The 144,179-nt window shown below is 44.3% G+C and overlaps 2 protein-coding genes across 2 annotated transcripts; both read left to right on the top strand.

Annotated features, from left to right (window-relative positions):
- The first annotated feature begins 33,144 nt into the window (after positions 1-33,144).
- LOC309554178 (uncharacterized protein) lies at positions 33,145-94,836 on the top strand. Its single transcript, XM_082255798.1, has 7 exons — positions 33,145-33,255; positions 35,958-35,993; positions 41,688-41,726; positions 51,674-51,753; positions 57,548-57,643; positions 94,594-94,677; positions 94,763-94,836. Exons 1-7 carry the CDS (start codon positions 33,204-33,206, stop codon positions 94,790-94,792), a joined length of 417 nt encoding a protein of 138 aa, XP_082111924.1. The 5' UTR covers positions 33,145-33,203; the 3' UTR covers positions 94,793-94,836.
- Positions 94,837-95,619: 783 nt separating this feature from the next.
- Positions 95,620-141,977, top strand: LOC309552802 (adhesion G protein-coupled receptor E1-like; the record flags this gene model as incomplete). Its single annotated transcript, XM_082253715.1, has 10 exons — positions 95,620-95,815; positions 104,113-104,226; positions 104,429-104,616; positions 114,583-114,750; positions 117,956-118,150; positions 123,056-123,291; positions 123,442-123,502; positions 140,412-140,503; positions 141,378-141,546; positions 141,654-141,977. Exons 1-10 carry the CDS (start codon positions 95,647-95,649, stop codon positions 141,975-141,977), a joined length of 1,716 nt encoding a protein of 571 aa, XP_082109841.1. The 5' UTR covers positions 95,620-95,646.
- Between the last annotated feature and the right edge of the window lie 2,202 nt (positions 141,978-144,179).

Genomic DNA, 144,179 nt, shown 5'->3' with positions numbered 1-144,179 from the left:
TCGTAGAGGTGGAAGGTCTGCAAGCATCCACATTAGCATCACTATGAAACACAAAAAATGGGGGGGGGGGGGTAGAAAGCAGGGGCTAGGTTTACACTCCAAAAACTACTTAGTGAACCTTTAGAGGTTCAGGTAATAGAGGAGTGAACAAAGCCCTTCAGAGGGCTATGACTACATTTCCAAAGGGCCATGGGTCCAGCATTGCAGGTATACTACAGTTAAGAGGCATGTGAAAGCATGGATCAGCTATTAAGGTCTGTGATGTAACTGAAGGAAAAGGTGTAATATGTCCAATGAACCCATGTTTTGTGGAATTATTTCTACTTACAGTTGGTGGAGGCAAGTATTTCTTCCACCTTGTATGTTTTGGAAATTATGCATAACCATACGTGCACAGGGGGTGGGCTAGTCTGCTGCCAGTACAAAGAAACCATGCCTTCACTGCATTCAATAGATGTTTTGTAAGTGATCGTTTATACCTCTTATAAGACACAGGGGCCAGATGGAGCAGGTAAGTCTCTGGATCCTCTCCTAGTTTTACATCAGTAAGTTTGAACACCAGATCCCTCACCTTAGCCCAAAAAGGTTGCAGCAGCACAGGGTAGATATTTGAGGGAAAATTTTATTAAGAAAAAATGGAACCTTGTACCGGCTTGTTAGAAATTTGAATGTGAACACAGAAAAAATCTCCTGCGCTCATTTATGGTGCTGAGGATGTATAACTTATCTGTTTGCCCGACTGATGCGTGTGGTGCCAAAGGTCTTGCTGCCCTCACAGGACTGTGGGTGACCTGGTAAATACTGAAAATACTTGTAAATACTGAAAAAAAAAACAAAAGAAAGGGTGCTCTAACTTGTGTGACTTGTGTAACTTAAGTGCATTACCAACATAACAATTTTATTTTGAAACATAAAATGTATTCTACTTACAAAACGCATGACATGCATGGGAAGGTAAAAGATGGAGATGAGAACCCCTCCAGATCCACAGTACCAGTGGTGTGGGAAGCCCCTCGTGGCATCCAAAGGCTCAAGCCCTCTTCTTCAGAGCCAAAGGGAGCATGAATGATTCCACACCAACTTTTATACCTCTACAAGACATTAGCCTAGGTGTACAACTCCCACACATCTCCAACAAGAGTTGGGGTCAGGGGTGGGACACAGACCACTGGAGCACAAGCGTATATTCATTATACCTTTACTGTAGGGAGCCTCCTTAAATCACCAGAATCTCTTATGTAATATGGGTCCCCCATTGCCTCCTTCTGCTGTTACCATCATACCATCTTTAGTTCACTATAAGACGATGCAAAAGGAAAAGATATAATTCCGTTACTGACCTATAATTTGACCCGCTATTCATGACATTGAGATCTCTCAAAGGGCCATGTCTAGGAGTGCCTTGCTGCATAGCAGAATTGGTAAACGTCCTCCATAGAACACTAAACCTAGCCTTACACTGGCCGTCTCACCGGTCAAAATGATCATAAAAAAAAAAATCCATTACACACAGTCAAGGCATAGGACACCTTCAGCACAAACTCATAATTGGACTTTATTGTGTATAATTCTTTTTACTTTCTGTATGCACACAGAACACTACTTCTTCCACCATGAAGATGCTCGACATGCAATTCTTCTACACACTTTGCAGACACATACCACTTTATCTCCAAACAATTCCCCATTGTAAGCATATGTGCTAGTTTCAAAGCATTTAAATTAAAGAGTGTGTGAACAACAAACTTCTCTTTTTTTGTCCCTTTTGGCCATGTAAGTATACGATTGAAAGCATTTTGTTATATCGACTTGATAAGTGCAAAAAGGATAAAAAATGCCTGCCTTTCCTTTCTAGAAATCCTGTCAGTTGATACCTTCCTGTGCTATTTTCCAGTGTTGGACTGTCATCCATTTAATTTTTCCTAGATATCTCTGACAACTACAGAACCGGTAGGCTGCAATATACTAAATGTTTGTTCCAGTGATTAGATATGCTTTAGGCCTCTTTCACACTGCCCCGTCCCCCAGCAGCCCATCTGAAGCCTACAATACAGCTGGAGGGGTCTGTTCACATGCCATGGCCGCAAAGCTTTGCGCTGAGACAACAATTTAATGCAGCATGCTAAGTTGACAGGCAGCATCACCTGTCAAACTTACCTATTCTAGTCAATGGGGCTGCACCATAACTGTGAGCCAAATCCTTGATTAGTGGTTGCAGCTAGGGTTGAGCGAACCCGGACTGTATTGTTCGGGTTCGTACCGGACTTTTGGGTATTCGGTACCCAGTCACGGACCCGAACATTTCACTGTATTCACCGTTGTTCGGTAATGTTATTTGATTTTTTGGCGTGGTTTTAATGGCGCGGTTTCAACAGGTGCAAGGCAGCCAATCAGCAAGTGTTTAACTAGTGTGCCCTTAGAAGCCATCACAGCCATGCCTACTAATGGCATGGCTGTGATTGGCCAGTGCAGCATGTGACCCAGAGTCTATATAAGCTGGAGTCACATAGCGCCGCGCATCACTCTGCTCAAACTAAACTAGGGAGAGGTTCCTGATACTTTTGCTGAGGGTGAGATAGGAGATTACTGTAGGGTCAGGCTGGAGATTGCTTTGAGGGAGAGAATAGGAAGAATCTTCTTTAATCAGACAGCTAATTACATTGATTGTATTGTGTGGGGGTGCAGTGCACAATCTTTTTGCCCGGAGGGAGAGGTAGGAGATTATTGTAGGGTCAGGCTGGAGATTGCTTTGAGGAAAATAATAGGAAGAATCTTCTTTAATCAGACAGCGATCTACTTTGTACATTGATTGTATTGTGTGGGGGTGCAGTGCACGATCTTTATGCCCTGATTTGAGCCCAGTGAGGAGGAGAAATGAGAGAAAAAAACTTTTATCAGTCTGTTAGGTGGGCAGCATGCGGTGCTGCACATTTAATGCAAGTTCGGTGCATATGTGTCTGCTTAATCTGCATTTAAAAAAGAAAAAAAGAAAAAAACGTTTTTCCTTCATATTTTACTTTGACATACAGTGTTTAGACAGACACTGCTTTTCTAACCTGCTCTTCAAAAAGCACCAATGTAAGGGGAAAATAATTATTTTTCAGTATTTTAGGGGAAAAAAAATATTTTTCAGTTTTTCATTCAAATGTTTTTTTTTTTATTCAATAGCAGAATAGAACAACAACAGTATCCAACCTGTTAGGCGTGCGGTGTTTAGCGGCCATTTCATGCAAGCTGAGTGCATATGTGTCTGCTTAATCTGCATTTATTTATATTTTACTGTGACTTACAGCGTTTAGACACTGCATTTCAAATCTGCTATTCAACAAGCACCAATTAAGGGGACAACTATTTTTCAGATTTTCATTCATACGTTACAGTGAGATACACCCATTGCATACTGTTGTTGTATTTCGATTTGCAATTAAAACCAATTTAGGGGGAAAAAAGTTAGTTGCGGCCAGTGTTGCTCATCTTACTTTAAAAAAGTAATTAGTTACAGTTACAAATTACTTCTCCCAAAAAGTAATTGAGTTACTGACTCAGTTACCACATTGAAAAAGTAATTAGTTACTCAGCAAAGTAACTGCAACTTTTTTTTTACCATTTTATAATGCAATTATTGATCTTTAATGGTGGTGGCGGTGTGGCACACTGTGGGGGTCTGAGTCCTCCTGACTGTGTGAGTAACTGTATTTTTTTTTTGGTTTTTTGGTACCTGCTGCCTGGAGTGGCTGGCTGGTGGTGTGGCACACTGGTGGTGGTGGTGGCAGTTTGGCACACTGGTTGTGGTGGTGTGGCACACTGGTGGTGGTGGTAGTGTGACACACTGGTGGTGGCGGTGTGGCACACTGATGGTGGTGGGGGTCTGAGTCCTGACTGCTGACTGTGACTGAGCCTGTGAGGTTTTTGTTTTTTGGTACCTGCTGTGGTGGTGTGGCCTGCCCAGGCACTGGCACACTGTGGTCCGGGTTCATCTGGCTCCGTCCTCCTCCAGGCCTGTCTGTCTGCGTCTGTCTCTTCTCTTCTGGCTGTGTGCGGTGGTGGACTTCCTGCTTCCCTGGTGGAGTCCTGGTCCTTGACTATGTGTTTATTTTTTTATACTTATTTTCTCTATCTATATGGCCGGCCAGGCTGGCAAAGTGGCAGAGGGTCGCCGCATGCTCTGGCATGCCCTCCTCCTGGGCCTGGTGCGCTGTGCTCTCTCTGCCGCTCATCTCTCCTCTATCACAGTCTGAGTCTCCTCCTCCTCTCTCTCCAGTACCGCAGACAGGGCAGCCATCAGAAATTTTGGGGCCCCTTACACAGCTTTAGGTCTGGGCCCCTCAGGCCTGACCACGAACATTCCCTAGGGCCTGCTCACTGACCATCCTACTGAATCCGCTCACTGACAATCCCACCGAGTTCCATACCATTTCCCCCTCATTCTTCCCATGTCCCCCTCCTCCTTGAGTCCCATCTCATCTCCTCCTCTGACAATCTCATCTCCCCCATCCCATGTTCTCCTTACTCCTCCATCACATGTCCTCTTCCTTCACCAGTCCCATCTCCTCCACCCCATGTCCTCTTCCTCCTCTTCCTTCAGTCCCATCCAGGGCTGCTGTTAGAAATTACGGGGCCCCCTACAGCCTACCTGATAGGGCCCCCGGGCCCCCCCCCCCAAAAAAAAAAATATCAAAATTGAATTTCTGCTAAAATGCCATGATCACAATGTGGTTTTGCAGCCATTACAGAAATCATACCCTTGCTAACGCTGCTTCCTGACACCTGTATTATGTTATACCTTTTTAAAATTGCTGAATGGTAATTTTACATTGCGAGACCACGCTGCAACTGTGAGTCAAGTGATTGGCTTGCAGTTGCAGATCAGCCCCTTTTAACTGAAAAGGGGGGGTTTTAGGCTGGGTTCACACTGATGCAAATTTGACGTGGGTTTTTTTGTATCCAATTTGTATGTCAGGAGAGTGTGACTGGCTCTTAATGGAAACAGTTCACAAAGCTCCGAGGCAGCTGCAATGCGGTTTGCAGAAGAGTCCTGTGTGTTTTCTGGTCTGTTTCAGGTCTGAATTGAGCCAAGAATTTGGGCCTGATTCATTCCTGAAATGGAGAACAGGGACGCACTGAATCCCCTATTGTGAGCAGCTCCACACAACAGTGTGAACCCAGCGTGATAGGTGGTGCTACATGTCCAACTCTGCAGCATGCGTTAGTGCCGGTTCACACTACCGCTGCGCGACTTGCACGGACTTCATATAATGAATGTCAATGCAAGTCGCTTCGATGTCGCCCCGAAGTAGTACAGGAACTATTTTCTAAGTCGGAGCGACTTGAGTCGCTCCTATTAGAACGGTTCCCGTAGCACTGCATGGACCGCGACTTGTCAGGCTGACCAGTCGCCTGACAAGTCGCGGTAGTGTGAATGGGCACTAAAAAATGCTGCAGCTGTGTAGTAAAACATTTCATCCACAGCATGTGTACAGCCCTATCTGACTACATTGTCAGGATTCGGATGCACAGCCAGGGGTGGCAGTAAATCCATTGCTCAGCCACCCATGTAAAAGAGTCCTTAGGCTGCATTAACACTTTGCATTTCCTGAACATGTAACAAAGTGCATGGGAAACTCACATACTGCTTGTGGTGCCATTAATTGTTAATGGCACTCCAAAAAAAAAGTTAGCAGACCCACGGTTTGTCATGTGGCAAACTTGCAAAGCTGCATGCCTGAAAATGTTCTAGACCTTCTATGGTGTGTTTGTCAAATGTAGGGCAGCCAATTCAAGTGAATGGGCTTCCCTATGTGTAAAAAAACAAGCTAAAAAAAATGTGAGCAGGAACATGCATTCCTGCAATGGTGTGAATGGGACCTCAGGGTGGCTTATAGAAATGGCTTGGTGGAGATGTGCATCAGCTGGAATTCTGAACTTTATTCACCCCCCCCCCCCCTCTTTCTCACCTCGTTTCAGCAGAAGCACTACAACATTAAAACTCTGCAGCCACTGCAGGACAGGTTACAGTACTCACAGATCATGGTGAGGTCAGGAGAGCAGAGCTCAGGATTCAGGGAGGAGGAGGAGCAGGCAAAAAAATATCTTACCTCACTCAATCTTTCCTCGTTGCAGGAGAACACTAACGATCACAAGGGGAGGGGAGGGGGAGGGGAGGGGGAGTTTCAGGACCCAGCAGTGTAATGATTTCAAGGCAAAAGAAGAGAGAGACGGTCTACAGCTGTCCCTGCTTCTCCAAAATCGGGATGCAGCCCGAGAACAAAGCCAGCATGGGACAGCTTGTTAAATAAGGGGACTGGAGAACGGAGGGAGAAAGCTAGCAGCAGTGCCAGGGGTTTCACAGGAGTCACAAGGCAGTACAGCCGACTCTCCTCTCCTGCAGGTGCCCGGGCCCCATTTTGGACTGATGAGGCTCGGCCCCCTACAGGAGGGCTGGCTGTACTGCCTTATCAGCGGCCCTGATTACATCTACTGCCATCTAGTGGCGATAGATGTAATTGCGGTAACGCAGCCGAAAGTACCGGCAGCGGCGTTACAATGAGAGAACGAGTAATCTGATAGATTACTCGTTACCCTCAAAAGTAACTGCGTTAAGTAACGCCGTTTACTTAAACGCAGTTACTACCAACACTGGTTGCGGCCTAGTCTGCATATGTTACAGTGAGATACACCCATTGCATACTGTTGTATTCCGCTTTGCAATAAAAACCCATTTAGAGGATAAAAAGTTAATTTCGGCATAGTCTGCATATGTTACAGTGAGATACACCCATTGCATACTGCTGTATTCCGCTTTGCAATAAAAACCCATTTAAGGGATAAAAAGTTAATTGCGGCCTAGTCTGCATATGGTACAGTGAGATACACCCTTTGCATACTGTTGTTGTATTACGCTTTGCAATAAAAAACCCATTTAGGGGATAAAAAGTTAATTGCGGCCTAGTCTGCATATGGTACAGTGTGATACACCCATTGCATACTGTTGTATTGCGCATTTCTATAAAAACCCATTTAGGGGAAAAAAAGTTAATTGCGGTCTAGTCTGCATATGTTACAGTGAGATACACCCATTGCATACTGTTGTGTTGCGCATTGCAATAAAAATCCATTTAGGGGAAAAAAAGTTAATTGCGGCCATAGTCTGCATATGTTACAGTGAGATACACCCATTGCATACTGTTGTATTGCGCATTGCAATAAAAACCCATTTAGGGGATAAAAAGTTAATTGCGGCCTAGTCTGTATATGTTACAGTGAGATACACCCATTGCATACTGCTGTATTCCGCTTTGCAATAAAAACCCATTTAGGGGATAGAAAATGAATTGCGGACTAGTCTGCATATGGTACAGTGAGATACACCCTTTGCATATTGTTGTTGTATTACGCTTTGCAATAAAAAACCCATTTAGGGGATAAAAAGTTATTTGCAGCCTAGTCTGCATATGTTACAGTGAGATACACCCATTGCATACTGTTGTATTGCGCATTGAAATAAAAACCCATTTAGGGGAAAAAAAGTTAATTGCGGCCTAGTCTGCATATGTTACAGTGAGATACACCCATTGCATACTGTTGTATTGCGCATTGCAATAAAAACCCATTTAGGGGAAAAAAGTTAATTGCGGCCATAGTCTGCATATGTTACAGTGAGATACACCCATTGCATACTGTTGTATTGCGCATTGCAATAAAAACCCATTTAGGGGATAAAAAATGAATTGCGGCCTAGTCTGCATATGGTACAGTGAGATACACCCTTTGCATATTGTTGTTGTATTACGCTTTGCAATAAAAAGCCCATTTAAGGGATAAAAAGTTACTTCCGGCCTAGTCTGCATATGGTACAGTGAGATATACCCATTGCATACTGTTGTATTCCACTTTGCAATACAAACCCATTTAGGGAAAAAAAATAATAAATTGCGGCCTAGTCTGCATATTTTACTGTGAGATACACCCTTTCTATACTGTTGTTCTATTCCGCTATTCAATAAACACCCATTTAGGGAAAAAATATTAACTTGCGGCCTAGTCTGTATCTGTACGTGTGAGATACACCCGTTGTATACTGTTGTTCTATTCCGCTATTCAATAAACACCCATTTAGGGAAAAAATATTACATTGCAGCCTAGTCTGCATATTTTACTGTGAGATACACCCGTTGGATACTGTTGTTCTATTCCGCTATTCAATAAACACCCATTTAGGGAAAAAAAAATTGCGGCCTAGTCTTCATCTGTACATGTGAGATACACCCTTTTAGATACTGTTGTTCTATTCTGCTATTCAATAAACACCCATTTAGGGGACAGAAAGATATTAAATTGCGGCTTAGTCTGTATCTGTATGTGTGAGATACACTCTCTGGATACTGTTGTTCTATTCTGCTATTCAATAAACACCCATTTAGGGGACAGAAAGATATTAAATTGCGGCTTAGTCTGTATCTGTACGTGTGAGATACACCCTTTGGATACTGTTGTTCTAGTCTGCTATTCAATAAACAACCATTTAGGGGAAAATTAATAATTTTGCAGCATTTGCTGATTATGTTACTGTGAGATACACCCTTTAAATTTGTTTGGCACATCTCCTTCCACCACCGAGGGTTGCAGGGCACTGCAGTTTGCTTCCTGTTGCTAACTCCTCCTACTCCGCTTCCTCATCCTCATCCTCTACCGCCTCTGCATCCGGAGCAGTGATCATTTCCAAGGCTTTCAGGGCAGTCATTAACAAGTGACTCCAAGGGTGGGTTACTGCACCCACAAACGCCAGGTACACAATTGTCCAGCAAGGGCACAGTTCTGGAGGATGACGAGGTGGAGGATGAGGAGGAGGTGGAGATGGAGGAGGAGGAACCATGTTTCACAGCAGGGTGGCACCCAGATAACTGATAACAATAGATACTACACTTGATCTCCGAGGGTGGGTTCCTGCACCCACAAACGCCAGGTACACAATTGTCAAGCAAGGGCACAGTTCTGGAGGATGACGAGGTGGAGGATGAGGAGGAGGAAGAGATGGAGGAGGAGGAACTATGTTCACAGCAAGGTGGCACCCAGATAACTGATAACAACAGATACTACACTTGATCTTAAAAAGAGTTATGTTTGTATCATGTTGGAAAGGGGTACCGCATCCCTTGGGGTGTGTATGCTAGAAATCGGGAGAATATCCCAAAGATTGTCTGAGGCAGGGCCTAAGGTGCAGAGGCCCTACATCAGATAGAAAAGGATAGAAAAGGAGGAGAGAAGAAAAGAAAGAAAAGGAAGAGAATGGGAAAGGTAAATGGGTAGGGAAAGAATGAAATGGAGGGGGGTAGTGCAAGGGAGGAGAAGGGAAAGGGAAGAAAGAGGGAAAGGACAAGGAGGGGGTAGAGGAGAGGGAAGAAGGGATGGGGAAAAAAAAAAAGGGGAGGGGAGGAGAAGGATGGAGAATCAGGAGGGAAAGGAAGGAATTGGAAGAAACAGCAGGAAAATGTTGAGGGCTAGTGGGATATTTTAGGTACCATATTTAAAGATAAATAACAAGGATATAAAAATAGAACATTTATTGGTAATATTAAAATATATGTAGTCAGTTCCAATGAGGATACATCAAACAATTCCTGACATGTTTCGCAGACACAACAAGTCCGCTTCTTCAGGGGTGTAGAGCATGTTAGGAGCAGGATATGCCTTAATTAGCCTTATTGTAAAGCTCTTTCCAGGAACTCTCATATATCATATAGGGGAGACCAAATAAATTTCCATATGCAGTATCCACTGAGGTCCTTTCCCTCTTTCTTCCCTTTCCCTTCTCCTCCCTTGCACTACCCCCCTCCATTTCCTTCTTTCCCTACCCATTTACCTTTCCCATTCTCTTCCTCTCCTCCTTTTCTTCTCTCCTCCTTTTCTATCCTTTTCTATCTGATGTAGGGCCTCTGCACCTTAGGCCCCGCCTCAGACAATCTTTGGGATATTCTCCCGATTTCTAGCATATACACTTGATCTTAGGCAAAAGGTCGAGAAGCGATGCTGGTGGCATTCCCACCTGACAGCGGGGGCACAGTGGAAGCACAAGGTGAAGGCACAGGAGGAGGAGGTCGCCAACACAGCCAGGGCACCACCAGCACCTCAGAAGGCAGGGTTAGCATGTATGAAATGTGGAAAAGCTTTGTTGGCACGCCACAACAACCAGGACCACCACTTTTTTTTTTTTTTTTAAGCCCCTTGTGTGTGAACACACTCAGACTATCACCAGTGGGTGCATAAAAAAGGTGCACACCAAAAAAGTGAAACACAAAAAGTGCACAGGGTGTACACATGGTCCTTCAACCCTGATCTCCCGGGGCGCAAGGCTCCTGACAGGGACTGGGGTACTTACACTGGCTAACCTGGCCGAAACCAGGCTGCCCCGTTCTTTAGGAGGTCTGCTGAAACAGACCACCCCAAGTACTAGGTGGGGCTATCCCAAAGAGAGACCCCATGAGAGAAGGCGAACCAAGCCATAAGGCCATATCCACCACCTCCCAAGACTTTCAGGGACAGGCCCAAGGACCTACACCCTACTAATCACACTGTGCAAAATAAAGTGTACCACCACAATAAAAAACACAAAACGTGAGACACACAACACATGAGAGAGGGCGAACCAAGCCAGAAGGCCATATCCACACAAAACGTGAGACACACAACACATGAGAGAGGGCGAACCAAGCCAGAAGGCCATAGCCACCACCTCCCAAGACTTTCAGGGACAGGCCCAAGGACCTACACCCTACTTATCAATAAAGTGTACCGCCACAATAAAAAACACAAAACGTGAGACACACAACACATAAAAATGGGGAAAGGGAAAGTGGAGAAATGCAAGGTTAGTGCCACGTTGCAATTCTATGGCAGGCCCTTCAGCCGGGAATAAAAAATTCCTCTGGTCCTGACTCCTGACCAAAAGGCCCAGCCCTAGAGGCAGGTGTGAAAAATGTGTGTAGGAAGTGCAGTGTCCTTGGTGCCATACTCATAGTGTTGCCATCCACCGTGAATTATGGCACCCCTGGACTGCCACTCCAGGGGCACATACACCACAGGCTTTTCAGAATCCCGGTCCCTGGCAAGACCAGCGCAGCCCCGTCCCTACCAGAAGGCCTCAGAACTTAGACAGCTTTGGGAGAGCCCAGCCCACAACCAAGGACACATACCTTTTCCAAGGCCATACTCAACCCAGAAGGGAGAAAAAAGCCCCCCCCCCCGCCATCACTGTTCCTTACCATATACCATTATACAGCTCCTTACCGTTCCTTATGTACTATACACGTACTGAATGATGGTTCTGCCCCCTTCAACTTCTGGGTCTCCAAATTGGGCACATGGCCTGAGCTTGCCCTTTACGCCTTGGAGGTGCTGGCCTGCCCTGCAGCCAGTATATTATCTGAATGTGTATTTAGCACGGCTGGGGGCGTTATCACAGACGAGCGCAGCCGCCTGTCCAGAGCCAATGTGGACAAGCTCAAGTTCATTAAAATGAACCAGGCATGGATCCCACAGGACTTGTCCGTACCTTGTGCAGAATAGACACATATACCGACCTTACCCAGCCATTTTTGTATTTTTGATCTTTCTCACTCTTTTGGGGTGTACCCTAATTTAAAAATACATAAAATTAAAAACAAAAACCAGTGTTGGCTACCTCGTCCTCGACCACCACCGCTTCCACCTACACCGCCATATCCTCCGCTACCTCAACCTCCTACTCCATATGGGCCTCGTCCTCCTCCTACATCATTCAAGATTATTTTTTATTTCTCTGTTTTTTATGTTATTTTAAGTTATTTCCCTATCCACATTTGTTTGCAGAGCACTTGCCATGCTCTTAAGATAATTTTGCTGCTATTTGCAGCCCTCTAGCTCTTTCCATGTTTGTTTTAGAGCCATTTTGCTGCTCAAAAGTTTGGGTCTCCATTGACTTCAATGGGGTTCGGGATCGGGGTAAAGTACAGGTTAAATCCGGTTCACGAACCCAGACTTTTTTTTCAAGTTCGGCCGGACCCGCCGAACCCGGACATCCAGGTGTTCACTCAACCCTAGTTGTAATACATTAAAAGTGCTTTTGTCACTGTTTGTAGCATTGCTGCAGTAACGCTCAGTCACCACACCTGTCACAATGCTACACAGTGCACAATACAAATCCACTATAATATGCTTTCTATATTGCAAAGCATATTATACCGTGGATTACACCCCGATATAGTGCACTGCACACCTATAGCAAATAAATAGCAGCCCTTGAAATTACTTTTGTGGACATTAACTGAGCGATTTGTGTCACTGCTGATCTGTCCCTGAAGCACACTGGATACCTGTTGCTAAACTGAACATAAACTGTACACATATACCAATACCAGCCCTGAAAAGGACTTTTGTGGACATTAACAGAGCGATTTGTGTCACTGCCGATCTCTATCTGTCCCTGGAGCACACTGGATACCTGTCCCTAAACTGAACAGAAACTGTACACCTATACCAAATAAATTGCAGCCCTTGAAATTACTTTTGTGGACATTAAAGCGGAGTTCCACCCATTTTTAATAGGTTGGAATACATAGCTGTATGTAATCCCCTTTAAAACGGCTTTTACCAATGGAAACTTTTTTTTTTTTTTTTTTTGCTAGTAAGTACCTTAATTTCAGCATTATTGCTCCTCTCCTCACTTCCTGGTCCGATCGGCGATGACGTCATTCGGCGATCCGCAGTGTCTGCTGGGATGTATTCAATTCCAGAAATCTCGGAGTAGCTGTATCTGTACTGAGCCGTGCCTGCCCCGCCTCCGCCCCGCCTCCGCCCCGCCTCCTCTCATTGAGTTGCATTGTATGAATGTATTAAGGCCGTTCTCTGCCCCGCCTCCGCCCCGCCTCCTCTTACAAATCAATTAGAGGAGGCGGGGCAGAGGCGGGGCAGAGAACAGCCTTAATACATTCATACAATGCAACTCAATGAGAGGAGGCGGGGCGGAGGCGGGGCAGAGAACAGCCTTAATACATTCATACAATGCAACTCAATTAGAGGAGGCGAGGCGGAGGCGGGGCGGAGGCGGGGCAGGCACGGCTCAGTACAGATACAGCTACTGCGAGATTTCTGGAATAGAATACATCCCAGCAGACACTGCGGATCGCCGAATGACGTCATCGCCGATCGGACCAGGAAGTGAGGAGAGGAGCAATAATGCCGAAATTAAGGTATTTACTAGCAAAAAAAAAAACAAAAAGTTTCCATTGGTAAAAGCCATTTTAAAGGGGATTACATAGATCTAAAGTTCCAAAAATGGGTGGAACTCCACTTTAACAGAGCGATTTGTGTCACTGCTGATCTGTCCCTGGAGCACACTGGATACTTGTCCCTAAACTGAACAGAAACTGTACGCCTATACCAAATAAATTGCAGCCCTTGAAATGACTTTTGTGGACATTAACAGAGCGATTTGTGTCACTGCTGATCTGTCCCTGGAGCACACTGGATACCTGTCCCTAAACTGAACAGTAACTGTACACCTATTCCAAAAAAATTGCAGCCCTTTAAATGACTTTCGTGGACATTAAAGGCCCGTACACACGTACGGATCGTCGTCATACAAACGTCGGCGGACGAAAGATCTGCCGATTGTACGCGTGTTAGTATGGTGCCTCCGACAGCTGTCTGCGCACAATCCGCGGACAAGAGTCTTTCTTGCAAACATGAAAATTTTTGTCTGCGGACACCAGAACGGACGATTGTTCGCCTGTCAGTACAGAAATCAGCCGACAGACCGCAGATTTGCAAGACTGGGCATGCTCAGAAAATAAAAAACACAGGGAAAGTTAACCATTACATGACATCACTTCTGCAGTCAGCTGAAGTCTGCGGACAAAATTCTTGTGCTGTCCTTGTGCTGTCTTTGCACTTTTCAACAGACACCGACATCCCAGGGAGAAAAGACGAACGTTTGTATGACGACGATCCGTACGTGTGTACGGAGCTTTACAGAACGATTTGTGTCACTGCTGATCTGTCCCTGGAGCACACTGGATACCTGTCCCTAAACTGAACAGTAAGACAGCTACTTGTAAACGGAGGTTAGGAGCAGTTGGGCGTTTTTTTTTCAGAAGCCCCTGAACCCTCCTCTATGTTATCTTATCTGTCCATGTACACTGAGTCGTTTACAGTCATTTAGAGGCAGTTGAGTTCAGTGTCGTTTTTTTGGAAAGCAATTATTTGCGTTCAGGATGTTCAGAACGTGTGTTTACCAGCATTTCAAAAGCAAAATGCGTCCGAACGTGATCACCCGCGTTTAGCACTTGCATTTTTACTGTTTAAAGGGGAATGATTTTTTGACCTCTAAAAACGCATCTGAGTGCAAACGCCCGCTAAATGCCGCTAAACGCGTCTGAAAACATGACACAACAGACGTTTTAAACGTCCTTTATACATAGCTGTTAAATTCCAGCGTTCAAAGGACTTTTTAAAAAGTTCCATGTACATGTAGCCTGACTGTACACCTATACCAAATAAATTGCAGCCCTTTAAATGACTTTTGTGGACATTAACAGAGCGATTTGTGTCACTGCCGATCTCTATCTGTCCCTGCAGCACACTGGATACCTGTCCCCTAAACTAAAAAGATAGTGTAGTAGACCTATACCAAATACCAGCCCTGAAAAGGACTTTTGTGGATCTTAACAGAGCTATTTGTGTCTGGCAATCTGTCCCTGATGCATACAGCCAACCTTTCCCTATGCTGACAAAAAGCAGATTGTGAAATGGCTGCCTGCTCTGGTCTATTTATAAGGTAGGGGGCATGTCCATGTGCTGAAATTTTTCAATTGGCTGTCCCGTTCCACCTGACGGCTGTGTCATGGGTAAAAGTTCTCCCCAACTAATATGTCCGCCGCGAACAACGCCATGTGTTCTCAAAATTAGCAGTGAACCGACCGCCGGGCGAACCGCAAGACCATCTCTACAGGGCACAACAACTTGTTCTCATGACATATTTCTGCAACGCAATTACTAGCAAGCCAACCTGTTATATAAGAAACCTAAAGCAGAGTTTCACCCACATTTAAAACTTTGCCCCATCCAATTCTTTTCTGCAGGTTAAAAAAGCATTGGCACTTTTTTTAGGTCGATTTACCTTGTTTGTAAAGGCACAATTGTTCTCTTCCTGTGTACCTCGCCGCGGCAAGGTACGCCATTTCTGGTGGTGCATTGGCTCCTGGAAGATGAGTGTCATCAATCCCAGGAGTCCATGGGAACCGCCGGCTGTGCTCGGCAAAGCTTGTTTTACTTCCTGGTTCCGGGAGTGATAGAGAAGGTTTCCACAGCAAAGGGACGGGAACTTCCTCCGAAGCTGCAAACGCTATTTTAAACCCAGTCAACATGCAGTGGGGTGCGCTTCCATCGCTCTGCACATGCACGGGATAGGGAGGTGCATGCTGGGTAGCCAGCATGCACTGAATCCTGGAAAAGAGACCCAGCAGGCTTTACATGCCCACAGTTTAGATGGCCGCGCTATACAGAAATTTTCATTGCTGCACAAAAAAAAATGAAGAGGGGACAATTTTAAAGATAGCTTAAAGTAAACGAATGAGCGATGACTATACTGGGGGGTAATTTTATCTTTAAAAAATTAAAAAAACATCTGGAACTCCGCTTTAAAGCGGTTGTAAACTCCAACTGGATACTTGTACCTACAGGTAAGTTTACAATAAGGCTTATAATGGTGGCTTGGCCATTCAAGCGGCCAGAGCCCGCGAGCCCGGAAGGAAGACCGGGTGAAGATGGAAGTCCTGTCAGCGGTGACAGCATGCCGCTGGAGGACTTAATTTCAAGGTAAGTCTTTATACCCCCTTCTTTTAGCTCCAAGCAGTCACAGAGGTATACAAAAATGGTAAAATGGATCTGCAAAGACAACAATCTCAGAAAGAAAAAAAAACAAAAAAAAAACGGTTAGATGAGGAGTGTAGAAGTGTGCTATAGAATAGGACGGGTTGGGGGGGGGGGGGGGTGAGTCGCAGAGGTGATAATGGTCATAAAACTATTTGATAGTGATTTGGAAAGCTAGACCTCAGCATCACATTTCTTTTTATTTTCCTTGCACATGATTGTGTATTTTTTTGCAAGTGAATTTTTACCTCTTTTCGCTTTATTCACTAAGCTCAGTAAACATCTATTTTACAATGAACATTCTCTATTTTGATGTAGACATTGACTCTTTCTGCTGTTACTATCATACCATCTTTATTAGAAGCGCTGAAGTCCTGTATTGACCAATTCAGGACCACATCCCAAAAAAGGACATTGTAGAAAAATAGTAACTAGTGGGACTTTAAAGGTGCTGAAGTTGTCATTTTATTGAGTTAATTTTCTGTTCTTACTGTTTTACTTTACTTTATAATATACTGCTATACTGTAATGGTTTATTGTTACTGTTTTTCATTGTTAAACATAGTTTGCTACTGTACTGTATACTATTATATTATAATCTTTTATTGTTACTGTGTTTTATTGTTAACCATTGTTTGCTTTGCAGGTACACTCCTCAGCTGCAGCACTGATCTGTTTATCCTGACAGCAACAGCTTTTGCTTCCAGCATATACATAAATCAATGATTGCAGCGCTGAAGGAGGGGATTTCACCACTGCAGTTAAAAAAAAGAGCATATATGGCAAAGCATAGGGGTTGGTTGTACACAGAAGACGGATCTCCCCTATGCTTCGCCATATATTTTTTTACACTTTTCTTGGCAGAGATTTCTTCATCCACATCGATCAATGTTATCTGTTATGTACGAAAAAAAAGAACATTGCATGTATTAGTGGGTGGATGCTGGGAGGTCTTTCTGGCAGAGATTTCTTCATGCACATGGATTGATGTGAATGGAGGAATCTGTTAGGTTCTCTTTTTTCATTCAGCTCACAGGCTACATGAAAAAAAAGAACTTTACATTATATGCCCAACAAGGACCAGCAACATACTGGCACGTCGCTGGGCTTTGAGTGGTCATACCAGGATGGTTCCTGCAGGTTTAGGCATCATCATGGTATCGTAAAGCAATCCTAGCGGCTAATTAGCAGCTCCACTGCTTTTACAAGCAGTGGGCGTGGACCCCACCTGCCTCCTTCCACGGATTTCTCTGGCTCTTCTGTCCCACCAGGTAACCCGAGAAAGAAGCCGGTGGTTCTGTCAGCTGACCATAGAGCTGATCAGAGACCAGAATGGCTCCAATCATCTCTATGGCCTAAGATACCGGAAGCTATGGGCATTTTATCACTTCAGTTTCGCCAGATATAAACAGTACCATTTTTAAATTGGGAAAGCATCTTATCACACCAATCTTGGTGTGGTCAGATGCTTTAAGGGCAGAGGAGAGATCTAGAGTCTAATAGACACCAATTTTTTCAAAAAAAGAGTACCTATCACTACTTATTACTATCATAATATCATGAAAAATATTGTTATTTTTGCAAAATTTACGCTCTTTTTTTGTTTATAGCGCATGATCAAAAAATCACACAGGTGATCAAATACCACCAAAAGAAAGCTCTGTTTGTGGGAAAAGAAGGACGTGAAATTCGTTTAGGTACAGCATCGCATGACCGCGCAATTGTCCGTTAAAGTCACACAGTAAAAAATCGCAAAAAAAACCCTGGTCGGAATGGGGGTAAAATCTTCCGGGGCTTAAGTGGTTAATATATATATATATATATATATATATATATATATATATATATATATAATGTTTTGGGGTTCAAAGTAATTTTCTAGTAAAAAATAATAATTTTTTCATCTAAACAAAAAGTTTCAGAAAAGGCTTGGTCTTCAAATAGTAAGAAGAGTGGGTGATGTGTGGCATAGGCTTATAATATTGGGCATAAAATGCCAGGACAGTCCAAACTAGTGATCGACCGATATCGCTTTTTTTTAATGCCGATACCAATATTTTGGTCATTGGATATCGGTATCGGCCGATATCTGCCGATATTTTCGGACATGTAATTTTTTATTTTTTTTCTAAAGGTACTCCTTGTGGAGGTATCAGGGGGTCTAAAAGACCCCAAACCCCTCCTCGGCACCGAAAATCAATCAAAATGCCAAGTTTGGCTGTTTTGAATGCTGTCAGTTTTTTTTTAATTCGACGCCGAGTACCCGGAAGTGATATCATGACATCACTTCTGTGTTTTTTACATGGAGACCCGGGTCTTCTCTTCGGCAGCGGCGGCGGTGGAGGTAAGATTCCCGGTACTCCTGGTGGGACAGGAGACCCGGGCAAGCCCCGTAAGATGGCGGGAGGGGGGAGACATCCCCTCCCGCTCCTTGTAATGACAGCCGAGCAGCTTCTCAGCCACATCGGTTGTCATTACAAGTCAGCCGACCGTCGGCTATGGACACCGGTATCGGGGTGATACCTCTAGCTGCAGGCATCACCCCGGTACAAGCACTTTCCCTAAATATCGGCAATATTGTTAAATCCAAAGGCCGATTCCGATATATCGGGGAAAGTGCATATCGGCCCCCGATATATCGGTGTTGCCGATAATCGGTCGATCTCTAGTTCAAACACCCCCAAATGACCCCTTTTCCAAAAGTGGACACCCCAAGCTTTTTGCTGAGAGGCATGTTGAGTCCATGGATTAATTTAAGTTTTGCCTCAAGTTTCTGGAAAACTAAAAAAAAATATATATATATATATATATATATATATATATATAGTATCTCACAAAAGTGACTACACCCATCACATTTTTGTAAATATTTTATTACTACTGTATATATATATATATATATATATATATATATATATATATATATATTTTTTTTTATTTTTTTTACACAAAGTTGTCACCTAAATTATATATTGCTCACGCATACCATATGTATTTGTGAAATTACACTTCAAAATATATTCTGCTGCTTCTCCTGAGTACAGGGATACCACACGTGTCTGTGGTGGCCAATCCATGTGTGAAAATTATGTTTTTCATCATGCTCCCTGAACCACTCTTTCACAATTTGAGCCCCATGAATCCTGACATTGTCATCTTGGAATATCCCCGTGCCATCAGGGAAGAAAAATCCATTGATGGAATAATGTCTCACCCGTACACGGCTAGGCTTCCAACTCAGGAGAAGCAACAGAATGTATTTTGGGGTGTAATTCCACAAATACCCATGGCATGTGTACAGAAACACAACATATTCTATGGACTTAACATACCTCTCAGCAAATAGCTTGGGGTGTCTCCTTTCCGAAAAGGGAATTTGGGGGGGTTGTGCTATCTTGGCATTTCAGGGCCTCTAAAACTGTGAAATGAGCAATTTACACCCTTTGAAATCATGAGGACGGTGATTGGTTTCTGGCACCTGTAGGCGGCTAGGCTTCCAAAAAGTCTCACTCAAGGGGTACCCCCATACTCAGGAGAAGCAGCAGAATGTATTTGGGATGTCATTACACATATACCCATGGCATGTGTGAGCAATATACACTGTATGGTCAAAAAAAAAAGTCACCACCTGGAATTAACTAAGCTACTAACTAAACTATTCTATTGGATAGTTACTGCATATGCCCAAAGAATGAGGTCAGCTGAATACCTGAATTTACTGAATTATTCCATCAATGGCTTTTTTCTTCCCTGACGGCACGGGCATATTACAAGATGACAATGCCAGTATTCATCGGGTTCAAATTGTGAAAGAGTGGTTCAGGGAGCATGAGACATCATTTTCATACATGGATTGGCCACCACAGAGTTCAGAACTTAATCCCATTGAGAATCTTTGGGATGTGCGGGAGAAGGCTTTGCGCAGTGGTCCAACTCTCCCATCATCAATACAAGATCTTGGTGAAAAATAATGCAACGCTGGACGGAAATAAATCGTGTGACATTGCAGAAGCTTATAGAAATGATGCCACAGTGAATGTATTCAGTAATTAAAGCTAAAGGTGGTCCAACTAAATATTAGAGTGTGTGACCTTTTTTTTTGGGTGGCAACTTTTTTTTTGGCCAGGCAGTGTACACATAAAGTGATAAATTTGTGTAAAAAACAAAGTGGAGAGCAGTAACTACCGGCTTGCGTTCCACCAGGCTCCCAGAACGTGCAGCGTGCATTTCACCTGGCGCGCGTTTCGTTAGAGCGTATGACGTCTTCAGAGGACAGAGGTCCTCTGAAGACGTCATACGCTCTGACAAAATGCGCGTCAGGTGGAATGCACGCTGCACGTTCTTGGAGCCTGGTGGAACGCAAGCCGGTAGTTACCGCTCTCCACTCGCAGGCACCATTTTCGGCAGACGTAACCCCAAGATTTTATACTTTTTATGTACTGTGCATCCAGCAAATATTTATTAAAGGATTTTTTAACGGTACTGCACCATTTGGAGCTTTTTTATTCTTTACCCTGATCGGCCCCTGAGGATTTAGGCTATCCAAGAGAGGGACCCCGGATCGTATGGGTCTACAAAGTGTACTGTGCATCCAGCAAATATTTATTAAAGGATTTTTTAACGGTACTGCACCATTTGGAGCTTTTTTATTCTTTACCCTGACTGGCCCCTGAGGATCTAGGCTATCCAAGAGAGGGACCCCGGATCGTATGGGTCTACAAAGCCCAGCAGTTACCTTCCCGACCTAGGAGGCCATAAGGCTCAATAGGTCTTTCTACCGTATGATATTTAAGACCCACAACTTCTGGTGAGTGCATACCCCCCATTACTCCATAAGGCTAACACCACAAGTACCAGCAGTTGGACTACTGGAGGACCCAGCACAAAAGCACCTGCACTTTCCCTTACTTGGCACTCAAGTTTTTTTCATGCACTAAAGTCACTTATGAACTTTTACTTGGACTTTTTTGGCACTACTTTGAACTTTATGGCACGCATTTGGTTTTTATTGTGACATATTTATTAATTTTTATATTGTGAATAATATTGTGATTTATCATATTAATTATTCAGTCACATGCAACACATACCTGCCTATTATATATTAAGTTTATTTATTCATCATCCTAACCACTTTATTTTGCCCAAACTTTCCTATCCAGGATATTGACAAGCAATTGTCTATTCCTGGTTAGTAGTAGCAAGCGCTATAATAAATCCCAAATACTTTGGGATTTCAACTTCTTTATCTACCTCATATCCTATAGCAGCTGCTCTCATCACTCCCTTCCCTCACATTTTTTACCTATGTTTATACATTATTTATAAATTCCCCCTCCCAATAGGACATACACAGGCGCGAGGAATTTTTTTATCAATATATATACTGTATATATATATATATATATATATATATATATATATATATATATTATTTTTTTTTTTTTCTGAGTATAGACTTACTGCTGTTGACTGACTTACTACCTCTGCTGACCGTTTATTCCAAGCATCAACAACTCTTTCAGTAAAATAATACTTTCTAAGATTGATTTTTAACTTCCCTCCTGCTAATTTGAATTCCTGTCCTGTTCTTGATCGTGGCTGCATATTGAAAATACTGGCCTCCTAGACCTTATTCACCCCCTAAATATATTAAAGATTTCAATCATGATTCTCCTATCCCTTCTTTTTTTCAAAAGGAACATATTAGGTTCCTGAAGTCTCTCCTGATATGTTTTCATCCATCAAACCTTTCACCATTTTTTTTGCCCATCTATGGACTTGTTCTGTCTTATTAATATCTTTTTGTAAGTGTCAACGTACAGGGCCGCTGATAGGGGGGACCACCAGTCCTCCTGTAGGAGGTCTGGGCACACAGGGGGGGCCCAACAGTATGGGGAATTGGTGCGGTTGGGCGAAAAGGCAATTGCAGAAGGAAGCCCTGTGCAGCTCTCTGCAGGAGCTGAAAGCCAGTTTCTCCCCCTCCTGCCAGCTTTCAGCTGCTACAGGGAGAGACACAGACATAGGGCATCATTCCTGTACATGCTTCTCTGACACCGATCCCCATCCCTGATCTGACTGCTTCTGATCCCCCCCCACCCCGTGTGCCCCCTTTTCACTGTGATGCAGACCCCCCCCGGCAAGAGAAAAAAACAAAAATTGTTAAAAAAATCATTAAACATTGTATGTAATAAATAATTTTAACAAATTGTAAAATAAAATAATTGTAAAAATTGTTAATATTTTTTAAAAATAATTATAATTTTTTTTCTTTAAATTCTCCGTTTTGTTTGTGTCTGCTAAGAATGGTTTTAGTGTGTTTTTAGGGAAATTATTGTCTTGATAAATTCAGGGGGGCCCTCCCAGGTATGCTGCATGGGGCCCCGTGATTTCTAACAGCAACCCTGTCAATGTAAACAACATATTTAGGGGACAGAGATGTTTACGCTGCTTCTGATTCTTTATCTCTGATTTTTTGCCCTTTTTTTACTTCCTAATATTCTGCATGACTCACATCTGTATGTCTTACAGCTTCCTGATGGTGTTGAAAGGTTTGTATCACAAACATTGGTATATCCTTTATTTCACCAGTGGTAAAAATGTGCCCACATGCAAAGTGAGCCTTAAAAAAAAGCCCATTCTTCACCTTTGCCCCTCACAATGAGGTTTTTAATTGGATGAATGGCATTTTCCAGGTTACATCCCTCAAGCTCTCCCCATTGGTGAAAAAAAAAAAACACAAAAATATTAAACCAATTGGGGTAAAGCCCCACAGAGGTATAAAATGAGGTTAATGACAAGGCAAGTTCAACAGGTATGTTATGGAAAAAGGTGCACAAATTTATTGAAAATAATTAGAACTAAAAAAGGTTCTACAACATCAAACAACACAATGTGCACATACACCAACCCCTAAGGGCCATACACGTATCACCCAACAGGATGGACAACATAGAACGTGGATAGACACATAGAGAAGAAGGCAAAATAAGAGACAAAGACAAAAAGAAACTACATAAGCACGTAGTGAAACGCGTCAACGTCACTCATACTTCATGGACAGAGATTGTGGAAGCCTGTTTTGACTTGCACATTGGCGTGAGTAGCCATGACTGGACTTCTGGATTGGCGTGGGCCTCGGGCATCCGGAGCTGACCGTCACTGTGGATGTTGCATGGGACTTTGTTTGTATCCCCCTCTCTACTTACGTGGAGTGACATGATGGCATGATCGCTCACTTCCCTGAGAGGACTTTGCATATATTGACATTTGCACATCATTGACAGTCACCATTGCGGCGTCCCGTGAATCACTGGCATTGACAGGGGGACAGTAAGGCTCACTGGTATATTACCCATTGGAACTGTATACTATACTTCATTCCGCATTCAGAACTGTATACTATACTTGGAACTGTATACTATACTTTTATCCACCACTCAGCATCTATCCATGCAGCTGTTTTCACTGTTGACTGCAATAACAGCCTTTACCTTACCCATGCCATGTTGCTATATGCGATAGAGGTCCAGCCAGCTTAAAGATCCTAGCCGTTACTATCCACTAAAGACATCATCTGCTGGGTATTCCTTTTGGCCATTGTGAAACATTCTACTGATCATTGAATTTTATTTGTGACAATATGGATGTCATGTAGTCTGCCGATGCTGGGTCGTCTGCCGAAGCCGGGTTGAGAGCCAGGAGAGTCGTCAGCCAAGCCAAGTCATACACAGAGGAACAGGGAGAATAGAAGACTGCTAGCAGAGATGTACCTTGGAGCACAAACACAAGGGCAAGCACTGCAACCCCATCAGGCGATAGAAATAGTTAGGTGTGCAGCACCATCACTGTGCAATGCCCAGGCAGCAGGCAAGTGATGATGCAATCAGAGTCTATAAGAGGCAGCAGTCTGCACATGTCCAAGATGGCTGCCAACAGGAGGGCAAGGTAAGACCTTGACAGGAACAATACAGTGCGGAGATTCTCAGGGACAAAGCAGCGGTCATGAGGTTTTTCAGGAGGAGAATGGATCTGAGAGACCAGAATTCTCTCATCCAAAGAGGAAGTGAGGCTAGTACAAATAGTGGCTAAAATGCGGTCCGGAGATATCACAGGAGTAGAAACTGACTCCATCTTGGAAGAGGAGGAAAACTGCCACGGTAATACATCAGCCCTTATATTTTTCGTACCAGGTAAGAATGAGACTATGTAATTGAAACTTGATGGAAAAAGGGCCCATCGTGCCCTTCTGGGAGATGAGCATTTTGCCTCAGACCAAAATGTGAGATTCTTATGGTCAGTCAAAATGAGGACCAGCACAGTAGTACCCTCAAGGAGATGCCTCGATACTTTAAAAGCTAAAATGTCCCCAATTTCATAATTGCATTCTGCAGTAGACAATTTCTTAGAAGTAGCCACAGGGATGCATAGAGCTCTCAGAGGTAGGAGGTTGAGACAGGAGGGCACCTACTCCAGTCTCAGATGCATCAACCTCAAGAACGAAGGGTAACGTAGAATCAAGATGTGCCAGCACAGGAGCTGTAGCAAAAGTGGCCTTGAGAGACTCAAAGGCTTTAATGGACCTGGGTACCAATTCTGTGGGTTGCCATCCTTCCTGGTCATATCAGTCAGGGGTTTCATCAGTGAAAAGAAATTACAAATAAATTTCCGATAATAATTGGCAAAGCCAAGAAAACTTTGTAGAGGACGTAGACCTATGCGTCGAGGCCACTGTAAGACTGCAGATATCTGGGTCCATCGAAAATCCGACAGTAGAAATGACATAACCCAAAAATTCAACCTTTTCACAAAGGAACTTTTCCAACTTGCAATACAGGTTATTTTCTCTCAACCTCTGAAGCACACAGGAGAAATCTGTGTGGTGGTTATCTAGGGATTTAGAATATATGAGAATATCATCGAGGTAAACCACCACACATTGCTGCAGCAAATCTCAGAGGACATTGTTAATAAATTCCTGGAAAACTGCAGGAGTGTTGCAGAGACCAAAGTGCATTACGAGGTATTCGTTGTGTCTGGTCCTAGTATTAAGGGCAGTTTTCCATTTGTCACCCTCCTTAATCTACATGAGATTTAATGGGCTCGTATAAGCATTCTTAACTGTAATGTGATTTAAGACCCATTTAATCGATACAAGGTCTCAGTTCACCACTCATCTTTTTCACAAAGAAAAAGTCAGCACCGGCAGGAGACGAGGATTTGTGGGTGAACCCCCTGGGAAAGTGAATATAGTCCTCCATGGATTTATCCTCAGAAAAAGAAAAAGGATAAACCCAGCCACGAGCAAGAATTGCACCAGGTTGAAGGTCAATTGCTCATTCATAAAGCCGACATGAAGGCAAAATAGCGGCCTGACCTTTGTCAAAGACAACACTGAATTCTTGGTTCTCCTCTGGCAATAAAAATAGTGAAGACATGCACATGACCATAATTACTTTCTGAAAACATGTATTACTGCATTGTGGTGACCAAGAGAGTACCTCAGCACAACGCCAATCAAAAGAGGGATTGTGCTTCTGTAACCAAGGAAAACCAATGACCACTGGGTAATGAAGTGAAGAAATAACCTGAACTTGGATTATCTCACAGTGAAGAGCCCCTACAGCCATGGTCAACGGAGAAATTTCATGAGTCACATGGCCAGGCTGTAAAGGTCTCCCATCAATAGCCTCAATAGCAAGTGGGAAGGTATGAGGCTGCAGCGGTATCAAGTGCTTTGACATGAAAGCACTATTTATGAACAAGCCTGCAGCCCCAGAATCGATTAGAGCCTGGGTATCGATGAAAAACTTAGACCAGGAAAGGTTAACCAGAACTAGAGGCTTATCCTTCAGGATAGCTGGGGACGCAAAGACGCCACCTAAGGTCTGTCCCCTACAGGACCTGAGGTGCGGGCATTTCCCATATAGGTAGGACAAGACTTCAATAAATACCTCCCACCACTTTGAGTTAACAACACCCAATGCAAGATAGCTGATACACTTTCATACACTTTTCTTGGAGAGATACATGGTTACTCCCCACAAGAGATTTTCTGCTTCTCCATGTTTAAAAGTAGCACAAAACTGTGTTATGTGGTGAAGTTACAGTTATCGAACTCTTTCAACTTAGACATTCAAGATTATGTTCAGTATGAAGCCAGCTTTATATATATTTTGGTAACTCCCTTGCAGTTCATTGGAGAGAACTTTTAATTTGATGCCCAGCTGTCCTTTATGCTCCCACTGTCCTGTAAGTGTGATCTCTTGTAGGCAGTACTGGGTTTTCTTTCTTGTGCATTTTCTGGTTGGATGACCACCTGGAAACAACACTGTTTGTGTGTTCTTTTAAAGAAAAGTTTGCTCTGTTTTTCTTCAAACCTCCCTATTAAAGATGTCCTCACCCCCTGAGGAAGATTTGGACTATTAAAATTGAAACGCATTGGGGTCCCTTTTTGGCAGTAATATAGGTTGGAAATTTTCTATGTACTAATTTTTTTCTGCCAGCAGAATAGGGACATGTTTTGTTGTTGAAGCTATGCATACCAGAGCTCATGTTTTAATCCAGCTATGTTGAAATTTTTACAATTATTTTTGCATCATTAAAAACTTTCTTTCTATATATATATATATATATATATATTTTTTTTATTTATATATATATATATATATATATATATATATATATATATATCTTGTACTAGTCTGACCTTTTCTTGCTGCCTTAAAGCCCCTGGGAGCATCTTTTTTTCTTGGTTTGTTAATTATTAGAGTGAGCAGCACCTTCTTTACCCATGTGGGTGGGTACTGTTTTTATTTTTTGAAGATTCCAATAAGTGACCTGCCTGGCCACAGTAAAGGCACAATTTCTCCCTCCTCCTAAAGGCTCTCTCTTCATCAGTGAGACAAGTGAAGCCTGTTCAGAATGAACAGGCTGGGACAAGGTCATTTGGTGCCCGCTGACAGAAGAACAGAAGGGAAGGCTTCAGGCTGTGTCGGGTGCAGGAGCGCACTCGGCACATTGCAGGCACAGGCACACAGAGCTTGTAGCAGCTGGCCGCCGGCAATTACACAAACAGTCAGTGTGTGAAAGAAGTTGTCCAGCCACTTTTGGCCCCTCCCTATCTCCAATAAATGTTACTGCCGAGGGCACCCGTCCCTTCTGCCCCCCCCCCCCCCTGTACTGGCTTTGGGAGTGATGGATGGGTGCCAGCTCAAAATGCACAATGCATTGATGGCTATGATTAAGCACTGATTTAGTGTGAAACCTTTTTACCTTTTTATCCTGCTCCCGTGCTGTATGAATTTTTCTTTGAAATAAACGAGAGTTAATTGGAGTGCGGCCTTCCAGATGTCTTTCTTCACCACTTCTAAAACCCCTCATCGTCACCAAACATCTTCCTTCAATCAGGAAGGAGCCTCCCCTCTCTTTACTCCACCCTGTCAACTTTTAACCCCAGTCCCCACCTTCCATCATGTCATGTAGACCCTACTCCTCTAAAGCTAGCCATAGATGGCTCTTTTTTTTTCAATCAGCCAGAGGGCTGTTCAAAAAATTGAATAGATTCCCCCATTCACACTTGTTGGATGGAGAAATCCTCTCCACTGCACCATTGTATTCTGACAGCACTACTCTTCCTCTGTCAGAAAACATGGCTCAGTGACTACAATCTATTGGCTGCAGTCAGCTGAGCGACAAATGTTTTCCAACAGTCCCGTTCGACAGCAGCCAACCGTTATATCAATTTCTATCAAGCAGGATCAGCCATAGATGGATCAAAATTTAGATCCATCTGTGGACAGCTTAAGTTTTATCAGCTCTAGGCCTATCTTTAGTCTCAGAATCAATGCAATGTATACACAGTGGCATCAGTTCCATTCTTGCAACATATTTCATTGTATCAGCAATTGTTGGAAAAAAGATTACACAATTTTTTTTCACAATGTACTTTTTTTTATTTGCCCACAGCCAGTGAATGTTTAATCATGATTCATTGGGCTGACGTACTGAGCACATGAAGGACCATTCTGCAATTGATTTTATAAGGGATCATCACTTGAGCTGGCAGGAAATCTCAGCAATAATCATCTCTTGATGGTCAAACTGCCTTGAGTCACCTTTACCTTGGAATGGTAATTCTTGTTTCCCACAAAACATAACGATTTCTACTATGGCAGATAATATAACTCTGTTTTCTATTTTGCAAGTATATTCATATGCAATTATATTTGCCTTGCTTTTTTTTTTTTTATCTTGATTGCCTTTTTACCTTTTATGAGAACCTCTGTAAATGCAATACTACAAAGTTACAAAGTGCTTTCTGTAAACTATGTGTTGCATTTGCAGGTGGATAATCCTAATCAGATTTTCATAAAATGAAGCTATGCAAAGCAAACTATACACCAAAAAGGTGCATCATTGTAGGTGAAAAGATACATATTAACCACTTTACCACCGGAGGATTTTGCTGTCTTACGTCTGGGCCACTTTTTGCGATTCGGCACTGTGCGACTTTAACTGACAATTGCGCGGTTGTGTGACGCTGTACCCAAACGAAATTTACGTCCCTTTTTTCCCACAAACAGAGCTTTCTTTTGGTGGTATTTGATCACCTGTGCAATATTTACTTTTTGCGCTATAAACAAAAAAAAGAGCGTTTATTTTGAAAAAATAACAATATTTTTAACATTTTTTTATATGAAATTCCCCCCCAAAAAAATGTAAAAATCCAATTTTTTTTAAATTTCTGGCCAATTTGTTTTCTGCTACCTATGTTTGGTAAAAAAAATCACAATAAGCGTATTTTGATTGGTTTGCGCAAAAGTTATTGCGTTTACTAACTAAGGGAAAGATTTCTGTCATTTTTGGTGTTTTTTTTTTTTAACGAGTAATGGCGGCGATCTGCGATTTTTTTTGTGGGACTGCGACATTGCGGCGGACAGATCGGACCCTTGACTGACATTTTTGACACTTTTGGAGGTACCAGTGACATTACTGCAGTAATCAGTGCTATATATATGCACTGTTACTGTAAAAATGACACTGGCAGGGAAGGGGTTAATTTTATTGGAGAGGGAGGGGTTAATGTATGCCTGGTGCTTACTGACGTGTGTGGGGGGAGGTGACTGAGTGAGTCAGGGACAGATCGCATGTTCAGCTATGCTGAACACTGCAATCTGTCACTCCCTGTCACTTAGGAGATCTGCCCGCTCTGTTTACACAGGCGGGCGGATCTCCAAACTAGATTCCCCGACGATCGGGGAAGAGCAGCAGCGATCACCGCCGCTCCTCCCCTGGCCCAACTCCCGCTGTGACTGAAAACAGCGGGAGAACGCCTCCGGCGGCGCTCGAGCACCGCCTACAGGGGGAGGAGTCCAGCGACGTAGTACTACGTCGCTGGACGTTAACTAACCACTTTGCCGCAGTACGGTCAACGTGACCGGTTGGCAAGTGGTTAATATATCAATCACTGCCCTGACAGTAGCTTCAGCTACTGTTGAGAAATCTGCCTTCAAAATTTTCAACAGCAGTCATTTTAAAAATTCTCAGCAGCTTTGCTGCCATCAAATACTTGTTTTACTCACTGAACTGCAACTCAATTTAGAACATTTGTATCATGTGTTATTTCTGGATTGTTGGTTGATATTCTGTCTCTATCATTTAAAATACACCCAATGATAAAAATTATAGACCCTTAATTTCTTAGTTAGTAGGCACTTACAAAATCTGCAGGGGATCAAATAATTATTTTCCGCACTATATTTGCTTCACATGTACCCAGGGCCGTCTTTAATATTGATTGGACCCTGGGCAAACTTTTCCTTGGGGCCTCCCGAATCCACTTATCAACTAATTGTGAGCAGTACGGGCTCAAGGGGAAGCTGCCTTGGGCCCAATAACAAGACTGGGCCCAGGGCAGCTGCCCCTTTTGCCCTTTGTTAAAGACAGCCCTGCATGTACCACAATAATGTAGCTACAGTAGTCAGTGAGAACTTGTTTTCTTACACATTCCTTTGCATGTTATCATTTTTTGAAAGACTGAGTAAGCAAATACCCCATTTATGATGGCTACCCTCACCAGAACCTTCACCTGCAAAGGTAACACATACACTATATTACCAAAAGTATTGGGACAACTGCCTTTACACGCACATGAACTTTAACGGCATCTAAGTCTTAATCCATAGGGTTCAATATTGAGTTGGCCCACCCTTGGCAGCTATAAGACCTTCAACTCGTCTGGGAAGGCTGTCCACAAGGTTTAAGAGTGTGTATAATAATGTTTGACCATTCTTCCAGAAGCACATTTGTGAGGTCAGTGCCTGACCTCACAAATGCGCTTCTGGAAGAATGGTCAAACATTCCCATAGACACACTCCTAAACCTTGTTGACAGCCTTCCCAGAAGAGTTGAAGCTGTTATAGCTGCAAAAAGTGGGCCAACTCAATATTGAACCTCACAGACTAATGGGCCATACACACTATAAGATTTTCTGAAGACTTTTTCCTTTAGACTTACCAAAATCATATAATATGAGGTCAAACCTAAACACTTTCAATTTGTATGCAATCTGGCAGGCCCTGCACTACATAGAAAAGGTAAATCTGAAGGAAAAAGTATTCAGAAAATCTTATAGTGTGTATGGCCCTTTATACTGGGATGCCATTAAAGTTCATGTGCGTGTAAATGCAGGCGTCCCAATACTTTTTGTAATATAGTGTAGCTTACAAAAAGCATCACATAGCTTTTCTGAATAAATTAACTTTGGGTAAGTGTCCATCCTCTGTGACTGAAAAGTATGATGGCCTGTACCTATTAGGAAAATGTATAATGTGTCAATCCACATAAATTAAACAATTATGAAGTTACTCTCCAATTCATAACAAGAAACAAAATGTGCCCCAGTACTGCAATTGATTGGCTTCCTAACAAAGCATCAGCTACTATCCTAAGGCTGATCCTGTGATTGTGAATTGTATTGATTATTTATTGTGGCAATTACTGTAACCAAAGTCCTTTCTTCCAAATGCATTCTTCTGGAAGGAAGGATCATCATCCTTTGCTATCATTCTAAGCTTTGGAAATGTTATATTTGTGTGTGCATATTGTTATTGACTAGCTTGGTGGAGGGTTGGCTATTGGCCTCCAAGCTGTCCTGCTGACTGGTGGTGGCAATGGTGATGAGTGGCCAGTGCAAACACAGCACTGCTGCTACTTTCTCATTACTATGATGGTAGGTTACCATTTGTGGCCTTTTTGCTGCCCCTCTGTTAGATCCCCAATGTCTCACCTTCCCTCCACTGCAGCCAGTCAAGCACAATAGCTGCTTTCTTGACTAAAATAGCCAAGGAATGACACCTCTGAAACCACAAATAACAAAATCCTTATTGCTTCTGAGTTCATTAATCACATAAGTCCACTTTAAGTCCAGAACATTTTAAGGACATTAAGTTTGTTTAAGCAGACCTATCATCTGATATGTTTTTAATGTTAAGTGCATGCATATTAAGTAATGTGTGAATTTACCATTACCATGTATTTAATGCTTATCAAATAGATTACAGTACTCCCCCTGTCAATGCCTTTGTTTATTTTTTTTCTCTGAAAAGATGGACCCATATTTGTTCAGGCATTATGCAGGGTCAGTGTCTACTTGCTGCACTGAGATAATAGCTCAGAAATAACACAACCATGTAAATTTTGGTGCCTGTGCAGTTCTTGGCTGTGTTCACAAATATCAGAACAGCCCCAGCTGCAGTCTCTTATCTTATGTAACACTGTACATTGTTACTGTATATGCAGATTTGTATCTAACCACAAGATGGCAGTGTTTAGCATTACTGTTCATCACAGCCTTAATACAGGTGTACAGAGACTGCTGGGATTTGTATGCTGGAAGCAGAATTTTTCCTTACAATGAAGCTGAGTCCAGAGGCAATCACCAGAGAACAGGAGCAGATAAAAGCAGAAGCCCAGAAACACTGGACATGGGGGGACTGAGAGAGGGACTTTGCTGGTGTAAGGAGTGTATGTGTGAGAGCTGTGTTGAGCTACATGGGCCTGGACCAAACTGAGTTACGCCAAGAATCTACAGAGGACATTGTTTAGGCCGAGCATCGAGTAAAAGAAGCAGACTTGTGGAGACTTGTTCACTGCAGAAGGGAGAGAGCCACCACCAGCACAGCCGCATCTTCAAGAGAAAAGAAGGGCCTCTGATCGCCAGACGCTCATCGCTTCACTGATCATTGCATAAGGAATGAATGAGAGGGTTCCTAACCCACTTATCAACATTTTCAGTTTCAACCAGTTTCTGCCATTCAGGTTCTTTAAGTTACAGCCAATTTTCAGCATAGGCCCCTACTATTGATACCTGTGCCAGTATCCCATACTGCTGCAGACTGCCATCCTTCAACTGTTATCACAGTCACCACCTCTTAAAGGGATTCTTCACATTTAAAAGGGACTGCACCTTCCGCAGAGCACCAACATAAGGGCCCCAACTAAGCTGGCAGAAGAATGAACCTTCCAGATAGGCTGTGCTAAGGGACTATCTTTCTTAGAAGTATCGGTGTGCAGGAGGTTTACCAGCTTACGTAGAGCTTAAACCTAGATACTCCTGACTGAGGGACTACAAGTGAGCTATCCCTAATTCCTTGTTAATCTTACACATCTCACTTGGAGAGTAATTGTTTATAACCTCAATCCTGCAGGACAGGTAACTATGCTTTAAAGGGTATTTTACTGGACTGTATTACTCTTGTGCTGATTCACCTTGTTTACTGTTTAACCATTTTCTTAAATGTTAAATTATCTGCAATTCTCTATATTTATACAACTTGGTCATCTATTTTGTAACCATGTGTGCATATTCTTCCTGTGTGGCTGCCGGGAGACAATCCGGCCAAGGTCATTTGGTGGGTTAGTTGGAGTGGGGCTCCGTATCAGACCAAGAAAGGAACAGAGGAACCAATTATGCCAGTGTTTTTTAAGGGGTGGTGCTACACTTATGACTTGCCACAGATGTTCCAGTCTGATCGCTGGGGGAGAGTAGACTGAGGAAATGCTTTCTGCTGTTTGCAGCAGACAGATGGCAAAGTCACTTGTGTGGAGCCCATGGACCGCTTTTTAATGATAAAAGGTGGTGCTTCTTTTTTATTAAAAGATGACACAATATCTGTATATTGTGACATATCAAAAATATATTTATGCTGAGTTTTCCTGAAAAGAGGAACTGGGAATTTGTCAGTGCTTACCCCCTTTTCTGGTAGTGTGAAAAGAGCTTCTCTAATTTAATAGCTGTCATGATCATGTACCATATCACAATGACTGGTTCAAGAGAGCAACTGCTGCGGGGTGAGTGTCTTTGAATTTTGGGGGTTCTGGAGAGTGGGATGTGTGGGAATTGCTATGGGTGGTTGAATAATAATGAAGGATTTATCTAGGAGGAGAGATCTTTATGGTAGGGCTCTCACATACCAAGACAGATTGCCTCTTTACCAGCTTGCCTGCAATTCCCTTAACTGATACACTCTACACATGATTTGATTGTTGGAAGTAGTATTCAGTTAGCTTGCTTGTAAATGTCTGTCTGATCTTGTAACCATGTGCAGGGGCCCTTGACACCCCTAAGAAAAGAAATGCATAGTAGATCGCTATTCAGAGGGCATGTGACAGGCGGTGATATTTGCTTCCTTACCACCTCATATAACCCTGTAAGTGCCACACCGGCATGGCCCTATAGACTTACAGTGATAGTGTCCATAGTTGTTAGTAACATAGCTTTATCATCTCTTGATCCTGCCAGTAGATCCATTATGTTTAACTACTTTTAACAGTGACAACACTGTTCATTATGAAGGATGGAATCATACAGCAGCATTGTGCCCCTGTGTATGGGGTAGCCTTAGATGAACCTTTAGTTTTAAATAAACCTAAAATAAAAGACCAACTAATTGAAGTTTAAAGCCCCGTACACACGCACCGATTGTCGGCCGAACGATCGGCCGTCTTTTGTCCAGTGCTGTCGTGTTGGTTGAACAGTGCTCAAGACTGCACATGAATTTCGTCGGCCAACAACAACCAACTTCAGAAGTGATGTCATATGATGGTTAACTTTCCGTGTGTTTTTTCTTCTCTGAGCATGCCCAGTCTTGCTCATCTGGCTTTTGTCGGCCGAAATCTGTACTGACTGACGAACAATCGGTCGTTCTGGTGACGGCCAACAAAAATTTTATAGCATGCAGACCAGATTTTGTTCGGCCGAAAAGTCGCAGTCGGTTGTCGGAAGCATCATACTAACAAGCCGACAATCGGCCGATCGGGCGTTGGCCGAACATTAACGGCTGACAATCGGTACGTGTGTACGGGGCTTAACTCTACCTACCACTTTTCAAGCAGATGCAGTAACAGTCCTATTTTCAAAAAACCCCAGCTGTGTATATGGTTTGTCCCAAACTCTAATTGTCATTTTTGCTGGACAGCTTGGTCTGTATGGGAATGTAGAGAAAAAACAAAGGCATGTGAAAAAAGAAAGGATGTAATATACTGTACTGAATGCTAAAATTTTGGGGTATTAAACATGTACGATTGCCAGAACAAAACATAGTTTTCTATAGTAGTATCTTGTTTTGGTTCTGTGTTTCCAGGAATCAGTTAGGTCAGCCTGTTCCCATTATATTAAAGCTTTGCGAAAGTTATTAAGTGCCAAAAAAAAAAGAGAGAGTGTGCCCTTGTATGTGCATGTACTGTATGGTAAAGCTGGATATACACTAGTAGAATTTCAGATGAAAAGTCATTTGAAAATTCTCAGAACATTCGAATGTCACTCAAAACTAGTTCAATTTTGTTTGCTTTTACCTTTTGATTTTGAAATGAATGAACTTTACTAAAGAAGAACAAAATCTACTGTTAGAAAGTCGTACATTTGGGAAAAATTTTTAATCTTGCACCTTCAAATTTTCTCGTCACTGCAGTTAAAAATGCACATCTCTTTGACCCACATAATGATTAGAAAAATTAAAGAAAATGTTGAATGAAATTCTTCTAGTATAAACCCGACTTAATGCCTGGTACGCACGATGATAAAATCGGAAAAAAAAAAAAAACACATTCAGAGTGATTGTTCAAAATCTAATCATTAGTACACAGCTTTCCAGAGCCGATCACCACAGTTCATGGGATAAAATATGAAGGGACAAGCACGAAAATGTTTCTCTTATCATAACAGAACAAACAATTTTCATGTAATACGTATAGTATTCCTCCATAAAAAATCCAATGACTAGAACCCTGCATAATCGGGAAGAACAACCCGGAAAGGAAAAATGGTAACAAAAAAATGAAAACAATCTTCGTATACAATGAATATGTTCATTAGCACGAAAAAAAATATCCTTTTTTACGATTAAAATATGTTAAATAGCAATAATGGAGTTGTAATCTTATTGCTACATTTTTGGGTATTATCTGCAGATCATCTTATAAAGATATTTACCCTGGAAATATTATTTTTTTATTATAATGCCCTTTGCACTGTATTAAAGAAAATCAAAACTTTTATTTTTTTCTGATAAAAATGAGTGTTATCCAAAAGCGTAAATGCATAATGGATGGGAGAAAAAAAGCTTAGTGTGAGGAAGATGATGGTCTTTTTATTTTGATTCATTCATATCCAAGTACTGTACCTAAAAGAAATTAGCAATGAATCAACAGGGCCTAGATCACATGTACATTAAATCACTTCTGATTACACGCTGGTACGTATTTATGCTCACAGGAAGTTGTACTGGATCAAAAGAGAATTTTTGTATGCTTAGTAGCACTTTTGTGTTTCATATAAGATTAGCATGCAAAAAACCTAGATGATCATTTGTTCAGTTTTCTCTTTGTGTGTACCAGGCATAAGTGTGGTCGCTACAGGAAGGACAGATGTGAAAAATTTTATTTCTGTAAACTTCTGTGTAATTCTGTGTATCATAAAATTCTGTGTAACACCATTGATTGCAAACAATAGCAATAATATTAATCATTTTTTTTTCTTCTGAATATTTTCTCAGGTGCCTGTCTTATAATTCTCTGGTTTTTCATGACAGGTGAGTTACAGAAAAATACAGTAAACCTGTAGAAATGCTGCTTTGCCTCCTATAGGTACATCAAAGCCCGCTGATCCCAGTGCTGTCTTTTCCATATTCCTGATGTAGGATAGAATGTGTTGTGGGGTTGATTAGCTCGGTGGCGGGTATGGATGACCCCTTGTGCATTTACACAGGGAGATAGCCGAGAAGTGGTTGCAAACAACAGTTTGGTTTATTCTTGCAATTTACTTCACACAAGTGCAAGCCTCAAAAACATCAAAATAAAAATAAAACACAAAATAAATCCTTGCCACTGTGGGCGGCTACCTTCTCACATACAGGAACCTACCTACGGAGTCTGTCTCCAACCTACTGTTGGGCAAACCTTGCTGATCCTACAGCAGACACTCAATAGTCCATTTATTTTCTTTTCACACAACAAATGTCCATTGAACATGTCCCTTTTCTCTTCACATAGAGGACATTCCTTTGTTTGTCTCTTCACATAGCAAACAGTTCATTTATTTCTTTTCACATAGAAATAGTCCCAGACCTCACCTTGAGTAGTCTTCAATCTTGATTAATTTCCCCTTCACACAGGAAATGTCCATTGGTTTCTTTTCACAGAGAAACGATCCAAGACCTCACCTTGAGTAGTCTTCACACTTTTTACCCTCCTCAGCGCACATCGCTCCAGGAGGTCTTCCCCTCCTATGCTCACACAGCTTCAGGGGGCACCCATATGATTGTCCTCCACTACCCACACGGCGTCAGGAGGCAGCAATCCTTCTCCCAGGCTCTCACAGCGTCGGGAGGCACACATCTGACTGTCCTCCTCTCCCCAGCCCACACGGCGTCAGGAGGCAGCAATCAATAGGACTTCCTTTGGACAAATTATAGAGGCCTTAACTTCCTCATTCCGAACAGCTGAAGGCCTTTCAACTTCCTTAAGCCGTCCTGGCTACCTTTTCAGCCGACACCCTATAGTAATTGGTGAATTTTCTAAACCAGGTGGAAATGTATCTCCTGTCTGTGACTACATCCACAGATTTACCTGACTTCCTGTCACAGTGTACACATGCATCTTTGTCCCATGCTAGTTTTGTGCAGGCAACTCAAGTTCCTTCACGCCAAACCTATTACATCATGTATTTTTTGAGTTAGCCTTGTGCACAGACGAGCATACCTGGAAACACCTGAAATCCGTCATTTGGAAGGGTGTCCAAATACTTTTGGCCTTATAGGTAGGTGTGATGGTCAGGTGCCCACACACACATTTGGACATATAGTTTATTTGTATACCTGGTCCAGATATAGTTTATTCCACATATAGTTTATTTGTATACCTGGTCCAAAACTCTTACACATACTCTATGTAAGAGTTTTGACAAATGTAGGCCACTTTCACTGGTTACATAACTAAGGGATTTACTAGTAGTGTCTCTAATTGTGACTAGAAATGGTAATGCCTTGCTGTGTTATTTTTTTAAGTTTCAGCCACAGAATCCTCTCCCTTACCACTTTAAATTATATGATCTTTGTAATGCACTGTGCTACTACAGCACTGTTCACTCTACTACAGCACTGATCACTCTTAGTGAGTGCTCTGTAAAAGGATCACAAGCCCAGGAGCTGGTCAATTCAGCTTCTGGGCTTAGCGTTAGACCATGACTGTCGTTGGTAGCATTAAAAAATGTTTTTCAGTTTTTACTTTTTTTTTTCCATGGGAAAATTCTCCATATGTGATCTCCCTTTTCCTGAAACAACTGCTCAACAAATGGATTGTCCAATATAGAGGGGGAACTCTGCAGTCTTCCAATATCTCAAGAAAAATAGACTTTTCTTTTTGTTTTTTGAGGACAGTAACATTCAAATTTTGGAGAACCAAAACAACCATCCCCAGACAGTGGAGGGGGCCTTTCACAATATCTAAGCTTCAGTCATGTAACTCAAACAATTACCACATCTCCCAGACCTTTTCTAACACCTCTTCCAGCTAAGCCTTTTTCAAGCTTTTAACCTCAGAGGAACCCCTGCTAAAACCAATTAACTGGTGGCCAGTGTGCCGGGTTGACTAAACTCCTGCACAGGCACTGGAGTTACATCATCCCACGATAGCCAATCAAGATGGCTCAAGACCAGAACCCGGAAGAAGCCTGTGGGAAGATTCCTGGCAAGGGAACTCGTAGGCATCAGACCATTGGAGCTAAGTTAATTATTCCAGAGTTTAGTTCTGTTTTAAATTGCTTGTAACACCAAAGCATATAGTGTTTAAAAAAGTAGGCTATAATAAATATGTAGCACCCTCCTAGGTAGGTGCTAGTGAGAAAGTATAGCTTTGAGTTACATCATCCCACGATAGCCAATCAAGATGGCTCAAGACCAGAACCCGGAAGAAGCCTGTGGGAAGATTCCTGGCGAGGGAACTCGCAGGCATCAGACCATTGGAGCTAAGTTAATTATTCCAGAGTTTAGTTCTGTTTTATATTGCTTGTAACACCAAAGCATATAGTGTTTAAAAAAGTAGGCTATAATACAGTAAATATGTAGCACCCTCCTAGGTAGGTGCTAGTGAGAAAGTATAGCTTTGAGCTTTGTCGGTTTACTAGAGGGGCTACAGGTAAATCTATATTGTTCTCTGCCTACCAGAGAGGAGGATCTGTTAGTAAGGTCTGCTCATTGTGCTCAGTATGCAATTCATTCAGTCTAGAGAGTGTTTCATGGGAGGCATATTGGACAGTGGGAGAAAACCTGACGAATGGATGCATGGGCTTTTGATACAGACCTGATGATTGGCAGAGGGCAGGATGCCTCGGTGCATGTTGGGATACTGTATAAAAGCCAGGAGCACATGTGCTCGGGGTCTTTTGTTGGGGAGCAGAGTCCCGGAGGGAGGGGGCGGCTGCCTCCTCCTCTGTAGAGATGCCACGAGGCCTCGAAGGGTCGTTCTGAGGGCTGGAAGACTGGTTGGGAGGAGCTAAACCCAGAGGTCCAGGGGAAAGCTGACTGAGAGCTTAGACACTGGAGGTCCTGTTTCTGCAGTATCGTGAATACAGGAACTCGTGTCAGTGGACGGGTGTCAGCTGAAAGGGGATGCTAGTGACAGTGTCCTGAAGATAAAAAATCAATCACCAAGTTTAGAGAGTAGAGAGAGCAAGATACTTAACCCCATCTAAACTTGTGGCAGTGTGGATTAACAGCTAAGTACTGAAGAAATTCTGGAGGTAGAAGTCCTCACCTATGTGAATAGTTCCATTGGATTATACCACTATTCCCTTCTCCTATCCCAACTACAAAATACACAAACAAATCCAACACCCCTAGACTGTTTATTACTGTGAAGAGCCCACAGGAGCAAGGAGTTTAATCTAATTATGACTGTGTGCTGGTAACCAGGGGAGCCCGTCACTGCAATTTCCAGCAGTCCCTGCGGGGACAGTGCTACAAATACATATAGCAAGAAATTATAATCTAACAGTACAATGTTTTTGGTGATCAATTACTTTGATCTTTAGAGTCATATTTGCAATTGAAATGTTGTTTAAAAGTAGAAATAGTTAAAAATTTGACAATTGCCATATGTTTGTTCACTGTTACACTAGATTTGCATGAAAAAGAAAATAGAAAAACTTTAAATCTTTTATGTTATACCTTTCTTTAGATTCTCCAACAACCATGTATTTTGAAAGACTATCTGATTGAATATAAATAAAATGCACTATTTACGTAAACCCTCAAACTACATACAGTGGCTGTTGAGAAATGTAATGGGGTTTAAACAGAGATTTTGAATTGAGACTGTGTAGTACTAATTCTGAACCCTGTAAAAGATAAGAATACTCCGTGCATTTTAAACAATATGTCTTAAAAAAAAAAAAAAAAAGGTTCAGTGTGTGGGTATATATAAAAAAGATATATATACATTGTGTGTGTATCTGTATGTGTATATATTTATTTATATATATATATATATATATATATATATATATAACTTCTCAACAAAAATTAAGGGAACACTTTGAAAACACATCAGATCTCAATGGGGAAAAATATCATACTGATATGGACTGGGTAATGTGTTAGGAATGAAAGGATGTCACATCATTTGATGGAAATTAAAATGATCATCCTACAGAGGGCTGAATTCAAAGTTACCCTGAAAATCAAAGTGAAAAAATGATGCAGCAGGCTAGTCCATTTTGCTGACATTTTATTGCAACAACTCAAAATGATGCTCAGTAGTTTGTATGGCCCCCACATGCTTGCATGCCTGACAATGTCAGGGGATGCTGCTAATGAGACGACAGATGGTAGCCTGGGGTATTTTCTCCCAGATCTACCATCACTGAGCTCATGAACAGACTGAGGTGCAATCTGGCGGCGTCGGCTGGACCAAAACCTAATGTTCCAGAGGTGTTCTATTGTATTCTGGTCAGGCGAGCGTGGGGGGCCATTCAATGGTATCGATTCATTCATCATCCAGGAACTGGCTGCATACTCTTGCTACTTGAGGCTGGGCATTGTTGTGCACCAGAAGGAATCTAGGACCCACTGCAGCAGCAGAGGGCCTGACAATGGTTCTAAGGGTTTTCATCCTGATACCTATTGGTAGTCAGGGTGCCATTGTCTAGCCTATAGAGGTCTGTAAATCCCTCCATGGATTTGCCTCCCCAGACCATCATTGACCCACCACCAAACCGGTTATGCTGAACAATGTTACAGACAGCATAACCTTCTCCCAGGTTCTCCAGACCCTTTCATGTCTGTCACATGTGCTCAGGGTGAACTTGCTCATCTGTGAAAAGCACAGGGTGTCAGTGGTGGACCTGCCAATTCTGGTGTTCAATGTTAAATTCCAATCCAGCTCCATGGTGCAGGGCAGTGAGCACAGGGCCCACTAGAGGACGTTGGGCCCTCAGGCCCTCCTTGTGAAGTCAGTTTCTGATTTTTTTGTCAGAGACATTTACACCAGTGGCCTGCTGGAAGTCATTTTGAAAGCGCTTTGGCAGTGTTCCTTCTTGCACATAGGAGCAGATACCGGTCCTGCTGATGGGTTAAGGACCTTCTACTGCCCTGTCCAGCTATCCTAGAGTAACTGCCTGTCTCCTGGAATCTCCTCCATGCTCTTCAGACTGTGCTGGGAGACACAGCAAACCTTCTAGCAATGGCACGCATTGATGTGCCATCCTGGAGGACTTGGACTGCCTGTGCAACCTCTATAGGGTCCAGGTATCTTCTCATGCTACCAGTAGTGACACTGACCCTAGCCAAATGTAAAACTAGTGAAAAACAGTCAGAAAAGATGAGTAGGGGAAAAAAGTCAGTGGCCTCCACCTGCAAAACCATTCTTGTTTTGGAGTTCATCTCATTGTTGCCCATCTAGTGCACCTGTACTTAATTTCATTAACACCAAAGCAGCTGAAACTGATTAACATCCTCCGTTGCTACCTAACTTACCAGATCAATATCCCAGGAGTGCAATTGACTTAATGCTATACTCTGATTAAAAAGTGTTCCTTTAATTTTTTTGAGCAATATATATATATATATATATATATATATATATATATATATATATATATATATATATATATATATATATTTTTTTTTTTTTTTTTTTCTTGGGGGCCATTTAAGGTGTAGATATTATGTTACAGTAATGTTGCAGAGAAAGAACTGTATTTATTTTATTTTCTTTTTAATTTTTAATAGAAGGACAATATGATAGTGAAAGCGGATATAATTATTCTGGTAAGTGGAATCCTCCAGCATATTTTTGCAATTTCCTCTTGCAAAATGAACTCCAGACACATCATATAATGAACAGGAAATAGCCTGAATGTTGCCAATGCTGTATACATCTAAGATGTGATCTCTGGTTGACAGCAGTTGCATTCACCTGGGGCACATTTATCCTGTGAATGTGGAATACACAGCATAACCCAATGAACCTTTATATATACATTATATTACCAAAAGTATTGGGACGCCTGCCTTTACACGCACATGAACTTTAATGCAATCCCAGTCTTAGTCTGTAGGGTTCAATGTTGAGTTGGCCCACCCTTTGCAGCTATAACAACTTAAACTCTTCTGGAAAGGCTGTCCACAAGGTTTAGGAGTGTCTATGGGAATGTTTGACCATTCTTCCAGAATCGCATTTGTGAGGTCAGACACTGATGTGGATGAAAAGGCCTGGCTCACAATCTCCACTCTAATGGGCCATACACACTATACAATTTTCTTTAGATTTTTTTCCTTCACTCTTACCAAAACCATATATTATGAAGTCAAACCTAAACACTTTCAATTTGTATGCAATCAGGCAGGCCCTTGCACTACATAGTTGAAGGTAAATCTAGTGGAAATCTGACAACAAAAGTTGTATAGTGTGTATCCAGCTTAACTCACCCCAAAGGTGTTCTGGTGGGTTGAGGTTAGGACTCTGTGCAGGCCAGTCAAGTTCCTCCACCCCAAACTCACTCATCCATGTCTTTATGGACCTTGCTTTGTGCACTGGTGTGCAGTCATGTTGGAACAGGAAGGGGCCATCCCCAAACTGTTCCCACAAAGTTAGGAGCATGAAATTGTCCAAAATGTCTTGGTATGCTGACGCCTTAAAAGTTCCTCTCACTGAAACTAATGGGCCATACACACTATAAGATTTTCTGAAGACTTTTTCCTTTAGACTTACCAAAACCATATAATAGAAGGTCAAACCTAAAAACTTTAAATTTGTATGCAATCTGGCAGGCCCTTGCACTACATAGAAAAGGTAAATCTGAAGGAAATCTAACCACAAAAGTTGGATAGTGTGTATCAAACTTAAGGGGCCAAACCCAACCCTTGAAAACAACCCCACACCATAAGCCCCCTCCACCAAATGATTTGGACCAGTGCAAAAAAGCAAGGTCCATAAAGACAGTCCTGACCTCAACCTGATAGAACACCTTTGGGATGAATCAAAGTGGAGACTGTGAGCCTTCTCACCCACATCAGTGCCTGACCTCACAAGTGCGCTTCTTGAAGAATGGTCAAACATTCCCATAGACACACTCCTAAACCTTGTGGACAGACTTCCAGGAAAAGTTGAAGCTGTTATAGCTCCAACTCAATATTGAACCCTTCGGACTAAGGCTGAGATGCCAGTAAAGTTCATGTGCGTGTAAAGGCAGGCGTCCCAATACTTTTGGTAATATAGTGTACATATACCCATACACATACACAAAAATGATATATTTAAACCCAAGAACATAAAATGTATATATTTCATCTTGGCAGTCTTTGGATGTGGTGACTGCATTCATTTTTTATTTATACCAGAGATAACTGGAAACAATGTTATGGGAAACAATGCAGCATAGTCAGAGATCAAAGGAAGTCAGTGGGCAAGGTTTCTGGCAGGACTAACAGGTATTTTTTGCACGTATCAAAGAGATATAACATTGTGATTTCATTGGTATATTTAAGAGACCAAATAAGGACCACATAAGATACATTCATTGCTAGGGTTTACATAATCTTTCATTTAAAAGTATCCCTAAACTTAAAAATGTTTAATGAATATCATTCCAAATACTAGTTTATAGTTAGCTGTTAACAATAGGCTCCCAGCATTTCGTCATGCATTTAGTGAGTTTAAACAATAAATTCTATTAGTGTGCTACTGCAGTTACCACCACATCACATTTACTGACCACATCACTGCTATCAGACTATAATAATCAACGTGTACCAGTGTCATAAAAAAAAAATAAACCCTAATATCCAAAAATCCATACATGTACAACATCTTACTTTATTTGGCTACATTGAAAACATTTGTATCACTTGAACTTGTGCAAAGAACACCTAAAACTCCTTTCCCAATGATGCGCTTTTGCCATGGTGGAACTCACCTTTCCAGTGGGACAAAAGCATATTAAAATGATTTGCCTTTAAAGCTTGTGAGACTTTATCCACTTTACCACCGGAGGATTTTGCTGTCTTACGTCTGGGCCACTTTTTGCGATTCGGCACTGTGCGAATTTAACTGACAATTGCACAGTCATGCAACGCCGTACCCAAACTAAATGTATGTCCTTGTTTCCCCACAAACAGAGCTTTCTTTTGGTGGTATTTGATCACCTGTGCGATTTTTACTTTTTGTGCTATAAACAAAAAAAGAGCGACAATTTTGAAAAAATAACAATATTTTTCACATTTTTTTATATGAAATCCCCCCCCCCCCCCAAAAAAAAATGTAAAAATCTAAATTTTTTATCATTTTAGGCCAATTTGTTTTCTGCTACATATTTTTGGTAAAAAAAATTGCAATAAGTGTATTTTGATTGGTTTGCGCAAAAGTTATTGCGTTTACTAACTAAGGGAAAGATTTCTGTCATTTTTGGTGTTTTTTTTTTAACGAGTAATGGCGGCGATCTGCGATTTCTTTTGCGGGACTGCGACATTGCGGCGGACAGATCGGACCCTTGACTGACATTTTTGACACTTTTGGGGGTACCAGTGACATTACTACAGTAATCAGTGCTATAAATATGCACTGTTACTGTAAAAATTACACTAGCAGGGAAAGGGTTAATTTTATTGGAGAGGGAGGGGATAATGTATGCCTGGTGCTTACTGACGTGTGTGGGGGGAGGTGACTGAGTGACACAAGGACAGATCGCATGTTCAGCTACGCTGAACCCTGCAATCTGACCCTGCCTGTCACCAAGGAGATCCGCCCGCTTGTGTTTACACAAGCGGGCGGATCTCCAGACTCGATTCCCCGATGATCGGGGAAGTGCTCCTCCCCTGGCCCGACTCTCGCTGTGACTGAAAACAGCGGGAGCGAGCCTCCGGCGGCGTGCGCGCGCCGCCGAGAAGGGGGAGTGTCTGCCGACGTAGATCTACGTCGTCAGACCTACAAGAGCCACTTTGCCGCAGTACAGCTCTAGTGAGCAGACGGCAAGCGGTTAATACATCGCTGCATTGCATCTGTGCTGCGGTTTGAAAAGTGCTTCATTTAAATAGTCCACACTTTTAAAAAGCGCCCCAAAGATGCATCTTTCATTGAAGTCAATGGGAAATGCACCAAAAATTCACCCAGGGTTAATTTTTAGGTGTGTTTTTGGGGTCACCAGACAAAAATATGGTGGTTGTTAATAAGCGGGCACCTGCCAACATCATTAGCAAGCAGTGGATATCTGATTGGTAAGGAGCTGGCACATGCTGGATCTAAATAATGCCCCCCGCACAGCCTCCTTCCCCATTGGTGGTCACCAGTAGCTTAGTCTAGCCTTCCCCTGCCTCCTCTGCTCCCTGGTGTACCACCTGCTGTCTCTCCACCTACTGCCCCCCTCAGGTGGTAGCATCGCTCCTGAGCTGGAGCATGCTGGCAATGGGGGAAGGCATTATCACTGGTTGTTAGAGGATACCGATGGGATTAACAAAACACCCACCAGCACCCTTAACAACCAATGAATAGCTGGATGTTAAGGAGCCAGCCCCCGACAGCATTCATAACAACCAGCTATTCACGGCCTTATGCGCTGCACGCAACACATTAATAATGCATAGTGCGTTTTATAACCGCTGCAGTGTAAAAATACATGCACTGCAGTGTGAAAGCAGCCTAAGACCTCATTCACAATGGGCGATTGCATCTGTGCCTCATGCAGGGCCATGTTTTGCCAGTATGGGGATGTACAGGTGTTGGATGCATCCCTGTGCCAGCAGTCCCATACGGATGTCACATTGGAAGCTGTGGCTGTGTTCATGCAGACCTGTGTCCCAGTAGACAACAATGAGACTGTCGGCACAGGGATGCACTCAACACCTGTACATCCCCATACTGGAAAAACATGGCCCTGCACGGGGCACAGATGTAATTGCCCTGTGTGAACGAGGTCTAAATCTAAACAACATACTCAATATTTCTACAACGTAAAACCACCTAAAATCTATAATAATCTAGTCAGGTTTGTAACCCTTTCCAGCCTGGTGAGCATCAATATATGTTTTAGGAGGTCCTGAGAATTCTCCTTTATTCAACCAAGACTTTTATAAACTGGAATGAGGTGGGAAAAGATGGGAAGCTCTGAATCACTCATGATATCCCCACGTTACAATCTGATTTCCCAAAATTTTCAAGGTTGTTGGAAAGTTAATGTAAAGGTAGAGACGAATATAATCAAGGATTGTGGAGTTAAAAAGGAAAATATACTCTTTTTAATAAGTTCTTTACTGGTGGACATATTGAGAGTGATGAAGAGTAAGTCACAACAACTATGCAGCAAAACTAAGAGCATACATATTCTGAACACAGGATGGCACACAAGGAAATGTTGCCACCAATGCAATTTAAAGAAGTGAAAGTGATTGTAAAGTCTCGTTTTTAAAAAATATAACAAACATGTTATACTTACCTCCTCTGTGCAGTTGGTTTTGCAGAGAGTGCCCCTGACCCTTCTCTTCTTGGGTCCCCTTTCTGTGCTCCTGGCCCCTCCCCTCTGTTGGGTGCAGACACGGAGCCATGACCTGGGCCTGCCCCTTTCTCTCCTGATTGGCTGATTGACTTTGATTAATAGCAGTGGGAGCCAATAATGCTGCACTGCTGTCTCAGCCAATGAGGAGGGGAGTCCCGGGCAGCTGAGACACTCCCGCAACATCGCTGGATAAAGATGGGCTCAGCATTAGGGAGCTGAAGGGGGCTGCTGCACACAGAAGGGTTTGTTTTTTTTTAGCATAATGCATAAAATGCATTTAGATAAAAAAAACTCCTAAAATCTAAATAAAACCAATAACACAATGCAAACCAGTGAAATAAATGTGTGCGATACTAAACACATATATCCTTAATCCACACCAGAATGTGTGTAATAGCTATGTGTCACAATCTTGGGTGAAAAAATGATATACACAATCTAAAGTGGAAAAATCAAGAGCACAACAATTGAAACAATTGGTGAAATTTGTAATCACCTAACACAGTGATGCCTCGTACACACAACGATTATCGCCCGACCGATCGTCCGACTTTTGTCCAGAGTTGTGTTTTGTTGGTTGGAATGTGCCTAGACTGCACACAAATTTTCTCGGCCAACAAAAATCGACTTCAGAAGTGATGTCATGTGATGGTTTACTTTCCGTGTGTTTTTTCTTCTCTGAGCATGCCCAGACTTGCTCATCAGATTTTTGTCTGCCGAAATCTCTACTGACTGAGGGAAAATTGGCCGTTGTGTTGACGGCCAACAAAAATTTTATAGCCTGCACACCAGATTTTTTTCGGCCCGAAAAGTCGGAGTCGGTTGTCAGAGGCATCAAACTAACAAGCCGAAAATCGGCCGATCGGACGTTGGCCAAAAATTCACGGCCAATTATCGACACGTGTGTACGGGGCTTTAGTTCATATTCTCATAAGGTCTAAAAAATAAATAGCAATAAATTCCCAAAAGAAAAAGAAAAAGTCCAAAAATCAATAAGCATGTATCCAGTGAAAGTCCATGAATGGTGCTCCTAAATCAGAAAATCCGTAACAATCTGTGACTTTCATGAAATGTGGCTGTGTTCCACACCCCAATGTGAATCCACTTACCACAATATGGACCCCTTAGCAATACTGCATAGGGGTCTAGCGAGCTTGGGCTGGTAATAATGGGGATGATGCTTCCTATGTTCTCCCAATGACCATGATTCAGAATATGGAAAATAGAGAGACTCCAATAATGTAATACTTTCTGATTTTATTAATTTAAGAAGAAGAATTCCACTTACAATATGGCAGATATGTAATCGTGTTTCATATTCAAAATATAGAGATAGAGGCACCCTGGAGGCTTTAGAAGTTGTAACGGTGTTCGGCACAGCGGCATGTGTTCCAGTAGTAGTAGACGCAGTCAACCAGCCACACTCCCTCGCTGCCTTCCCACTACGTCATGGTGAGGGCTTTAAGCTGATCATACACTACTAGAACTTCATTTGAAATTTTTAGTTTTAAGAACGCTCATTCGATTTTCTAATCATTAGTGGGGACAAATCAGCTCTCCTTTTCGATGATGGGAAAATTGGAAGCAGCAGGATGGAAAACTTTTCTCAAATAAATGAATTTCTAACAGAGTATGTGTTTTTTATTCAGGAAAGTCCATTTGTTCCAAAACTGAATGTTAAAAGCAAATAACATTTTGAAGTACTTTAGAATAATATCCGTCAAGTCATAAAATGTGCTGAATATATTAATAAGAATGTTCGTGTTTTGCATGAACATCCATTTGAAATTTACTAGTATAATGCCAGTATTTGGCACATTTTGCTAACTGACCCTAATCTCTCCTATGTAATCATTGATCTCTCCCGGTCCTTTGCCTACAGCAGCTCATACACAATGACACAGTGGCTACTCTCATCCTATCTTATATAGTGGGGGGGTTATGTTAGTCCAGTCTTCTCCCCCTCTTTCTTGCTGTTGTAAATCTACTGGCCAAGGATAAAGAGGCCAAAATTCCCCAATTTCAAATTCAGCCAACTGAGGAGAATTCGAAACCTGGAAACTTGCCACAAATTGACCACACACAAATCTAAATTTCATCACTACTCAAAGTCTTTTGTCTGATTAAATATTCATGTTATTGTTTTAAAAAAAGCCATAAAACACTTGGTAACTGAATGGGTTATTGGGAGGTTCAATCTGTCGCCCCCTGGGGCCACTGAGAGACTACAAGCCAAGTCAATTGTGCACTTCTTACTTAGTGAGAGCATTTAACACTTTCAGGCAGGGCCGATGAAATTATGGGGCCCCGTACAGCCTACCTGACGGGGCCCCCTTCAGTCCCACCCTCAACCCCACCCCTGGCCTCTCCCCAGACCCCGCCTTGAAGCAAAGTGCATAAACAGGCTGGATGAAGTACATGTATGCGATCCAGCCTGCCATGCAACCCTGCTGCAGTAAATGTACTGAGGGTGGGTGGCAAGCAGTTAAAGGGAAAAGGTTGGGCATGGGTCCACATGACAGGACTGATCAGGTAAGCCTGTCCATTTTACAGGTGGACCTGATCTGCAGGGCCAGATTAACGTAGGGGCTATTGGAGCTGCAGCTCCAGGCCCCTACCTTTATATAGGCCCCGGGTTGGCCATATTCACTGTTACCGCTCTTCTGTCACTTGTAAACACAGAAGTCTGGCTTCTATGCTCGCTTCCCCAGGCAGCTCCCTCAGAACCTCCCCACACAGCACGAAGGCCGGACAAGGAGGGACAGTTGCCAATGCATGGATGTGTTTATGGGCTTCAGAGACAGCATCCCATGTTGAATTAGGCATGCATGGCTGCACCCTTCCTCCTCTGGGTGCATGGCAAGGCACGGCCCTTAAGGCCCTTCAAAATCCTCAGCACCAAGCCCATGATGCTCTTAATCCGGCCCTGCTGATCTGACCCTCTATACTTGTGTCCATTTACAGCCGCCTACCTCCAATCCAATCCGCTAAACAAAATGGAAAGGGATCTGCTGTTCCCCTCTGTCTAGCGGATCGAATTGAAGGGCAGTCGGGTGTAAACGGAAAACTGGTTTGTTAACACCAGCCACTCTTAGAGCAGAGTGGGCTGTGTCCGTGTCCACTCTACATAAGTTGAGTGGTCACAGACCTGTCATCTGCCCACTCCGCTTAGTGGGGGATCAGTGGACAGATCCCGCTTTGAACACACAGATTCGACTGGATAACAAACATCAACACAAGGAGCTTAGGATCATCAGAATTATGATAACACACAGGCAGCAATCAGCAGGTGCTCTATCATAGCTGGCACTGTCACATATGACATGGCTGTTGGGTGCTGACCTTGTTAACTTATGACCAATAAGTTAACAAAATCAGCACCCAACAGCCATGCTATGTGACACACTGCGACAGAGAACCTCTGCTGACTGCTGCCAGTGTGTTGTAGATGGTAATATGGATGGTAACATTATAGGAAGCTGCCTTCCACCACCGCTTGCCTCACAGCCTCTTGCTCTCCATCTCTTGGACCGACTACTGACTGGGGAGCTGAGTGGGGAGCTGAGTGGGGAGCTGAGTGGGGAGCTGAGTGGGGAGCTGAGTGGGGAGCTGAGTGGATCACTCCACCAGGAAGAGGCCACTTCACTCTTGAAGCCCCACACACTTACAGAAGGACTGTGTCTCTTCTTCAGTTGGTGGCTAGGTCTGTCCCTACCTCCTGAGCAAGTATTTCATCCATACCAGCTTGTCTCATGCTTTAACTCTGCACCTCAATAGATTCCACCCTTGAGCAAACAGGGAAGCCACAGTAATTCTCTTCAAAAGTGACCACAGGCTTGGTCCATGGAGGAACTTGTACTGCAGTGGGCTTCAATATGGAGCGTCGAATATGGATGCCACTAAGTGGGGAATGTAAAGTTCTAACAGTTGCCTCACTATGAAGTTCCCCATCACCTGCCCCTGTCACGGCTTCCACTGTCAGCTAGTAGCTTCTCCTTTTGGTTATGCACCTTTGCTCCCCAACTATAAAGGTTAACCAGAATGTTCACCTGTACTACATAACCACAAGGGTTAACTTGGTTACACTTGCATTAAATGGTTACTCTTCACCCTAAAGTGGTTCTAAAGCCTCAAGTTTTTTTTACCTTAATGCATTCTATGCATTAGGTTAAAAAACCTTCTCTGCCTGCTGCAGGATCCTCCCAGCCCCCCATATTCTTACCTGAGCCTGATCCAATCCAGCAGCATGCACGAAAGCAGCGGCTCTCGCCACTATCTCCCTCCTCATTGGGCAGATTGATAGCATTGATCCTGCTGCTGTCAATCAAACGTTTGACAAGGAAGCAGAGGGCAGGGCAGAGTTGCCAGGTCTATATGAATAGATGCAGACATGGGGGCTCAGAAGCAAGCCCATAGGGGTGCCCCTATGGAAAGCAACTTTACATGGGGGCACTCCGGGGGCACTCCCCAAACCGGAGGGGGCTGACCGCTGGCGGGATCCCAAAAAAGGAGGACTGGGGCTGCTTTGTGCAAAACCATTGCTCCCAACCCCCAGTTATTCTGAAGATACCATGAACACTCCCAGTAGTAACAAACCTAATTCACTTTTCAAGAAATTCAGACCAGGCAATTCCTCCTCTTTTCTAAGAATTATCTTTACTGTTTAAAAATCACTTAACATTCTGAGGTAGCTTACATAACTTAACAGAACATTTCCAAATATAACATAGTCCTTCCTGGCTGTTCAATACAATTGGTTGATTTCCAATTTACTGTGCTTTGCCCCTTTTGTGGTTCTGCCCATAACTTAACTTAAGCAAAGTCTCTCGACGAGAGTTAATCCATATGTGTGGAACCTGGAATCGGGTCCTGCTGAGGAGTGGGTCACCGACAGAGTAGATCTTTAGATAGGTCCTCGAGTCATAACCCGTCTCCTGCCTGAACTGTGTGCCGAAGACTGCCTTCCCTTGTATATATATGCCCTTCACAAGGGGCAGTGACACATACCCCAGGAAAACAGATGTCACAAACACTGGTAATGACCGGCAAACCAGACAAATTTTTAAAGCTTAAGAACACAAAATTACAGTTTAGCAAAAAAACATTAGGCACCTGCCTACAAGCTTATCCGATAGATTGAGCTCATTGAAATGAAGTGCATATTTAATGAGGCTTGAAGTTCTGGACTACAAAGTGTAGAAAAATGTAACCTTTTTTTTGTCTTACCAGGGAAGGAGAGGTGTCAACCACAGCACAGCAAGGAGCTGGAGGAATGTGTGCAGCGAAGATTTAATTATAGCTATTCCAAGGTGTGTATTCCTGCTGAAGAATATAAATAGGTTAGAGACTGAGCATTATGGCCAAAAAATGACTAGACAGCAAGGGAGGGTACAGGCACTAACAGCTAAAAACATCAGGGAGTATGGCTCATGGCAGTCAAAAGGTGATGAGACTAAAAAATGAATTTGAAGCCCACTGGACTCATAATAGGACATTTTGTAAACTGGATCAGAGGGGTAGAACCAAACTCTAATTTATACAGGGATCAGCAATGTAGCTGCATGTGTGCACTTTAAGGGCACATCATAAGACAGGTGAAGACAAAGGTATATAAAATAATCATTTATTAATGCAATTATTAAAACCAATAACCATTAAAATGGTGAGACTGACCAAGAAGAAGGCCCAGATCACCAAGCATTTATGCAGATGAATGTATACAATAGAAATACAATACATATCAAAAAGTGCGTGGGTATGAGAATACTTCTGTTCAAAGATCGACGCGTTTCCTTTTACTGTTTTTCAAACTTTTTTTGCAATTCACAAAAAAACACTACTAAAATACCGCATACAGTATTTCATCAAAATATGTGGTATTTATCTCATTAAACCATGCAGAGTTTTATTTCATGCGATATCCAGTGGGATAGATAAAGTGGAGAAGAATTAGAACCCTGTCAGTTTTTATTGCTAATAAAGAAGTAAAATGGTTAAAATCGCAGAAATATGCCAACTCACTAAGTCAGTGCGGTCCCTGCAGCATATGTAACTAGAAAACGTACAATTTCTGGGGAAATTGTGTGAAGTGTTCTTGCCGTGTGTGTGTGGAGGTGGAGGTGGTAGCAGTTAAGAAATTGTGAAAACTATCAGGACTATGGCTCAGCCATGGACATTTTTAGTGGCAGCAGGGATATCTGAACGTTTTCATATAAGATTTGTGTAGGTGAAAATGAGGAAGTGGTGGCAGTTTAGAAATCATGTCCTGATTTTTCAGCTTACACTCTAGCTTTTGTCAGCTCCCACTCTAGTTTTGAACATTCCATCATTCATTCCAATGGGACCAATTTCGCCACAAAAACGCCGATATTTTGTGAACCATTTAGCAAAACGTTCCACAAAGTAATAGCACACCAATCGGGAACAATCCGCACGTTTCGGTATATTACTGTCTATGTCGTGTAAAAACTGTGGGAGGAGTTAGGGTGGAACATTTGGCTATAATAAGAATATACAGTCAGGTCCATAAATATTGGGACATCAACACAATTCTAATATGTTTGGCTCCATACACCACCACAATGGATTTGAAATGAAACAAACAAGGTGTGCTTTAACTGCAGACTTTCAGCTTTAATTTGAGGGTATTTACATCCAAATCAGGTGAACTGTGTAGGAATTACAGCAGTTTGTATATGTGCCTCCCACTTTTTAAGGGACCAAAAGTAATGGGACAGATTAACAATCATAAATCAAACTTTCACTTTTTAATACTTGGTTGCAAATCCTTTTCAGTCAATTGCAGCCTGAAGTCTGGAACGCATAGACATCACCAGATGCTGGGTTTCATCCCTGGTGATGCTCTGCCAGGCCTCTACTGCAACTGTCTTCAGTTCCTGCTTGTTCTTGGGGCATTGTCCCTTCAGTTTTGTCTTCAGCAAGTGAAATGCATGCTAAATCAGATTCAGGTCAGGTGATTGACTTGGCCATTGCATAACATTCCACTTCTTTCCCTTAAAAAACTCTTTGGTTGCTTTCGTAGTATGCTTCAGGTCATTGTCCATCTGCACTGTGAAGCGCCGTCACTGTTGAGCGTAGACTGAAAGCCAGGTCTTTTCTCCAACATCAGTGCCTGATTTCATAAATGCGCTTCTGGAAGAATCATCAAACATTCCCATAGACACACTCCTCCTGTCCTTGGGGACAGCCTTCCCAGAAGAGTTGAAGCTGTTATAGCTGCAAACGGTGAGGCAACTCAATATTGGACCCTACGGACTAAGACTGGGATGTCATTAAAGTTCATGTGTGTGTAAAGGCAGGTGTCCCAGTACTTTTGGTAATATAGTGTATCTCTAAAAATATTTGTGAATATGTAAAGTATTCCCACTATATATGAGGTATGTTCTAACAAGGGATTGGTCCACTGTGATATGCATGTACATTGTATTATGTTTGGAGTGATTGGGAGGTTTCTTGCAGCAAATTATATGTATGCTTGTATATTCACAAAAAAAGTCTCCACAAATCTGGCGAAATGACCAGAAAAAATAGACATGCATTTAATTATTTATTTCCTTCTATGAACTGACTTTAACCCCTTTTCGTGCAATATTTACTGACAGTTTTGAGTGTTTAATACCGCAGAACAGTATAATGAAATGACAATTTCAGGATCGCATGCAATATTTGGGGAAAATTTGTTGGGACACCTAAATACCGCATACAAGATGTTTTGTGAATGGAACCCAGTATCCCTTTTTAAAGCTGTCTTGCTGCTGCTATATACTCTGCAGCATCTTAATTCTGCGCTCTTTGGGGGAGATTTACTAAAATTGGAGCACACAGAATCTGGTGCAGCTGTGCATAGTAACCAATCAGCTTCCAGGTTTCATTGTCAAAGCTGAAGTTAGAAGCTGATTGGTTACTATGCACAGCTGCACTAGATTGCATGTGCTCCAGTTTCAGTAAATTTCCCTCTTTTCCCCCTTTTGTGTGTAGTAAATTAGGGCCTAGTTTTGCTAATTAAAATGATCCTGCTACTGGTCATTTGTTAGTGCTGTGTCATCTACAGTTTCTTAAAATGGTTGTAAACTCTTACATATATCCAGCAAAGGGATTAGCCTAAGGTGATACACAGAGCTGAAACAAATCCTCCTACATAATTTGTACCTGTTTATCTGTAGCAATGTGTCCTGCACATCCTTGTAATATTTCAGAGATGAAAAGGATTTCTCAAAAAGCAGAGGGCGGGGAGCTGCAGTTATCCGCAGAGCAGGTGGCAGCAGGCAGCATTCTGATCTGCAGCTTCACCCGCCCCTTGCCCTGCTGATTGGATTACAACGTCGGCTAAGCGGGTGGAGGACACACAGGCATGGCCCCACAGCAGGAGGTGAGTGGCGAGCGCGGTCTGTGATAGCCCTGTGCAGACTGCGGTTGTTGCTCATCTCCTGATGTGCAGCCCGTTCATCAAAAGGCCTTGCACTGGCACCGGTCGACAGCCTGGGGGTTGGGTTTACCTGCTGTAGAAGATCAAATAAATAGTTTACTATCAGGCTTGGTAGCAAATAAGACAGTAATAACTGAGATAAGTCGTTAGTTACTGGTAGTAAATCCTGATATTTGGCAACCAAGCACAAAAGAAGTATGCAATACAAATATATCACAATGTAACCGACCCACAGGCTGTGAGATAGCCTATGGGCTCTGAGATATCCTATGAGCTCTGAGATAGCCTATGGGTTCTGAGATATCCTATGAGCTCTGAGATATCCTATGAGCTCTGAGATAGCCTATGGGCTCTGAGGTATCCTATGAGCTCTGAGATAGCCTATGGGCTCTGAGATAGCCTATGAGCTGCTCTGAGATAGCCTATGAGCTCTGAGATAGCCTATGGGCTCTGAGATATCCTATGAGCTCTGAGATAGCCTATAGGCTCTGAGATAGCCTATGAGCTCTGAGACAGCCTATGAGCTCTGAGATATCGTATGAGCTCTGAGATAGCCTATGAGCTCTGAGATATCCTATGAGCTCTGAGATAGCTTATGGGCTGTGAGATAGCCTATGGCCTGTGAGATAGCCTATGGGCTCTGAGGTAGCCTATGAGCTCTGAGATATCCTATGAGCTCTGAGATAGTCCCAGAATGCTCTGCTTTTTGAAAGAAATTCTGCTGGCAGGAAATAATGCACCTGTCCTAGCACTGAGCACTAGGGGAAAAGACTACATCTACATACTTCCATCTTGTGGCCAAAACAAGGAATTGCATAATGAATACTTTTACATTGTAGTCTACATTGAGTTTTTCACATAATTCAGGGACAGCATGCCTGCTACATATGTTTAGGCCTATTTTTCCTCATTAAAAATGTCCTGCTGGTTGCCAGTCGTACATTGCTGTATCATCTGCCGGCTCTTAATTCCTAATGAAAGTTTTATATAGTTGGCTAGGAGCAGGACAGGTTTAAATTAGTGAACAGCTGGCCAATTCCAAAGCAGGCCTATTATCACTTGCTGAAAAAGCATGTGTCCCTGCTAAAACTACCTGAACAAAAGCCTTTCCCTTGTAAACTGAAATTATTCAGATTTCTGCTGCTATAGGTAAGGTAAGTGAAGCTAAATGTAAAAGAACAAAAATGACCCCTGATAATATGCACTGCCAGAGTATGCTGTCATTGAGACTGTACGTGGAAATCATACTGTTCCGTTACACCATATGCAGCTTTAAGGAATCCCCAAGCATGTTATGTAATGGATTTGTGAATTTTCAATGTTGCCCTCAAAGCCACGTGACCCTCTCCTTACTGATATGTTATTTTTTTTCTAATTTGTATTGGTACATGTCCCCCCCCCCCCCCCATGGCAATGCCCAGAATTGCCCTCCATTAACTTCAGAGCTGCTAAACTTTATTTTATTGTTTTTCAAATCGCTAAACGCTTGGCTAGTTAACCACTTTCCGCCCTGCTATAGCTGAAAGATGGCTACAGCGTGGGCTTCCAGTGCTGGGAGGGCATCAGTAGAAGTCCTCCTGTGATCGCACTGCTTTCTCACCCCCTGCGGCGAACAGGTGGCACGGTCTGTGGTTGTCGAGTTCTTCGTATTCAGTGGATCACAGTGCAGGGTAAGGTGCCAATGACAGCTGATCACGGAAGTAAGCAAAAGCTGGTTATCAGCTTTTTTTCTCCTCATGATCAGCGTACTGCTTCTGTTACAGGGACATCGGTCCCAATCTGTGCCCACCAGTGCTCCTAATTAGTCCCACTAGTGCCATCTATCAGTGCCACCTATCAGTGCCCACCTATCAGTGCCTTCAGTGTTCACCAGTGCCAAATATCAATGCCCACCAGTGCTGCCAAACAGTGCCCACCAGTGTCACATATCAGTGCCCATCAGTGCTGCCTATCAGTGCCGCCTACCAGTGCCTATCAATGCCACCCATCAGTGGCGTCTATCAGTGCCCATCAATGCCACCTCTCAGTGCTCATCAGTACCATCTATCAATGCCCATCAGTGCTGCCTCATCAGCACACAACAGTGAAGGAGAAAAATTATCTGTTTGCAAATTTTATAACAAACTATGAAACCTTTTTTCTTTTTTTTTTCTCAAGATTTTCTGTCTCCTTTTGTTTCTTTAGCAAAAAATAAAAAACCCAGTGGTGATTACCACCAAAAGAAAGCTTTATTTGTGTGAAAAAAATGATTAAAACATTTTGTTTGGGTACAGTGTTGCATGACCGCGCAATTGTCATTCAAAATACGTAAATGCTGAAAGCTGAAAATTGACCTGGGCAGGAAGGGGGTATACATGCCCAGTAAGCAAGTGGTTAATCCTTGGCAGATTCACACAATCTGTAATGTTGAGGAACAGAGAAATCCTAATACTAACCCTAACTCAAACTCCTAGATGCTAAACAAAGCCATGCGATTGACAGTGATGACCTGATGGTCACATGACTTTGTTCATAAGCAAAGGGACAGATTTCACAAAAGGGATTTAGTTGCTGTGTCTTTATATACAAAGCTCCTGATCTATGAAGTAAAGAAAGATTTGTTGATAGCTAAACAATTATGTGAATGTAGGTATAATGTATGCAAACTTTGTCGTCAGGTTCAGAAATGGGCTGAGGGAATGAACTCAAAAAGAAGATCAAGACGGCAAATGAGTTACGGGTATGACGAGTATTCCGGAGGAGTGTCATTTCAGGTAAGAATTAACAAGGAGTTGAAAGTAGAATACTACCTATGATATACCTGATGGATTCTTTTTCGATTATACACTAATGTTTTTTGAAGTTTCTTAGGGTCTCATTGCTTCCAATTTTAGGTAGATGGTGGGGGTCTATTTTTTTATTGCTAAAGAACAGGATTATTTTTTGCATATTTTGAGAATTCTTGTCATGCACCCCCATTTCCAACTTGGTTCCATCCCCGCTCAGTTTCTATCCCCAGGAGACCCCATACTATGTATTGTATGTTTTTATATATATATATATATATATATATATATATATATCTACTTCCATTTCCCAGATCTCTTCAGATTATTAATGTGATGTACTGGGTCCTATTTGTCTTTTCTTCAATACTGGGTAATCCCCACTGATCCTCGCTGATGCAGAGAGCTGCGCTGAGTTGATGATATCAGTGCTGATCTATGCATCATTACACTATGTATGCAAGGTGCCATGGTGCCCTTCTCTTAGGCAGGCCATACATGGAACCAATCTCTTTCCTGCAAGCATGACTTGATCCCCTTATCAATGCAGACAGTGTTGACAGGGGAATCCCTCTCGCTGATGAGCCATTGTGGGAAGCTGTCCCCGCCAGGAGAAGACAGTGACAGTGATTATTGCTAGTAGCTGTACCAACCGCTAGCGATAATTGACTGTAAAATCCGCCAGGCTGGTTGTACTCAAGTTGTTCAACCTGGTACATTCAGCCTGCCCATATATCATTCAAACTGTCTATGACCGGCCTTAGGGAGTGGGTCCATGACACCCAGCACTCACAGTATATCATTAGTCTTCTAGGTTGAATGACTCTAGTGTTGAAAGGAAAATACTGCTGGGGACAGCTTTGGAATGAAGATGAAGATGAGTATAGGTGGAACACACCACCTTGCTATGTAGAATACCTTGCGAGACATTTAACCTGTAATTTGAAGGCTAACTCTCTTTGAAACATTGTAACTTGTGTTTTACTAATAAAATTAGGTAAATAAAAGTGTAAGACCCCGTTCACATAGGGGCGACGCTACTTGCTGGGGCGACCTGTGAAGTCGCGGTGCACAGCGTGCACCGCGACCTCGGCGCGACATGCACGGACTTCATATCATTGATGTCAATGCAGGTCGCCTCCAGGTCACCCCAAAGTAGTACAGGACCCTTTTTCTAATTCGGAGCGACTTGTGTCACTCCTATTAGAACGGGTCCTGTGCTAATCAATGGCAGGCGACCCACCACTACTTGCCAGGCGACCAAGTCGCCTGACAAGTCGCGCTAGTGTGAATGGGGTCTTAACTACTGTGAATCTACAGCAGGGACGTGCAGTCAGGGGTAGCAGGTGAAGCAAACAAAAGATGGAGCTTTGGGGGTCGTAGCACGGTGACCTAGGGTCACAAAGACCCCAAAGTAGTAGGTAGATCGAGTCTTACTCCACCACTGGTCAAAATTAGGGGCTCTTAGCATCTATGGCTCCGGAGATACGGGGCTCCGCGCGTAGCCTGTCAGAAACTGCATACAGCACGGCCAGTTTAAATACAAGCTGGCACACGCTGTTTGCAGAAGACAGAGGATGAGCTCACATTGCCTCTGACTTCTTGTCAGATGCTCTGGGCTCAATGGATAGCTTGAAGCCTTGGACCAATGGTAAAGCACCTGTCCAATAAAAATGCTGCAGTGGAGGCTCTCCTCTCACTGCAGTGTTATAGAAGGGGGCATGTGCCTAAAAGACAATGGCTCCCTTCGAGCCCAGCCCTCTTAACTACAAGGAAAAAACATGGGTTTATGGGTATAAGATTTACCCATAATCCCATGTTTTTCTCACACAGTTAAGAGGGAGAATCTGCTGCTGCTGAAAAGATACTTTTTTAATCAAGCAAAATAATATATTATTATACTATATGTTATAGCCTCATTCATTTTTTATCTATTTACTGTGAAATTACTGGTTTGAAGTTATATCTTCAAACTTAAGTCATTTGTCCGTTAAGCCACCTGCTTGAGTACAGTTTTTGAAAATATAGTAAATTACCTTAAAAACAATCTATATTAATAAAATGCAAGTGTCTCTGCGTCCACTCCAGTCCCTGTGTCCGTGGGATTGCGCTACTGCGCATGTGCCCCACGGACAGCCGTTGGGACGCAGAGACTTCTGGCGGCCGGGCGGCTGGCGCTGGGTGGGCGTGTACAGGAGCGGATCCCCGCCCACCTGTCAGCATCCTCCTCAGGATTGGCTGGCGTTCCGATCACGTGCTCAGTGAGTACGGGTGACGCTGCTAGGTGATCGGTATCGGCATCGGCATCGGTATCATAGTTACATAGTTACATAGTTACATAGTTAGTGAGGTTGAAAAAAGACATCAGTCCATCCAGTTCAACCTATGATGTGTGTGTGTTTGCTTTTAACCGTACATTGTATACCCCTGTATGTTGTGGTCTCCAAGGTGCCCATCTAATAGTTTTTTGAAACTATCAATGCTCCCAGCTGATACGACTGCTTGTGGAAGAGAATTCCACATCCTTACCGCTCTTACAGTGAAGAACCCCTTACGCATTTTAAGGTTAAACCGCCTTTCCTCTAATTTTAGTGAATGGCCACGTGTCTTATTGTATCTCCTCTCTCTGAATAGTTTGTTCCTTATGCTAGGATCGCCAGTACAGTATTTGTACATTGATATCATATCCCCCTCAATTGTCTCTTCTCCAGAGAGAATAAGTTCAGTGCTTGTAGTCTTTCCTCATAGCTGATGTCCTCCATTCCCCTAATTATTTTTGTTGCCCTTCTCTGGACTCTTTCCAATTACAACACATCCTTCCTGAGGACCGGTGCCCAGAACTGGACAGCATACTCCAAATGTGGCCGGACCAGAGTCTTGTAGAGCGGGAGAATAATCTCTTTATTTCTGGAGTGAATCCCCTTTTTTATACATCCCAGTATTCTGTTGGCTTTGCTTGCAGCGGCTTGGCATTGCATGCCACTGCCAAGCCTGTTGTCTACCAGTACCCCCAAGTCCTTTTCCATCCTAGACTCACCCAGAGGTTCCCCCCTAGTGAGTAGCTTGCTTTCTGGTTTCTGGCCCCCAAGTGCATTACTTTACATTTTTCAACATTAAACCTCATCTGCCATGTAGTTGCCCACCCCGTTATTTTGTTCAGGTCCGCTTGTAAGGTTTCCACATCCTGCATAGAAGATATTGGCATGCTTAGTTTAGTATCATCCGCAAATACTGAGATTGTACTAGATATCCCTTCCTCTAGATCATTTATGAATAAATTAAACAGGATTGGTCCCAGGACAGAACCCTGGGGGACCCCACTTTCCACACCCGCCCAATCCGAGTACTCCCCATTAATCACCACCCTCTGTACTCTCCCCTGGAGCCAGTTTTCTATCCAGGTACTCACCCTATGGTCCATACCTACCTTCCTTAGTTTGTACAGTAAGCATTTGTGGGGAACGGTGTCAAAGGCCTTTGCAAAGTCCAGATACACCACATCCACAGGCTTCCCTTTATCTAGGTGGCAGCTCACTTCATCGTAGAAGGTTAATAGATTGGTTTGGCAAGAACGATTTTTCATGAATCCATGCTGATTACTACTAATAATACAGTTTTCATTACTAAAGTCTTGTATGTGGTCCCTTAACATCCCCTCCAAAATCTTGCAGTCTACAGATGTTAGGCTGACCGGCCTATAGTTACCCGGGATACATCTCGGCCCCTTTTTAAATATTGGTACCACGTTGGCTTTTTTCCAATCAGCTGGCACCATACCCGTCTGTAAACTATCCTTAAAGATCAAGAATAATGGTCTGGCAATCACCTGGCTGAGCTCTTTCAGAACCCTCGGGTGCAAGCCATCCGGTCCCGGTGATTTATTTATGTTAAGTTTCTCTAGTTTAGTTTTAAGTCTATCTTCTGTTAGCCATGGCGGTATTTCCTGAGGTGTGTTGTTTAGTTCGGCCTTACAAGCTAGGTTCGTGTAGCCCCCCGATTCTTTTGTGAAGACTGAAGAGAAGAAATTATTTAACACTTCCGCCTTTTTTCTGTCCTCAGTGGCCATATTTCCTTTGACATCTTTTATGGGGCCAATGTGTTCTGGCCTCGCTTTCTTACTGTTTATATACTTAAAAAACGTCTTGGGGTTCTTTTTACTCTCCTCCGCTATATGTCTCTCATGTTCTATTTTAGCCGCCCTGATTTCATCTTTACATTTCTTATTACACTCTTTGTAATGCTTAAATACTGCCAATGACCCCTCAGTCTTGTATTTTTTGAAGGCCTTTTCTTTAGTATTAATATGCATTTTTATGTTGGAGTTTAGCCACCCAGGGTTTAGCTTTGCTCTTTTAAATTTATTTCCCTTTGGAATGCACTGGTTAGTATGCTCTTGAAGCACTCCCATTTTTCCTCCGTGTTCTTTGTTCCCAGGGTTCTATCCCAATTGATATTTTCTAGCAGCGAGCGCAGTTTTGGGAAATTGGCTCTTTTGAAATTCAGCGTCTTAATATTACCCTTGTGCTTCCTATTACTGTAATTAATACTGAAACTTATTGACCTATGGTCACTGTTTCCTAAGTTGGCCCGTATTTCTATATCAGTGAGCAGGTCTGTATTGTTAGTAATCAGTAGGTCAAGTACCGCATTGTTTCTTGTCGGTGCATTCACCATCTGACCCATGAAATTGTCCTGCAAAACATTTAGGAACTGCCGAGCCTTGGCTGATTGTGCGGTTCCTTCTGCCCAGTCTATATCAGGATAATTAAAGTCCCCCATTATAATGACATTTCCCATCCTTGCTGCCAATCCTATCTGTTAAATGAGGTCTGCCTCCCCCTCCTCCCTCTGGTTGGGGGGCCTATAGCATACACCCAATATTACCTTCCCCACCGTGCCTTCCCTTTGAAGCTCTACCCATATGGATTCTGCCTCGTCCTTAGCTCCATTATTAATATCATCCCTCATATTTACCTGTATACTATTCTTAATATACAAACATACCCCTCCCCCTTTTTTACCTTCTCTATCTCTGCGATAAAGGGAATACCCCTGAATGGTCGCCATCCAGTCATGAGAGCTGTCAAACCAAGTCTCAGTTATCCCCACAAAATCTAAGTCCTCCTCAAACATCAGCAGCTCCAGCTCTCCCATCTTGTTGGCCAGGCTTCTGGCATTGGTATACAAACCTCGTAATTTTGACCGGTTACAAATATCCTCATTTGATGTTTTTGGGCTGCTCTTGTGATTTTTCCCCATACCCCCCCCCCCTGGGTATAGGAGCTCCGAACACCCTACCGCTATTGCCCCCATTTCTGCCCTCTGAATCTTGCTTTCCACTGGCTAATTCTACATCTGTACCCTCCCCCCCATTCCCTAGTTTAAAAGCCCCTCTAACTTTGTGGCCATCCTCGCACCCAGTACGGCTGCACCCACCCCATTTAGGTGCAATCCGTCCCTACCAAAGAGCCGGTGGCCGACTGAGAAGTCAGCCCAGTTCTCCAGGAACCCGAAACCCTCCTTACTACACCAGCTCCTCAGCCACTCGTTAACTTCCCTAATCTCCCGCTGCCTCTCTGGTGTGGCTCGAGGTACAGGTAGTATTTCGGAAAATACTACCTTGGAGGTCCTTCTCCTCAACTTAGCGCCTAAGTCCCTGAAATCGTTTAGGACTCTCCATCTTCCTCTGCCTATGTCATTGGTACCCACGTGTACCATGACAGCTGGGTCTTCCCCAGCCCCACCCAATAATCTGTTCACCAGATCCACGATGTGCCGAACCCGAGCGCCCGGCAAACAACAGACTGTTCGGCGCACACGCTCTTTGTCACAGATTACACTATCTGTCCTTCTAATAATTGAGTCCCCTACCACCAGCACCTGTCTTTCCTTTCCCTTTCTCCCGGCCTCACTGGAGGAGTTCTTCCCCTGGCAGCTAGGGGCGTCGCTCTGCTCCAGCAATGCTGGTCCCTGGCTGGTTTCCCCAACATCACACAACGGGGTGTATCTATTGGGGTGCTCCAGCCCAGGATCAGCCTCCTTGCCTTGTTCCCTTCTACCCCTCCTAACTGTCACCCCTCTACTCTGCTCTGATGCCTGCACCTCCGACACTCCACCTACCTCTGTGCAGACCCCTGCCTGCACCTGACTGGTACGATCCTGGCTCTCCTCCGGTATGGACATTCGTCTTAGTGTTGCCAGCTGCTTCCCTAGATTCAGGACCTGAGCTTCCAGGGAAGCAACTTGCTTACATTTTGTGCATTTGTATTCGCCCTCGATCGCATGACCGAGGAACGCATACATATCACAAGATGTACACCGAGTCGCATCTCCACACCCGCCGGGCATTGTACCTACTAATCTAATCTAATGGGGATTCAGTGATTTAAGTCTATCCTATGTGGCTATTTCCTGGCTTCCTAACTCTACCTTCTCACCCTCTGGTACTCCGTTTCACTCACTTGACACTCAGTTGCACAACACTCACATTCTCACAGCCCAATTCAGTCGCACCACACTCAGTCGCACAGCCTGGTCAGTCGCACAACACTCTGTTGCCCAACACTGTCAGTCGCACAACACTGTTAGTCGCACAACACTGTCAGTCGCACAACACTCTCAGTTGCCCAACACTGTCAGTCGCACAACACTCACCGACACACAGCCCGGTATCGATATCAGTCACAGACGCACACACGTCCAGCTGATTGAGAAGAGGCGGGGAGGCATTATCCGACAGGACACCGGCATAGCGATCATTACTCAGGACACCGTACCCCACTGACACCTACCTGCCTCTACCATCAACTACCTCTGCCACCTACCTCTACCATCACCTACCTCATCCACCTACCTCTACCATCACCTACCTCTGCCACCTACCTCTACCATCACCTACCTCTGCCAGCTACCTCTACCATCACCTACCTCTGCCACCTACCTCTACCATCAACTACCTCTGCCACCTACCTCTACCATCACCTACCTCTACCATCACCTATCTCTACCATCACCTACCTCTGCCACCTACCTCTACCATCACCTACCTCATCCAACTACCTCTACCATCACCTACCTCTGCCACCTACCTCTACCATCACCTACCTCTGCCAGCTACCTCTACCATCACCTACCTCTGCCACCTACCTCTACCATCACCTACATCTGCCACCTACCTCTACCATCACCTACCTCCCTCTGCCACCTACCTCTACCATCACCTACCTCTGCCATCACCTACCTCTACCATAACATACCTCTACCACCTACCTCTACCATCACCTACCTCTACCATCACCTACCTCCCTCTGCCACCTACCTCTACCATCACCTACCTATACCATCACCTACCTCTGCCACCTACCTCTACCATCACCTACCTCTGCCACCTACCTCTACCATCACCTACTTCTCCCACCTACCTCTACCATCACCTACCTCTGCCACCTACCTCTACCATCACCCACCTCTACCATCACCTACCTACCTCTACCATCACCTACTTCTACCACCTACCTACCTCTGCCACCCACCTCTACCATCACCTACCTCTACCACCTACCTACCTCTGCCACCTACCTCTACCATCACCTACTTCTACCACCTACCTCCCTCTGACACCTACCTCTGCCATCACCTACCTACCTCTGCCACCCACTTCTACCATCACCCACCTCTACCACCTACTTCTACCATCACCTACCTACTTCTAGCGTCACCTACCTCTGCCTAGCATCACCTACCTACCCCTTCTACCTCACCTACCCCTTCTACCTCACCTACCTCTACCATCACCTACCTCCCTCTGCCACCTACCTCTACCATCACCTACTTCTACCACCTACCTCCCTCTGCCACCCACCTCTACCATCACCTACCTCTACCACCTACCTACCTCTGCCACCTATCTCTACCATCACCTACCTCTGCCACCTACCTCTACCATCACCTACCTCTACCATCACCTACCTCCCCCTGCCACCTACCTCTACCATCACCTACCTCTGCCACCTACCTCTACCATCACCTACCTCCCTCTGCCACCTACCTCTACCATCACCTACCTCCCTCTGCCACCTAACTCTACCATCACCTACCTCTACCATCACCTACCTCTGCCACCTACCTATACCATCACCTACCTCTGCCACCTACCTCTACCATCACCTACCTCTACCATCACCTACCTCCCTCTGCCACCTACCTCTACCATCACCTACCTCTGCCACCTACCTCTACCATCGCCTACCTCTACCATCACCTACCTCTACCATCACCTACCTCTACCATCACCTACCTACCTCTACCATCACCTACTTCTACCACCTACCTCCCTCTGCCACCCACCCCTACCATCACCTACCTCTACCACCTACCTACCTCTGCCACCTACCTCTACCATCACCTACTTCTACTACCTACCTCCCTCTGCCACCTACCTCTGCCATCACCTACCTACCTCTGCCACCCACTTCTACCATCACCCACCTCTTCCACCTACTTCTACCATCACCTACCTACTTCTAGCGTCACCTACCTCTGCCTAGCATCACCTTCCTACCCCTTCTACCTGCCTTCTCTGCCACCTACCTTTACCACCTACCTCTGCCAGTGGTCCTGATTACTTTGTACAATGTTTACTAAACCCTCCACACAGACATGGGATGGTGATCAGAGTGAAGGATACTTTGTATGGGTATGTCCTGTGTGATGGTATTCATCCTCTATACATCTACATTTCATTCCTAACGCCATCCCATCTATACATATAAAGTACAAGTGTCTTTGCGTCCAGTCCCTGTGTCCATGGGATTGCGCTACTGCGCATGTGCTCTACGGACAGCCGTTGGGACTTGGAGCGCAGAGACTTCGGGCGGCCGGTGTAGCGTCGGATAATGCTTCCCATCGAAGAATGCATCTGACGGACTGCGCATGTGCGGTAATTGACGTCACTCCAGCCGACTGCTCCGCTCAGCTGGGGTTGACGTCATTATTGCGCATGCGCAGTCCATCATATGCATTTTTCGACGGGAGACTGCGGGAAGAATCGTCGGCTTCTGCCTGACGATCTGCGCATGCGCGCAGCTTCATAGCAGGAACGCAATTCTATTGGGCAGGCTATGGCTGTTCGCGCAGTTCTATCTATGGGGACGGATTGGATTACAGAGTATTCATTCTTATATGAGAAATGGCGGGAATATTGTCTGATTAGAGAACACAAACACAGCTCTTATTGGGGCACTCCCCTTTAATGTGCCCCGACAAGAGCTGTGTTTGTGTTCTCTAATCAGACAATATTCCGCCATTTCTCATATAAGAATGAATACCCTGTAATCCAATCCGTCCCCATAGATAGAACAGAGAGCGAGGCAGAATCTGACAATAGATTCTCTCCCCTCCGCTCTCTATCTACCGTCGGATAGTGCATCCGACAAACTGCGCATGTCAGTGTCGTCACCGCCAGCACAGCTGATCGGATCAGTCAGCTGGAGTGACGTCAGTCCGTCGGATGCATTCTTCGACGGGAGGCATTATCTGACATGACACCGGGCGAAACTGATGAAGCGGCGGGTGCGCGCTCGCGACAGAGGCCGTTACAAGTGGCGGCGGGCGAGCGAGAGCCGCTCAGTCAGCTCTGCGCGTGTCCCCGATGTTGCTAGGGCAACAGGGACGCTATGCACAGAGCTGGCTACGTCATGCCGTTCTCGCGTTGTTAGAAAAAAAGAACGAGATAAGCGAGAGCTGCTCAGTCAGTCCCCGCGCATGTCCTCGACGTTGCTAGGGCAACAGGGATGCAGAGCTGACAGAGGCTCTCGCTTAACTGGAACATGTCTGTTTTTACAAATGTTTGACCACATACTGTATGTTCTAGCGCCCGTTAATTTAACGGGCTTAATGTCTAGTATATAATAATTATTTGTATATTACTTACTTATGGAAATTAACCACTTGCCACCCAGGCCAATTCTGACACTTCTCTCCTACAAGTAAAAATCATAATTTTTTTGCTAGAAAATGATTTAGAACCCCCAAACATTATTTCTCTATCGCTCATTGACAGACGTAGTCCTCGGTGATACAGCACCTTCGGGTTATGTTGCCTCCACAGGAGTAGGACTAGACAGGAAATGAAAAATGCTCTGGCCACACCCCAGGGGCAGTCCCCGAGGGTATATCCTCTCTCTCTCCGCCACAGCAAATCAGTTTTTTTCTGTCTAGTCAGGAGTAAGGACCTAGATACCTTGCTGGGATCTTCGGTCCTGGCAGGATTTTTTTCTTAGAAAATAATTTTTTAAGACAGCTTTTTTTCTCCAGTGTTCCTGTGAGATCTTCAAGCAAGAAAGCTGAACTGGGCGACGGGCGGGATGTTGAGATCCAGTGGTCACCCCAGTTCAGCCTACAAGCGCGTGCAGGCCATAGCTCCGCGCTGGGTCGGCCGCGACATAGTCCCACTGGATGGGGACTGACCCTGCGAGTTAAACGTCTCGCTGAAACGCCAAAGACCATGAGTCACGGCGCCCGTATTGGTCGACAGCCCTCCTACCTAGGTGGAGAGGGGTACTGTCAGGAGTTGGCGCCCGCCTGGTTCCGGTATGGTGAGTAGTATGTTCCCCCTTTCCCCCTGACGGGTCTTGTGGTGAACGCGGGCCCCTCTCTGTAATGGTAAGGATGGGTTCCCCTCTATCCTACAACATGTCACAGATCCCCCTAATTGAGTGTGATTTTTGTGTACAAGAAGCCAGGAGGCTTGGTTTGGGAGCTGACAATCTAATTGTAAAAATGTGTAAATGATTGTAGTCAGTGGCAGTACTAGAACTTTACTGTGATAGTATAAGGTATCCTACCTGTCAGTAGCCACAGGGCGATGTCTATACATGTATACTGCATTCCAGATCATTCCTCCAGCTAAGCAGATGCCTCCCGACGGCCACGGACCGCATACGGCCCGCTAGGGTCCGGTACCTCCGACCACGCTGACCACCATGAGGGTGAAGGGTTGTGAGGCCGCCATTTTGGTGTAGCCTCGTGTCTCCAGCATGGGGGCGGCCATGTTTGAGGTGACTCAAACACCTCATGGAGCCAGGGGGAGGAGCCGGCAGGCATGTTAAGGGGCGCAGCCGCCTCTTTTACCCAGGAAATAGGGCCAAAGACTTCCTCCCTATCAAAACCCAAAAAAAAAAAAAAAAAAAAAAAAAAGGAAAAACCCCCATAAGTTTTCTCTCCTCCTCTCTCTCTCCCCCCCTCACCCCTCCATCCATAGCCAATGTTCAAGTGATCAAAGCAATCAATAAGTTTTTCCAGATTACTTTATCCTATTGTAAGTTGTTTCCCTTCTTCCGAGATTATGAATTGACTCCACTCCTCCCATATTTTCTTATATCTTCCCTGCCTATTCTGAGAGGATGCAATCACCTCCTCCATTCTCCTTATTTCCTCTACTCTATTTACCCATTCTCCTATCGAGGGGGGGTGTGCTTTTTTCCAATTACTCGGTATACATGCCTTTGCTGCATTTATCAAAAATGGGACAATCGAGTTTTCGTAACTCTTTGTCGGTATATCCGACAAGTGCAGCAGAAAAAGGGCTGGTTTTTCCTCTATTCTATTTTCAGTAAATTTCTGGATTACCTCCTTTACTCTTCCCCAAAAGGGTTTAACTTCTGTGCATGTCCAGAGAATATGGACCAGCGTACCTATTTCTTTTTTACATCTCCAGCATTCACTGTTTTCTCTTGGATACCAATTATGCAATTTCTCAGGAGTAATATACCATCTCATCATGAACTTATAGTTCATCTCTTGAGTCTTGGTACATCTTGCTGGTTTAAAAGTTAGTCTCACTATTCTCTGCACCTGCCCTTCTGTTAACTCAAACCCTAAATCCTTCTCCCACTTTCCCACCCACTGAGGTTTAACTTGCTCTTCTGGTTCCATCAGTAAATCGTAGGAGATTGACAGTGTACGTAGTAGTTTCCCTGGTTCTACACATAGCTTTTCAAATTTTGTTAATGCTCTACCATACTTCTCTGAGTCCTGTATGGAGTCCAGGAAATGATGTAGTTGCGCTGCTTGCCAGAAAGATAAGCTATATGCACCATCTCTCTCCAGCAATTCACTGATCGAAGCCCAGTTATTTTGTATAAGAAATGATGAAGCCTGTTCCTGTTTCTTTTCTCTCAGCTGTATAAAGCTTCTGGAGTCTAAGCCCGGAGTAAACTGCGGATTCCCTAATATTGGAAATAGAGGTGATTCCTTCTTCGTTAGTTTACTATATATGCTCGGATGCGAGCATATCCGCAGTGTATTTCCTATTATTGGGTGATTTTTCAACTCCTTAGGTAACCACTGGTAGACCCATATCGCCCTCTTTAAGTCTATTTCTGTTTGAGTCTGTTCAATTTGTACCCAGAGTTTATTTTCTGAATGATGCCACCAATCCAATATCCTGCTCATATGTGCTGCAAGATAATAGACTCGGACATCTGGTACAGCCAGGCCCCCATTCTTTTTCGGTAGGGTTAAAGTTCTACGTGCTATGCGGGGTCTTTTATGGGCCCATATATACTTTACAAAAAGAGAGTGTATTGTCTTGAAAAACGCGCTTGGTATCTTGACTGGCAAGGCACGTAATAGATATAAAAATTTAGGTAGTACTATCATTTTTAATAAGTTGCATTTACCGAACCAAGAATGTAGCCCGCCATTCCACTGTTTAAGTAGTTTCCTAGTCATTTCCAAAAGTGGTAAAAAATTAAGGTCAAACACCTGTATTAGCCTTGCTGGTATATAAGTCCCCAGGTATCTCACTGCGTCCTTCTTCCATTTAAAACCAAAACTGTCTCTTAATAGGTTAATTTGAGCTATAGATAATCCTACGCCCATTGCTTCTGATTTTCCATAGTTAATCTTTAAATAGGACAGGTTATTAAATTTTCTAAATTCCTGTAGGAGATTTGACAGTGAGATACCCGGTTTAGTCAGGGAAAATAATAAATCATCTGCGTAAGCAGCTACTTTATATTGCACTTTTTTTACCTCTATCCCTTCAATATCCTGATTCAGTCTGACCCTGCACAGAAAAGGTTCCACCGTTAAGGCAAACAGGAGGGGTGACAGGGGACATCCCTGTCTAGTACCATTTCTTATTGGGAAAGCTTCTGATAATAACCCATTGGCCTTTACTCTAGCTATCGGTTCCGTGTACACCCTAGTAATCTTCTCTAGCATATTTTTTCCTAATCCGATGTGTCTGAGTACGGAAAACAGGAACGGCCATCCCACTCTATCAAATGCCTTCTCTGCATCCGTACTCAGCACAACATAAGGGATCTTTTTTTCTTTTGCTACTTGCATCAAATTGAGGATTCTTGTTGTATTGTCTTTTGCCTCTCTAGATGGCATAAAGCCTACCTGATCTAGGTGTATTAATTTTGGAAGGAATTCTGCCAATCTACTTGCCAAGATTTTAGTCAGTACTTTTAAATCCACATTTAATAGGGATATTGGCCTATAGCTGCCACATGCCGCTGGGTCCTTACCCTCTTTTAATATTAACGAGATATGAGCTGTAAGTGTATCTCTCGCTAGTTTCCCTTCTGGACCTGATGCATTATACAGCTTTGCCATATACGGTCCCAAGATATGGAACAGTACCCGGTAATATTGTACCGTTAGGCCGTCTGGGCCAGGCGCCTTCCCGGGATTCATGGCTCCAATTGCCTGTTTTATTTCCTCTAGTGTAATCTCGGCTTCCAGACTTTCCCGGTCCTCCTCTGAGAGTCTAGGCATCTGTGACTGTACCAGATACTGATCCATATCTTGCTGTTGAGGGGGTGCCTCCTGTAGATTATATAGAGAAGTATAGTATATCTCAAATTCTTTCAATATTTGTTTTGGCAAAGTCTTTTTAATTCCCTCTCTTGATGTGATAGATGGTATATAAGCTCTTGTCCTCTGCTCACGCACAGTTCTAGCCAGTACTTTCCCGCATTTATCTCCCGCCTCATAATTTAATTTGCAGCATCTTTGTAATGCAGCTTTTGCTTTATACTGTAACAGGTCTGTTATCTGTTTCCTGACTAATTTTAACTCAACCAAGGTTACATCTATTGGTCTTCGCTTATGTTCTATCTCTAGTTCTCCAAGTTTTCCCAATAGCTGTGATAATTGCTCATTCCTTTCTTTTTTAATACGTGCTCCATGTTTTATAAGGAGTCCTCTCACAACTACCTTATGTGCCTCCCAGAGTATTCCTATCTTACAGTCTGGTTGTTCATTTATTTCAAAAAAACTTTTCATTTCTTTCTCAACTTCCCTTAATATCTCTTCCTTTTGTAGCAGACTTTCGTTTAGCCTCCAGAAGCTCCTCCCCTGTGTAGAATTCACCCCCAAATTATACAGCAAGGATATAGGTGCGTGATCTGACCATGTGATACTACCTATACTTGTTTTTTGAACTGATTGTAATTGTGCATGTGGTATAAGAAAAAAATCAATTCTAGAATAAGTCTTATGCGGCGTAGAGAAAAAGGTGTATTCTTTTTCAGAGGGGTGTTGTAACCGCCATGCATCTATAAGTTGAGCTTTATATATTGTCTTTAAAAATTTTTTATTCCTTCCCGCTGAAAAATTCGATGTCCCTGTAGATATATCCAATGCTGGTGTTAATGGGCAATTAAAGTCTCCTCCCATAATTAACTGTCCCTCTGAAAACCTCATAGATTTCTCTATTACTTTAGCTATGAACCTTTCCTGTCTTTTGTTGGGCGCATAAATTGTTGCTATTGTTATTTGTATTTCTCCTATTTTCCCCTTCACAAACAGAAATCTTCCTTCCGGGTCTTGCATTTTATCTTGGAAAGTCCAAGGGACAGAGTTTGCAATAAGTATGGAGACTCCTCTTGCTTTAGATTGTGTATAAGTGGAATGATATGCATAAGGGAAATTTCTGTTTTTAAGAAAAGGTAGTTTATCCGTCCTGAAATGCGTTTCTTGGATCAGTGCTATACTAGTATGTAACTGCTTTAGGTCAGATAATAGCATGTGTCTTTTTTCTGGTACATTGAGTCCCTTGACATTATATGATACAACCTTTATATTTTCCATCCTTAGCTCGTGACGCAAAAACGAGCAAAAGGAGGAAAGAGAGAGAGAGAGAGGGAGAGGAGAGAGAGAAAGAGAAGAAGAAAAAAAAAAAAAAAAAAAAAAAAAAAAAACCCCTTCCGCTTTCCCTAAGCCCCCACCCCTCCCTTTACCCCCCTTCCTACGGGTTTGAGGGGGACGATCTCCACAAGAGAGCGTCCCTCTCCCCCGTAGTTTCGGATAATAACAAAACTTATCCTTAATTCACACGGTCACTTTCGTGCCACTTGTGTGACTCTATAGATAGGGTCGTGCCCTGAAGTGATTCTCTGTGGACTCTCCTCCACCTCCTCCCGCCGTTTTTTATGTGCTTATTCTATCCTTTTTTTATTCTAAGATTTACCGGAGTTTCCTTTTCCCCTCATATTCTTCAGTTTCCCCCAGTAAATAGAGGCCTTCCCTTCTCATTAAATTACCAAAGGACATTAAAATGTCTAACTTATGGCCCTAGGGATAGGTGGGAGGGTAGCAGGTTTGAGAGTAACCTCCCTCTTCCTTTCTCTCTCTTCCCCAACCATCCCTCCCCCCGATCCCCTGAGCGTCATTCATCACATAATAAACATCACAACATTTTCAAATTCACTAATTCAATCCCCTCCTTCTTTCCTCCCCCCCAATTGTTAATCTATCAATCCCCCATAAGTTTAGTAATTTAGAAGAATAGCTTCCATCATAGTTTCAGAAAAAAAAAAAAAAAAAAGGGGGGGGGGAAGACCCTCCCCAAAATTAGTGATTAGAGGAATAACTTCCATCATAGTTTCTAACTTGTGTAAAAAAAAAAAAAAAAAAAAAAAAAAGGGGGGAGGGGGGAACCCCTCCCCAAAATCCCCCAGAAAATTAGTGATTAGAGGAATAACTTCCATCATAGTTTCAAAATTATGTGAAAATCCCAAGATCCCCCGTAAAATTAGTGGTTAGAGGAATAACTTCCATCAAAAATTTAAAAAATTGTGTTAAAAAAAAAAAAAAAAAAAAAGGGGGGAGATTATTAACCTTTAATTCCCATAAGGGGACCTCACTACAATCTCTTAATAGTTAAGTCTCTTTATCTTCTTTCTTCTCTTGATAGTGTCTCTGATCTTTTCTCCTTTTGTTGAAGGTATGTTGACGGTTTTTCGCTGGGCAATCGGTTCAGCCAATTCACTATTTGAATAGGATCTGTTTCAATAAACCGGAAAAATGCCGTCTTGTCCTGATATGTCCTAAGGTTAATACTGTCCGTTCCTACGGAATGTTACAGAGAATGGGAACCCCCACCTGTATGTACATCCTGCTTTTCTTGCCAGATCTAATAGCGGTTTCAAAAGAGTTCTTCTTCTCAATGTTCCTCTGGCGATGTCTGCATATATCCTAACTATCCCTCCTTCCACTTTTATATCCTGGGATTCCCATGCCAGTCTTAAAATCCCTTCTTTATGTACGTAGTGAAATAGTCTGCAGATCACATCCCTTGGGCTTTTCTCATCCTTATTTCTGGGGCCAGTGGTTCTATGTATTCTTTCTATCTCTAGTTGTTCCGGATATTTGTCCTTCATGATCTGTTTAAAAATATCTTCCGCTACTTCTAATAATCTCTCTTTTCCCACCGTTTCAGGTATGCCTCTTATGCGCAGGTTATTACGTCTATTTCTGTTTTCTATCTCCTCCAACTGTAATTGTATCTTCTCATCTATCTCCCTTTGTATGTCTCTTGTTAATTCCAATGATGTTACTCTCTCTTCAATATCTTTTCTGGCCTTTGATTCCTCTACTAGAGCTTGCGAAATATTTTGTATTTCTTTCTTAATTTCCTGCATTTCTCTCTGATGTGCTTCCTCTATTTTATGCACCATCTGTTCTATGTCTATTTTAGTTGGTAGAGCTTGTAGCATAGCTTTTAACTCCTCGCTGCACTCCAAGCTCTGTGTATAGTTACAAGATATTTCATTCTCCCTTTGTCTCATCTCCGGACTTTCCAGATAATTCTCCGAGGTAGGAGAAGTATTCATAGAGCTCGGCACATCCCCTGACTCTGGGCTTGTTAAGGCACTGTTTCCACATCTTGCCATTTTTACTTCCCTTGGCGTTTTATGATTATTAGCAAAATATTTATCTATTTCTCCTTCTGGTTTATTTATCTTGACTTTTATCGTGTTTTTCTTTCCTTTCCTTTTTTTAGTTAATGTCATGCTTTCCTTTTTAGTTCAATAACCAGTTCTCTCCCAGTTTCCAATAATTCCTCTAGTAGACTTTATTTCAATAACACCAAGAGGTAAACAGGTATCCAGCACAGAGGGGATGTAGTTCCTTTTTCTTCCACTTTACCTGCTATGGATATCACAGTCTATGGCCATCCCACAAGCAATGGAAATAGGTAGATATAGATAGAAAAAGAACAAAAAGGTATTATCTCACCCACGTTCGGAGCTGTCCTCTTTCGGTAGGTATACAGTCCTTTTTCTCTGGTGGAAATCCTTCACCTTAAGGAGCTTTAAAATAATATAATGACCTGCAATAGGTATCTTGTGCTTGTTCGGGCCGGCTTTTCCAACCGGGTATCCCACCTCCTTTTCTCTACAGTGCGGGAGCTCAAGAGGTTGATGTCCTATTTCCTCCTTCTACTCTCCTTGTCTTCTCCACACCGTTACCCCGGGGTGCTCCAGCAGCAAGGAGCTTGGCGGCGGAGACACCTAGCGGGAGGTCCGGGACACGGTCCCCTACCCGGTCAGGCCGCCCACGCTCCGAACGGCGGGATCTAGCCGGGTTCCACCTCTCTCTCCGCACACGGAACAGCTACTCCTCTCTCCTCTCCCGAGGCACGAGCTGCTCAGATGTCGGCGGTCGGATCACAGCCAAGTTCCGGCTCTCTAGCTCCGCTGTTTTAGGGCGTCCTCGCGGCGTCTCTGTCAGCTCCGGCGGGAGAGGTGTTCAGCGAGGAGATACACAGCCCACACTCACATCCTCACTTCCGGGCACGCCCCCGGAACATTTCTTTATCAATCTCAGAGCCTTGGGGTTTGTCTCTCTCTCTGTGGGGTCCAAAAAGGCAGGTAACACTGAGGGGCGCTGTTGCGACTGGGGGACACAAAAAAAAAAAAAAAAAAAATTTTTTTTTTACTTTGTCATTTTTTGTCGCTGGCAAGTGTCTTGTATAATCATTGACCCTGCCGCATAGGTATCCCCACCTGATCCCCTCAAGGTGGCCGCAGGACCCTCCAGTAACCCACTTGTTTTTAATGCATTATCGGCAGTTTTTGAGTCTTTGGTATCCCGGGTGGAGGTGGCCTGTCAGGGACGGGGGTCAAGTAGCGACCCCCGCCTACCCCTATTGTTTATCAGATACTTCAGATACGGATTCGGAACTGGTCAATGCAGTTGCAGGTCCCTCTTAGGGGGCTGTTGTCTCAGGTAATATCTCCTCAGCAGTGAGGAGCACGTTTCTGCCTCCGCCATAGCACAAGAGTGGTGGATGCACTAGTTGTGTCCGTCCGGGAAACCTTTAGTCTTGAGGTTACACCGGCAGAGGTAGCTGAGACTGAGATTCCTTTTTGGTACTTGTTAGCCTACCAAAAGGGCGAAGGATTTTCCTTTACCCAAATGGGGTCGTTTTGAAACGAACCCCTGTTATTTCCAAACGCATGGCTAGGTGCTATCCGTTTGAGGAATTCCTCTTTATAGGATAGACGGTACCACCTGCTGTCTTGCCACAGACTGTTAGGATAAAAAGACCTCGTAACTAACGAGGACCTTCCTTTTCTGCTCATATAGAGATTGTTCGTTCCACGAGGGCGGGCGATAAGGCAAAACCCTCCAAAGCCCCTTTAGAGGGGTTTCAAAGGGCGCTGGTCGGGTAAACAAAAAGTCCGGCTCAGCCAAGCCTGAAGAATATAGCCTGATGCGCCCCTACCCATCTCTGGGGTGGGGGGGGGATGTCTTCATCGGTTTCTGGAGGACACAGGATCGAGTTTCGATCACTTCCACCGGTGCGATTCTTCCCCTCTAACATTGAACGGTTTCAGGGGTTCTATTCAAACCTATTCACAATGCCCAGGAAAGAGGGCAAGGTGCGTCCAAATCTGGACTTGGGAAGAAATAGAGTCCATCCGTACAGTGGTGGCCTCCCTGCATCAAAGAGATTTCCTGGCGTCCATAGACATATAGGATGCCTATCTTTATATCCCCATCATCGCAGGACATCAGCGTTTTTTCGCTTTCCCAAAGATCATCCCTGGTTCCCACCAGAAGACTGAACTATCTGGGCCTAAGGTTGGATACATCCTGGGCAAGAGTTTCTCCTTGCTGGGAAACTCTAGAAGGTTCAGTCAACGATTCGGATGTTGCTGTCCGTCAATTGGCTGGGACTGATGGTGGCCTTCTTAGAGGCAGTACCGTATACCCAGTCTCATACCCGAATTCTCCTGAAGGAGATTCTTTTTTAATGGAATCAGAATTCCGATTCCCTGGACAATCGGATCCGGTTGAGCAAGCGGACCAGGAAGTCTCCGATGCTCAACCAGGGGAAGTCATTTCTTCCGATAGTATCCAGATTACCAATAAGGGTATCGGAACTGAGAGCGATCAGATTTTGTCCGATTTACTGGATCGAGCAGCTCTAGAGCAGCCCGATTCGGATCCAATCGCATATGGCCTCTTCATCCAGAGGTTTTTCCCTAGCTGTCCCTTCATTGGGACATCCCGGATGTGGATCTGTTGGCACCTTGGCCTAACAGGAAGGTGCGGAGGTTTGTAGCTCGCGCCACAATCCTCTAGCAGACGCAGCAGAAACGCTGATCGCCCCGTGGGGGCAGTATCAGCTATGGCATGCCTTCCATCCTCTCAAGTTGCTGCGGGAACTTCTTGGCAGGATAGAGGTGGAGGGAATTCCAGTTATTCTGGAAATTCCAGATTGACCTCGTCGAGCCTGGTACGCCGACTTGGCGAGGCTAGTCGCGGACGCTCCTTGGAGACTTCATCTCAGGGAGGATTTGCGGTCTCAGGGACCGATCTTCCATCTTGCTTTACAGTCGCTGGCTTAATGGCCTGGCCATTGAGACCCAGGTACTGAAGGAGAAGGGAGTGTCAGCTTCAGTTATTCCTACCTCCAGTTAAAGCAAGGAAAGCGACTTCCAGCACATGGAAGTCTTATATTGCATGGTGTGAATCTATTGGATTTCCCCCACAGACCTATTCGGTGACCCGAATTTTGGTCTGTCTGCAACAAGGGGTTGAGCAGAAACTATCCTTGAGCACGATCAAGGGTCAGGTTTTCGGCGTTAGCAATCTTCTTTCAAGAAACCTTTGGCTAATCATTCCTTGGTGCGGAATTTCATCCAGGGGGTGCGACATCTGGCTCCGCCAGTGTGCGCACCCTTACCGCCTGGTATCTTAATTTAGTGTGGTCGGTTCTTCAGAAACTTCTCTTTGAAGATATTAGGGAGATTCCCTTGCTTACATTCCCAGAAGGGGGCCTTCTTGGTGGCCATTACTTCTGTACGCAGGGTGTCAGAGCTGGCCGCATTATCCTGTCGTTCCCCAGATCTGGTGGTTCATAGGGATAAGGTGGTTCTTCTTCCGAATCCATCCTTCCTTCCTAAAGTGGTTTTCGTAAGACGGACTTACTTTTTGTGATCACGGATAGCCCTTGAAGGGGGTTGCCTGTGTCTGCCGCGACCATATCTACATGGATCAGTCAGACGGTGGTACAGGCTTATTCTATTAAGGGTCGGAATCCTCCGTTCCCTGTTAGGGCGCACTTCACTCGAGCGCTCAGTACTTCCTGGGCCTTTCGCCATCAGGCGTCAGTGGTCCAGGTATGTAAAGCGGCCACCTGGTCGTTGGTACATACCTTTACAAAATTTTATAAAATTGATGTGATGGCATCGGCGGATGCCTCATTTGGCCGCAAGGTTTTGCAGGCCGCAATTTGAGGAGACCGGTGGACTACCTCGGGGGTTTTTTTTTCTGTTTGAAAATTTTTTTTGTTGAGTCTCATCATTAAGGATGAGCATTGTAAACTTCTAGTTGGCACCGGTTGGGCCTTCTAGATTTGGATTTGATTTCCATTTTCCCACCCCTCATTTGTGATACTGCTCTGGGACTTCCCGAAGGTGCTGTATCACCGAGGACTACGTCTGTCAATGAGCGATAGAGAAAAATGGATTTTTGTAAAATCTTACCCTAAAATCCTTTTCTCTTAGCTCATTGACAGACGTAGTACCCACCCCTCTGTTTTTGAGTTGGGTTGGGTTAAATTCTCTAAGCACTGCTTTTGTGACATAACTGATTTGCTGTGGCGGAGAGAGAGAGGATATACCCTCGGGGACTGCCCCTGGGGTGTGGCCAGAGCATTTTTCATTTCCTGTCTAGTCCTACTCCTGTGGAGGCAACATAACCCGAAGGTGCTGTATCACCGAGGACTACGTCTGTCAATGAGCTAAGAGAAAAGGATTTTAATGGTAAGATTTTACAAAAATCCATTTATATATTTTTTTAGTTGGACTGTTTTACTGTTTTATCGTTTGTTTTAAATTTTCCGGCATTTCACCTTTTAGTAAATAACCCTGTTTACTTGTTTATTACTGAAAATTATTGTTATTTTTCTGGCTTCAGAAAATAAAGATACATGTTTTATTTTTTCTACAATCTTTATTGTCATCTTTGCTAGTAATATTGTTTCCAGCGTCAACAAAAAGGGTGACTGAAAAACATCTTAAGGCTCCGTTCACATGTAGGCGTTTTGGGGCGTTTTTGGGGAGTTTTTCTGCTCTAGGATCAGCTCTCAAAACGCCCAACAAGACAAATCCTATTCATTTCAATGGCCCCTGTTCACATCTGAGCGTTTTGACGCTGTGAGCAAAACGCCCAATGCTCAAAAAAGTACATGAGCTTCTTTTTGGGAAGATTACAGGCGTTTTCCATTGGTCTCTATTCAATCTAAAAACGCCTGCACAAAAAACACCTGTAAAAATCGCGGTAAAAATCGCGGGAAAAATCGCGGTAAAAACGTGCGAAAACGCTACGCTCAGGTGTGAATGTAGCCTTAAGGGACAGCATTTGTAAATATTTTTGTTAAATGAATAGAACGAGTAGAATGGCAATCGCCTACATAATGAGAATCGAATATTTAACTTGTGAATATGTAACCTGTGTGTATCTGGCTCTAATACTAGCCAGTGCCTCACCAGCCACTGACCTCACCACAACAGTCCTCTTAACAAATGATAATTCCATGCAGAAATAATGGACCCCAGTGATGTCCTATTAAGATAAATCACCAAAAGTTCCACCAGCGCTGTGTGTCACATCTGACCCACTCCCATCAAATCATGTTGCTCCCTTCACTAAATGATTTGGACCAGTGCACAAAGCAAGGTCCATAAAGACATGGATGAGCGAGTTTGGGTTGGAGGAACTTGACTGACTGTATGTGTAGCTGCTGTCTTTTAATTTTTGGAGGGGAGCGGAACTCCGCTTTAAGTAGCAAAGGGGGTTGTTAGTCAGTTTCAGCTGCTTTGGTGTTAATGAAATTAACAACTGGTGCACTAGATGGGCAACAATGAGATGACCTCCAAAACAGGAATGGTTTTACAGGTGGAGGCCTCTGACATTTTTTTCCCTACTCATCTTTTCTGAATGTTTTTTACTAGTTTTGCTTTTGGCTAGGGTCAGTGTCACTACTGGTACCATGATGCAATACCTGAACCCTATAGAGGTTGCACAGGCAGTCCAACTTCTCCAGGATGGCACATCAATATGTGCCATTGCCAATTGGTTTGCTGTGTCTCCCAGCACAGTCTCAAGAGCATGGTGGAGATTCCAAGAGACAGGCAATTACTCTAGGGGTAAATAACAAAACAAAACAAGGGAAAGGTATAACCAAAAAAGGGATAAGATAAATGGATATGGAAAAGTTTACCCACTCGCTCACAAGTGAACGGTACTCAAATGGCAAAACAGCATACTCAAAAAAAGGGGAATGGGATGACTAGAAAAAGAGGTGTCACCCCAAAGAAAGCGCCATATAATAGAGTAACAGGGGTATAACTTCACAAAATCGAGTCTCAAAAGAAAAAACAGAAAAAACTGCTGTCACCTAAAGAGCAATCCACATGCACACAAGAGTGGCCGAATCACAGAGGCACTAATAAATGGAACACAGGTCAAAAGTAACCCCACAGGGGCAAGGATTCAGACGAAGGTACACCACCCGGTGACAGTCCAAAAGAGGAGGAGAGTCAACACTCAGGTGGTACACGATCGTCTGAAGCAACACATCTAAGTAAATCGCATTAAGTGATCGGACACTAAATGTGGCATAGAAAGTGGTTCCAAATCAAATTCAAAAGGAACCAAAAATGGGGGGGCTCAACAGAGAGCAGTCACCCCACTCCAACTGGGTGGATGCAGGATGGCTGCGGACTGTTAAGGTCAGGAGCTAGACCAAACATGCAAGGATAGACGGTGCGGCCGGAAACATAAAGGCAATGGAACAAAAATTACCAAATTCAAAAAATAAAAAATGGAAAGTGGTAAATGACAAACCTGGGCACTAGAAATAGAACCTGATGTGCCTCAGGATAGAAAGCCACCAAGACCAGGCGCACGGTCAGGCGCACGGTCAATCAAGCATGAAGGGGATCAAAACCAACATGGAGGGATATGAACTCTCAGAAGGACCTGCACTCCGTGAGCAGAGGTCAGACTGCTGAGCTGCTAGCATTGATTAAATAAACAAAAAGTAACAACACTACATATTCCTAGAAGGTAGCACACATTGAAAGAGAGCAGGGATCAGCTTCATAACAGATCAATTTTGGCAAATGTGGATAGAAAATAAAGCAGTCTATTGAAACCACAGAGCTAAACAAACCCAGTAACACATGCGATGATAAATGCACCTGGATGGAACAGACAGAGGGGCTGAACCAAACAAATTAACACTGCTATCTCGGATAGTATCAATCCCAATGGAAGGAAAGAGGTACAACAGGCATATAAAACACCTAAATAAATAGAACAGTATGGTGTACACACATGGTAACATACTGTATTTTCTGGCGTATAAGACTACTTTTGAACCTCAAAAAAATCCCCCAAAAATGGGAGGTCGTCTTATACGCCGAGTATAATATCTCCAAGGTAACCTAAGTATAAGTATTACCGGTAGATCATGTAATAGGGGGGTCGTCTTATACGCCGGAAAATACGGTAATCATAAAGGTAGGTAGTGTAGCATCATGTCTTAATGTAGCAGCTCTCAGCGGGGATGTAAAAGTGAAATAAACAAACAAGTCTCTACACCGATCGGGATCGGCAGATGTATGCTAAGAATACAGCAATCATAGACAGGAGCCGGAGCCGGTGGAGGCTAATGCAAAGTTACTGAGGCAGATTGGGAGACTGAAAGGAGCCACAGTCAATCTTGTGCTGCTAGCATAAAGGACATGGATCCCAAATTAAAGGAAATAGAAATAGTACATCAACCAGGTGAGCCCCTGTAGCAGTGGAAAATAATTGAATGGGCAATGATGGTGCGTAGGTGGACTGCTGCTTTCCACGTGAGCTGGGGCTCTTCCATGTGGAGCTGAGTCATTGCATCCGATGTCTTTGAGGGTTTCCTGCTAGCCATGATGTTGCCACTCCGGCATGAGTGCTGTCTGATCTCCCTACCGTGACTGGGTCGGTCCCTGGATGTGACCACAGCGGGCTACTGTGAGCGGGGCAATGTTACAGATGGCTGTAAAATCATGAATCATCAAATGATGGAACAGATTGGGGACCCCCTACACGGGTGGCATGGGGTAACAGCAGGGTAAAAATGGTGACATATACGGAGAGATCTTCTCACAGGTGATTCTGAAGGTATCTGTTCAATAGACAGGGAAGGAAATATCCTTGAAGTGTAGTGTGCAACACATCCTATTGGTTCCACAGGAATGAGGAAAAACGGTCTCACATACACAGACTACAGCAAAGGAGGGCTGTGTGCTACCGTTGGAAGCGGCTAGCGCATAAGGACAAGCAACCTCGTAGTGTGTCCACATCAATAGCGTTCAGCTAGCCCAGCCTCATGTGTAGCAATAGCATATAAACCGCTCACAGTAGCCCGCTGTGGTCACATCCAGGGACCGACCCAGTCACGGTAGGGAGATCAGACAGCACTCATCCCGCAGGAGTGGCAACATCACGGCTAGCAGCAAACCCTCAAAGACATCGGATGCAATGACTCAGCTCCACATGGAAGAGCCCCAGCTCACGTGGAAAGCAGCAGTCCACCTACGCACCATCATTGCCCATTCAATTATTTTCCACTGCTACAGGGGCTCACCTGGTTGATGTACTATTTCTATTTCCTTTAATTTGGGATCCATGTCCTTTATGCTAGCAGCACAAGATTGACTGTGGCTCCTTTCAGTCTCCCAATCTGCCTCAGTAACTTTGCATTAGCCTCCACCGGCTCCGGCTCCTGTCTATGATTGCTGTATTCTTAGCATACATCTGCCGATCCCGATCGGTGTAGAGACTTGTTTGTTTATTTCACTTTTACATCCCCGCTGAGAGCTGCTACATTAAGACATGATGCTACACTGCCTACCTTTATGATTACCGTATGTTACCATGTGTGTACACCATGCTGTTCTATTTATTTAGGTGGTTTATATGCCTGTTGTACCTCTTTCCTTCCATTGGGATTGATATTATCCGAGATAGCAGTGTTAATTTGTTTGGTTCAGCCCCTCTGTCTGTTCCATCTCTGTGGTTTCAATAGACTGCTTTATTTTCTTTCCACATTTGCCACAATTGATCTGTTATGAAGCTGATCCCTGCTCTCTTTCAATGTGTGCTACCTTCTAGGAATATGTAGTGTTGTTACTTTTTGTTTATTTAATCAATGCTAGCAGCTCAGCAGTCTGACCTCTGCTCACGGAGTGCAGGTCCTTCTGAGAGTTCATATCCCTCCATGTTGGTTTTGATTCCCTTCATGCTTGATTGACGGTGCGCCCGGTCTTGGTGGCTTTCTATCCTGAGGCACATCAGGTTTTATTTCTAGTGCCCAGGTTTGTCATTTACCACTTTCCATTTTTTATGTAGCGGGCATCCTCACATTTACAATTGTTCATTAGTAGACTGTATAACATTTTGAAGGAACTCGGCTCCATCTAGTGGCCAAACTGCCACACTGCAGCTTGGTGGTTTTCATCAGAAGTTTCTAGTGGCCAAACTGCCACACTGCAGCTTGGTGATGTTCATCAGATACTACGATACCCACAATTCAGTGGGAACACCAGGGTGCATTGCTTCACCGCACAGCCTTTTGGGGGAAGCTTTATAAAGGAAGGGAGGAGCCAGGCTCTCTCTCTTGTCTCCTGACACAACAGCTAGAAGGAAGCAAGTGCTGTGGGCTGATGCTGCGGACTAGGCCTGAAGCCTGAGCCTGAAGTGAAGGAGTGGAAGCATTTCATCTGCAGTAAAGGAGCCTTCCCAGAGAACCCATTGATGCTCTGCAGAGACTGGTGTTGCCCACATCTAACCACAAGCGCGGCTGGTGACAGAAATCGGAGGTGGAGAGCTCGGGAAGAAAGAGGCCGTTTGGTGAGCAGGGCACATGCCCAAATCTGTTTCTCGCTTGGAAGAAAGTAACTTTAGCCGGTGCTAACTACACTTCAGATAGTACGCAGTACACTCAGCGGCCTAGTGCACCTTCCAGGAGACTAAGCATTTAAACACAAGTACATAAGGTGTCAGGGGCCTATATATGCACCACTAAGAAGATTAATACGCCCAATTACGCAGTAACATTGCGGGTGATTGTAACCTTTTTTTTTCTCACCCCTTTTGACTATATATCCTTACTTTTGGATTACAAATAGCTTGTGCACCAACGATTGCTAGCGAAGATTCCAAACCAAAAGGAAGGAACTGTGTATGGGATTCAAATAGGTTCTGCCTACCTGATACAAGAGACTAGACGTGTGTAAAGTATAGCCTGAATTGGGTAAAAGAAAGCCTATGAGTTATCTTTTAGTTGCATAAGTATACAAAAATAGCTATCTTAATCATATTGTTTATTATTGTGTCAATAACTTTATCTTTCTTAGTTGACTCTTGTGATGTCTTTTGGAGTCAACTTGTACTTTAACTCTCAGTAAAGCTACTTTGGTTAAGCAAAAGTCTGTGTGTTGCACCTTGTGTCACCCAGAGGGACTGCGGCTGGAGAAAGGTAACAAGTTATTATTACTTATTGGGGTGATATATCCTGAACTGTGTTCTCCTGTAGCCATTTGGTATTATAGTCCCATTTCGTGTCAGTTGTGCCTAGGGAGGGTTCGAGCCAATTTCAGGGGTTGGAAGGCAGGACGTAGACCCAATAATCTAATCAGCAGCTCCTGCGGGGGTGGTGCTACACGTGGGGGCTCGTCCGGGATTATCTACGGTCCTGCAACAGTTCCCTCTCAGTGATAAAATCGCTGTTCGCACAGAAATGGACCCTGCCGCTGCAGCCCGGTGGTGCAGAGAAGAAAATGTCCTTATCGGCCATGGTCTGGTGATTGGAATCAAGGGAGAGAACTGGACAGAGGAACAACTACTCTCAGTTCTGAGAACATATTCCAAGGACAGGAAACTTTGGGTGATGGACATGAGGACAGATACCACCAATCAACACACCTACGCATTGTGTGAATGGAAGAAGGGGGTCCCAGATCACTTCAAGGGCACCAGCATAAAAACTATAGATCAAGTAGAGTTATTCCTGATACATCCAGAAGGTGAAGAGGAAGACCCTATACCCACTACTACAGGGGGACTGAGCACAGAAGAAAGTGCCAAAAAGGAGGGATTCAGTGCACCACCTTTGACTACCCTTAGCTCAGAACTATGCGCTGTCCTGGGGGAAATAGTAGCCAAATGTAACAAGGATCCTCCAAACTATCTGATGGCTGGATACAGGAAGCTCAGGACTTTTTCTGGGAAGCAACCTGTACCCTCAGTGGAAGATGGATTCGAGGAGTGGCTAGATAACGCTACTCAGGCCTTGGAGGAGTGGGAGATACCAGAACAGCATAAGAAGCAGCGAATCACAGAGAGTTTGAAGGGGCCTGCATTGGAGGCCGTACGCAACCTCAAGCTAAGCAAGAAGGATTGTACTGCACAAGACTATCTGGATATTCTACAAGATGTGTTTGGCCGGACAGAAAAGGTTACTGAACTTCTTTACCAACTGGAGCACTGTTACCAGAAGGAAGGAGAAAAACTGTCTGAATTCATCGGGCGTTTGGATAGGATCATACATCAGATTCTGTTAAAAAAAGGGTTGGATCCCCGGAAGGTGGATGAGACTCGAGCACAACAGGTGCTGAGGGGAGCTCAACCTCTAGACCCTATTGCTATACTGTTGCGAACTCGCCAGGACGGTGGCATCCTGGAGTACCCTGATCTGATCAGGATGGTCCGGGAAGAAGAGGTCATGTTGGATAACAAAAGGAAGAGCCAAGAACGGGAAACAACCGCCCGAGTTAGAGTGATAAGTGCGGAAGAAGGCGACTCACAAGTTGAGCTCTTAAAGACTCAGGTGTCACAGCTAATAGAAATGGTATCCATCCTGAACAGTCAGGCATCTGCTCTATCTAATAGAAACACAGAAGAGAAGCCTGCTAAACACCCTAGTTCCAGTGTTGAACCAGAACAGAAACCTAGGAGGCCGATAACCTGTTTCAATTGTGGAGGGGTAGGGCATGTCAGAGGAGTATGTCCCAGTCCAGAGGAGGCTGCCTTCAAACACCGCAAGCCGGCGGAAAACTTCAGAGGGCTCCGGTGAAGGAGTCAACCGGGCGCCCAACAGTTTTAATGGACTCCAAGAGATCCCTTAAATTTAAGAGCCACAGTCAGGGAGTAAGGCCCTCTTTAAATGCCTCTCATTCCACGACTTGGGCCGATAAGAGGTGGGAAATCAATGCACACCAGGCCCAGGAGGAGATGAGGCCCGGTAGAAACTCAAAAAGGAAAGGAGTACGGGTGCAGGTAGCTGAGCCCGGCAGAAGGGCTACTCCAAAAGAATTTCCTGTCAAGCTAGTGGGGCCTTCCCCTGTAGTCTCAATCCAAGTGGAAGGAATTTATACAAAGGCTTTACTGGACACAGGAGCCCAGGTGACTCTCCTGTATAGGGATTTCTACGATAGACACCTCAAACATCTGCCCCTGCAGAGGCTGGAAGACCTGGAGATATGGGGTATTGGAACACAAAGTTTTCCCTATGACGGGTATTTGCCAATCAAATTAACTTTTGACCCCTCCTTGGCCGGCAAAGCTGAAACCTTCGATACTTTAGCAGTGGTATGCCCTCGCCCACCAGGGGCCAATAAGAGTTCCCTCATTATAGGGACCAACACTGACCTAGTCAGGCGATTGCTGACACAACTAGTCCAGGGACAGGATGCCCCAACTCTGAAAGTTCATCCCATGTTAAGGCAGGCCTATCAACGTCTAGGTCTGGAACAGAAGGCCCCTGCCGAAGGAGTTGGAAAGATCTGGAAGCTGGATAAAACAGAGAAGGTGTTGCAGCCGGGAGAGGTGACCTGCTTGAGGGCTTCTGTCAAGCTCACTTGGAAGCAGCCAGGCCCTTTCATGGTTCTTGAATCAGGCCCATCAGAGGCACAGAAAGGGATAGAAGTGATCCCCGAAGTGATCCCATTGAAGGCATTACAGAAAAGTCATGGGAAGGTTTTGGTGAGTGTCAGAAATACTGCTACTACTCCGGTGAAGGTGCCGGCCAGGGTGCTGTTGGGCCAGGTGAACCCGGCCACCCCAGTTGCCCCATCAGATTTGAAGAGGGAAGACGGGGGCGAAATCACCATAGAGGAGCTCTGCTCTGGAAATACGGCCCTCCCACCGGAATGGAAGAAGAGAGCCAGGGCCCAACTGATTCGATGGGAAGAAATATTCTCTAGAGATGAATTCGATGTGGGGTGTGCAAAGAGTGCCACCCATAATATCCGCCTACATGAAGATAAACCCTTTCGGGAGAGAGTCCGACGGGTTCCCTTGGGTGACTTAGAAGATCTACGGGAGCAGTTGGGGGAACTCAAGAGAACAGGGATTATTCGAGAATCCAGGAGCCCGTACGCTTCTCCAATAGTGGTAGTCCGGAAGAAAACTGGGTCCCTGAGGCTCTGTATCGACTACCGAACACTGAACAGAAGGACTATTCCAGACCAGTATACCACCCCCCGGATTGAAGACGCTTTACAAAGTTTGTCAGGGGCCAAGTGGTTCAGTGTGATGGACTTGAAGAGCGGATACTACCAGATCCCCATGAACCCTGAGGATAGGGAGAAGACAGCCTTCATCACCCCCGTGGGGTTCTTTGAGTTTAACCGCATGCCTCAAGGGTTGTCAGGAGCCCCAGCCACCTTCCAAAGACTGATGGAGAGAACTGTTGGAGATATGAACCTGATAGAGGTACTGGTATACTTGGATGATATTATTGTGTTCGGCAGAACCCTAGAAGAGCATGAAGAGAGGTTGGAAAAGGTCCTAAAGAGGTTATATGAAGAAGGCCTGAAACTTTCTCCGGAGAAGTGCCAGTTTTACCAGTCCTCGGTCCATTACCTGGGTCACATTGTGTCTGCAGAAGGAGTGTCCACCGACCCAGAGAAGCTGGATGCTGTTACTTCCTGGCCGAGGCCCACAAATGTGACTGAGCTCCGATCATTCCTGGGTTTCTGCTCCTATTACAGGAGATTTGTGGAAGGGTTTGCCAAAATTGCCCGACCCCTCAATGAATTACTCAGAACCGAAGGGGAAGATGATGTTCCAGAACTAGTCAAACCAGTGAAACCCGCCATGGGGCCTAGAAAGCCCAAGGAATCTATTCAGGATCAGTGGACCTCGAAATGTGAGGAAGCCTTCATTCAGTTGAAGAAGAGCCTGACCACTGCCCCTGTGTTGGCCTACGCAGACCCCTCAAAACCCTACGAACTACATGTCGATGCCAGCAGAGATGGGCTAGGTGGGGTGTTGTACCAGGAGCATGACGGTCACCTGCGGCCCGTTGCTTATGTGAGCAGAAGTCTGATACCTTCCGAGAGGAATTACCCCACACACAAGCTGGAATTCCTGGCCTTGAAGTGGGCTGTAGTAGACAAACTGAAAGATTACTTATATGGAGCAGAATTCATAGTCAAAACGGATAATAATCCACTTACCTACCTGCTGACCACTGCCAAACTGGATGCTACAGGACATAGGTGGTTAGCCGCTCTCTCTAGCTTTATGTTCAGTTTAAAATACCGACCAGGTGTTGGGAATAGGGATGCAGACGCCCTCTCCAGAAGGTCTCATGCCCCCAACGATCCTACTGAAGAATGGGCTCACTTGACCTCAGAGGGAGTGCGCGCCCTATGTCAGGGAACGGAATTTCGATCCAGTGGAGGAGCAAGAGCCGAAGAGATTGGGGTCTCAGCTGCTGGAGTACCCAGGTGTTATTGCAGGGTGACCCAGGTTGAAGAAGGTTTGCCTAGGCTATCGAAAGGGGACTTGAGGAAGGAGCAGTTAAAAGACCCTTTGGGGAAACTTTTGCTGAAGGCCATAGAGACTCAGCGCCCTGAGCTGCTTCTAACAGACTCCCCTCGGGAAGCCCGATTGTTGCATAAAGAATGGGACCGGCTACAGATACGCCAAGGGGTGGTCTACCGAAGGGGCCCCTCTGATGATCTGGAAGAGAAGTGGCAACTGTTCCTACCAGCTAAATTCAGGGATGGAGTCTTGGCTGCTCTCCATGACAATCATGGTCATCTGGGGCCTGAAAGGACTTTCCAACTTGTGAGAGACAGGTTTTACTGGCCCTGTATGCGGGGTGAAGTTGAAGGATACTGTCGTTCTTGTGCTCGCTGCATCCAGAGGAAAACGTTGCCACGTCAAGCAGCCCCAATGGGCCATCTGCAAAGTCAGGGGCCTATGGAACTGGTGTGCATTGATTTCCTTTGCCTGGAGCCTGACTTGAGTGGTCAAGGGAATGTCCTTGTGGTAACAGATCATTTCACCAGATACGCCCAGGCGTTTCCAACAAAAGACCAGAAAGCCACAACAGTGGCCAAAGTATTAGTGGAAAAGTTCTTTGTGCACTATGGTTTACCGCAACGCCTCCATTCAGATCAGGGAAGAGACTTTGAAAGCCGGCTGATTAAGAAGTTGCTAGACTTGTTAGGCATCCAAAAGACTAGGACTACTCCCTACCACCCACAAGGGGATGCTCAGCCTGAACGGTTTAACCGGACTCTTTTGAACATGTTGGGGACCCTGAGCTCGGAAAAGAAACAGCACTGGAGTAAACATGTAGCTGCCATCGTACATGCCTACAATAGTACTGTCAGTGATGTTACAGGATACTCCCCATACCGATTAATGTTCGGGCGGGAGGCTCGGCTGCCAGTGGACTTGGCTTTCGGCATATCACCTGATCACACCTCAGCAGCATCTCACAAGGGGTATGTGGACCGGTTGAGGAAGAGCCTAAAAACGGCCTACGAAAAAGCCCAAGTCTCATCTGATCAACGGGGGCTGAGAAATAAAAGAAACTTTGACCTGAAAGTTAGGATCCAGGATTTGCAGCCAGGGGATAAAGTGTTGTTGAGGAACTTGGGTATCCCTGGGAAACACAAGTTGGCTGACCGTTGGAAATCCCAGCCCTATGTCATCTGTAAGCAGCTGCCAAACCTTCCTGTGTATCAGATTAGGCCGGAAGGGAGAGTGGGCCCACTGAAGACTTGGCATAGGAACCACCTATTACCTCTCTCAGAAGCAGTTCGCCTACCTCCTGACCCAGTCTCACATGAAGTCCCTTCAACGTCTCAAGGGCACAGGCCAGTTACCAGATCTCAAACAGCATTTCCAGATGTGAGGGATGGAGATTCTCCAATTGAAGATCTGGAAGATGAAGAGGAGGTACCTGATTGGATGTGGTCATCTCAGTTACCAGAACCCACGACTGCGTACCTGTCTTCATCCGAACTGGTTGAAAGAGGAACCCTTCGGGCAGAAGCTCCTGAATTTGTGCCTTTCCACATGCTTACAGAAGAAGTAGCTGATGGTGAAGATCCTGAGGAGGAGGTTGCACCTTTCTCTGAAGAAGAATTAACTGCTTCTGAAACCCCAGAGTCCAATGCGTTGGGACTAGAGGAGGAAGCTCTTGAAGAATCCCCAAGAGCGGCTGGTTCCAGCACTTCTAAGATTGTGACTCCCAAAGAACAGAGGGAAAGAAGAGTCATTCACCCACCCAAAAGACTAACTTACGACCAATTGGGGAAATGCTCGGAAGAAGCTGTCCTTACTTCTAAGAGAACTCTTGATCAGCCTAGTTCTTCCACTGCAGATTTAGTGGAGGACAACCCTAGCTCACCCCCAGGCACATCTGTACAAGCCACTCAAGTGTCGGGGGTTTGTGAACAGAACCACCTTCTCTCCCCCAACAATTGGTGGGAGGTTCCGCTGTCGGCCCTGTGTTTTAATGTGCAGTTGTTGGGTTTGAACTCTGCTTCTGATAAGGGACATGGTTTACCGTTGTGCATGAGTTAATTGTTTTTTTTTTCAACGTATGTGACGGGATACATGCTGTCGTTAACTTTGGGGACCAAAGTTTCTAAAGTGGGGGGAGTGTGTAGCGGGCATCCTCACATTTACAATTGTTCATTAGTAGACTGTATAACATTTTGAAGGAACTCGGCTCCATCTAGTGGCCAAACTGCCACACTGCAGCTTGGTGGTTTTCATCAGAAGTTTCTAGTGGCCAAACTGCCACACTGCAGCTTGGTGATGTTCATCAGATACTACGATACCCACAATTCAGTGGGAACACCAGGGTGCATTGCTTCACCGCACAGCCTTTTGGGGGAAGCTTTATAAAGGAAGGGAGGAGCCAGGCTCTCTCTCTTGTCTCCTGACACAACAGCTAGAAGGAAGCAAGTGCTGTGGGCTGATGCTGCGGACTAGGCCTGAAGCCTGAGCCTGAAGTGAAGGAGTGGAAGCATTTCATCTGCAGTAAAGGAGCCTTCCCAGAGAACCCATTGATGCTCTGCAGAGACTGGTGTTGCCCACATCTAACCACAAGCGCGGCTGGTGACAGAAATCGGAGGTGGAGAGCTCGGGAAGAAAGAGGCCGTTTGGTGAGCAGGGCACATGCCCAAATCTGTTTCTCGCTTGGAAGAAAGTAACTTTAGCCGGTGCTAACTACACTTCAGATAGTACGCAGTACACTCAGCGGCCTAGTGCACCTTCCAGGAGACTAAGCATTTAAACACAAGTACATAAGGTGTCAGGGGCCTATATATGCACCACTAAGAAGATTAATACGCCCAATTACGCAGTAACATTGCGGGTGATTGTAACCTTTTTTTTTCTCACCCCTTTTGACTATATATCCTTACTTTTGGATTACAAATAGCTTGTGCACCAACGATTGCTAGCGAAGATTCCAAACCAAAAGGAAGGAACTGTGTATGGGATTCAAATAGGTTCTGCCTACCTGATACAAGAGACTAGACGTGTGTAAAGTATAGCCTGAATTGGGTAAAAGAAAGCCTATGAGTTATCTTTTAGTTGCATAAGTATACAAAAATAGCTATCTTAATCATATTGTTTATTATTGTGTCAATAACTTTATCTTTCTTAGTTGACTCTTGTGATGTCTTTTGGAGTCAACTTGTACTTTAACTCTCAGTAAAGCTACTTTGGTTAAGCAAAAGTCTGTGTGTTGCACCTTGTGTCACCCAGAGGGACTGCGGCTGGAGAAAGGTAACAAGTTATTATTACTTATTGGGGTGATATATCCTGAACTGTGTTCTCCTGTAGCCATTTGGTATTATAGTCCCATTTCGTGTCAGTTGTGCCTAGGGAGGGTTCGAGCCAATTTCAGGGGTTGGAAGGCAGGACGTAGACCCAATAATCTAATCAGCAGCTCCTGCGGGGGTGGTGCTACATTTATTTTTTGAATTTGGTAATTTTTTTTCCATTGCCTTTATGTTTCCGGCCGCACCGTCTATCCTTGCATGTTTGGTCTAGCTCCTGACCTTAACAGTCCGCAGCCATCCTGCATCCACCCAGTTGGAGCGGGGTGACTGCTCTCTGTTGAGCCCCCCCATTTTTGGTTCCTTTTGAATTTGATTTGGAACCACTTTCTATGCCACATTTAGTGTCTGATCACTTAATGCGATTTACTTAGATGTGTTGCTTCAGACGATCGTGTACCACCTGAGTGTTGACTCTCCTCCTCTTTTGGACTGTCACCGGGTGGTGTACCTTCGTCTGAATCCTTGCCCCTGTGGAGTTACTTTTGACCTGTGTTCCATTTATTAGTGCCTCTGTGATTCGGCCACTCTTGTGTGCATGTGGATTGCTCTTTAGGTGACAGCAGTCCACCTACAATATCTGTGTTTGTCCTTTGTTTTTAATTAACCACGTGGTTCATTTTTAGGGGTGAGGTGGAAGGTGTTGTGCCTCTATTTTACAACGTTACAGTGTGTTCTGCTTTTTGTATTTAATAAAATTTATCATTTTTCCATTAGCAGTGGTTCCGTTGCTTTTTCTTTTGAGACTCGATTTTGTGAAGTTATACCCCTGTTACTCTATTATATGGCGCTTTCTTTGGGGTGACACCTCTTTTTCTAGTCATCCCATTCCCCTTTTTTTGAATTACTCTAGGGGGGCTGGACAGGGCCGTGGAGGGTGCTTAGCCCATCAGCAGGACCGGTATCTGCTCCTTTGTGCAAGGAGGAACAGGATGAACACTGCCAGAGCCCTACAAAATTACCTCCAGCAGGCCACTGGTGTAAATGTCTCTGACCAAACAGTCAGAAACTGACTTCATGAGGGTGGCCTGAGGGCCCAACGTCCTCTAGTGGGTCCTGTGCTCACTGCCGGGTACTGTGGAGCTTGATTGGCATTTGCCATTGAACACCAGAATTGGCAGGTCACCAGAATGAGTGCCCTGTGCTTTTCACATATGGGAGCAGGTTCACCCTGAGCACATGTGACAGACGTGAAAGAGTCTAGAGAAGACATGGAGAATGTTATGTTGCCTGTAACATCGTTCAGCATGACCGGTTGGATGTGGGTCAGTGATGGTTTCGGGAGGCATATCCATGGAGGGACACAGACCTCTACAGGCTAGACAATGGCACCCTGACTGACATTGGGTATCGGGATTAAATCCCAGGACCTATTGTAAGACCCTATGCTGGTGCAGTGGGTCCTGGGTTTCTCCTGGTGCGTGACAATGCCTGGCCATTGAATGGCCCCCATGCTCGACTGACATAAATCCAATAGTATACCTCTGGGACATTATGTTTTGGTCCATCTGACGCCACCAGGTTGCACCTCAATCTGTTCAGGAGTTTAGTGATGTCCTGGTCTAGATCTGGGAGGAAATACCCCAGGACACCATCCATTGTCTCATTAGGAGCATGCGCCGATATTGTCAGGCATGCATACAAGCACATGGGGACCATACAAACTACTGAGTACCATTTTGAGTTGCTGCAATGAAAATTCAGCAAAATGGACTAGCCTGCTGCATCATTTTTTCTGTTTGATTTTCGGAGTGTCTTTGAATTCAGCCCTCTGTAGGTTGATCATTTTCATTTCGATCAAACAATGTGGCATCCTTTCGTTCCTAACACATTACCCAGTCCATATCAGTATAGATATCCAGCATGATATTTTTCCTCAATGAGATCTGATGTGTTTTCAAAGTGTTCCTTTCATTTTTTGAGCAGTGTATATAGTTCAGATTTGCATGCACCATGATGTCCATTTCTTTGTTACTACAGGGCACTTTGTGCGACTTACTGATGCTGAATGCGAAGCTTCACAAACAATATTGTCAAAATGGAAAATTCCCGTATTCTATGGAGGTAAAAAAAAAAAACATTTATACCCTCATCCCTTCTTAGTTCAGTAAGTAGGTGTCATATGCATTGTCTATGTTGTTTACAATAGAAAAGTGACCTTATGGAAAATTTTAACTAACTGGATCTACCATGAGATAAAGAAAAACCAGAGCAGATCAACTTATGGTAGTGTTCTACTCTGCGCTTCCAAGAACATAGAATTATGGTAAGCATAGATAATAGGGATCAGGAGACATAATGATTCAGCATGTTTACTGCTACACATAGAGAAATTTTGGAAATCAGGATAACGCTTTCATTAGGTATTTGCAGCACAGAAGAAGGCCATCTAACCTTTAAAAGCGACTTGTTTGCTTAAAAAAATATATATATTAAGTCCCAGGCTGTCAGATGCCTGTATTCCCACCACACGCTGTGGTTGCATCTGCCAGCCATACCTCAGTAGTGGCCGGTGGGAGGAACCATTTGAGGAACAGGCACCTGACACGTCTTGATATGTGTCTTGTGCAAAAGGCTTTAGGGCTTGAAAACAGTGGAGTCCAAACTTGGCACCTGCCAAAAGGTAAGCATTCAGAGTCTCCTATTGCGAGAGCCATTTTTCAGATTTGTCTTTGAAAGTGAGGGGAGATGCTTGAAGCCCTCATTTGCAAAATCTAGGCCTGATAGACAACTGACCTTTTTTCCTGCATAAAAAAACGCTACCATAACAGGAACTGGAAAATACCCCATCCTCTGTGGAACATGTACAGTAGACCCAGTTTCACCTATTGATGTTATGAGCTGGCTAGGACAAATGCCCTCAGTTGTTCTATTAGCTTAAGATATCCAGATTATTTTCTAAAACCTGCACTGATCTTCTCACTGAAGCAACATTTTATGATGAAAAGTAGGAAAGCAGTGGGACTTTTTCATGTAACCTAGAGATTTAACTCCGTGTTTCTTTCACCAACCCTTTGTCTTTTATTTTTATAGATGGTAGCCTATGAGTTATCTGAAATGCTCCGCTATACTTACCTGGCTGGTTTCACCAAATCAGAGCTACGTTCAGCTATAACCTCCATAGTGGAGACTGTTGAGACTTTACTGTTGTTAACATTCTTAAGAGATCCCCAAAACAAAAACATAACAACTCCTGAACTAGGTGAGTGTACAGGTACATTGGCTTTTAACCACTTTACCACCGGAGGATTTTGCTGTCTTACGTCCAGGCCACTTTTTGCGATTCGGCACTGTGCGACTTTAACTGACAATTGCGCAGTCATGCAACGCCGTGCCCAAACGAAATTTACGTCCTTTTTTTCCCCACAAACAGAGCTTTCTTTTAGTGGTATTTGATCACCTGTGCAATTTTTAGTTTTTGCGCTATAAACAAAAAAAGAGCGATAATTTTGAAAAAATAACAATATTTTTCACATTTTTTTATATGAAATCCCCCCCCCCCCCAAAAAAAAAATGTAAAAATCAAAATGTTTTATCATTTTAGGCCAATTTGTTTTCTGCTACATATTTTTGGTAAAAAAAATCGCAATAAGCGTATTTTGATTGGTTTGCGTAAAAGTTATTGCGTTTACTAACTAAGGAAATGATTTCTGTTATTTTTGGTGTTTTTTTTTTAACGAGTAATGGCGGCGATCTGCGATTTTTTTTTGCAGGACTGCGACATTGCGGCGGACAGATCGGACCCTTGACTGACATTTTTGACACTTTTGGGGGTACCAGTGACATTACTACAGTAATCAGTGCTATACATATGCACTGTTACTGTAAAAATGACACTGGCAGGGAAGGGGTTAATTTTTATCTGTGATCAAGGGGTTAATGTATGCCTGGTGCTTACTAACGTGTGTGGGGGGAGGTGACTGAGTGACACAGGGACAGATCGCAGGTTCAGCTATGCTGAACCCTGCAATCTGACCCTGCCTGTCACTTAGGAGATCCGCCCGCTTTATTTACACAAGCGGGCGGATCTCCACACTCGATTCCTCGACGATCGGGGAAGAGCAGCGGTGATCACTGCCGCTCCTCCCCTGGCCCGACTCCCGCTGTAACTGAATACAGCGGGAGTGAGCCTCCGGCGGCGAATGTCTGAGAGGGGAATGTCTGGTGACGTAGGTCTACGTCGCCAGACGATAACGAGCCACTTTGCCGCAGTACAGTCAATGTGACTGGTCGGCAAGTGGTTAAAGGTGAACTGCAGGCAAACAGCTAGATAAACAATTGACAAAACATATAGGAGAGCTCTATTATTTGATAAAGGATTTGTATTTCTAACCATCCAGTCCTAAGGTTTACACAGCCCTACCAGACCGTGCAGCTAGATTGATGACCTTACTTTTTTGTTCTGTAGGTATGCAATACAACTTGGTCACCTCCCTGCCCTCAACCTGTGATTGAATAGTGAAGGAATAAGAACCAACAAACAAACTCATCCCGAGCTCTGCCTCTCTCATTCAGTGACAGTGCTCAAGTGGCGGCGGCAGCACCCAGGGCAACAGTCTTGGATGTGGGGCAAGTGTCCTGGAATGCAGAGCTAGCAACGTCCCTGCCCCTGAGTCTAAGGGGGAGTCTGCAGTGACATGATCTGCAGCATGTAGAGGAGTAGGACCACTTAGCTCTGCACAGCATCCCAAGTAGCCTGGGGGGGGGGGGCACCACTGAAATATGGGGTGGGATGCTAGATCTGGCCATGCCCTCAGCTCACTCTTCTGTCTTCTTCTCTCAGCTTTCTCCTTGCCAACACACTTACATGCAGCAGAGTCTGATTGCTTTAGAGTTCTGTCCTTACCTCTCCCTGCCTAAATACTGGCGTACAGTGAATAATAGCCTCATTGGAGAACAGGTGAGCAATCAGGGGACTTTTAGAACCTTGATGTCTCATGAAAGAAAACCTCTCACCAAACAAAGACATCACATGGGGACTTTAAAAAAGAATGATACACCCAAGCACTTAAAATTCCCCCAAATTAGTTTTGAGCCCCCCATCCCCAGATAAACAAACGTAAATACAAGCATTGGGGCCACCTATGAAGATTGGGTTACAAATGTTACATATCACTGGGCAGTGAGAGCAGTATTTCTAAACCCATTATTTATGGTTAACTCTAAACTGATGACATGTAGGGGCTTGTAAAGTGTCGCCTATGGAAAATATACGGCACCAAATTTTGTTGCAGCTTTATTGGTGCAGGCGACATTAAGACTTGACATGGTGGGTATCTGTTTACTTGGAGCAATCTCATTTTTTTTTTTTTTTTGACCAAACAGCTGAGAAATATATTGTTTTTATGTGCCCCAACATTAGCTTTAGTATATTTTTTAATGAAATTTTGCTTTGAATAAACCATTGCACTTATATCGTGTGACATAAAAAAAAAAAAAAAAAACTGGAACCCCCACTATTCTATTCTCTAGGGTGACTGCTTTCAGAAAATATATATATATGTAGCAATATTTCCAGGCCTTGGGCCTGAGGTGGGTCTGCCATTGTTACACTTCCAACACATTTAAAGAGGAAGTAAACCCTCCTCGGGAAGTTGTACCTATAGGTAAGCCTATATTAAGGCTTACCTATAGGTACTGTAAATATCTCCTAAACATGTACCGTTTAGGAGATATTTACCTTTAATGCAGCCAGTGACGTCACTGGCGCATGCGCTCTGAAGGAACGGCTGATCGTGCCGTTCCTTCAGAGCCCCGTGCCGTGACCGTCGGCTCCCGCGCGCGTGCGCGGGAGTGACGTCACCGCGGCTCCGGCCAATCAGATGGCCGGATGCCGCGATCCCGGAAGACGGGCGACAGAACATGTCGCTCGTCATACAGGTGAGTGAGCGGCACGGCGGGGGCTCGTTCTAAGGTAAGTATTGCATAATGAGCTAATATGCGATGCATACTAGCTCATTATGTGTTTCTCTTGCAGGATGTAAAAAAAAAAAAAAAATTTTAAACGGGTTTACAACCTCTTTAAGTTGTAAACCCAGGTGTGAGAACTAAGACATTGACCATTCCGGCATCTTTGGTTTGTTTTGTTTATTGTATATTGGGGATGGGAGAAGGGAATGAGTGGGATATTCCTCTGGCTCTTCTAGGCTTAACTGTAACAATGTACTAAAAAATGCCGTTGGCGCTGTCTTAACGCCAGCTGAATGCCGGCCAACGCTTCCTGGCACTTAAAGATACTGACTTGCTGAATAGTGCTAGAACTTCGACTTTAACTTTTGTTTGTTAACTCAGAAGATCTAGGACTGTAGAAGACTTGACTCCTGACACTCGATTTAGCTCAAAAGTCACTGAACAGCTCCCTCCAGCCCTTCACTGGCTGAGGTAGCTCCTTGTCACTGCCTGTGCTGCTGCAACTCCTAACTCTGTACACTGCACACTGTACACTGACTCTTCAGGGCCCAACCACTGGTGCCCCCTTTACACTTCAGGGTCCTCTGACTAGGTACCCCCTCTAACACTTCAGGGTCCTCTGACTAGGCACCCCCTTTACAGATAGCTGACTCCTGGATCCCTGGGACCTTCACTGGAGTGGTCCCCTCTACACTAGGCAGACCCCCAGGGGCAGTTCACAGTACTTACAACCTTGGAAGGCTTTCTTGGAACTGAACCCCTCTTCCTCCACTGGTCCTCGGCACACCGGATCCCCTCTGCAGCTCAACTCAGCACTCTCTGGATTCCCTGGCTGCCACCCGAGACACCCAATCCTTCTGACAGGAGGAGAGACAGCCGTACTCTCCCTCCTAGGACTCTGCTTCCCACCAAAGATGCTGCGTCATGCGTTCCCTCCAAACTTATACCCACTCCCAGAATCCTCTGCGGCAGAATCTGCCTTCTGGGGTAGATACAGGCCTGAGTGTTTATCTGATTGGGTTTCCTCCACTGCCCAATGAGGATCCTCTCATGGAGCCAGTGAGGAGACTCCCCTCTCAGCAGACACACCTGGGAGACATGACAGCCAGCTGAAATCATGGCCCTGCTGTTAGGCAGCCAAAGCCCACTATACTTTTACCTAGCACCTACCTGTAGGGTGCTACATATATTTTTTTTATTTTTTGGGGGGTTTTCGTAATCTCCGGGCCTAAAATTATTTTTTTTAAACACGTGTGCTAAAATATGCAAAAATGGCTCTGGTGGTGAAAGGGTTCAAGAGTAACTTCAGTCCTGTTTAAAAAAATGGAACTTGGAAATGGGAAAAAATAGTGTTGTCACCCTCCAACAGAAAGTATTACTGGCAGATCATCAAGTGAAAATTTTAAAGGAAAAAAGCCTGAAAAAAAAAACTAATGCGGCCACCACATCTAAGCATTCGTAAGCAACAATATATACAATTCTAGTTTTGGGCCCATTTACACTATACTGCATTGTGGTAATTCATGCACAGCTAAGTGCTTTATTGCCCATTGCAGGGCACTGCATTACTGCAAACCATTTATTTTGAATGAGCCCCCACTTTTCACTTGCATTGTAGTGCCGTGCACTGTAGTACAGAATTGTGTTCACAATATATTGAATTGCTAATGAAGAATATACAGTATTTTTTTAATGTGTCTAAATTACTCTTTATATTTTTTCTTGACTTTCTTTAACAGTAAGTGGCACCCACTTATTATAGGCTGTCCTATATTCGTTAATTGGTTCCTTGTGTTTGTTGAGGGTAAAATACTGATCATGGGTTTGAGGGTGAATTTTCTGTAATTTTCGATTATAATATACAGTGGAAAAAAGTAGTACACAAACACTGGGCTCATTTAAGACAGGACCAACACTTAACCTCAGTTTTACCTGATTGTACTTTTATTTACAGAAAAGCCCCGGCTCTTAGGGACAGAATAGCAAGAAGTGTAGTGCCCCCCCCCCCACCCCCCGAAACACACCAGCAGAATAGTCACCTTTTTAGAAGCCGTTGGTTTTTATAGCTGTGGTAGGTGTTGGGCATATGTTACAGTTAGGAACAATACACAGAGAAAAAGGGAATTTGAAGTAGTCACTACTAAAAGGAAGAACAAGATCAAAGATTTTATTACTTGTACACAGAGCGGTTATCTATGTATTGCAATGTCCTTGTGGCCTACAGTATATAGGCCATATGTCTCGATCATTAAGTGTTCATATTAGGGAGCAACTTTGCAGTATTAAAAAGGTCATTCAGTATATAAACACTTTGACACCCATCATGCTAGGGACCCCACTTTAACACAGTTTTGGGGAATAGAAAAAAAATAAAAAACATTGGTGGGGTGGTAATTAGAAGAGGCAATCTATCTTCTATCTAGAGACAATCTATCTTCATTAACTGGTTTCTTGTGTTTGTTGAGCGTAAAAAAATATATGGTCATATCATTTCCTAATTAAAGCAGAACTTCACTCTCTCATTCAAAATGAACTATTTTTCTTGTTCAATTTTTTTTATTGAAGAAAAGTGTATTGTATTACAATAGGATGTGTTAAAGTTCAGTGGAAATGTAAATACACAATGCTGAAGTAGGGACGGAGCCCTTCTTAACATAACATGGAACATGCGTAATATAAGTAACATAAGTAAGAAGAAAATAAAAACAGAAATGTGTAAAAGGACATTGTAAGATTACTCGGACTGAGTTAGTTTGGAGACTCTATTATTTTTGTTGATAAATGGAATCCCAGAACTTATATGTTTCCAATATTCAAAGGTTAGGTAATGAAGGTTCTAAGTGGGGTTACTACTAGTCTAACAGATGTCTGAGAGTCCCTATACCGAGTATGGGTTAAGATGTAGAGTAACCATTGTAGACTTTTGTAGGCTCAAACTTAGGTGGAATACAGCTAGAAGGGGGATGTCCGATCACAGCTAAATAAGCAGATGGAATGGTTGAGGCTGAGAGGTTTACATCACATTTGAGAGGTAAAGGAAAAAGAGAGGAATGGAAGAGAAAAGATATATAGAGGGAGGGATTTGGGAAGAGGGTGGTTCAGAAGGGTGTGGTAAAGGACAGGGATTGGCGGTCACCGGGGGGAGGGGGAAGGATGTGTATGACTGGTCTCTATGAGTATACTGTATGTAGTTACAGTTAATGTTATTTAAAGAAGTAGTAAGGTGTTATCGTTTTCAGGGGGGAGTTAATGAACGACCCATGGTTTCCAGAGGCATTCAAACTTGTTAACCTTGTCTAGGAGAACTGCTTCTACTTTGGCTTGTATCATGGCTCTAGTAACTCTGTTCTTCGCTTCCAAGACAGTGAGGTGGGGGGTTTTCCTGGCCTTCGCGATGGTTTGCTTTGTGGCAGTTGTAACATGCAGGAGTAGTTTGAATTGTATCTTGGTTACCTCAGTAGGTTTCTTGTCAAGTAGGGCCATGGCTGGGTCAGGAGTTAAGGTGTTCCCGACAGGGGGAGAAAGGATATGGAAAATTTCAGCTCCACCAAATATGGAGTTGTGTGCCGATATCTTGGCAACCTCTGAAGCATGCAGGAGAATAGGACAGGAGATATTTGGCAATCCGGGAAGGGACAAGGTACCAGTGCATTGGTAGTACTTTGCAATTAGTCTCAGAGGCTATAACATTTTGTGGGGCCGATTTTGTGGCTGTCCATATGTTGGACCAATCAGTAGCATCCAGTTGGATGTCTAAGTCTGATTCCCATTTGTTTACGTAGTGTAGTGATGTGCAAGGTGGTGGAGCTAGTAGTTGTAAGTAGAAAGAGGAGATTAAGCCTCGTACTTTGGGATCTTTCTTGCAAATACACTCGAAGTTGGTCATTTCGGGTAAGGAGGAGTCTGTGCGAAGGTAGGAGGAGAAGAAATGTTTCAGTTGAAGGTAGTGAAAAATGTCAGAGTCGGGGATTACGTAGGTTTCACAGAGATTGGGAAAATGTTTATAATAGGAAGTCGTAAAACCGTCAGGGCCTGGGCGTTTTTTCTTCTTTAGTGCTTTAATTGCATTATGGACTTCCAGTTCAGAAATGGGTTGTTCTAGGTCGGTCCGCTGGGGGGTCGTCAGGGATAAGAGGGTGAAAGTAGAGAAGAGTGCTGAAGCGTGGGCTTCATTAAACCCACTATCAACAGAATAGAGTTTGAACAGGTGTTTTTGAAAGACAGATAAAACCTTTAGGGTCCTTTCACACGGCCGCTCCGTGTGTCCGCAAATCATCCTATTTTTTTGCGGATGATTTGCGGACATCAATGTAAGTGAATGGCACTGCGGATGTCAGCGGAATACCATCCGCTGACATCCGATTTTCCTCCTTTCAGTTCTGTTCCGTTTTTACGAATGGAACAGAACCCCATTTTTCCATCCATGTAAAAAACGGAAAGGAAGGAAAATCGGATGTCAGCGGTGTCATCCGCTGACAACCGCAGTGCCATATACTTACATTATGTCCGCATATCATCCACAAATGGATGGGATGATATGCGGGCACACAGAGCGGATGACAGAAATGTCATCCGCTCCGTGGAAAAAAAAAAAAAAAAGTCCCGCAGCGGACTTAAGCAGCGGAGCGGCCGTCTGAAAGGAGCCTTACAGGGTTGCTGGAATAGGAATCCCAATTTGTTTTCAAACAGATTGGTTTATAGGCCCGCTCCATTCTGCGAAGGGAAAGTGCAAGAAATGTATCAGGTTTGTTTGCTTTCGTATAAAATTTATGTCTGCATTGACATAGGGGTTTTTCAGCTGATTCAGTCAAAAAAAGATCCAATTCCAGCCTAGCCCTGTCTAAGGTATATCTGTGGCAGGAGTAGGCTTGTCTTGAAAAGCAGCATGGGACTGTTGGAAGAGGTTTCTAGTTTTCGATGTAGGGTCTGGCGTTCTCTTTTGAGGTAAGTGGCTAATTGAATGCAAGCGCCTCGAATAATGGGCTTGTGGGCTTCCCAAATGGTTGATGGAGAGATGACATCAGTGACATTGTGAGTTATGTAGTCTTTGATGGCAAGGGAGATATCTGTATGATGAGACAAAATGAACTATTTTTAATCTTTATGCTGCTAGCAATAGTAAATAGATAACTAGGAAATTATATTATATTTGCCTGTTTTACATTTTTTTTACATTTCTTCAGTTACTTCCTGGTTTCCATGCCTAAGCAAATTATGTCATAAATCCCAGGAGTCTTCAAAAGGGGGGGGGGGGGTTTCTCAGCTAAGTACACCCTCCTGCTTGCATGCCTGAGCAAAGAGCAGAAGGATTACAGGAAGTAACTGCTACATGAATTATCTGCCCTTACTCAAAATGGTCACAGCCAGAAATGCTAGGGGATGTTTTTCAAAATGATTTCTCAGCAAAATAAAGCATGGAGACATGGATGAATGAGTGAATTGGCATTGAATATTAAAAATTAATTAAACAACATCTTTGGTTTGTGGTGCTCAAATGCAATGTAGTTCCGCTTTAACAAGCAACATCTACTTTATATAGCCAGCATTATATTATCATAATCACATGATCCTTAAATGATCCTCCTGCAGAGATTAATGCGAAGGTTTCCAGAGACGTTTGTGGTGGAGAAGTTCATTCCTTAAGCCTTGCTGTTCTGGCGAATACCATGCTGGTCCCATGTACACACGTGAGTGGAAATACAAGTGAGTATATAGTGAGACAAGGAGCATTATGCAAGAATGCATATTAGTCTTCCAGAATTTGTTTTTCTGGTCTCGTTATTATTCTGCTCTTATATTTGCTGTGTATTTCAGAGCTGCATATGGAAGTGACTTGTTTTCTTTATAAAAATGTGTAAGTAAATAATAAAGTTCAGGTTATATTTTTCTGTTTTGTTGTGTATAGGTGGGGCAATCTTAATCTCCTATAAAGGACTGGAATCCAAGTTGAACAGCAGCCTTCTTGGGGCATTGAGAGAACGTGAATATGAAGACAAGGGAGAAATCATTTCCTCCATAATAGGGGGAGCCATCCCCAAACCCAATACAGAAAACCTGGAGCCCCCAGTGACCTTCTATCTAAAACATTTGAAGGTCAGTACAAAAGGCTGTGAATAGGATGTTTACATACTTACAGATGCCAACAGAGATGAACAAACTAAATCTGACAGGTTGCCAATTTGGCACTTTCGTCTCCCAGCCAGGGCCGCACTGGGAATAAAATTCAGCCCTGGAAATAATTTCATACCAGCCTCATAGCATTATAATACCAGCCCAACAGCATACCGCCATTATTTTCTTGTTCATAAAATGGAAAACCATGCATTTTAAAGCACATTTAAACAGTGTATTATAGATATGACAGATATGAAAGCATATAGGGCTATATATATATATGAGCAAATTCCAGTTAAAAGTGCGCACATGGTACAGGAGGTGGTCACAGGCTGTGTGGACATGGTACAGGAGATGTCAGAGGATACGGACATGGTACAGAAGGACATGTCAGAGGCTGCGGGCATGGTACAGAAGATGCAAAGGCTGTAGGCATGGTGCAGGATATGCAGGGGCTGCAGACATGCTACAGGAGATGCAGGGGCTGCGGACATGCTACAGAAGATGCAGGGGCTCTGGACATGGTGCAGGAGATGCAGGGGCCTAGAAAGAAAAAATGCAGATGGCGCACCAACCCTAGCGCATTACCTTAAAAACTGCTTATTATTTAAAAACATGTATACATCATATTCACAAAAATGGATGGAACATAGGCACAAATAGAAATAGTAAGTCCACCAAGGAGGTCCACTGGGCATGGTGTGCAGGTACAGATCATGTAAAGATGTGGAACCTCTAAATGCCGCTTACGCCTTTCAGGGGTGTACCCCCTTCCTCAGAGCTGCGGGCATGGTGCAGCTGATGCAGGGGCTGCGGGCATGGTGCAGGAGATGCAGGGGCTGCAGGCATGGTTCAGGAGATGCAGGGGCTGCGGGCATGGTGCAGGAGATGCAGGGCTGCAGGCATGGTTCAGAAGTAGCAGGGGCTGCGGGCATGGTGCAGGAGATGCAGGGGCTGTGGACATGGTACAGGAGGACATGTCAGAGGCTTCAGGCATGGTGCAGGAGGACATGTCGTTAGACAATTTAAAGTGCAGAAATGCCACTAAAGGTGCAAATAGTGTCCTAGTACAATGAGCTTGCAAACGGCAGATATGACAATTTACTTAAATATATATATAGATAAAATATAAGTGAAGGCGCTCAGTTCTGGGTGAGGTTAAATATTCAAAAGGTTTTTTATCTGCTGCCCAGAGATTTTTAAAAGTTAAAACAATTAAAAAAACGTATATAAATGACAAGTGTAAGGGCACTGATAATTTATGTGGAATATAGTGTATCAAAATAGATGAAGAACTGAATTAAATATAAAAGGCAATTGCAAACACTCATCACAATATATACAAATGGGGGGCGTGGCTAGGTCATGGCGGTGTGAGGACGTTTCCTTATGGTGCTCCCGCTCCCTAGCCTCCCTGATCGGCTTTAAATGCACATTTACCGGCTGTCATGAGCTCTTACAAACGGAGGAAGACTAAATCTGCCAAACCTGCTCCCCGGGTGACTTCCTCGGCTCCGATCCGTCCGTTTTTTCAGGAATCACCGGCTCCGGCACTCCGGGCGCTCGCACGGAGTCCACGTGGGGACTCCGATCCGGCCGCTGCCTCTTCATCCCCGGCTCCCTCGCATTCCATGGCCTCCCCGACTCCTCCGCGGATGTCCCAGTCCTCTCTTACCGGGGACTCAGGGGAGGACAGAGACATTTGGACATTGCTGCGATCCCTCCCCACCAAAATGGACATGGAGGCCCTGGTGGCTCAGGTCACGGAACAACACCGGAGGGACTTCCAGGCTCTGTCGGGAGAGGTGACCCAGGTGAAGGAGCGGGTGGCGTCTGGGGAGTCCGCTATTGGTGATCTACAGGCTCGGGTAGCCCAACTGGAGCGGACCCAGGCGGCCCACACGGACATTCTTGCAGAGCACCAGCTTGCTATGGAGGACATTGAAAATCGGAGCCGTCGGAATAATCTGCGGCTCCGCGGACTTCCTGAAGCTACGAGTCACGAGGATCTGCTTGAGACGGTCCGGGCCATACTTACCAGGATACTCCCGTCGGAACCCCCGGTGGTGTTGGAGTTTGACCGGATTCATCGGGCTCTAGGCCCCAAGCCGCAGGATGCTGATAGGCCCAGAGACGTGATTTGCCGCCTTCACCGTTATGCGGTCAAGGAGCAGGTACTGAGAGCTGCTTGGACGGCGGGCCCTCTGGACTTCGATGGGGCTACGATCCATATATTCCCGGATGTCTCGCGGGGGACCCTGACACGTAGGGCTATGCTAAAGCCCCTCCTGGAACGTCTCCGTGGTCAAGACGCTACTTATAGATGGGGCTTCCCCCTTCAGCTGGTAGTCCGCAGAAATGGATCGACATTTGTCCTTCATAGGCACTCTGATCTCCAGGCTCTATTCCGGTTTGCAGATTTGACTCCGATGGTGATCCCGGACTGGTTGGCGAGGCTCCCGGAGCGTGACGCTCGGTCCCCTGGTGGTGGGCCGTCGCGGTCGGGTTCCGCTGGACGGCGCCGTCAGCGCCGTGCCCCCGGGCTGAGCTCCTCCAACTTTTCAGTGGCCTCCCCGGAGGACTAAACCCGGACTGCCTTGGAACTGTGAGTAACCTTCTGGCCCCCTCCCTTGCTCCCAACGATCTCCCCTCCAGTTCCCCCGCTTCTGCCCCCGCTTCTGACTGAGCCGCTATGTTTCCCTTGCCTGGCCCTACCCGATGTCCGCAATGGTTCTGCCTAAATCCCCTCATGGGCCCTGTGGACTCATCCCGTGTTCTTCTCCCCTGTCCTTGCTGGGCGGGTGCCCTGTTCTGCTACCCTGGCGGCCCCCTTCTCAGGACTGGAACTACGGCCCCCGCATCGCCCCGGGTGCTGCAGTGGGAGCTCCCGTCGCATTTGGCTACACGGGTGCCCTGCTGGAGTGCGCTGTGTGATGGAAGATGTTGCCCCTGCCGGATGGCGAGATGCTTGCATGCCTCTACCTGTGTCTTATGCTATTGTACCATTTGTAATGTGATTACTGCATGTGGCTCAACATATACAGTATATTGATGGCTCGGGGTGTGCTCGTGGGGTTTCCCCCTAGTTTCCTTCCCGGCGGTGCCATGGCCGGACTAGGCCTGTAACGGGCGGTGGATTAGACGGGGTGCTGCTCTCCTATCCATGCTGGATGGTGCTGCATGCCTAGCTGGGGGTCTATGGTTCCCCTTTAGTTCCTGCATGGCGCCGCCAACTTACCCCCCATCCCCCCTTCTCCTTCTTGCCCCCCCTTCCCTCCCCCACCATTTCCCCCTTGCCCTCCCCTTCCCCCTCCTCTCCCACCCTCCCCTTTTCCCCTCTTCCCCCTCCTCCCTTCCCCCCCCTCGCTTCCCCTTCCCCCCTTTCCCCTCCATTTCCCCCTTTTCCCCTCCCCTTCCTCTTCTCCCCCCTCCCCCCCTCCCCCTCTCCCCCCCCTCCCCCTCTCCCCTCCCTCCCCCTCCCCCTCTCCCCTCCCTCCCCCTCTCCCTCTCCCCTCCCTTCCCCTCTCCCTATTCCTCGTTTTCCCTTTTTCTCCCCCTTTCTTTTACCCCCCCCCCCCCCAGGGTGTGGTGTTATCTGTGAGGGGTGGTGGGGTGCTCCCCCCTTCTCTCCGATGCCACTGATCCAGAGGGAGACGTCCGGGCGAAAGGCGAGCACAGACTCTGGAGTTTCTGCCTTGCGTACCAAGGGAATGGATGATTTTGCTCTTTGCGGGGGGGCGGGGGGAGGGTTTCCTCTCCTGTTCTGGGGCTCAGACTGTTGCACTATGTTACTAATTTTTGTTTTTTTTTACGCTTGGGCTGTTGGTATTTATAGCTGGTTGTTAATGCATGTTATTATGATATCTGTGGGCCGATTTGGGGGGCCGGGGAGCGGTCACCTTCCTCTCTCGGTTAGTGGCTCTCCTCGTTCCCCACATAGGGTGATCCCTGGGTACCCGTCCATTGTGCCCTGCTTGCGGGGGTGGTGGGCTGGGCTCTTGGGTCCTTTGAGATTTACTTCTCTCTTGTGCTTCGGCACCTTAGTATTTTGTAGTTAGGCGCGTGTGTTGCGCCCTTTTTCTTTTCTCTTTATCTCCTTTTTCCCTTCACCTTTTCATTCCCCTCTACCTCCCTACTGCTCTCCCCCCCCCCTTTTTTTTTTTTTTCTTTCTCCCTCTCCCCCCTCTCCTTACCTCTCCCTCCTCCCCTCCTCTGGGTCTTTAGTTTTTGACCGGTGGGCTGGACCCGTTGGTTGGGGGAGATATGGCCGCCCCCCGCCCTGACCCGATCCATTTGGTCTCCTTAAATGCGAAGGGGCTCAATACCCCTGAGAAGCGCTCCATTGTACTGTCGGAACTCCATCGTCTCCGTGCTCATGTTGGTTTTCTGCAGGAAACGCATTTCAAGTTGGGCAAGATCCCCAAATTGGGAAACAGGCGTTTTCCTACGGTCTACCATGGCTGCTCCTCTGATTCCAAGACGAAAGGGGTTAGCATCTTGATTCATTGTAATGCTCCTTGGAAGCTCTCGGATGTGTGGAATGACGAGTCTGGCAGGGCCCTTTTTGTGAAGGGCCAGTTGGGGTCCATCCCTGTTACCCTGGTGAATCTCTACCTGCCCAATACGAACCAAATTTCCTATATGGACTCAGTACTTTCTAAGCTGGCAGACTTCGCTACGGGACAGATTCTTATGGGTGGGGATTTTAATTTGGCTCTGGAACCACTGGTGGACACCTCTAGGGGTTCCTCCCAGCTGTCCTATGCTGCTCTGCGTCGCTTCAAGCAGTTGATTCATGCTTTTCGCCTGGTAGATCCGTGGCGGGTTCTTCATCCCCGGGATAGGGATTATACTTTCTTCTCCCCCCCGCACGACTCATATTCGCGTATTGACTTTTTTCTGTTGCCGCAGTCCTTGCTGTCCAGGGTCTCCGCTGCCTCTATTGGTTCTATTGCCATTTCGGACCACGCTCCCGTTCTCCTCGACTTAGACCTGCGTTCCCCTGAGCTGTCACAGTGGCAGTGGAGGCTTAATGACACCCTTCTCCAGGATCCTGCTATTCTGGGGGAACTCGGTACGGAATTGAGGAACTTTTTTGCATCCAATGCCACGACTGACAGCTCACCCATGATGGTCTGGGAGGCCCATAAGAGCTATATGCGCGGGGTCCTGATCAAGCTCGGGTCGCGGAGAAAGAAGGAAAGGAGTGCCCAGATGTCTGCCCTCCTGGCGAAAATTGGCAACCTAGAGAGGGTTCACAAACGATCGCAAGCAATTACTGTCCTCCAGGAGCTCATTGTTCTTTGCGATCAGCTCCGTGATCTGGTCCTCTTCCAGGCCAAGGCCACCCTGGCTAAATGTCGCCGAGCTTTTTATGAGCACGGGGACAAGTGTGGGAAATTACTGGCCAGAGCGCTGCGACAGCAGAGATCTAGGGCGTTTATCCCAGAGATCTCTACCTCAGCTGGCCGTACGGTCCAGTCAACGACGGCCATAGCTGAGGCTTTTCGCCTGTACTATTCCTCCTTGTACAATCTGTCCTCTGACCCCTCGCCGACATCACGTGACGCTAGGATCCGGGAGATTCGATCGTATCTCTCGGCCTCCGGCCTCCCCACCCTTTCTCCGGAGGATGTGGAGGAGTTGGACGCACCTCTACGCCCGGGTGAACTCACTGCAGCCCTGGGGGGCATGCAACCCGGGAAAGCGCCTGGTCCGGATGGGTACACCCTTGCGTACTACAAGTGCTTTGCAGAGGTCCTTTCGCCACATTTTTTATCCGCATACAATGCGGCTGGCGAGTTGGCGACCCTGCCAGTGGTTTCCTTGCGCGCTCATATCACCGTCTTAGCCAAGGAGGGCAAGGACCCGCTGCTGTGTGCTAGCTACAGGCCGATTTCCCTTCTAAATATCGACCTGAAACTCTTCACCAAAATCCTAGCTTCCAGACTGGCTCCCCTGCTCCCGAGCTTGATCCACGATGATCAAGTGGGTTTTGTTACTGCCCGGGAGGCTAGGGATAATACCGCCAAGGCTATTGACCTCATCCATTATGCTAATAGCCGCCGAATCCCAATGCTGGTCCTGTCGACGGACGCCGAAAAGGCGTTCGATCGGGTGAACTGGGACTTTCTTCTGGCTACCATGGCGCATGTAGGCCTGGGGAGGCGCCAGTTGTCCTGGATCAAGGCCATCTATTCCAGGCCCTCGGCTAGGGTGAAGGTCAATGGGTCTCTTTCGGACTCCCTCGACATAGCAAATGGCACTCGTCAGGGGTGCCCACTTTCCCCGTTGATTTTTGTTCTCGCTCTGGAACCTTTTTTGAGGACTGTGAGGGCGAATGTGGATGTGGCCGGACTATCGGTGAGTGCAAGTGAGTCGCCTAAAGTGGCGGCATACGCGGACGATCTTCTCTTCTTCCTGACACGACCTCTCACTTCCCTTCCGAATCTCTTGCGGGAATTTCGGGTTTATGAGTCATTGTCGTTTTATAAAATCAACCAATCGAAGTCTGAGGCACTAGCGGTGGGTCTGCCGACTTCTCTGTCGGCTCTACTGAAAGCGGACTTTCCCTTTAAATGGGGCCTGTCTCACATTAAGTACCTGGGGATATCTCTCCCGAGTTGCCCGGAGAAAGTCTTCGACTGTAATTTCCCACCTCTTTTGACTCGTATAAAGCAGGATCTGGAGGGGTGGCGCCAAGGGACTTTTTCCTGGTTTGGACGTTGCAATATCATAAAGATGAACATCATGCCCCGCCTCTTGTATGTGCTTCAAGCACTGCCCATTAAGGTTCCGTCCTCCTTCCTCAGAAGGGTGAACAGGGTGTTTCGGGAGTTCCTGTGGCGTAGGGGCTCCGCCCGCTTGGCGCTGCGGGTGCTCCGGTTGCCTAAATTGAGTGGGGGAATGGCGATGCCTGACACAGTCCTCTACTATGAGGCGTGTCATCTTTCTCGCATAGTCGACTGGTACCGCCATGGTCCCATGAAGCAATGGGTCCGACTTGAACGTATGTCCGTACGGACTCCCCTGGAATCCGCTCTCTGGAGCTCGGACCCTGTTCCCAGGGAATTGGATGCCCATCCGACCATAGGATCCACGCTGGCGGTGGGTAGACGCCTGTGCCACGATGGCCAATTGGCGCCCTTTCCTTCGCCTCTCCTCCCAGTGATTGATAACCCGGCCTTCGGGCCCGGGGTAGATCAGCCCGGTTTTAGGTCTTTGAAGACCGCTGGGATTTACCAGGCCCGGCACTTTGTGAGGGATGGGGCTTGGATCTCGCGCTCTCACGTGAATGCCACGGCGCCCTTTGCCTCCCTGTCCTTTTGGCAACGGATCCAGCTTATTCATTTTCTACAAGCTCTTCCTTCGGCGTCTCTGTTTTCGAGACGCCTCACATACTTTGAAGATTTGTGCTCTGACACCTCCCCTCTTCGCCACACGGTCTCCCTGGTCTACCGGGCACTGGCCTCACCGGACGAATCTTACCGTCCCCCATTTATTGCCAAATGGGAAAGAGACCTGAATGTATCTTTTACGGACCATCAGGTTGAGAGAATTTTATTTTTCACTTACAAGACCTCCCGCTGCTCGCGGTATCAGGAGGTGGGCTACAAGTGCTTAACCCGCTGGCACTATACCCCAGTTAGACTTCATCGAATGTTTCCGGCCTGCCCGGATGTCTGTTGGCGATGTGGGGAGGAGGTTGGCACCTACCTACACGTTTTCTGGTCATGTTCCAGATTACAATCTTTCTGGTCGGAGGTCTTACGAATTACTAGGAAATTTACAGACCATTCCCTCACCTTGGACCCAGCCCTCTTCCTCCTTCATCACCATGAATATCCGAGAGCGTCCTATCGGAAATCAATTCTACCACTTCTGTTCACGGCAGCTAAAAGCTGCATCCCTCCGCTCTGGAAGCAGACGCAGCCTCCTACGGTAGCTATGTGGCTCCGCAAGGTTTCTTGCCTCAATGAAATGGAAGATCTAGTAGCCACTGAGCACGGTTCACGAGACAAGTTCCTGAAACGCTGGTTCTACTGGCATGAATTTAAATATACTTCAGAATACACGGAGTTGATTTCCTGCTGATGGTTGATGGGCGGGGGCCGGCCGGCCGCCCCCCACCCCCCTCTTTGGTTCTTCCCTGACCCCTTCCTCTCTCACCCTGGTCCCCTTCCTCCCCCTCTTTCTTTCTTTGTCTAATTTCCATAGCTCCTTCTTCTCTATCTAGGCTATAGACATACCGTCTATAGGTGTTTTCATCCTCTGTACCGTTTCTGGGCATTAGCTATTCTACTACGGGCTCCCTGTAAGGTCGTTGAGTCGGTTTCCTGGAGTAACGCAGTGCGACGCCCCTTTGGGGGAAGTAATGCCAGTGGACCCTCGGGTGTTTGCCGCGGCATTCTGGGGCGCTTAGGGGGGGCCTCCCTTCCCCGGTAGCCGGCCATGAGATGGATGCCGGTGGGGGGGGGGGATCTACCTGAAGGTGTCCTGAGATTTTCTCTGTTCACTATTCGGTTCTAGAAGTTTAGACCGTGGGCTTCACGGAGGGTTTACAGTCTGTTTCTGATGTGCTCTATAGACGACTTAGTGCTACGTTAAAAATTTTGGAATGCTGCCTGTATTGTTTATAATTTGTTATCTGCTCACCACACCTGAAATTTGATTGTACCTGTTGTTGGTATATGGTATGCTTGGATGTTCTCTTTCTAATAAAGAAAAATTTGAAAAAAAAAACAATATATACAAATAAATTGTATGAATTATAAAAGTGATATAGTGCTAAAGTGACTGTGCTGTGACCTTTTTACACATAAAAAAGGTGGATAAAACCAGGGATAAATGTGCAATATCAGTGCAAATTTTGGCCTTAAAACAACTTCATGGACTGATATAAAATATAAGTGAAATATTGGTGACCGTTGTGATCAAAAAAAATTTAATTAGTGACTCCATATAGTGATTTCCTAAGTGAATAATATATATTTCTTCAGAAGTGAAGTAAAAACATCAGGTGTTCCCAGCATGTGATCCAGTGAGCAGGGTGTTAAATCTTTATATGCTCACCAGAGGTAAGTGGGTCACACAGACCCTGCAGACTTTGGGTACATATAAGTATGGTCACTCTTGTTCCTCCTTCCTCAGTGGATTACAATGTGTCATGCGCTTGGGGTTCTCATAGGGCTTCAAAGGGTTAATGGATGGCTTACTTTCTCCAGCAGCAAAAAGATCCCATATAAGGTCTCTAAATGTATTTCTCAGTAAGGGAAATATAGGAGACAGGAAGCCAACATAGTATAATACAGTTTAATAAAAAAACTAAAGATACAATAAAGATGGGTGCTTAGTTACATTGTGAGATGCTTTCCAAGCACCGATAAGAAGGCTCTAAGTTGCTGCATTAAAGCCGCTGGGCCTGTCAACCGGCAGGATAAATTCAGGGCTTCATGATGTTCGGTGGTATAGCAGTGATGGCGTGCGTTCCACCATCAGGATATGACGTATTAGGATCAAAAGTTCAGGCTTAGACCACAATGCATTTCGCAGTACGTTTGTGCGTATTCAGGACTTCAGGACTTTCACTCTCCAGATGTGCAAAGCTGGTAGAGACATGGAAAAGACTTGCAGCTGTAATTGCAGGGAAGGGTGGTTCTACAAAGTATTGACTCAGGGGGGCTGAATACAAATGCACGCCACACTTTTTACATATTTATTTGTAAAAAATGTTGAAAACCATTTATCATTTTCCCCCCACTTCACAATTATGTGCCACTTTGTGTTGGTCTATAACAAAAAATCCCAATATAATACATTTATGTTTTTGGTTGTGACATGCAAAATGTGGAACATTTCAAGTGGTATGAATACTTTTTTAAGGCACTGTATATATGTATATACTGTATATATTCATTACATATCACCCTTTTGCTTCTTCCACAGAATGTTGCACCTTCCTTCACTGTGCAGTGTGTTTTCTGGGATATGAAGCAGAGAGCTTGGTCAAGCCGTGGATGTGAGACCAAGAAGTCTGACAGAGAGAACGGCACTCTCTGTGTCTGCAACCACCTGTCCACCTTTGCTGTCCTCATGGCACCCAGTAACATTCAGGTGATATAAATTTTAATGCAGAGTAAAGTAAAATAAAGTAAAGACAGTCATAGGGATGGTTAGATTGACTATTGAACAAAACATAGATTAACGTGCAGGGGAGGACTGGGCCAGGGGTCAGGGGGGCAATTGCCCCCTGGGCCACTCTGATGTCATGTAAAAAGGCTGCACTGCTTCTGCCACAGACATGCCTAATGGGTTCCTGGTGAAGAGAAGTAAAAAGTCTCTGCCACAGACCTACTGATTGCAGGATGAAGACAAGGACAGAGCACAGGCCTCCCTCCCAAGCATGGATGGAGCAAACTGAGTCTGAGCAGAAGCCGGTTCCATGCCCCACTTGAGACTCTCCTCCCCTGGACAGCCAAAACTGAGATGTCCCAACTCCCCCCCTCCCAATCGCCCCCTGCTGACCAGGTTGCGAACCCAGACTCAATCGGTTAGTAGAGAGTACCTAGAGCAGGGCTTTAACCTGGAATGGGGGTCAAGAGGAGGAATGGAAGAGGGAGAGTGGGAGGGGGGCCGTGTCGATGCACCATGGGCCTCTAGTTTATACTTGCCCCCTTGGCTGAAAGATGCCAGTCTGCCCCTGTTAACGTGAACCGTCATAAGCTTATAGAAGACAACAAGAACATATGTTTCTTGAGCATACAATTTCTTCTAAATTAAAAGAGAAATAATGTCAAAATTTAATAGCAATATAAAAAATAATAATGGCCAATTTTTTTACTTTTTAGGATTGTTTTCTTCTAAACAGTAAGAAGTTCTATGGACCCTTGAATACATATGTACTCATTGACAAAGTTTTAAGAGGCATAGACTTTAGAAAGTGTCATACTCTCGCCTATTTACAAAGCTTTGATATTCCTCATATGTAGAAGTCTGGATTTAGGATGATACTATGATAGTGCCTTGAAAACTGGCTAACATACTACAACACTGCTGCTTTATACCTCATATTGAATATTTGTTTTTTGCCACCAATTTAGTTTTGGGCTCTAATTTATTAAAAGGATGTTGTAGAACCAAACATGATGTAGAAAAGGGGAATTTAATTGATAAAAGATATGGAAGATCTAAGTGGTGAGAAAAAAGATGAACACATTTTATTTCTACCCAGAAAAGGGCAATAAAAGGGGTATATAATCACTTGGTGCAGATACATTAGACACTACAAAATGTTTAAACTTTACACACCAGAGTTCTTTCCATAAGAGCTGTGAAAATGTGGAATGGTCTTCCACAGAACTACAGAACTTAGAATTCTTTCTTGTTCAATCCGTTTATTTATTTTCATAAGCTGATGCAAAAAGACACTTCGAACTTTAATCACTTGAGTTCTGGAAGGTTTTGCATCCTTCATGACCAGAGCATGTTTTGCTCTTCAGCAATGGCTATTTTACCTGGCAATTGCTCGGTCATGCAACAATATATGCAAATTACATTTTTATCATTTTGTTCACCAGATATAAAAAAAAAAAATCAAATGTCTTCATAAATTGAGGCCAAATTAATTCCGCTACATGTCTTTGCTACAAAAAAAAAAAAAAACCAATATATGCATATTAATTGGTTTGTGTGAAAGTTACAGCATCTACAAACTACGATATTAACAATATATTCTGGAATTTATGCAGCTATAGGTGCTATACTGCAGTAGTGATCTGTGATTTTTAGTGGGACTGTGATAGGGTGGCGGACAATCTGGCACTAACAGACACTATCTGGGAGGGTCTCTTACTGACAATAACGTCCCTAGTGACACTAATACAGTGATCAGTGATAATAACATACACTTACACTGTACTAATGACACTGGCAGGGAAGAGGTTAACATCTAGAGGAAATCAAGGGGTTAACTATGTGCCTAACAATGTGTTATGTGTGCTGCTTTTACTTTATGATCTTGCTGTTTTTTCTCCCTGAAAAGCAGGGAGAAGAAACAGTCGGATCACTGTTGCTATGCACACAAAGTTCTGTGTGTTTGAATACACAGAGCTCTGTGTGTGATTGGACACAGCCGATAAGCTGATTTAATCCATAATCATTGGCTTAAATCTGTTGCCAAACTCGTGCTGTGTCCAATCATGTGTGCACCCTGAAGAAAGGCCTAACTTACAGGTATGTGAATATGCCTGTACCTGCTGCTAGGGATGATTGAACGGTTCGGGTCGACCATCGGTTTGACCCGAACATTGGGTGTTCGGAATTCAGCCGAATTATGAACTTTTTGCGGTAAAAGTTCGGAATTCGGTCACCAGAACTGCCCAAAATGCAATGGGAGTGGAACTGGGCTTTAAAAGCCCGTGATAGGCCCAGAAACGTCAGTAAAAGCCAATGAGGGGGCAGGAGTCTGCTAGGAACGTGATTGGAGTGGTTACGGGGTCCAGAGGCCAATCAGGAGTGAATACACCCCCAGTATATAACATAGCCCCGCCAAACCTCTAGCACTGTAATACAGAGGCTTTCGAAGAGAGTGGAAGCATTTGTGTTTCTCCTGCTGCTTGTAAAGCTCCAGTGTCATTTTGCAATTATCTTCTGCTGTATGGAGCTGTTCTTTTAGTGTGAGGAAAGGGATATGCAGTGTAGTTAGGGTACTATATACCACTATAGTTAGATTCAATAGTCTAGTTTTTTTTTTTATTTCAATGGGGTTCTGGAATCCAAACTGAACTTTCGGGAAATTCGGGTGTTCTGGTCGAACCAAACTTTTCAAAAGTTCGATCAGCCCTACCTGCTGCCCGCTCGCAGTATATATACTGTGAGCAGTCGGCAGGTGGTTGAAGGGCGAGTGAGATAAAGTAATGGTACCATCAAGAATAGGGTGTCTATAGAGCGGGGTACAAAGAATCCATTTTAGACAAATAAGGCAAGTTGGGTTATTTAGAGCAAAACAGAAGATGATCCAAATGGTAGGTTCAAAGACTTAATGTCCCTCTAAATGCACAAAATATAAATGACTACAAACATTTTGATTGCCTTTAGGGATCAAAAAAGGCATTTTTCACTTTTTTTTCTTCATCCAAGTCAATATTAGGTTAGGGTTCTTTAATAATCAGGTGGTTATTTCAATAAACATTTTTCTGCTTTTATGCTTATACATATATACATGTGAAAATGAACAATGTTTGTAGATAACTTCTCAAATATTTAGCACGGTAATAATGTTCAAGTGAACAACCTAAAATTTTGTCTCTCTTATCTACAGGAGGACCGTGGCCTGATTCTGATCTCTCGGATTGGCTTAATTCTGTCCCTTTTCTGCTTGTGTGTGACTCTCCTAACATTCATCCTGTATCGGTCTCTGAGGAATGCTCACTCCTATGTCTTGACGGCTCTCTGTGGATGTCTCTTCCTTGGGCAACTTCTGGTTTTGGTGGGCCTGCATCAGACTGGGAATAATGTAAATGATTTTTTTGTGGTAACTAAAAACATCAAAGTTGAACTCCAGGCAGATCAAAAAAGATGATTTAGCTCTGTACTCATCAATACATCATTAAATGCATCAAATACATCATTTAAACTCCTCAGTACTGCCGTACGTATATACAGTGCCTTGAAAAAGTATTCATACCCACTATTCTCCCATTGACAACAACGATGGGGAACTATTCCTCGCACTAGTACCAATGATTGGTCACTGTTCCTTCCACTAACCCAATGATGGGGCATTTTTCCTCCCACTTACAGTGCCTTGAAGAAGTATTCATACCACTTGAAGTTAGCCACATTTTCTCATGTTATGACCATAAACATAAATTTATTTTATTGGGATTTTTTGCTATAGACCAACACAAAGTGGCACATAATTGTGAAGTGAGAGGAAAATGATAAATGGTTTTCAACATTTTTTACAAATAAATATGTGATAAATGTGGCGTGCATTTGTATTCAGCCCCCCCGGAGTCAATACTTTGTAGGACCACCTTTTCACTGCAATTACAGCTGCAAGTCTTTTTTTGGGTATGTCACTACCAGCTTTGCACATCTAGAGAGTGAAATTTTTGCCAATTCTTCTGAGCACAATAGATAAATCTCTGTCAGATTAGATGGAGAGCGTCTGTGAACAGCAATTTCAAGTCTTGCCACATATTCTCAATTGGATTTAGGTCTGGACTTTGACTGGGCCATTCTAACACATGCATATGCTTTGATCTAAACCATTCCATTCCATTGTAGCTCTAGCTGTATGTTTAGGGTTGTTGTCCTGCTGGAAGGTGAACCTCCACCCCAGTTTCAAGTCTTTTGCAGACTCTAACAGGTTTTCTTCTAAGATTGCCCTGTATTTTGCTCAATCCATCTTCCCATCAACTCTGACCAGCTTCCCTGTCCCTGCTGAAGAAAAGCAACCCCACAACATGATGCTGACACCACCATGTTTCACAGTGGGCACGGTGTGTTCAGGGCGATGTGCAGTGTTAGTTTTCCACAACACATAACATTTTGCTTTTAGGACAAAAAGTTAAATTCAGTTCACCTTCTTCCATGTTTGCTGTGTCCCCCACATGGCTTCTCGCAAACTGCAAATGGGACTTCTTATGGCTTTCTTTCAACAATGGCTTTCTTCTTGCCACTCTTCCGTAAAGGCCAGATTTGTGGAGTGCACAACTAATAATTGTCCTGTGGACAGATTCTCCCACCTGAGCTGGGGATCTCTGCAGCTCCTCCAGAGTTACCAATGGGCCTCTTGGCTGCTTCTTTGATTAATGCTCTCCTTGCCCAGCCTGTCAGTTTAGGTGAACAGCCATGTCTTGGTAGGTTTGCTGTACTGTGCCATACTCTTTCCATTTTCAGATGATGGATTGAACTGTGCTCCGTGAGATGTTCAAAGCTTGGGATATTTTTTTTATAACCTAACCCTGCTTTAAACTTCTCTACAATGTTATCCCTTACCTGTCTGGTGTGTTCCTTGGCCTTTAAGATGCTGTTTGTTCTCCAAGGTTCTCCAACAAACCTCTGAGGGCTTCACAGAACAGCTGTATTTATACTGAGATTAAAATACACACAGGTGCACTCTATTTACTAATTAGGTGACTTCTGAAGACAATTGGTTCCACTAGATTTTAGTTAGGAGTATCAGAGTAAAGGGGGGCTGAATACAAATGCGTGCCAAACTTTTCAGATATTTTTTTGTAAACCATTTATCATTTTCCTCCCACTTCACAATTATTTGCCACTTTGTGTTGGTCTATCACATAAAAACCCAATAAAATACATTCCCATTTTTGGTTGTTACATGACAAAAATGTAGAAAATTTCAAGGGGTATGAATACTTTTTCAAGCCACTGTATATATATATATATATATATATATATATATATATATAGATATATATAGATATATATATATATCTATATATATATATATATAAATATACAGCCTCATATTGTGGTGGTTATACCAGGATCCTGGTTGAGCCAATATAGTTTTTTACAGCAGGGGATTCTGCACAATTTAAAAATATTCAGAGCGGCTAAGCAGCCACTACATCCCTTTTACAGGCAGTGGAATGGGGTTCCCCTCTCCCGCTGCCACTTTTTCTGGGCTCTCCCATCCCATAAGCCTGGTAAGGATGCGACAGGTGGCATCGGCTATCTCGGTTTGATCAGAAAACCTATCTCGGTTTGATCAGACGTATTTTAGGCAAGAGTAGAAATATGGGGTCTAATAGACCCCATATCTCTCCAAAAGAGAACCTGTCATGGCCCACGCTGTTCATCCTTTGTGATAGCAATAAAGTTGATAAAAAAAAATGAGGATCCATTCACACCTATGAAGTTTGAGCATTTCTGCAGAGCTTTTTTAGTGGGGTTAACGGGAGTTATAAGAAATTTTCTAGCAAGCAAATGGAAATTTTCACATGAGAGAAATGTCAGAATTGGCCTGGTAGGCATGTAGTTAAAGGCACATTAAAGCTTTTGTTTTTTTAAATTAAAATAAACATGTCATACTTACCTGCTCTGTGCAATGGTTTTGCGCAGAGAAGCTCCGATCCTCTTCTTTGGGTGTTATCGGCCAGCACTCCAGGATCCTCTTCTTCGACAGGTGCCATGCGCCCCTTGGAAAACGACTTTCCATAGGGGCACCCGTGCATGCTCGCTCTCGAGCCGCCCTGCCTGTGTCTATGGAGCCACCCACTTGCGCAGCACAGCATTTGATTGACACCAGCTGAAGCCAATGGCTCCCGCTGCTATCAATCTTCCCAGGGAAGAGGGAGCCGCTACTCTCATGCACATTGCTGGTTTGCATCGGGCTCAGATAAGTATAAGGGGGGGCTGGGAGGGGTGTTTTTTTGTAGCACATAGAAAGCTTTAGGGTGAAAAACCTTAAGGCTTTAGAACCACTTTATTGTCTACAACAACCTTGTGCAGGAACTGAATAATACGCAAAATACAGTAGATCCGGAGATAGATGTTGAAGATGTTTTTATTGTTACTGCTACCTTTACCTCCCTCTTTTTATATTTTAAATGTAATCTCCACCCCATAATCATGCAATGTGACCATATTTTGGTAATGTCCCCCCAAGCTGTATAAGTTACACCACTTTGCCTACAGTTATGACAAACCAGGGACAGTTGGGAGCCATGTCTTCCATAATATTACATTGTATATAATATTTGGGTTTACTGTACTTGTATGTACTGATTAGTTGTATCTAAAGTGGTGACTCTTCTTAAAGGAGAACTTCACTCTACAATTAATATGTGCTGACACAAAGCAATGGAGAACAAGGGTTTGTTGTATGGGCGCTGCGTGGAATACAGCAGGCTTTAAGTGAGACATTGCACTTCGGCAGCACTGGAGAGGAGAAGCTGCTCTGAAAGTGATAAAGATAAAAAGACAAGGTGCCTCTAAGTGCAGTAGGCTCTGAGTATTTATTAGGTTAAAAGTGTAAAAGCACTCACATTTGGTAAATGTGACATGGGCATAGCAAAGATCTGTCTGTAGTCTTCCTATCCGCTGTGCCGAGTGGTTGCAATGAGGACATCCGGAGATTCGCTTTCTGTGGATGCGTCCTTTCGTCTGTGTCTCAGCTTAGTCGGCATGAGATTTCCTGAAGGCAGGGTGTGGACGCAGCGGCCGGTGTCCGATAGAGCGGGTGGTGGGCGGTTACATGTTTCGGAGCTCAGCTCCTTCGTCAGACCTCCACCTGCTGGAGGTAAAATGACATTTATATAGGCAACTGAAATCGTTATTACATGGGACAGGTGCATTCAGGCAGAAGAGAAACGGATAGGAAATTGAAACCAGCATGTGCATACCCCTAAAAGCTGGTAACATTGCACAATTATCGCACATGTGAATACTACATTACCATGTTAAATAAAAATATTTTAAAAATGTATAAAAAAAAAAATATATATATATATATACACACATACCCACATATACACAAACAATGTGTATGAAGACACAGTTCAAAGAGTATGCACCCTCAGGACATTGTTCAGAAGTAGTTAAAAAAGGAACAAATATCACAATAAAAAGTATAAGAGGAAAAAAAAAAAAAAACGCACATCCAACACAAAATAATATTCAAAGAGACCCAAAAGGTTATATTCTGTAATAGCGTATTAAATTCTAATTCCTCATTTATGCCCCCAGGGGACAAAACGTCAAGGGCATAAATCCAGTAGTTTTCTCTGCGACACAAACGCACAAACTTCTCTGCTTCAGAAAAGGTGGGAGGAATGGACTCTATGACCCATACTTTTAGGCCAGCACTAGATTTATTGTGGTGTTTTTTGAAGTGTCGAGGTACACTGTGGTCGTCTTTACCGGCCTAAATTGCTCGGAGAACATCGCTGTTACTGTTACTGTGCTGTTACTGTTATGTTATCGCATAAACTGTTATTTTAAAATCCCAAACTTATCTTTTAATGCTACAACATACAAATACATTTTAGGTAAATCTGCACTTCCAACCTTGTGGCAGCGGTTTTGAGAAAGCCCTCTGTTCCTGTGTAACTGTGCACTTCCACAAATCCAGCTCTATAAAGACATGGTCCTGACCTAAACCCTAGTGAATACTTTCAACATTTTTAAGAACTGGGATTGTGTGACTTCTCATCCTGACCTCACAAATGTTGTTTTGGCTAAATGGGCACAAATTCTTGCAGATTCACTCCAAAATGTTGTGGAAAACATTCCCAGGCTGTAATAGAATCAGTGAGGGGGCCAACTTCATGTTAATGCACATGGTTTTGGAATGGAGTGTCCTACAAGTGAAACAGTCAGATGTATACTTTGTATATATACTGTATATATATATATATATCTCTTCTGTGCATGTCTCATGTCTCAGGTCCTTTGTGCTGTGATTGCGGGTCTCCTCCAGTTCTCCTTCCTCTCTGCCTTCTGCTGGATGTCTCTGGAGAGCGCCCTACTCTTCATGACAGTCCGTAACCTGCAGGCCATGAATTACATGACATCTCAACGCTCCCATTTCCCATATGTTTGTCTAGTTGGGTTTGGAATTCCTGCCATCATAATTATATTCTCTGCTTCTATTCAGCCACAAGGATACGGAACAAAAAAACAGTAAGTTTTTTTTTTTTTTTTTTGGAGTATTAACTCAAATTATTCCTACATCGCTTATGGTAGCCTCAGAGTTTTCCCTTCCCTGATATACTGTACAAGCCTTTACTATGCCTATGATTGACCTGTGATGTAGCTCTGTGCTCTCTCTAGTTGCTGGCTCCGCCTTGATCTCATCTGGAGTTTCCTTGGTCCAGTGTGTGTGTTTATCACAGTGAGTACATAATATCAAACCTTTCATATCTTAAGGATCTTTCCATCAAAGGCTCTGTGGACAATTAACATCACATTTCTCCTAAAATTCTTTAAGGGTTCGATATATAAAACATTCCTTCCATGTATTATAATTGATATGGGCCAATGTTTATATTTCATGGATATGCACATTATCATGAACATTAACCCACTTACCCCCATTCTCCCACTGTAAGTGACCTGTACATTAATCTTTTTACCACCTCCTGTATCTGCATGTGATTTGTGCACTTTAAAGTGTAACTTAAAGCAAAACTTTTTCATTTTGGATAGAATAAGCCCTGTCAATTTTTTATTTGTTTTTTGCAATTTGTGTCTTATTGGGGAGATTCCCCTTTACTTCCTGTCCCATAGGCAAAACAGGAAGTGAGAAGGAATCCCTGCAAATTGAGGGAATCCAGACGTGTCACCAGGGTTGCCGAAACTAGTGTCCCAATTAGAAGATTTTCCCTCTATTAGTATTCTGATGTCAACCCAAAATTTGGGATTTTTTTTTAAATTTTCGACCATAATGATAAACCCGGAAAATAAAGAGGGTAAATTTCCCTAGCAGGGGCACATATAGCAAAAAAAAAAAAAAAGCTGGCAGGTGTTCTAATCCCTCTCCACTCTATCCAAAACTAAAAAAAACAAAAAAATGTTTTCCTTAAGTTACACTTTAATTATACTAGGAAAGCAAAGTACAAAGACAGCGCTAACAACAGGAAACACACCACATAGATTAAGGGTGGAGTCCTTTACTGGGTGCTGTGGCTGAAATGGCCTCCAGCCATTTAAAACGCAGCTCCAAGAAAGATGTTGCCGGAAACTCCAGAATCCCATGAAAATCTTTATTTGCTACATAAAGGTCAAGATTACCCACTTCAGCCCCGGAAGGTTTTACCCCCTTCCTGACCAGGCCCTATTTTGCGATTCGGCACTGCGTGACTTTAACGGACAATTGCGCGGTTTGTACCCAAACAAAATTTACGTCCTTTTTTTCCCACAAATAGTGGTATTTGATCACCTGTGCGATTTTTATTTTTTGCACTATAAACAAAAAAAGAGTGACAATTGTAAAAAAAAAAAAAAAAAAAAACAATATTTTTCACATTCTGCTATAGGACAAAAAAAAATTAAAAATCAAAATTTTTTAACATTTTAGACCAATTTGTTTTCTGCTACGTATTTTTGGTAAAAAAAAATCGCAATAAGCGTATTTTGATTAGTGTGCGCAAAAGTTATCGCGTCTACTAACTACTGGAAAGATTTATGTAATTTTTATTGTTTCGTTTTTTTTTTTACTAGTAATGGCGGCGATCTGTGATTTTTTTGCAGGACTGCGACATTGCGGCTGACAGATCGGACCCCTAACTGACATTTTTGACACTTTTGGAGGTACCAGTGACATTACTACAGTAATCAGTGCTACAAATATGCACTGTTACTGTATTAATGCCATTGGCAGGGAAGGGGTTAACCCTGTGGGTGATCAAAGGGGTTAATGTATGCCTGTATGCTTACTAACTTTTTGTGTGTGTGTGGGAGGGGGGGGGGGGGTTCTGTGACAAGTTAGCTGAAACTGACGATTAGGGATGATCGAATGGTTCGGGTCAACCATCGGTTCGACCTGAACATTGGCTGTTCGAGGTTCGGCCGAATTCCGAACTTTTTGCTGAAAAAGTTCGAAATTCGGCAACCAGAACCGACCAAAATGCAATGGGACAGGAAATGGGCTTTAAAAGCCCGTGATTGGACCAGAACCATTAGTAAAAGCCAATTGAGGGGGCAGGAGAATGCTAGGAATGTGATTGGAGTGACTAGGGGGTCCACAGGCCAATCATTAGTGAACATGCCCCCCAGTATATAAGATAGCCCCGCCAAATTCCTAGCATTGTAATATAGGGACATGGAAGAGAGTGGAAGCAGTTCTGTTACTTCTGCTTCAAAGTGTCATTTAGCAATTATTAGTGTGAGGAAAGGGATATCTAGTGTAGCTTTTTTACACTTTAGTTAGATGCAAAAAATTAGTTTCTGTAGGGAAAGTGTTAAGTGCCAGGGTGACCGTAGTGTAGTGTAGGGTGAACTGACTCTGACTGCTATGGCAGGGTGACCAAACCCTTCCATGTCAGGGTGACCGCAATAGAATCAAGTTTGTTTATATTAGGTCACTTACAGAACAGCGATATGGCTTCTTGCCTGTCAGCCTGCTTTTTGGCTGCAGGCGTTTATAGGGCTTTTTTGAGGACATGTTTGGAGTCAGGCATGACATCTGAACTTCTGTATAGGGGTATATATACACACATACTTATATGTATATATACACCTAGACATATATAGGTGTGATAGTAGCAGAAATTGATGCTTGCGCTAATTAAATAATTAACACCAATATGGCTCCGCTCCTATCACACCTACAGTGGGTACGGAAAGTATTCAGACCCCCTTAAATTTTTCACTCTTTGTTATATTGCAGCCATTTGCTAAAATCATTTAAGTTCATTCTTCTTCCTCATGAATGTACACATAGCACCCCATACTGACAGAAAAACACAGAATTGTTGACATTGTTGCAGATTTATTAAAAAAGAAAAACTGAAATATCACATGGTCCTAAGTATTCAGACCCTTTGCTGTGACACTGATATATTTAACTCAGGTGCTTTCCATTTCTTCTGATCATCCTTGAGATGGTTCTACACCTTCATTTGAGTCCAGCTGTGTTTGATTATACTGATTGGACTTGATTAGGAAAGCCACACACCTGTCTATATAAGACCTTCCAGATCACAATGAATGTCAGAGCAAATGAGAATCATGAGGTCAAAGGAACTGCCTGAAGAGCTCAGAGACAGAATTGTGGCAAGGCACAGATCTGGCCAAGGTTACAAAAAGATTTCTGCTGCACTTAAGGTTCCTAAGAGCACAGTGGCCTCCATAATCCTCAAATGGAAGACGTTTGGGATGACCAGAACCCTTCCTAGAGCTGGCCGTCCGGCCAAACTGAGCTATCGGGGGAGAAGAGCCTTGGTGAGAGAGGTAAAGAAGAACCCAAAGATCACTGTGGCTGAGCTCCAGAGATGCAGTCAGGAGATGGGAAAAAGTTGTAGAAAGTCAACCATCACTGCAGCCCTCCACCAGTCGGGGCTTTATGGCAGAGTGGCCCGACGGAAGCCTCTCCTCAGTGTAAGACACATGAAAGCCCGCATGGAGTTTGCTAAAAAACACCTGAAGGACTCCAAGATGGTGAGAAATAAGATTCTCTGGTCTGATGAGACCAAAATAGAACTTTTTGGCCTTAATTCTAAGCGGTATGTGTGGAGAAAACCAGGCACTGCTCATCACCTGTCCAATACAGTCCCAAAGGTGAAGCATGGTGGTGGCAGCATCATGCTGTGGGGGTGTTTTTCAGCTGCAGGGACAGGACGACTGGTTGCAATCGAGGGAAAGATGAATGCGGCCAAGTACAGGGATATCTTGGACAAAAACCTTCTCCAGAGTGCTCTGGACCTCAGACTGGGCCGAAGGTTTACGTTCCAACAAGACAATGACCCTAAGCACACAGCTAAAATAACGAAGGAGTGGCTTCACAACAACTCCGTGACTGTTCTTGAATGGCCCAGCCAGAGCCCTGACTTAAACCCAATTGAGCATCTCTGGAGAGACCTAAAAATGGCTGTCCACCAACGTTTACCATCCAACCTGACAGAACTGGAGAGGATCTGCAAGGAGGAATGGCAGAGGATCCCCAAATCCAGGTGTGAAAGACTTGTTGCATCTTTCCAAAAAAGACTCCTGGCTGTATTAGATCAAAAGGGGGCTTCTACTAAATACTGAGCAAAGGGTCTGAATACTTAGGACCATGTGATATTTCAGTTTTTCTTTTTTAATAAATCTGCAACAATGTCAACAATTCTGTGTTTTTCTGTCAGTATGGGGTGCAATGTGTACATTCATGAGGAAGAAGAATGAACTTAAATGATTTTAGCAAATGGCTGCAGTATAACAAAGAGTGAAAAATTTAAGGGGGTCTGAATACTTTCCGTACCCACTGTATATATGTGTAAGTGTATAAAAACATATAAGTATGTGTATATATCATAGGTAAAAAGGCGCTGGTAATCTTAATATATCACGTGTTATAAAAATGAATAAGTGATTTAAAGTGTAATATATGTGATTAAAAATTGCTACAAATATATATATGATCTACTATTGGTGCAATTAGCAAAGAAAAGTGCATACCAGTGCAATTTCAATTCAGAAGTGTTTGTGCTTCTCAAAGTAAATTAATCCACAAAGGTGTGGATCAGTGAACCAATAAATAGATATATAAAGAATTCCATACAAAAATCACATAAGAATATATAAAAATATAAATATATAAATGTGCTCCAAGTAGTGTTTAAAAGTCCAGGCAATAGCATGCAATCAAAATTGTGCTTGGCGGATTCTTATTAATCCCTTCACAGTGCTCCAGGTGCTGGGATGTGACAACCGTCAATTAAGAAGTGCTTGTGCTTCTCAAAGTAAATTAATCCACAAAGGTGTGGATCAGTGAACCAATAAATAAATATATAAAGAATTCCATACAAAAATCACATAAGGATATATAAAAAAATCACATAAGAATATATAAAAAAGTATAAATATATAAATGTGCTCCAAGTAGTGTTTAAAAGTCCAAGCAATAGCGTGCAATCAAAATTGTGCTTGGTGAATTCTTATTAATCCATTCACAGTGCTCCAGGTGCTGGGATGTGACAACCGTGGCCTCTTACCAGCTAGCAGCAGGTCACAAGGACCCCCAACGCCTGTGATCCCTTTATTGGGTGGATCAAACCTCTCCTCGATTGCTTGGATCTCTGGCTCCTATATTACTCGAGTTGGACCATGTAGTCCCCCCATACACATAAAGATATAGAAGAACAAATAGCCTCCAATAGTGAAATACTGTTTTATTCTCCAAAAAACATACACTATAAGGTGACAATTAGCTTCTTACTATTTGTTGTGCCCTCCTGGCACTGGGCAATTCGGCAGTACAAAATCGTTTTTTTGGGTCTTAGGAAGATATTCTCCGGGGATCTGCAGCACCCTGTATCTCCTTTCCCCCTTCTTTGTATTGCGGCGGTGGATGTGTATCCCAGCCTCTGTTCCGAATGCCTCTGTGTGTTACTTCCGGGTTAGCATTGACCACGGTCAATGGTCAATGCTAACCCGGAATCAAAAAACACCATTTTGAAGCCCTAAAATCCAATAAATGCCCCTAAAAATGCCTAGGGTTCTGGGTCATGCCCCAGGGACTATTAATCACACAAAAAAAAGTTCTTAAAAATTGTCATTTTTGATAGAAATTGTCACTTTTTGATAAAAAGGGTACCTGAGAAGTTTCAGCTCTGTAGCATGTCCAGAACCAGAAAAAAAAAGATCGTTTGTATTAGGTCACTTATAGAACAGGGATATGGCTCCGCTATTTTCACATCTTGCCGGTTTTGTAGCAAGCGTTTTTTGGGCACTTTTTGGGGGACTTTGGAGGCAGGTAAAACATCTGAACTTCTGTGTAGGGGTATATATACATACACCCATGTCTGTGTATATATACACATACACATATATAGGTGTGAAAATAGCAGAACCCTATGCTTGCGCTAATGAAATAATGAACACCAATATGTCTCCGCTCCTATCACACCTATATATGTGTATGTGTAAAAATAGATATAAGTGTGTGTGTGTGTGTATATATAACCCTATACAGAAGTTCAGATGTTTTGCCTGCCTCCAAAGACCACAAAAGAAAAAAAAGCCAGTTCGGGTCCCATTGATTTCAATGGGGTTCTGAAATCCGGGCCGAACTTTTGGGAAGTTCGGATGTTCTGGCCGAACCAAACTTTTGAAAAGTTCGATCATCCCTACTGACGATCTGTCCCTGCCTGTCTCACAGAAGATCTGCATGCATTGTTTACATAAGCAGGTGGGTCTTCTCCCGTTTACCAGATGATCGGGGGAGGAAAGCGGCAATGGCCTCCTCTCTTCCTGCGGCCCGCCTCCCGCTCTGTCTAAACACAGCCGCCGGTATCACATGGACTCCAGTCACGTAGTACTACGTGACTGGATGCAGGGGAGCCGCACTGCCGCAGCAATTTTACTGTGGGCAGTCGGCAAGCGGTTAAAAACAGTTGACGCATTTTGACATACAGCCTTGCTCCCGGCCAGTGTTAATTTTGACGTCAAATTTCAATTTAGTTTTAGTTATAGTCTTTTGACTAGGGATGATCGAACTTTTGAAAAGTTCGGTTCGACCAGAACACCCGAACTTCACGAAAGTTCGGTTCGGATTTCAGAACCCCATTGAAATCAATGGGACCCGAACTTCTGTAATCAAAAAACACCATTTTTAAGCCCTAAAACCCAATAAATGCCCCTAAAAAGTGCCTAGGGTTCTGGGTCATGCCCCAGGGACTATTAATCACACAAAAAAAAGTTCTTAAAAATTGTCGTTTTTGATAGATAGCCAATTATTGAAAAAATTAAAAAAAAAAAAAAAAAAAAGAGATTTCTTTGGATTTAGTGTCTGGGGGGTCTAAAAGGTGTACCTGTGAAGTTTCAGCTCTGTAGCATGTCCAGAACCAGAATTACAGCATACCAAACCTTCAAAAATGACTTTTTTGCTTAACCGCACCTTTCTTTTGCTCCTAATCAACGGCTCAGCCAATGTGTATGATGGGGACATAATGCAGTGCACTGGGAACAAGATTAGAGGTTTTTTTGGAAAAAGGTGCTGTCTCTTTAAATGTGCATATAATTAACGGGTGTATTTCCACAATGGGGCTTTTATTACCAAATGTTTCAAGAAGTCCAAAGATGTATGTAATTGCACTTTATTTCATGTAAAATGGTGTTTGGTGCACTTTAACTTGAAATCTCACAAGAAACAGACATATATGCACGGATACATTGAGGGTTAGGGGTAGGGGCCACAATGTAGTGCAGAGTGAACAAGATTAGAGATGTTTTGGATGAATACTGTTGTCTCTTGACTTTGAATAGAAGTAAAGGATGCTTAAAAATTGGGCATTTGGTGGTGCGGACGATGCCTTGACACCATATCCCTATGAAAGTGCTGGTAATGAAAGCAATAATTGCCTTTGTAAGGAAAAAAATTACAATGATATGCATCTGTGTGACAGGTGCGCAAAAATTGTTGTTTGGGTGTTGGCGGAGCCATACCACTGTAAGCCCAAAGAGCTGGTGTTGAAGAAGGCGTAAAAATTATGAAGGTGTGCACCTGTGGAACAGGTGCGCAAACATGGTAGTTTTGGTGTTGGCGGAGCCTCCCCACCATAACCCCAAAGAGCTGGCTTTGAAGAAGGCCCAAAAATTGTAAAGGTGTGCACCTGTGGAACAGGTTCGCAAACATGGTAGTTTTTGTTTAGCATAGCCTCCCCACCTTAACCCCAAAGAGCTGGTGTTGAAGGAGGCCCAAAAATTGTAAAGGTGTGCACCTGTGGAACAGGTGCGCAAACATTGTCGTTTTTGTTTTAGCATAGCCTCCCCACCTTAACCCCAAAGAGCTGGTGTTGAAGGAGGCCCAAAAATTGTAAAGGTGTGCACCTGTGGAACAGGTGCGCAAACATTGTCGTTTTTGTTTTAGTATAGCCTCCCCACCTTAACCCCAAAGAGCTGGTGTTGAAGGAGGCCCAAAAATTGTAAAGGTGTGCACCTGTGGAACAGGTGCGCAAACATTGTCGTTTTTGTTTTAGCATAGCCTCCCCACCTTAACCCCAAAGAGCTGGTGTTGAAGGAGGCCCAAAAATTGTAAAGGTGTGCACCTGTGGAACAGGTGCGCAAACATTGTCGTTTTTGTTTTAGCATAGCCTCCCCACCTTAACCCCAAAGAGCTGGTGTTGAAGGAGGCCCAAAAATTGTAAAGGTGTGCACCTGTGGAACAGGTGCGCAAACATTGTTGTTTTTGTTTTAGTATAGCCTCCCCACCTTAACCCCAAAGAGCTGGTGTTGAAGGAGGCCCAAAAATTGTAAAGGTGTGCACCTGTGGAACAGGTGCGCAAACATTGTCGTTTTTGTTTTAGCATAGCCTCCCCACCTTAACCCCAAAGAGCTGGTGTTGAAGGAGGCCCAAAAATTGTAAAGGTGTGCACCTGTGGAACAGGTGCGCAAACATTGTCGTTTTTGTTTTAGCATAGCCTCCCCACCTTAACCCCAAAGAGCTGGTGTTGAAGGAGGCCCAAAAATTGTAAAGGTGTGCACCTGTGGAACAGGTGCGCAAACATTGTCGTTTTTGTCATAACCAAAATGAGGTTCTGTGAACGTAAAGAGAATGAGAGGAGGGTTTGAGGGTGGCACCATGGTCCAGGCTTAAACTGAGGCTCAACTGCCACATCACAACGATAGCCTAGTCTACAAGGTCTGCATCAGGTGCATCAAAGCTTGATATCCACGACTGATTCATCTTAATGAATGTCAAACGGTCGACTGAGTCGGTGGAGAGTCTAGTTCGATGGTCTGTGACGAATCCTCCTGCTGCGCTGAATGCCCGTTCCGATAGGACACTGGAAGCAGGGCAGGCCAACAACTCCATGGCATACTGGGCCAGTTCTGGCCAGTGGTCTAATCTTAAGACCCAGTATGCCAGTGGATCGGATTCGTCACATGAAAAGCCCTCTGTGTCACTTTGTGCCCTCACGTAATCGTCCACCATGTGATGCAGACGGTGTCGATGCGATGTGGCAGCTGAGAGGCCTGGGCGGTGAGGACTAAAAAAAGACCGAAAGGCATCCGTCAACCGCACGCCTTCTCCAACGCTCCTCTCGTGACCACCAGTAGAATCCATGGTAGGTTGTCCCCGCCCCTGCACCCTACGGGAGTCGGGGAACATGTTCACCAGATTCCTCTTGAGACTGTCCTCAAGGGATTTGATCCTGTGGACTCTATGGGTGGATGGGAAAAGCTCCGAGACTTTACACTTGTACCGGGGGTCAAGTAGGGTGGCCAACCAATAGTGGTTAGTCTCTTTAATGGCCTTGATTCTGGGGTCCTTTCGCAGGCTCTGGAGCATGATGTTTCCCATGCGTCGCAAATTAGCGAAGGCCTGAGAAGCTGACTCCTCGGGGTCACTCATAACGACATTATCTTCAACGGGCTCCTCCTCCTCCCAGCCACGTACTACTCCAAAGTGTCCCGAGGGAGTCAAACTAGGCCTTGCAGATTGCCGCATGTCTTCCTCCTCCTCCTCCTCAAACCCTGCAAAAGTTCCCGCAGAATCGTCCTCCTCCTCCTCTTCCACCCCTGGATCCTGCTCGGGCCTCTGGGAGCTAGGCATAATGGGGTCAGGATTCTCAGGATAAAGGGGGCCTTGAGAGGCAAGGAAGTCCTCCTCTTCCTCCTGCTGCTCTGCCTCCAGTGCCCTGTCCATAATGCCACGCAGAGTGTGCTCCAACAAAAACAGTACCGGTAGGGTGTCACTGATGCATGCGCTGTCCCGGCTGACCATCCTTGTGGCCTCCTCAAATGGCGAGAGGACAGCGCATGCATCCTTAATCAAAAGCCACTGCCGTGGTGAAAAGAAGCCCAGGCGCGCAGAGCCAGTGCTGGTGCCGTACTCGCATAGGTATTCATTGAGGGCCCTCTGCTGCGTGTACAGGCGCTGCAGCATAGCCAAGGTGGAGTTCCAGCGGGTGGGCATGTCACAGATGAGGCGGTGTACCGGCAGGTGAAACTCGCGCTGCACTTCGGCCAAACGTGCAGTGGCACTGTACGACCGCCTGAAGTGACTGCACACCCTTCTTGCCATCCTTAGCACATCCTGCATTCCCGGGTACGAGTTCAAAAACCGCTGTACCACGAGATTCAGGACATGCGCCAGGCATGGCACATGGGTTAACTTTCCCTGACGAAGGGCGGCCAGGAGGTTTGACCCATTATCAGTAACCACCATCCCTGGCTGCAGCTGGCGTGGTGTCAACCACCTCTGGGCCTGTGCCTGCAGAGCCCCAAGAATCTGAGGGGCAGTGTGCTGCCTGTCCCCTAGACACACAAGCTGCAGCACTGCGTGACACCTTTTGGCCTGAGACATAGAATAGCCCTTTGAACGTTTACGTGGTATCTCATCATATTCAAAGGACCATCCTGCAGAGGAGGGCATGGAGGAGGTAGAGGAGGAGGAGCAGGAGGGGGTAGAAGTGATCGATCTACCCGGATCAGCGACACCACCAGCTGTTTGCAGACGTGGGGGCAACACTGGCTGCAGCACCGAGCCCTGGCTACAATCCCTTCCACTGGCAAGCAGTGTCACCCAGTGAGCAGTGACAGAAATGTACCGTCCCTGCCCATGTTTGCTTGACCAAGTGTCAGCCGTCAAGTGTATCTTACGGCTGACTGACTTGGCCAGGGATGACACTACATTGCCTTCCACATGTTGGTATAGGGATGGCAGGGCCTTACGGGAAAAGTAATGCCGACTTGGCACCTGCCACTGTGGAACTGCACATTTTGCGAAGTCACGGAAGGGAGCAGACTCTACCAGGTTAAATGGTAATAGTTGCAGAGCCAGTAGTTTAGCCAAACTACTGTTTAGACGCTGGGCATGTGGGTGGCGGGGAGTATACATTTTTTTTCGTTCCAGCATGTGTGGAATCGAAATTTGGCGTCTAGATGATACAGCTGGTGGTGTGCTGGAGGTAGATGCGACACTGCCTGCTATATCATCATCCCTGCCAGTGGAGGCTGCCAACAGGTGACGAGTGACTATAGCAGGGCCAGGAACAGACTGATGTGCAGGTGGAGCAGGTGGAGCAGATGGAGCATGAGGAGGAGCGCGAGGAGAACTAGGAGGCCGACTGACCAATCTTTGGCCCTTTTGTGGGTTCTTTAAATGCTCCTGCCAACGGGCCGAGTGGTGGGTTGTCAAATGCCTGTTTAGGCAGCTTGTACCCAGGTGGTTGACATTTTTGCCACGTTTTATACCCTTCTTACAAATCTTGCAGATCGCAACTGTTTTATCTGCATGGGATATCTCAAAAAAGGCCCAGCAAGATGAGGTGTGTATAGTGGCCCGGGAGACAACAGGTGCGGCCTTAGATGGAGTAGGCCGTCTGCTCTCCCCTCTTGCTTGCTCTGCCTCCTCCTCAACCTCAGACCCAACATCTGACTCCATCAAAGACTGAGCATCAGGCCTGGCCTGGGAGACAACAGGTGCGGCCTTAGATGGAGCGGGCCGTCTGCTCTCCCCTCTTGTTTGCTCTGCCTCCTCCTCAAACTCAGACCCAACATCAGACTCCATAAAGGACTGAGCATCAGGCTGGAGTAGATGGCCGACACTGTGGTCAAACAGCTCAGCTGACTCCTCTGCCATGTCTGAAATTGGGTCTAAGGGAGGACATGAGGTGGACATGGACTCATCTTTATTTGTTCTGACAACTGCAGAAGACTGACCACTTTTCTCTGCCTGGGTCACTGTAGTTGCAGATGATGCCGATGATGAGGGTTTGTTCATATAGTCCACCACCTCCTGTACATACTGTGGACGTATAGCTTGGCCACTGCCGGAGAACAATCCAAATGGTGGCCTGGCTGAGGACTGACCACCACGTCCACCCCTGCCTCTAGACACCCTAGAAGCTGTGCCCCTTTCCGCAGCAGGGCCACGTATGCCTTTTCTTGGTCTACCAGGCATATTTCTCAATGATGCGTTGGCAACTGTGTGCGGTGAAAAACGCACACTGCTATGCGACCCACAGTTGTCGCTGGATACAGCACAGCAGTTGCGGTTCACGCACAGTAGCAAAGCCTTTTGCACAGTGGACCTAACGCTTTGAACAACAGGCGTTAGGTTGTCACTGATGCGTTGGCAACTGTGTGCGGTGAAAAACGCACACTGCTATGCGACCCACAGTTGTCGCTGGATACAGCACAGCAGTTGCGTGTCACGCACAGTTGCAAAGGCTTTTGTACAGTGCACCTAACGCTTTGAACAACAGGCGTTAAGTTGTCACTGATGCGTTGGCAACTGTGTGCGGTGAAAAACGCACACTGCTATGCGACCCACAGTTGTCGCTGGATACAGCACAGCAGTTGCGGTTCACGCACAGTAGCAAAGCCTTTTGCACAGTGGACCTAACGCTTTGAACAACAGGCGTTAGGTTGTCACTGATGCGTTGGCAACTGTGTGCGGTGAAAAACGCACACTGCTATGCGACCCACAGTTGTCGCTGGATACAGCACAGCAGTTGCGTGTCACGCACAGTTGCAAAGGCTTTTTTACAGTGCACTTAACGCTTTGAACAACAGGCGTTAAGTTGTCACTGATGCGTTGGCAACTGTGTGCGGTGAAAAACGCACACTGCTATGCGACCCACAGTTGTCGCTGGATACAGCACAGCAGTTGCGGTTCACGCACAGTAGCAAAGCCTTTTGCACAGTGGACCTAACGCTTTGAACAACAGGCGTTAGGTTGTCACTGATGCGTTGGCAACTGTGTGCGGTGAAAAACGCACACTGCTATGCGACCCACAGTTGTCGCTGGATACAGCACAGCAGTTGCGTGTCACGCACAGTTGCAAAGGCTTTTGTACAGTGCACCTAACGCTTTGAACAACAGGCGTTAAGTTGTCACTGTATTTTGCTGCCTAGCAAGCACGTATACCTGCTGTGATACAGCAGCACTGTGCCACGTGCTCACTAAACAGAACCCTCACACTTTCCCTACAGAAACTAAATTTTCAAATCTAACTAATGTAGTACAAAGTTCCCTAACTACACTAGATATCCCTTTCCAATAAATAGAAAGCTCCATACAGCAGAAGACTGACACTGTCCCTTAAGTTTTTTTTTTTTTTTTTTTTTTAACTCTAAGAACCAGCACAATCGCTGTATCTAACTACACTGGCTGTAAGCTAAATACAATTCTGCTATATGGAGCTTTAGAACCACTCGATATGTAGGAAATGTAGTGTAGCAAGCAGGAGTCAGACAGAACTGCTTCAACTCTCTTCAACAGGCTCTGGATAACTGTGCTAGGGGTTAGGCGGGGCCATCTTATATAGTGTGGGGCGTATTCACTCCTGATTGGCCTCTGGTCCCCGTAGTCACTCCAATCACGTTCCTAGGAGACTCCTGCCCCCTCATTGGCTTTTGCAGACGTTTCTGGGCCAATCACGGGCTTTTAAAGCCCAGTTCCTGTCCCAGTGCATTTTGGGCGGTTCTGGTGGCCGAATACCGAACTTTTGCCGCAAAAAGTTCGGTATTCGGCCGAATATCGAACATCCAATGTTCGGGTCGAACCGATGGTCGACCCGAACCGTTCGATCATCCCTACTTTTGACTAAAATGGCATTTTAGTTTTAGTCTTATTTTAGTCTTTTGTCTAAAATGCCATTTTAGTTTTAGTCGTATTTTAGTCATCTATATTGTTTTCGATTTAGTCCTATTTTAGTAGACTAAAATCACCGGTACATTTTAGTCGACTTAAATAGAATGAGTTTAGTTAAATTTGAATGCATTATTCCTTTAGAAATGCAATTACATTATATACTCTTGGAGTAAAAATCTAATATCATTTTTAATATTTCTGGTATTAAGATTTGAACACGCACTACAGACCCAGATTTAGCCATTGTGATATATTACATTTTTATAAATGAAACCAAGGTTCATAAACAAACAAAAATATTGCTTTTCGACAAGCAGAAGTACAACTTGAAAATTTAAAAACCCCAAAAACTGTAAACTCTGTTGGCTGTAATGCCATTTCACATTTAACCTGAATATATTACCAACATTAAAAATTAGGAAAACAAATAAGAAAAGCCTTTGTCCTAATTTTTTTTTTCTTTCAGCGGCTTAGTAGATGACCCCTATGTATTCTTATGTGGTAGAGTAGTGTTAATTTTGACGTCAAATTTGGATTTAGTTTTAGTCATAGTGTTTAACTAAAATGCCATTTTAGTTTTAGTCATATGTTAATCTTTTGACTAAAATGCCATTTTAGTTTTAGTCGTATTTTAGTCATCTGAATTGTTTTAGTCTTAGTCGTATTTTAGTCGACTAAAATAGTATTAATTTAGTAGACGAAAATATTTAAGTCGACTAAATTAACACTGCTCACAGCGTGATGCTGTGAACAAGGCTGTATGCTGACTACACCTCAGCTGTTTTTAATCTTGACCTTTATGTAACGAATAAAGATTTTCATGGGATTCTGGAGTTGCCAGCTACATCTTTCTTGGAGCTACACTTTAATTATGTCTAGTGAACCATTACCACACTCCAGCATGTTTCTTCATTTCCCAAAAGGTGTGGCACAAAATAAGATCACCTTAAATAGGGTAATTTTAGGGTTTTTCATACTGTCCTGGCACTTTCATTTGATATGTTTTATAACAGAAAGTAAGGGAAACTGCTATTTATAAAATTTGTGATCTTTTTTTCTATTCTATAGTAAAACATTAAAAAGCCAGTGGTTCTTAAATGTCATTAAAAGAAAACTCTGTCTGTTTAAAAAATGTATAACATTTGGGTACAGTGTTGTACAGTATGTGCAAGTAATAGTCGGTCAACCTATCACAGTACTGAAAATGGAAATTGTAAATGAAGAGGTATTACAGGCTTGTATCGGAAGTGAAAGTCAAGCCACAAACATGTTTTCCAGTTTTGAATAGAGGAGTAGAACTCATGTTGGGTTTTTACTGCTATTAGGTGCTGGGTTAGAAAGATTTTCCCTCACTTCCTGTCCCACTTGCAGCAGTTAAACTAGACAGGAAGTGAGGGAAAATCTGCAACTGGGATACACAGAAATAAAACTCTGTAACGGGTTTTAGCCTTCTCTTAAATATCATTTTTTTCTGTCTGTGTTCCTGTTAGAAAGTCCTCTTCCTTCATATCTGGCAAATTTCTCAGGCTTGGATACAGTATAAACCTTACAGGAATCCAAATCCTTACTCAGCCATCCAAAACTAAGATAAAAAGTATTTGGCTTGACATACACTTTAACTATTTCCCATCATTGTTTAGATAAATAGACCCCTTAATGTCTTATTATCTCTTTTTCTCATGTAGAAGTTTGGTAAACTCCATGCAATATTTTTGATTTCAGTGGATAAAACTAAAAATCAGGATGTCTATTGTGTATTGATATTACCTGCATAAATGTGTGTGGGAGGATGTCTGAATAAAATGTTAGCACATAGGCTAGTAGGATAAAAGTGTAAATGTCAATAAATAAATTGAATAATACATAGATGTAGCACCCTACAAGGTAGGTGCTAGGCAAAGTATAGTGGGCCTTGGCTGCCTAACAGCAGGGCCATGATTTTCAGCTGGGCTGTCATGTCTCCCAGGTGTTGCTATGAGACTGGGGAGTCTCCCCACAGGCTCCATGAGAAGGGTTCTCATTAGGCAGTAGAGGAAACCCAATCAGTGGCACATTCAGGCCTGTATCTACCCCAGAAAGGCAGATTCTGCCACACAGAATGGGAGAGGGTATAAGTTTGAGGGGAGCGCATTACGCAGCGTCTTTGGCGGGAAGCAGAGTCCCAGGAGGGAGAGTACGGCTGTCTCTCCTCTTGTCAGAAGGATCAGGTGTCCCGGGCGGCTTGCCTGAGGGGACAGAGAGAGCTGAGCTGCAGAGAGGATCCGGTGTGCCGAGGACCAGCGGAGTTGAGGGGGGCCCAGGTTCAGGAAAGCATTCCAAGTTCATGAGTAGTGTAAACTGCCCCTGGGGGGTCTGCCTAGCTGACAGAGGGGACCGCTCCGGTGATGGTCCAAGGGATCCAGGGGCTAGCTAGCGGTAAAGGGGTACCTAGTGAGAGGACCCTGATGTGTCAGAGGGGATGCCTAGTGAGAGGACCCTGAAGTGTCAGAGTGGGTGCATAGTGAGAAGACCCTGAAGTGTCAGAGTGGGTGCCTAGTGAGAGGACCCTGAAGTGTCAGAGTGGGTGCCTAGTGAGAGGACCCTGAAGTGTCAGAGTGGGTGCATAGTGAGAGGACCCTGAAGTGTTAAAGGGGGCTCCAGCGGTTGGGCCCTGAAGAGTTAGTGCCGGTTCACACTAACGCAGCACAACTTCGGGGGCGACCTGTGAAGTTGTGTGCACCGCGACTTTGGCGCGACTTGCACGGACTTCATATAATGAATGTCTATGCAAGTCGCTCCAATGTCGCCCCAAAGTAGTACAGGAACCTTTTTCTAAGTCAGAGCGACTTGAGTCGCTCCTATTAGAACGGTTCCCGTAGCATTGCATGGACCGCGACATGTCAGGCTGACCAGTCGCCTGACAAGTCGCGGTAGTGTGAATGGGGTCTTAATGTGTGCAGTGTACAGTGTTGAGAGTTGCAGCAGCACAAGCAGTTACAAGGAACTACCGCAGTCAGTGAAGGGCTGGAGGGAGCTGTTTACAGGACTTTTGAGCTAAGAGAGTGTCAAGAGTCAAGTTCACTACAGTCCATGATCTGTTGAGCTAACCAGAGGGTTACAAGTCAAGTTCTAGCACAGTTCAGTAATAAAGCAATCTTCAAGTGCCAGTAAGCATTGGTCGGCATTCAGCTGGCGTCAAGACAGCGCTTACAGGCATTTTTCTGCAAAGTGTCTCAGTGAAACCTAGTTGAGCCAGAGGAGTATCCCACTCATTCCCTTCTCCCATCCCCATTATCAAATAAACAAAACAAACCAAAGATGCCGGAATGGTCATTGTCTCAATTCTCACACTTGGGTACACTTGGGTACCAGTGTCACCGGTAACAATGGCAGACCCAACTCAGGCCCAATGCCTGGAAAACCTGCTACATATAATTTATACATTTGTGATCTAGCCTGGCAAAAAAATGTTTGATCTTTTTGTCTTTGGCAACTTCATTTTCACAAAATGTTTCCTCAGATAAACTTCATCCTCTTGGTTCTTACTTTTGTGATCCTGAAGAAAAAGCTGTCATCTCTCAATGCAAATGTTTCAACTTTAAAAAACACCCGGTAAGTTCGGTATATACAGGTTTATTCAGTAAGGGAAATAGCAATGTATGGTATTCCCTTCCAGGAATACATTGTCCTAAGGGTGTATCACTATCATACTGTTGCAAACATGAAAAAATGCTGTTCCAGACTTAAATGCAGTTTTCAATGCTTTACTTAAGCTTAGTGTTTAGGATAGGAGGAGAAAGAAGGTGGAATACCCAAAACACACATAGGGCTTCTACAGCTTGGCTAGCAGTCGTTGGGTGGTCCTCAGACTCTAGAAACATGACACAGAACTTCTTCTGAAGGACACAGCCCTTCAAAACAAGATGTTAAATCTCCCTTCTTATACCCACATGCCTTAAAAAGTAGGACAATACCTTCTATGCTTTGGCCCTACGCCTAGGGCCTAAAACCAGTCATGCAGCCTTCTCTAGCAAACCAAAGGAAGCCTAGGATGGACCGAAGGGCCTCCCTTTGCATAGGTGGAAGGCCTGGAAAAAGTCTTCCTGTCCCCAGATGAGAAAAACGACAAAACACACCCACTCTCCAAAGCCAAGAGCTGCAAAAGGACCTGTCCAGAACATTGCATCCCTATTTTGACAAAGCTAGGTCCAACCCACTGATGATAAGTTCGTCAGAGGTTAACAAGTTGCAAAAATAGACATGACTCTCTGTATCTACCACTGACACATGACAATGAAGCCTCGTCCACTGTGTATTTTTGACAGGGGTGTCTGGATCATAAGGCAGACTAAACAGAATTTAAATTCCTTGAAAAAGTAAAACAGATCCTATTATTGTATTTTAATTGTGTATTTACCTGCTTGCCTGCAGTATAGTTTTTTTTTAAATATTAGCTTATGTTCTTTGATTCTTTTTTTTCCCACAGTCTTTTGACATTCAAGGCTTTGTCCCAGCTCTTCATATTGGGATGTACCTGGATTTTTGGCCTCTTCCAGTTTGGGTCGGGCTCCCTGGTCATGTCCTACATCTTCACCATCTGCAACAGCCTCCAGGGACTGTACATCTTCTGTGTGCACTGCCTACTCAACCACCAGGTCAAGTGACACATTCAGTTGTTTATCATGTCTCATGATACAGTACATACAATGCTATTCTACAGATACCTGCTAAAAAAATTAATAGTATTCATTTACATCTCCAGGTAAAGGAAGAATATAAGAGAGGATTTCGCAGATTCCTTTCTAAGAAGTCAGAAACAGAAGTCGTATCTGGCAGTGCAGTGCCCATGATGGTGAAGTCTGTAAGTTTGGACTTTAGTTTGTTTTCTTGTTCTCAGCATACATTACAAAAAAAGTTATCAGACCAGATTAGAGATGTGCTATATATATTGTCCATATTCTCTTCTCTTGATGTTCTGCTTAGACCAGTAGCCTCCAAACTGCAGCCTACAGGCTGGATGAAGCTCTTTGCTTGCCTTTATTTAGCCCTTGGGGCAGTCCTCCCATTGATACAAGACACTAATTAACAATGAGGCACCAATATTGGAGCATAATTCCCCCACTGATACCATCAATGGGGTAATATTCCTCCCACTGACACCAATGATTAGGCTCTATTCCTTCAACTAACACAAATGATAGGTCACTATTCTCCCATTGACACCAGCGATGGGGCACTGTTCCTCCCACTAGTAGCAATGATGGGTCACTGTTCCTTCCACTAACACCAATGATGGGGCACTATTCCTCCCACTTACAGTGCCTTGAAAAAGTATTCATACGCCTTGAAATTTTCCACATTTTGTCATGTTACAACCAAAAACATAAATGCATTTTATTGGGGATATTATGTCATAGACCAACACAAAGTGGCACATAATTGTGAAGTGGAAGGAAAATGATAAATGGTTTTCATCATTTTTTTACAAATAAATATGTGAAAACCGTGGCTTGCATTTGTGTTCAGCCTCCCGGAGTCATTACTTTGTAGAACCACCTTTCACTGCAATTACAGCTTCAAGTCTTTTTGGGGATGTCTCTACCAGCTTTGCACATCTAGAGAGTGACATTTTTGCCTATTCTTCTTTGCAAAATAGCTCAAGCTCTGTCTGAATGGAGAGAGAGCGTCTGTGAACAGCAGTTTTCAAGTCTTGCCACAGATTCTCAATTGCATTTAGGTCTGAACATTGGCTGGGCCATTCTAACGCATGAATATAATTTGATCTAAACCATTCCATTGTAGCTCTGGTTGTATATTTAGGGTTGTTGTCCTGCTGTAAGGTGAACCTCTGCCCCAGTCTCATATCTTTTGCAGACTCTAACATGTTTTCTTCTAAGGTTGCCCTGTATTTGGCTCCATCCATCTTCCATCTCTGACCAGCTTCCCTGTCCCTGCTGAAGAAAAGCATCTCGCAACATGATGCACCACCATGTTTCACGGTGGGGATGGTGTGTTCAGGGTGATGTGCAGTGTCAGTTTTCCTCCACATATAGTGTTTTGCTTTTAAGACAACAAGTTTAATTTTGGTCTCATCTGACCAGAGCACCTTCTTCCACATATTTGCTGTGTCCTCCACATGGCTTCTCACAAACTGAAAACGGGATTCTTATGACTTTCTTTTAACAATGGCTTTCTTCTTGCCACTCTTCCGTAAAGGCCAGATTTGTGGAGTGCTAATAGTTTTCCTGTGGACAGATTCTCCCACCTGAGCTGTGGATCTCTGCAGCTCCTCTAGAGTTACCATGGGCCTCTTGGCTGCTTCTCTGATTAATGCTTTCCTTGCCCGGCCTGTCAGTTTAGGTGGACGGCCATGTCATGGTAGGTTTGCAGTTGTGCCATACTCTTTCCATTTTCCGATGATGGATTGAACAGTGCTCTGTGAGATGTTCAAAAGTTGGGATATTTTTTTATAACCTAACCCTGCTTTAAACTTCTCCACAACTTTATCCCTGACCTGTCTGGTGTGTTCATTGGCCTTCATGATGCTGTTTGTTCACTAAGGTTCTTTAAAAAACTTCTGAGGGCTTCACAGAACAGCTGTCTATATACTGAGATTAAATTACTCACAGGTGGACTCTATTTACTAATTAGGTGACTTCTGAAGTCTACTAAACTAGTACATGGATTGCAGGAAAAAAACTTACCAGGAAAGGTTAAAGGACCTTAACATGTATAGCTTGGAAGAAAGAAGAGACAGAGGGGATATGATAGAAACTGTTAAATACATAAAGGGAATCAACTCGGTAAAGGAGGAGAGCATATTTAAAAGAAGAAAAACTACCACAAGAGGACACAGTTTTAAATTAGAGGGGCAAAGGTTTAAAAGTAATATGAGGAAGTATTACTTTACTGAGAGAGTAGTGGATGCATGGAATAACCTTCCTGCAGAAGTGGTAGCTGCAAATACAGTGAAGGAGTTTAAGCATGCATGGGATAGGCATAAGGCTATCCTTCATATAAGATAGGGCCAGGGACTATTCATAGGTTTCAGATATATTGGGCAGACTAGATGGGCCAAATGGTTCTTATATGCCGACACATTCTATGTTTCTATGTTTCTATGAAGGCAATTGGTTCCTCTAGATTTTAATTAGGGGTATCAGAGTAAAGGGGGCTGAATATAAATGCATAATACACTTTTTACATATTTTTTATAAATAATTTTGAAAACCATTTATCATTTTCCTTCCACTTCACAATTATATGCCACTTTGTGTTTATGTTATCA

This window comes from Pelophylax lessonae (genome assembly GCF_965119305.1).
Source record: "Pelophylax lessonae genome assembly, chromosome: 4".
Lineage (NCBI taxonomy): Eukaryota > Metazoa > Chordata > Amphibia > Anura > Ranidae > Pelophylax > Pelophylax lessonae.
This window is presented reverse-complemented; position numbering and strand designations above follow the sequence as displayed.

What these genes read in the sequence shown, in the direction of transcription:
- LOC309554178 (XM_082255798.1), top strand. Translation starts at nt 33,204, where the DNA reads ATGATCATGTACCATATCACAATGACTGGTTCAAGAGAGCAACTGCTG. An exon ending in TCTCTGGTTTTTCATGACAG is followed by an intron (nt 35,994 to 41,687) that starts GTGAGTTACAGA and finishes AATTTTTAATAG; the next exon opens with AAGGACAATATGATAGTGAA. An exon ending in AAGCGGATATAATTATTCTG is followed by an intron (nt 41,727 to 51,673) that starts GTAAGTGGAATC and finishes TTGTCTTACCAG; the next exon opens with GGAAGGAGAGGTGTCAACCA.